Source organism: Zonotrichia leucophrys, chromosome 12, assembly GCF_028769735.1.
Source record: "Zonotrichia leucophrys gambelii isolate GWCS_2022_RI chromosome 12, RI_Zleu_2.0, whole genome shotgun sequence".
Taxonomy (NCBI): domain Eukaryota; kingdom Metazoa; phylum Chordata; class Aves; order Passeriformes; family Passerellidae; genus Zonotrichia; species Zonotrichia leucophrys.
The window spans coordinates 10,610,991-10,732,886 of NC_088182.1; the positions used below are offsets into that span (position 1 = coordinate 10,610,991).

At 53.3% G+C, this 121,896-nt stretch overlaps 1 protein-coding gene across 1 annotated transcript; it reads right to left on the reverse strand.

Annotated features, from left to right (window-relative positions):
- Positions 1 to 7,937: 7,937 nt before the first annotated feature.
- On the reverse strand, positions 7,938 to 121,271 carry PLXNA1 (plexin A1). The gene is made up of 32 exons (XM_064724456.1): positions 121,107 to 121,271; positions 106,331 to 107,677; positions 100,146 to 100,328; positions 72,179 to 72,319; positions 70,098 to 70,198; positions 69,102 to 69,225; positions 66,864 to 67,017; positions 66,090 to 66,189; positions 57,234 to 57,348; positions 52,537 to 52,737; positions 44,449 to 44,545; positions 43,971 to 44,161; positions 39,891 to 40,042; positions 39,467 to 39,587; positions 38,998 to 39,134; positions 38,161 to 38,328; positions 37,195 to 37,288; positions 36,489 to 36,728; positions 36,188 to 36,331; positions 35,275 to 35,509; positions 33,770 to 33,912; positions 31,041 to 31,297; positions 27,205 to 27,271; positions 22,546 to 22,692; positions 21,577 to 21,736; positions 20,926 to 21,029; positions 20,396 to 20,492; positions 19,556 to 19,746; positions 18,712 to 18,881; positions 16,819 to 17,031; positions 13,806 to 13,956; positions 7,938 to 10,459 (listed from the first exon to the last, which is right to left on the reverse strand). The coding sequence occupies exons 2-32, from the start codon at positions 107,531 to 107,533 to the stop codon at positions 10,364 to 10,366; spliced, it is 5,697 nt and encodes a 1,898-aa protein (XP_064580526.1). The 5' UTR covers positions 107,534 to 107,677; positions 121,107 to 121,271; the 3' UTR covers positions 7,938 to 10,363.
- Between the last annotated feature and the right edge of the window lie 625 nt (positions 121,272 to 121,896).

Below are 121,896 nucleotides of genomic sequence, written 5' to 3' on the forward strand. Positions count from 1 at the left end.
ATTCACGTCCCTCCTCAGACCCACCAAAACTTTCCTCAAGACAGTCTTCACTACCGTGGCAAAGGTGAGAGTTTCCCATACCCATCCCTTCCAGTAGCAAGGTGTCAAACCCCTTCAAAGAGGCTTTTTCTGACCCCAGAACCTTCTTTCAGCCTCTGATCATTTGGAGGCAGCTGAGAAATTTATCTGCTGTGTGTTCCATGCGAGCAGGGGTGAATTATCAAATGCTGGTCCTGCAGGCATGTAAAACGTCCTAGTGGCAGCCACACTGAGCTCCTGGCCATCCTTTGCTTTCTGTGTAATTTGTCATTTCAATTTGGGCCCCAACAGTTCAACAGCCCTTGAGGCTTGGATGGGTCAGAAAGATCAGAACAAAAGGAGGAACATGGAATTAACATTTTCAGAGAGCTCTGTTCCAGCAGCTCTCCCAGCTCCATCTCATCCAGACCCACCTGGGCCCCCAGGCAGCTCCTGTGAATCCCATCAGGTTTTGCTGGGTCCTGCCCATGCAGCCAGCCCCCAGCAGTCAGAAGTGAAGGCTGAAGCCACTGCAGAAATTCCTCCTCCCCAGGCAGTGCATTTCAATTACCACAGCACGGGCTTCCAATGGATTTATCAAACTGGGCCTATAAAGAAAATTGAATAATCTCGTGCTTCAGACCTATAAAATTTAAGTATTATACTTGAAAGTACAGTGGCAAAGTAATAAAGATGGAGAGTGTAGGGAAGGAGTGAGGAGATCAACCAGCTCCTTGTTCATGTGTTGTAAGCCAACCCCTGGCTCTGAGGTGCCCCTCCATCATGGGAGGCACCTCATGTAGAAATACATCATGTATTTCTAGCTGGCAGTTCTGGTAGCATGCTCAGATACCCAAACTAATAACACATGTTGAGCCAGCCCACAGCACATGCAGTCCTTCCACTGCAGCAAGCCCCATTTTGACCTGAAACCCTGTCCCTTGGCAGGACACCAGCTGAGGGCCACCTTTCCACCAGGTGGGACACGTGCCCAACCTTCCCCTTCACAGCATGGGGAGTTTCCCCTGCTAAACCAGCACCCAGATCTGGGAGATGGTGCAGGGTGGTAAAATCATACAACCAGCCCTTCAGAAAATTAAAAATAATTATCCAGCCTATTAATTTACCCCTATGATTTCCCATCACAGTTAAACCCCTCTGGCCATCGTCTGGAGCTCGAGAAGACATCAGACCCCTCTTCCTTGCTTATTATTTACTCTCCACTCTCTGCTTTTCTTCTGCCCCAGTGACTCCACTGTTCACACATCCCTGCTCTGCCTTTAACCCCGTTTTCATTTAGGGTCTGATTAACTCTTAATGCTGAAGGTTTTCACCATCAAAAGGCTCTGTTTCCATGGCAACTCCTGGGGGGGATTATTCAAACCAATGGGTCCAGCTAGCACAGGGTCAGCAGGATGGAGGAAGCCCCAGGGATGCTCAAGTCCTGCTCCCCAGTGGTGACAGTGCCTCCTCCCACCACCAATTACTGCAGATGAGAGCAGAAATCCCGCTGCCCCCTTTTACTCTCTCTGTGTTAGCACTGGCTCACGGACATTTTTTTCTTCCTTTTTTTTTTTTTTTTTCTTTTGTGCCATGTGTCACTAATTTTACTCATTTTCTGAATTTGTCTAGAATAGTAAAAGATTTGATTAGAGTGTTCCCGGTTTTAATTGTAATTAGGACAGTCATTGTACGAGCTATAAAAGGAAATTGGGCTACTGCTGAGTGGAAGAGCCCCTGAGAGAATAGGAGCTGGGAGGGGAGAATTTCGTTCATAAAAAAAGGAAAAAAAAACCAGTTTGAGGAAGAAATAAAACTCCAGCTCAGGATAGTGTGACAACCAAAGTAACCCAGGCATCTGGGACCATAAGCAAAGCATATATCCTGGGGATTTCAGTGTTGGTTGTGAGTGGTTCCCTCCTCACTGCAACTTTCGGTATGACCTTGGGCCAAGCAGCTCTGCCCTCATGCCTCAGTTTCCCCACAGGGACTCATCTGGGTGGTCTGTGAGCTATTGGCTGATTTTACAGTGTGCATTGTGATCCCCTGTGAAATGGGAGAGGCAACCATTGAAATAACCCACCCAGCTCCCATCCCTCAGCTGCAGACACCTTGCTGGAGGCACCACAGCTGCTGAGAGACAGCACCTGGGGCAAGGGGATGGGAGATGCCCCTGGCTGCCATCCAGGTCCCAAGGATGGACACTGGACATATCTGCTTTTTTCCAGCAGAGGGAGGGAAAGGCCCATTGAAGCCCATTGCAATGGGGTTACTGCTGGGGAGAGCCCCCAGAAATAGCACATGCAGTGTCACATCAGTCAGCACCTGAAAAACACCCAGGGAAGTGCAACTCCCGCACACACAGATAGCATCACCCCAGGGTTTGCCAGCCCAGGGTGACCTTCCAGGCTACCTGTGCCAAATGTTTGTGAGCCCCCAAACCATTGAGGAGCACAGAAACAGGCAAGATGCCAGCAGCAATGCTTCTCAGCTGACTTCACTCTATGGAAAAATTGTTCCTGACAGTCACGGCCAAGATTCCCAGTGGTCATGGTCTCCAGACTGGTCACTGCACCCACTGCTATCCCCTCTAAAAAGGGACCCTCTGGAAAGGGGCAGCTGGCAGTGCCCAGAGCCGTGTCACCTACCCTCTGCCCCATGGCCCTGCAGGGGGGCAGATTGCTGAGCCTGAGCTGTCAATCTGGTGCAATAAAACTTGAGACAAATCAATTTTCCCCCTTCCCCCCACTCTAATTCCACCAGGGGAGACAGCCTTTTTCCTGAAGCAATAATTTGCCTCAGTTAAAAAAAACCCCACACAGTGGTGCTCTGCTCATGGCACATTAATGTGTATCAGCCATCACCTGCCACCTCCTAATGATCCCACCTCCCATCCGTGCCCAAAACTGTGGGCTTTTTACCACTACATTTAAAGCAAAGAACAAACATAAACCAGTTGCCTCCCAGCATGGCTGTGATTTTCATTAGTCCAGGCAGGGAGAGAAAGGGGTTGCTGCTCTGCTCAGCCCCTACTGCCTTCAAAATTTATGGATTTTCTTTTTTTTTTTTTTACCTCTTCCTAGCAGCTCAGAAGAAACTTAATCATCACCTCTGAGGGGGAAGAAACCCCCCGTTGTATCCTTCAACTTGCAGGGTCACATGATGCTGCTCTGGCCTTTCCTATGCTATGTCTGAAGGCAGCACATGGCCTGGCATGTTAATGCTCCAGCTGGGTTTTAATTTCTATTCTATTATATTCTGGTCTATTAATGTACATTGTTATTAATTTTATATATACATTTAGATTATAGACTATGGATTTTATACATATATATATCTTATGTGTGAGAAATAAAGCTTCTCTCCCATGGAAAGTGTCTGCTTGAGGACTCCTGCCCATATTCCCCTGAAGATGTGACAGATCCCTTTCCTTCAGGATTACAGAGCTCAGGGGGCAATGAGGGACAGCCCAATTAGCCCAGCTAATTGCTCCCTTCATTTTTAGTCTCTGGGCCATGGAGCAGCAGCAGAAGGACCAGGACTGGCTGGGGTTATGGTGCAGAAGAGGAAGGGGAGGTGCAGGTGGGCACTGCTGGAATTTCAAGATAGCGGGCAAGGGAGCTGTTCCTGCTGACTTTCAGGCTAAACCTGAAGAGGATGAATCCATAGTAATTTGTAATGTCTCTGGGTTTCTGAGCACATCAGTGGTGACACCAGAAGCAAACACACACTGGGGGACATCAGTGACAGGTCAAAGAGGTGTTGAATCCACAAGCCAAGCACTCATTTCTTCCTGCAGCAAAGCTCATGAAAGGCAGGAGAAGCCTTATTGATGACTGACCCTGGTACCAGCAGCTTGTGGCTGTCCCTGACTGTGCCTAGGGAGATGAGTTTCTCCCTGTCTGCAGGCTGTGGGTCCCCATGTCCCACACCCACCACAGCTGAGGTGACACGTGGCATTGAGCACACAGTTCTGCAGGAGCAGAGCCACCATCTGCATGTCCTGACCCTCACTGCATGTGTCAGACAAGCAAAGGATTATACAGAGACCCAAAGGCAGCACAGCATCATCTCCCAGGGCAGGAGGACAAGGAGGTGCCCAGGGAAAGTACAAAACCACGGTGCTGGTGAGGGGATAGAACTCGAGATGAGACCTTCAGAGCCCACAGATGTGCCCTGGGATGTGCCACTCACCTGAGCCCTGGTTTGATGAGATGATGGCAGGGGGGTTTCCAAGAGCCCCAGGTCAGCCAGGGAGGCCACAGGAAGGGCTGCCTCCACCTCCAAAGCCAGCCAGCCCCAGCCACAGGAGGCTGCTGCAGATCTGCAGGATTAGCACTGTCCCAGGCGGCAGCAGTGTATGCTATTGCTGGAAGGTTCACATCTTATCATTTAATCAAATAAAGTGCATTTGTGGATTACACAATCATTTGCAGGCCATGATAATCTTTTTCTGGTTAGCTCTGCTCCGGGACTGAGGAGGCAAACAAAGACATTTGTAGCTGTCGTTGGAGGCCCTGGCTTCTTGCCAGAAGCTCTTACTCCTTGGGAAAACTGGTGCAATTTGTATTGAAGAACATCCTGGTGATGGTGAAATACTAGATACTTATTTATTTATTAGGTCAACCAGGAGGTCTTAAAGTTTTTGTTCCCAATTTTTAAAATAAAAATCCTCCTTGCAAAGGGCTCAGAGTAAAGCACCAAGGCGCACCAAGGTCTCTTCAGGGACACACCCTCATCTCCATGCATTGAAAAAAGCAATGAAAGGTACTTTACATGTTGGACTGACAATTTATTTAAATACAATTTCTGAACCCACCACAGTGCTCACCTGTTTGATGCTCAGCTGCCACCTGCTCCCATGCGGCCATGAGGATGGTGTTTGGTGCAGCACAAAACTGGGGAAGATGAGGGTCTTTTTCCTACTGCCCTCAATTAAATCTTCCCAGAAACCTGATCAAAATTTGGTTAAAATGTGATTTTCTTAAGTATTTGAAAAGCTGGTAAAAGAAAACTTTATTTTTTTAAGATAGAAAAACAAGATCAAAGCAATCTTTGTTTTATTGACACTATGGCAAAAATAGTGGATGTTTAATACCTGCCGATGATGTTCTTGCTGGAGAGAAAGAAAACTGCAAGAGAAAACATGAAAAACATCCAGTTTATACACACACTAAATGCAGAGAAAATATGTATTCAGCATCCACAGTACATCAGCCCTGCCAGCCCAATCTCTCAGAAGACTGGCCCCAGGGCAGGAAAAGGCTAAGGAAACAATAAAAAACAAAAAAGCAGCCTAATTTGTGTGGTCTTGGTGTGTGTGCTGGGCTCCTGCTGACCCCACACCCCAGGGATTCACCCCTCCTCTCTAGGAATGTCTCCCCACACCTGCCACACCACTGACCTTGCTGGGCAATGTCCCTCTGTGAGGAGGGTGCTGAGGTGACCAGCTGCTGCCCTGGGCTTCCTCTTCTGGTGGGACTTCCTCTCTTTGGGACCCTGCAGAGACTACAGTGCAGTTTGGAGGTACCCAGAGTTACAGGGGGACACAGCTTTAAAGACAAGGATCAGGAGCTAGAAAAGATGAGGAGCTGGAAAAGAAGATGTCCCTGTAGTGTGCAGAGCCTGCAGAGACACGACTGCAGCATCACCTCACCACCGTGCACTTCCCCCCAAGCACTTGTGCTCTCACCCCGTTATGTCCCACGGGAGGAAGGGCCAGGAGGTCTGAGGGGTAAAAGTGAAGCTGCCCCAGCCCTGGTTGGTTCCCATGGACCTCTGAGTGGCAGAAGAGTCAGGCAGGTATCTACCTCTCTGTGCTTGCAGCATGGCAGGTTCAGCTCCTCTGCGTCTGATCAGCAGCTCTGAGCAGTTTGAAAGGTGATGAGTAAAATCAAACTGTTTAAAGCAGTATAACATGAGCCACCCAGGAAAGGGGCTGATGGGGAAGCCACCTAAATCCCCCTGTGAGTGTCTGGAGCTCCTTTGGTGGGTGTTAACAACCACACCTCAGGACCCCCACACCCACACGTGCACTGCATTGCTGGCACATCATGGTGCTGTTTTGCATCACATCCCCTCAGCACAGCCACGGATTTGCCTGCTCCATGCACCCACATCACCCCCAAAAACACAGGCAAAACACCAGCTTTAGCAAAAATGTTTAATCTCTCCTTGATGCATGTGTTTATTTACAAGTACTAAATCTGAAGAACATTAAAATAGGAAATAGCAGGATATTTACACGATCAAAGGGCGCTTGACCAGCCACGCTGGCCTGTTGCTTCAAGTCTGAAACAATCACAGAAAGGGAATCAGGACTCCGGAGTGTGATTCTTTTTTTTTCCCCATTTAATTTTCTAAAACTATCAGAATTTTCTGCCTCTTTCCAGACCCACCTTGGGTTTCCCCCTGCTTCCTTAAAGGACAGCTTGTTGTGCGCTTTGGTCGGGAGCGGGTGAGCCTGCGGGGTCCCCACCTGTCCCCCTGCTCCCTGTCCCCAGCTCTGGGTGTGACATGGGGCTCCTGCTAGGGGGGACACTGCCAGGCTGGGCTGCACATTTTTTAACCCCAAACTGAAGGGAAAGGCAATGAGAGCAGGGAGGGACGCCCTTGCTTGCAGTGGTGGGGGATCAACCTGCACAGTGCAGTTGCCTCTGGAAATGCAGGCTCACTACAATGCTCACATTCTGGGGCATGGGCTACACCAGCAGGAAGAGGGGTATTGTGGATGCTTCCCAGCCTCTCCACACCTTTTCCCCTTCCGAGGCAGGGTCTGACAGGGCTGTTCTGACCCCACCAGGCTGGTCAAGGGAGGGTGGGCAGCTGCCTGGCACAATTAAGGACGCTGGGCATCATGCGAAAGGCAAAGGTAGCACCAAGAAGCGCCAGAGGCTGCGGGCAGCACTGCAGTGCCCACCCCACTGACCAGCACCCTCCCAGTCAGGGGCAGCAAGGGACCCCCAAGCAATGGGGAGGTGCTGGGGTACCCTTCAGTGGAGCAAACCACAGACACCCCAAAGCTCTCCAGGAGGAAGCCAATGGGAACTCATCCCAAGGATCACACTAGAGGCAGTCAGCATCACCAGAGGGCTGGAAGAGCCAGGTCACAGCACAAGGGGAGCCCAGAATGCAGAGCCACACCATGGCACTGCCAGCCTGCCCAGCATCACCTCCCCAGGAGCCTCTCTGCTGCCCAAATCCATCTCAGACCCACCATGCCCAAAAAACTCATCTGTCCCTCCAGGCTGGCTGAGGGACACCCACAGCATTGGTGCTGGGAAAGCTACAGGCTAACAGACCTCAGCAATTTACAGTGCCTCCAGCCCCCTGTGTCAAAAGGGAAACTTTCAGGGAGGTGTTCTTAGAAACACACCTCCATCCCCTCTCAACCACCACAAAACCCATGTGCTTGGCTGCCCCAACAGCAACCAAAGTTCCCCAAGACACTCTTACCCGTGTAACAGGCAGAACCCTCTCCAGTCCTGGACAGAGACCCCAGGGGCATCGCTCCCCTGCCAGCACACCGCAGCGATCACCGACGCATTGCCGCCATCCTCCGCGCCTTTTCCAGGACCTCCACCAACACCACGCAGCCAGCAATGCCACAGGGAATAGAAGTTTTGCACCAAAGGGAGCTGCAGGCATCCCTCCACCCCACCACAGCAGCAGTGAATCCTACAAAGGGACCCCCAGAGGGTTCTGTCCCACCAGAGCACTCAGAGAGATGCTGGCAGCCAGAAGTGGCCCCAGCACAGGGCACACAGCTGTCCTTTAAGGCTCTCCAAGTACCACATTTGAGATGTGAACCTCTAAAGTCTTTCTTTTTGCTGTTTCTTTTTTTTTTTTTTTCTTTTGGACGAGAAAGTGGCAAAATAATTTCAAATTAAAAAAAAATAGGTAACAGGTCTAAACAAACCTCTAATATTCAATACTCGCAGTTTCTTTGTTTTATGGGTTTTTTTCTTCTGTTTCTTAAAAAGATCAACTCAGACTAAAATCTAGCACAGTCATGCAACAGCCCACAGCTCTCAGAAATCCAGCGACAGCTCAGGGTTCGTAGGTTTGGGAAACAATTATAAATTCTTTTTCAAACAGTTTTGCTGTTGTGGTTGGATTCTTTTGTCATCTTTTTTTTTTCTTTTCTTTTTTTTAATCAGCATCTTCTCTCCTTTCCCTCCTTATTAAAACAAAACAAAACCAAACAAAATTACAACATAATGAGAGATGTGCAGGCTTCAAACGGTTGTTCTGCATGGCGAGAAAGGCTTGGAAGTTCCTTCCACACCATTTGGTATCCTTTTTTAATTTTTTTTTTTTTGCAGTGGTTGTTTGTTTTGTTTTAACTGGCTGTGTAAATTCATCTCATTTTTATATTGGTTCAATTCTCCTTCAGTTAACTATACAGCACCCCACTGGGGCACGAGAATTAGATTGTAACCACATATATATATATACACACTTTTATTATTTTTTTTTAATTAAAAACTTCATTATTTCTCCCTCTCCCCCCCTTAACTTGCAATTTAAGGGAATGGACAGAAATCAGCTGGGCTTCTCTCCACTTGGATTTCGACAGCCATCCGCTCCTGGCAGAGTGTGGCCCCATGTGCTGTGGCCTGGGCAGTGACAGGAGCTCTCAGTACAGAAAAGGAAAGGGTTTTGCTTTTTTTTTTTTTTTGGAAGTTTTTGGTCACCTGCTGCCCTTCAGGGCAGCATTCAGCACCTTTTCATCTCTGGAAAGCACAAACCCACGAGGAACTGACATTTCCAAGGGGGAAGCTGAGGGAGAGACCTCAGGTCCCCAGCGAAGCCCCGTCAGGGCAGAGGCAGCGGAGGGGAGATGGGGTGACAGCAAGGAGAGAAAGGGGGAGAAAGAAGGAAAAGACAGAGAAAGAAAGGTCAATCTTGGGTGGAAGGTTCTACACACATTTGGGCTCCCCAGGTGGAAGAGCAGGTGACAGCCCCATGGCAACCAGAATCCCCGTCCCTGCATGGGCTCGGAGCCCAGTGGGGTTTGCCAGGGGGATCCCAGGCAGGAGTGCAGAGGAGCTGCCTCCCCTCTCACTGGGGATCTGCTCTCTTCCCCTGCATCAGCACAAAAAGATGATGGGCAAAAATAAACCTAAAGGGGCTTTGTTAAGGCGGTTCCAGTGCCAAAGAATCTGACACAAGAAGCCAGGCTGGCTCTCCATCAACCCTCCTGACAGCCCCCAAGGCCCCACAGCCATCCTCCACCCCACATCATCCCAGGACAGGCAGGAGCAGGCAGCACTGCCCAGACCAGCCCACGGCCACCAAACCGGGAAAACAAGGACAAGCTCAACAAAACACCAACCATCCCTCAGCAATCACCCAGGAAAGAAAAACCAGCCTTGGGATCTCCCTTCCTCTCTGATTTTGACCTCCAGAACCACTCAGCAGCATTAAAATAACAGCATCTATCCAGCTAACAAAACTCCCAACTTTTTTTTCTTCAATTTTTTTTTTCGCACTAAACAACATTCAAATAAAACATGGCACAGGACATATTTTAGAAATATCAAAGCTCCCTTTCCTGCCCACCCCTAAAGCCCCAACCCCAAATCTCCCCAGCATCAGTTCTTTAGCTTATCTCTTAAAATCGTTTTTGTTAGTTTGTTGCAAAAAATTCAGAATACTTTTCCCCTCCAATTTTTTGTTATAATTTTTTTCCCTTTAAATTAAAAATTTTGTTTGTCTCGTGTAAATTGTGCAAATATAGCAGTTAACACTAGTGGCAGAAGGCCAGAGAGAGAGAGAGAAGGGGGCAGAGACAGAAAAAGAGAGAGGAGGAGGAGGAGAGGGGGTGGACAGCTGGGGGGAAGGAAGGGAGAGCAAGTCAAGTACAGTAAAAATAGGAGCCCACCCACCCTCCCTTCACCAAAGTAACAACAACATCCAAACGCCTTCCTAGGAAGCCCCGCGGTCCCAACCCTCCTGTGCGGGCTCAGGGGCTCTGCCCGGGCCAGGGGCGCCCAGCAGGTCCGTGGGGCAGCCCAGCCCCTTCTCCTCTGCCCCCATGGCCTCTCTGCAAGGTCCCTGCTGCCTGCCGTGGGGCCAGGGCTTGCTCTGTGGCTCAGGGAGTTCCATGGACGCTGCTGCTGCTGCTGCCCTCGGGGTTCGTGGTTTGTTCCGCTAAGCGCGAGGTTTCTCTGGGTGGCCGTGGGGAGCTCCCGCGGGCCCGGCCGGTCCCAGCCCCAAAGTCTTGTGCCCACAGCTGCTGCTGGCCGGTCCTTCCTCCCTCCCTCCCTCTGTCCATCCGTCCGTCTGTCCGTCCGTCCGTCCTGCCGCCCTGCTGCCGGACGCTGGCGCCGCCGCCGCCTTCTCAGCTGCTTAAGGCCATTGTGTCGATCGCCTGCTCCAGCTTACTCCGCAGCCGCTGCCTCCGGGCCTGCTCGTCCTTCTCCAACGCAGCCAAAATCTGGGGAGAGAGTGGAGGACAGACAGTGAGGAGGTGCCCTCCTACCCAAAGTGGGTTCTTGTGTCCCACTGGCTCTTTGAGGGCATCAGGACACAGGCCCCACATGGGAAGTGTTCTTGTGCCCCAACAGGGCCAAAGGAAGTGCAAGGTGAAAGACGCCACTGTGAGTGGTGGCATCCACAAATCGAGCCCACCGGGACCCCCAAAGGGTCTGCAGGGACACCAGGGACCTGCCTGACACTAACGAGGAGCCAACCTGCACATGGGAAATGAAGAAAACACAGTTAAACAGAGGGTGAACCCCAAATCCAAGCCAATGACACCTTCCCACCACATCTGTGGCTCCAACAATCCTGTAATGCCTTAAGGAATCAGGGGTTGTGTTTCAGAGACCACAATCAAACCATGAACTGGTTCCACATGCACAAAAACATCAAATCCACAAGGCTTCAGCTGCCACCAGTGTTAAAACCGGTCTCATTTCATCCCAACAGAGGGACAGTGGGGTGCTGGAAGGGGACATCAGACAGATGCACCAGCAAAGCCTGGGAGCCCCCAGTCCTGTTCAAGGGGTGCACCCACAGACACCTGAGAAGGACTTTCCTCCCCTGAAATCCTTTCTCTAAACAAGCTGCTGATAAGGATGACAGACTGCAGGCTGGAGGGACAGTCCCCTGCCCTGGGCTAGATGTGACCATGCCCCCAGGGCTGGGGAAGGACTAGTGTAGAGGATGAGACTCAGAGCAGGGAAAAGGGAGTAACAAAGTTTAAAACAAAGGGGCAATTGCCCTCCCAGCAGCCAGGAGTCTCGTCTCAGTAACATCACACCAGCAGAGCAGAAAAGCTGATTTGAAAAAACAAACCTGACAGAAATCTCATCTCCTCGGGTGAGCTAGTTGAGAGAGCAAATTTTTTGCAATTATATATCAAGGCATCCGTCAAAGGGGACTTGATTAACCATTTCATTGGCTGCATAATTGGAAACCAACTGTTGTATAATTAATAGACTTACTAGGAGGCAGGCAAAGTCCATCAGGAGCCCTACAGGTAACTTCTTAATGGGGAATCAGCTCCCTTTGATTAAGAGCTGCTGCAGTGCTGGCGAGTTGTTGAGAGGCAGGCAGAGCATGCACCACACTGCCACAACCAGCCTCTGGCCACCAGGAGACTGGATCTCCCCCAGGCTATTTTGGGGCAGGGGCAGGCTGGCCTCTGTCTCCTGGGGCAGTAAGAGTTGCCTGATGGGGAGTTTCCCCCCAAAAGAGAAAGAAAAGCTACATCTGGGCACTGGTGTCAGCTCCCAAGGAGGGGGAATATCAGCAGCATCAGCTGGACACATCTGATTTACCTCCTCTGGCAGCAACATCCCAGGGAAGCAGCTGGACTGGGAAGAACTCATAGATTCTGCCACAAACCTGCTACTGGGAACACTCTCCCCCATCCATCTCCACAGATGCTCTCAGCCCTCATTATACACAGAGTAAAATACCTGTAGTGACACACAGAAACCAAAACCCCACATGCCTGAAAGGTGCCTGAGCTGGAACCAAATGAGATTGGTCAGAGAAGTGAAGGGAAGCCTATTCCCCCTACCTGCCTCCTCTGCCTCTCCCAACCAGACTGAGGTGCCAAATGATTCCCAAACCGCCCAGGCATTTAGTTACTCTTATCTCAGCCTTATGGAAACAATGCAGTCAAAGGAAACCTCTGCTGAGTGTAGAGACACCCAGGTTTGTCACCTGCTGTAAGGAGCCAGGACCACTGATTACCAAGATGCAAGTACCCAAATGAAAATTAATTATGATTTTCATTCACAGCCAATGACAGCATATTATTGCACTGAACAACAGGAAAAATTATTCTCTCCCATTTTGCATCAAAGAGGGTGCAATCGGGCTGCATATAATTGTGCTTAATGATGAAAACAAACAAAGGGAACAGCTGCGATTTATTAATCCCATTACAAATAATAAAAGAAGTTCCTGAGAGCTGTGAACACACTTGTGATGCTCAGAGAGCAGGCAACAGCAAGACACTCAACAGATGTCAGACTGCTGTTGGCAGGCAAGAAGAGGACCTGTGCCCCTAAAGAGCAGCTCATTAGTGCCATGGGTTCATCTCACATGGTCCCCTCCATGATCTTGCCCAGGACTTGGAGGATTTGTTTAAGGATTGTGGGAGTTTTAGCCTGGAGGAAGTGAGCACTGGATGATGGCTCACGGATGATAGCTGGACAGCAAATCTGGATTGCTCCACTTTCACTCTCATGGTAGCCACAGAACTGTGTGCAAGCTGTAAAACCCCAAAAGCCCTTCATGGCCAGCCCACTTCCCAGAGCAATAAGGGCCTCTGGAATGTGTCATCCAAAATCATCCTAAGAAGGACTGGCATAGAGGTCCCACCAGCATGGTCATCAGTACACGGCCACCAGCTGCATGATGACCACAGCATCTTCACAAGAACCAGGATCTCCTCTTCCCTCCTGTAAAGCACTGAGTTCCATAGGATATTGGCCACCATAATCCCAGAGCTGACCTTAAACCCAGGAGCCAGGTCTGCTACAGCTTGCCCATGGATTCTTTAAATTCACACCTCAAAGAGGCAGTGGGAGAAGCCTATTTGGATTGCTGCATGGTACAACAGGCACCCCATTTCCTCTCCTGGCTCTGAGTGGGAAGATGTTCTGGCACTCTGTCACTTAAATTAGCCACCATTCAGATATAGTCATCAACTCCTTTATTGGGACAATAAAATCTGTACTATCCTGCTATGTGTATAGACCTATATTTTACTGTAGTTACATATTTTATTGCTTTAATAAGATGTAGGCTGTGGATTTGAGCAGAGTTTTGAGAAATTAATTTGTATAAATTACAACAGAGGAGTTCTTAACCATCCTTACTGACAACCATAAAACAAGCACTGGAGAGACCACCACATCCTCTAAGATCCCTGGGGAGAGGAGCCAAACACCACATGTACAGTTCCACAGCACTGGTACCACCATGGTGCAGGGTTGGTGACAGTGAATAGGGGAAGCCCATTGAGATAATGCTGGGAACTCTGAAGCCTCATGGAGCTCATGTGCCAAATGTGTAGAAAAATAGGTGTTTCCCACATTACTCACTGCAGAAAATATGAGGAATGAGCACTGCCCACTCCAGCTCCTGGCTTCATGTCTCCCAAACCTTTCCTTCTCCACCAGCCCAAGCACAGACGTGGAATATGTTACTATTCCACATTTCACAGTTTGTTTTTCTAATAGGAAAAAGCAGGGGACTGCAGAAACAAGGACAAAAGGACTCAAGTGGCAGCTCAGGCCTGCCTGTGCCTCACCACATCTTACCTCATCCTTGTACTTGGTGATGTAGGAGTAGATCTCGTGCAGGGCACTCATGCTGTTGAACTGGCTGAGGTGTAACCGTGACTGCTCCGCCAGGTACGCGCTCATGTCCTGGTCACTGATCGCTGGCATTTTTGCTATATCTGCATAATATCTGCAGGGAGGAACAGAGGGCTGGGTCAGAAACAGGGACAGGCACGAAGGGATGGGTCCCCACCACCATGGTCACAGAGAACTTGCCTGGAAAGGCAAGTGAAGAGCATCTTTCCTCCAAGTAGGGACATACAATCACCCATTTTAACACTGCTCACTAAAAGGTCTCTGAGCACCCCACGGAGCAGTCAACACAGTTAAGAATGTGCTCCTGATGGAGCAGCACCCAGCTGAGTCCAATTCTGCTCACCATGCTGGGAAGCCAAGCAATCTTGCTCTAAGGGATTTTCTACCCTCTCCTAAACTACACATTTTTTGTCCTTCCCATCCCATTGGCATGCTACATGCACCAGGGCCCTCCACACCTGCAGTAGCACACAAGGTTTTGATACTACTCTCCTAAGGTCACCATGTGCCTAAAGCCATCAATGCCCCTTTGAATTCAATTAAATACTTGGGTTGTGAACACACGACAAGGTGACATCCTGCCCCTGCAGCAATACACGTGCTGTGGCAGTGGAAAAACAGAATATCCAACAGGATGCTGATCACAACCTTGAGAGGACAAAGCTGCAGCATCCCATTACAGCAGGAGAGTTACGCCAAGCAGAAACACCAGTGGCTCCTGAGGACCTTTTGGAAGCCAGGGTTGTGTCCACAGGCCTCATTTTAAAAGAAACCCCACCCACAATAAACAAGCTCTTCCAGCATTTCCACCTGGAAATACAGAGTGCCAGCCTCTCTCAGGTTTGCTCTGCTCCTCATGACTCCCCACTTGGTAAAGTTTCTGGTACAGTGATTAGCACCACTCAGCTGAACGCTGAGATGGAACACTGCTGAAGCACTTGGATAGGAGCAGATGGCAGCAAGACCACTTGAGAAGATGAATATGAGGATCCACTCCATCCCACTGCACTGAACTCAACTAGTGATAAACCACTTGGGCAGTTTTTACAAAGAGGCTCATTCATATCCAGAGAATGATGCAAGGATGCTGCCAGGAGAGCAGTGGTCTGAGGTGAGGACCTCTGACTAAACCAGGCATCTCCTACACCCCTAGAGAGATCTGACATCCCAGAGTGACATCCCCTAAAGCAGCAGTTTCACACTCCAGGTGTTATCATGACGTACAGGGTGGGAAGAAACCATCATTTTTCAATACAAGTGTGCATGGCCCACATGGACCAAGACTCCAGTCACACCATCCATTTCCAGAGGACACCTGTGACCCCAGCAGTAGTCCCTTTGGGTTTCCCCAGGTTTCCCTCTTCCTAAGCCTTTCCCTGTGCTATTCCTGTCTCAGATTGGCAGGATGCCCTTTTTTCAGCTGGTGCCTGAGCCACAGCAGCAGACAGACCTGCTGTTGGGACTGGCAGTCCCACTCAGCCACCCCCACACCACTCCCATCCCTCCTCTGCAAAGCTTTGTGACTATAACCATGCCAAAAGCCAGAAGTGCTGATTATGCCATAAATCCCTGCAGCAGAGGAACAGTAGTAGACACAGTCACCCCCTGCACAGGACATCTCTGCCCCCTGCTCATCTGCCTCTGGGACCATACCGGAGGTAAGCAATGGCAGGAACATCTGTCACCACTGAGATCTCCCACCTCCTCCCCAGGGATGCAGAATGTCTAGACCAATGTTTAACTCTGAAATGGTTTGATACCTTTTTTCTTCCAGGCACATACACAGAGCTGAATATTTTTGTCATAGAGATGGCAAGGTCAGAGAAATTCACCTTATGAAGCTTGTGATGTTCCTGTGGGACCCCACTCCAAGGCCACATCCAGCAAAAAACTTCCCTCTATTACAATGCAGCTCATCTCTCAGCTCAGGCATCATATTTCAGGGGCACCTTTCCTTCTGATCCAAGCCCTGCCTTCCTCGAGGGAAGACACTTGTCTTTGTACTTGCTTGTGAAACAGCAAGCATTCCAATGGTGCAACAAAAATATCTGTGTACAACGATGATTTAGACTACAAAGTTCCACCCTTACAAACAAGAGAATACGACATTTACTGTTGTCTGGACATCCTTCATTTAGTTCATTCTGTATTTGGTCAAGATGCTGTAAAAGGGCTCTCAGTTAAGAGAGAAAAAGTTGCAACAGCAACCTGAAATCTGGCATTTTTTAAGTTTCATGAAGTTCCATTTCACAAGATGGCAACATTTTAACCGTAGCTCTGTTTGGAGGGCTTTGGAGGACATCTCCTAGGTTTCTCTCCCAAAAGGATAAAGCTAAACACAGCATTATGCCTGAGTGCATCAATTTGCAATCAGTCTCATTCAAACCCTGAACCTTTAACACTACATTAATTCAGCAGGACAGAGGGACATCTCTCCTCAGCTAACAGGGAAGGTGGAAGATGTTGGAAGGTGTCAGGGGACCTGCTCCTCTCCCTGCTCCTCAGCACAGAGACTGCAGCCTGAGCACTGGGAAATGATAATATTCAAGCATTTCAGCAAAAACTGCATGTATTGTTGTGATACAAAAAAAGCACTTCTCTAGTCCAAGGCTGAGTTCTCACCGCTCTTCAAAAGCAATCAAGCAAGGTGTTAGTAATTCCCTAGTACAGACCAAGTTTTTACAACAGAAAACATCAGACAACCTAATAGTGGAGGTTGCTTTTAGCACTCCTTAAGTAAGTCATAAACGGCTCTTTAAAACAATCATTGCAAACTCATTCCAGGAGACAATCATGAGAAAGCATCATCCCCCAAGCAAGAGGACCACCTTGTGTGAGCATTAGGACAGTCCCGCTTCAGTCAGCTAGCAAGAGGAGCCCTCCCAACAGCCCACATCCCCACATCCATGAACAAGTCCCCCAGGAGAAGCAAGGAGCTATTGCCAAGTCTACTCACCTTTCTACCCAGCTCTTGTAGTTGGGGATGTCCTTGGCATACAGTAGTTTGTTGGAGGGAGAGTCCTTTCCTAGCTTGTGCTCAGAAGTTGAGCAGGAGTCCATGAATGTCTGAGCCACCACGGATAGGCAGGCATCAGTAATACTGTTCTTGTGAATGTCGAACACAAACTGGGGGTTCTTAATCACATTCACCCAAAAACGTAGAGGTAGACTGAGGGATGAAGGAAATAGGAGTCAGCACCTGAACCACACCCTGCAGGGCAGCTGGCACATACATGCACCTCCAGTTGTAGAGAAGGATCTTCCCATGACCCAGAACTGGCAGGTTGATTTTTCCAGCATTCCAGGGATGCAAACACCCTGGGTAAATGGCTATTCCCCCCTGCCCACCCCAACAAGGCTGCAGTTCTCCACGAAGAAATTCCTCAGCACTGCCAATATCTCCAAAGGCAAACCAGGGCAGTGCAGATCTGTGGTTTCTCCAAGGATCCACTCTCCCTAGAGAGACCTTGCTGAGCCCGTGGGTCAAACCAGACACGGTCCCTTTCTCCTACATTAATAATCCTTTTGAAAGCACTGTGTGGCATTTCACACATCTCCCGTGGCAGAGAAGGGAGTTAGCTGGACTCCTCAAGGGACTCATTAGCACATTTAACACCAGAGGAAAATTTAGGTGGCCTCAGATGCTGGAAATAAAGCTCTCAGCTGTAGAGACAGCAGGTCTCCTGGCAAGCCATCGACTGGTTGTTTGCTGTATACTGACACCACACGCCACCCTCCATGGCTCCGCTTCCCAATCCTGCTGGCCCTCTCCTCTCCTAGGAGCACCTCAGAGCCTCCCCCACCAGAAATCCTCCTCACTCTGTCATCCCCCAGCACCTACACTCAGTGAATGCTTTTATCTTAAAGAAAACACACTTTGTTCCCCAGGACTTTCCTAATGAGGGTACTGGGTGCATGTACATATTTCATTTGTGAAGGGAATGGCCTGGAGAAATTAGCTCCACATGTCGAATTAGCGCCCAGAGATAAGCACAGGCATTAGTATGCAAGAGCCTGTGTGCCCAGCCCCTGAAGAGTGGGGCTTTTTTCCTCCCTTGCCTTTCACTCCTTCTTTTAATATAGGAAGCTGAGTTATAAATCAGTTCCAAGCACTTCCACGCTCTCACATCTCCATTTAAAAATGTTTCTTTTCCTGCCCTGCTAATTGCAAACAGTTACTGAACTACACAAAAACGATTTGGCTGCCATTTAACAAATGCCAGACACGGGGAACATACGTACCCGTCTCCAGTCACAGTAAAATCAGAGAGATGAAATCAGTGAGGCAGCAGAAATGAAAAATGCCAGAGGGGGCTGAGGAGCCAGCACCTGCCTGAGCCCCAGCGTGGCACCCAGGAGTGTCACAGGAGTGTCACAGGCTGCCCCGCCCCAGCGTTCAGTGATCAGCAGAGCAGGGGCTGGCTCTGCAGGCAAGGGCCGGGAGGATGTGCACACACAGAGCTCTGCTGGCTTTGTTTGGGCACGGCTGAGTGACAGCAAGAGTGTGGAAACACCTTCAGGACAGCAGAGATGAGAATCGGGGCTGGCATCCCTGGAGGAGCCCAGAGGATGGAGAGGCCAAGGTGAGATGGGAACAGAGCCCTGAGCACTGCAGCCATCAGGGGGAGCGTGGTGCTTGGGATCTGGGGAAGGGCTGAGGGAGAACTGCATTCCTGGGATTTTTCTGCCAAGGAAGGCATGCAAGGGATTTACCCACACCCGAAATACAGAGATATGGGCCTCTCTCGTCCTGGATCATTTCCAGGTTCATATTTCTGCTCCCTGCAGGAGGCCTTGGAAGCTGTGATGTTGTTAGCCCACCCCCCAGCCCACTGTCCTCCTCCATTACCAGTTACTCTTCCAGGTGTGCCTGACATCATAATCATTGATCTGATGCTTATCAGCTTGTTCATCCAGGAAATCAAACATGTATTTGATGGCAAGGGGCAGTGCACTCCCACGGTGAGCTGTGCTGAAGATGGTCTCAAACAGGTCATCCACAAACTTCTGCAGGGTGCCCTGGGGAGGAGAAAGAGAAAAGGGCTGCTCAGCAACACCCTGGGCCAGCAGAGAGGTGGGTCTTTAACTAATGGTCAGCCTCTAACCAATTTCACTTCTATTCCTACACCTAAAAGAGCAGCACGGTACAGTCTGTGTAACCCTGCTGGTTCTCAGTGGTTTATACTGGGAAACAGACACTGCAGTGATGAGGTATCTCCTTCACTGTATGATCTGGCATGCTAAAAGTATACAAAGAAAAACACCATACAAAACAAAAAAGTGTTGTATGTGCTGAGGGAAGTGGAACATGCTGCAGTGCAAAATGCCTGGGGTAATCACCCTTCCCACATCACCAGTTCTGCAGTTTTACCCCAAACATCAAAGAGGCACCTATGCCAGGGCATCTCTGCTTTGCAGACCAGCATCTGCTCAAGGATACAGGGAATAGTAAAAACACCAAAAGGTGCAAAGAGCAAACAGGAAAATCCACTCAGGGGATATTCACTCATGGTTTCAACACACAAACCCTTCACCTCCAGCTCAGAAAAGAGACCAGGTGAGGACCTCTTCCTGTGCTAGTGCAGGAGGCTAACAGAAGAACAGTGCTTACCACTTCTGGACAACCCAAATCACTACCCGTCCCCACCCAGATTTCCAAAGCCAGGCGCCAGCTCTGGGCCTCTGGGCCATACCTTGGTGGCCAGCAGACGGGTCAGGTAGATCTCAGAGACCATCTTGCTGCCGCGGTCGCCCTCCCGCTGGTCCATGTGGTCGTGGTTTTTCACCAGGTGCCAGAGCTTGGTGCCGCTCTCCAGGTCGGGGGTGATCATGGGGGTCCGCGAGCGCAGGCTGTCGGGGCTGCTGGCTGTCCTCAGCATGCTCTCTGCAAGCACAGGGGATGCTCCCACCCTGCCACCTCTGCCTCACCAGCAGCCCCAGCATCCCCCTTCCCTCCACAGGAGCTTTGGGACTCAGCCTCTGCAGCAGCATGAACCGGGAGCTCTGCTGTGACCATGCTCACAGCCTGCTGGGCCACACACAGGCCTGGCTGATGCACAGGGGCGAGGACAACCATGGAGGGAATTCTGCAGAGCCTGTCCTGCTCCCAGCACGCAAGTGCCAAGATCACAGATGCTTCCTGATCACACTATTCCCTTCCAAACCAAGGCTGAAGTACACCTGCCAGTACATTCGTGGGAGTCTTCAACTCTGCTCTTTTAAGTGCTAAGTGCCTCTGTGCTTATTTTAATTAGATTTCAGGGGAATAAAAGGGAAAGGATCCCTTAGAAGCAGCCATCTAACATTTGCCTTTTTCCCCTGAGCCCAACACACTGCAAAGAAAGATGGCTCTGAGGGCACCTGCTCCCTCTCCAACACTAGAATAGGTAGCATTGTGTAGGAGGGCTGGGAGTTTGGATGACTTTGTTCACATGAGTTACAGTTATAGTCACTTGCCCTGTGGCTTGGTCCACATGCCCAGCCCAGTGTCACCTCCCCAGCCAGCCCAGAGGAGGATGCCCATGTGCACTCACCATATCTGCTGAGGGACTTGGTGAAGGTGGAGGAGTTGGAGATGTTGTAGGCTGAGTTCTGCTTGGGCACCAGGGCTACAGAGGAGCCATCTGTCACCTGTGAGCAGAAATGGGCTGAGCAGGCTGCCACAGCAGAGAGGCACAGGGGAACAGCCCCAGCACAGGGAGAAACCAGCCCCAGAGGGATGCAGTGACACTGCCACCACCCCCAGGGACATCATCTCCAGCAAAGGAGCCTGACATAGCTCTGTGACAGCTGGGGGAATGGGCAGAACAGGAACACACCAGAAAGCTCAGCATGAAAATGGCAGAGTAAGGTCAGAGTGGGAAACAGCCTCTATGAGCCATGGAAATACCCCATTTAAAAGGACCACAAACATGAGGTGCAGACAGGAAAGTGAGTGCAGACCTCCTGGCCATGGCCCTGGAGAGCTGAGCCCAGGCCCTGACCAAGATGAGGAGGGAGAAAAGATGCTCAAGCTCAAAGCAGCTGGTGACTGCTCCATGTTCTCCATCATGGACAGCCTTACCTGGTAGTGGGCCAGGGTGTTCAGCCTCTTCCAGTCATTGTCAATCTTTGTGGTGACATCTTCATCCTGCAGTATGATGCGGGCCATCCTGCCCTGCCGCCACTCTGTCCCCATGAGGGAGAAGGATTCAAGGATTCGTGGTTAGTGGATAATAGGAGCATAAAGATAAGGCAACACAGTCCCAAGGCATCAACTTAAGAGGGCTCCCAGCCCTCTCTGAGCCCCAGGGCAGATGGCTATCAATGTGTTGGACAAATACAAGTACTCAGGGAAAGACAGCATCAGTTTGACCCTGGTGACTGTTACCTTTGCTACTCTCCACTCCCCTGTCCCACCTTTAAGAACAGGACTATTAACACTGCTCTCAACTATTGCTGGCATCCTTGAAGGTGTCTCAAGACACCTCAAGCCTGCAATTCAGAGCCCAGAAGACCCAAGGGGGCTCTCCTCCCCACCACTTCCACTGGCAGGATCCACACTCTCATGTCAGGCTCCCCACAGTCAGTGCCACCAGCATGGCAAAAGTGGACTGAGCAAGCACAAATGAGCTTCTGTAGGATCTGTTGATCCTGCCCTGCACAGCTTTATTGGCACTTCTGCCCTTAGCCACATCCCTGTTCCCCACGGGGCAGTGCTTGGGCTCTCTCTTACCCAGGTCCATGTCTCCAGCTTTGGGTCTCTGGGAATAGGGCACACCCTTGTAGACAGCATCCAGCAGCTTCTCCTTCACCTGAGTGATGGTGTCGCAGTTCAGCACCTTGACAGGGATCTCTGGGGCATTCTCATTCTCAGGGTTCACACAGTTGAGGGTCTGCACAGGGTCAGAAAGGGTCGAGTGAGAGGCTGTGACACACTGGCTGCAAAGGCAGGTCCAAGGACACAAGGCTAGAGCTGTCTACAGGCCGTGTCTGCTCACCTCCTGAGCTGCTGTGGAGTTGTAGCCTCATGGCACATTCCTGCTCCCCTTTCCCCAGCTCTCCCTGCCACTCTCAAACCCCCAATTCCCAGAAGGGAAGCACAGTGTCAGTGAAGGAATCCTGGGCCAGCAAACATGCCCAGTGCACCAAAGCCTGTTGAGAACAAGAAATGCCCAGGCACACTCCACTCCCCTCCCAAACCAGCCCTGTGGAGACTGAGCTGCAGGTGAAGAACCAGCTGCAGGCTCAGCCTGGGGAAGGCTCTGGCTTATCATTTAGCTGGACAGAGGACATGGCTCAAGAAGAAAGAGGAGAAGTATCTCTCCATCTCCTGCAGTAACCTCAAAGCTCTAACTTTGATCCCCACCAAACATGAGCTCCATATAGCACAAGCTCAACACATCTCCCACCCAAACCTGCCATTGCCAGGGGTTTGCTTGGAAAGATATGGAGCAGGATTTAGTTCATGTTTGGCTTCCTTGGGCCCATGGCAAGAGCAAACCTTACCAAGGAAAGGCCCTGCTTCTGACCTTGTCTGAGATGGGCCCCACTCAGACAGAGTGAAAGGCACCCCAGGAATGCTGGAGAGAACAACAGACAAAATTCTTTCTAAAAGTATTTTGTGTGCCTCCAAGATCTTGTAAATAGCTGGACCTGGCAGTCCTGGCAAGGTCAGTACCACTGAGCTTCTGCTTGCACTAACCAGCATTTTGTAGTCAATCTGCTGCCGGATGAGCTTGTCCTCACTGAGGGAGTAGCGAGCCTCTCCTGTGATGGCATCAATGGGTCCCTTCTCCATCTGCTGCTTGATGGCACAGTAGAGCATGAAGAGTGGTTCTCCAGCACATTCCTGTGGCACAGGGGGATGGACGAGAGGAGAGAGAGGAGTTAGAAGGTGCCAGGCACCATCTTTGCCTTTCAAGAACCACCACCATGTCAGAAGCCTCCTATGGCCTGCAGCATCAATCCCCACACATGGCAGTATAAAAAGTCTTCATCCCTTGCTCAAGACTGCAAGGAGCGAGGTCCATGGTAAAATTCATCCTGTGAAGGAACTCACTTTCTCCTTCCAAACCCCCTGGAAGTTGTTTGCCTATCAACCTCAGACACCCAGGGCTTCCAGACACTTCTGGGTGAATTCTGCTCATTCTGCAAGCCAAAGGTGAGCTAAAAATGGTCATTTCAGGTCTACTGAAGAGTAGATTGAATCTGGGGACCTTGAGTATGGGGTATAGCGTTCCAGACCTGAGGACTGGAAAAGGCACACTGCAGTGTGACAGCCTGGGGGCTCTTGGCCAGATATCACAATGCAGTTCTGACACCTGCCAGGAGCCCAGTCCCACATGAGAGAAGGTCAAAGGAGGTTTCTCCAAATGACAGCTGGGCACAGCCAGCCAGACCCACTGGAAAGGAAAAGCAAAGGAGCAACCCACAGACAACCCTACCCTGAGTCTCTAGGTGATGGAGGGAACCAGGCAATGAGGTTTCCTCCATTTGCCACCTACACATCTCCACTGCCAAGGCCTTGTAGTCAGAGCCAGCTTTAGCTACCAGACAGCCACAGCAGCATCTATCTCATACATGTGAGGAAGGAGAAGGGAAACTGGACCAGACACTTCCCCCTAAAACATACTGGATGCTGGATTCAGAAACACTAAAGGACCTGCCAGGGTTGGAAGCACCAACAAGCCTGGGGCCAGGATTTGGCATAGCAGGACTGGGAGTGGACACCCGTTCATAACCCAGGGCCCAAACACGTCCCCTGAGCTGCATCCCAATGAGCCCTTGCAGGTACAGGCATTAGCCCTAAGGGAGAAAAAAGGGATCAGAGAGGATGGAGAGAAGTCCCAGCAGATTTTACCCCACTAGCCCTCATCCCTCCCTCCCGGCCGCCTCACAAATAAATTGTACTTTGGTGCAAAGTGCGGCTGCTCTCTCTGTCACCATATGCTGTTAGCATCTCGTTAGCATCTGCGGTAATTAAAGAGACAGCTGCTAACGAGCAGGAACAGGCATACATCATCCCCAGACCTTCCGACAACATGCCTGTCTTTGAAATTATGTTTCATTTGCAAACTTGGCTTCATTAAGTCAGCTTGGAAAAGTGAGACCCAAGTGGGTGCTAGGCTGCACAGCACCGACTGCCTGCAAGGCGAGGTTGGCTGCAGAGTGGTGAGAGCCCAGGGGTCCCAGGGCAACCCAAGCCTACCCCTCTGGTTCTGGTGGAAGGACTTAAATTCCCTTTTTTGGTTCCTTGCAAAAACTCCTTGTGAAAATCCCAAGTCTGTGGAAGTGGATGCAGGATGGCTTGGAGCAGGACGCCTGCTCCAAACTGCCATGGTTGATACAGTCTCAGCCCACAGATTTCACCTCTCCAGTAAGGCACAGCTGCTGCCCCGACATCTGCAGCTTTGCACCCACCTCTAGGGATTCACACCAAGGGAGGTGGGCTCAGTCTTTCCTGCACTGGCTTCTGTGTCTGTTCCTAGTGTGGATCCTACCCTTAAAATGCAATACCTCACTCCCAGCCTCACTGTCCCCACTGGCTCTTGAAGACCAGGGCCAAGGTGCTGCTGTGGGTCACAGCTCACTGGGACAATACAGATGAGGATTGTTTAGGGATCATCTTTGACAGATACCAACAAAATGAACAGGGTGGTGGGCAGTTGACCTGGGATGAACTCCATCAGATAAAATACAGCAGGAGACCACTGAGATGTGGCCAGGTGGTCACTCAGGTTGATGAAGGGCAGCCTGGTCCCCAAATGTCACTGTGCCCACCCTGCCAGCCCTTATGCAGTTTGCTCACTGCTGGAACCTGACTGAGCGGAGCTCTGGGGGCTCTCCATGTGAGCCAGGCTGGAGGAGGGCAGCTGCAGACACCCTGTGCATGCCCGTGTTGATATGTTGGGAGCAGGCTGAGACAAGCCAGCTAATTCCCAAACTGTCTCACTGACTAGATCTAGCTCATCAGGCACCTAATATTGTGCATTTTTCAGCTCTTGTCTCTATTTATCCATCTCCCTTTCCCTGAGGTGTCTCATTAAGAGTCTGATAAATGCTACCACAGGGTCCTCCCGAAAGCGCCAGCCCTCACTGGCTCCCCACGCTGCTGGCCCTGGGCATGAGGGGCTGTCCTGCGCCTGTCCCCATCCCTCATCCAGTGTATCTTGCTCTGCTCAGGGCAGGTTTGCTGAGAGCTGACCCAGTAGCTGGGCACATGGCTGTCTGCCTCATTTACACGCACAATCACTGCAGTTTGGGGCACTTTCCCTGCTGCCAAGCTGTCTGTTGTGATACTCTCCATCTACTCCACAGCCCTCTCCTGCTGTTGCTGCCACCTGTGATCCTCACTGTCCACAGACAGGTGAAAACAACCTCGTGGGTCTCCTCTGGTGGGAACAACCCAGAAGAGGGCATGAGCACATCCTCAAGTCCCTTGCAGTTTAACTCAAGTGACTCAAGGAGTGGAGTTTCAACCACTTCCCAAGGAGATGAATCCCAGTGTAACAAATTTCATAGCCAGCAAGTTCATCCAGGCCCTCTGTGTATGTTTCTCTTGTAATGGTGCCCCTAGATCAGACCTTTCTCCTGCTGCTACCACCCAGGCACTGGAGGTGTTTTCCCATGTCTAAATCATGGTGTAGCCAAGGATTCTTTTATAAAGAGGCATTGCCCTGGTTCCACCATCCCTACACCTCTCACCTGCTACTCCTTATCCTCAGAACTGCTCCACAACTGGTAATGTGTCCAGAAGCCTCTCTGAAGGGGGACAAGGACAGATGCAGGACACTGATGGTGCATGAGCTAATCCAAAGTGACTTCTGAGCATGGCCCAGTTCAGCCAGGGACAGGTCAAGGATGTCAGGTCACACACAAAAATACAAAGTCCCCAAACTCTGCTGTGGGTGTTCATAGGCTGTGCACTGCACTTTGCTCAGCCAAAGCATAACCTTGTTCACTTCAAGGAGCCTTGGAGGAGTTTATCCACAAGGAGAGCTACTCCTGCCTGTCCCACCAAGTTCACAGAGCCCAAAGAGCCTTCTGCCAGTGCTCTACTCAATCCCACTGGGCACTGCTCATGCCAAAGGGCCCTGCTGGACAAAGCCTTGGCACAAAGGGGTAGTGGGAGGTCTGACATCTCCCTATGACCAGCACAGCTCTTCTCCTCTCCCACCCCCGGCAAGCAAGCTCCAGCATGCTAGATAGATTGTTAGAGATACAGGCTATTCCTCGACAGAGGCAAACAGCCAAGAGCATGTAAGTGATATTATAAATCACCTCTCGTTGACGATCACTTGAGTTCTGCTGAGACTCCTGCTCGCTCTCATCTCTTGGCTGGAAATAGTTCAAACTCTCTTTATCTTAATGAGGGATGAAATCCCACAAAAACAGCAGTGTGCCACCCAGTCTCACTGCACCAACACCAGGCAGCATCCCAAGAAACAGCCCTGCTGCCTGACAAAGCAGGTATCCTTCACCCATCGGAGTCATCCCAAAGCTGCAGCAGGACTGAGCCTGGGGTCCATGCACTGGAGCTGCTGCTGTGTTATCTGCATGGAAACTGGTGCAGCTGTAGCAGGTGGAAGCACTGGTGCTGATGGAATAAATGTCCTCAATATGGGTAAATGCACCAGTGGTAAAAACAGAATTACACTGTGGTGTCCTCTTCTCCTACCCCAATGAAATTGGAAACAGGTGAATAAAAGCTAAAAGGCTCTGCAGCCCCATGCATGTGCAGTTCAAAGCTCTGTCCCTAGCTGTCAACAAGCCCCTCAAGACATCCATCCCCACCAGGGCACCTTTGTCAGGGGAAGCAGCAACAGAAGTGGAGATGTCTGCAGGAAACAATTCCCCTACCACAGAACCTCAGTGTTGGAGAGATGAAGGAAAAGGAGCAGCATTACATAGCACAACTCATCAAATACAACTCAAAGAGGCAGAAACAGCCCTGATCACAGCCATGCCTGCAGAAGGATCAGCTCTCAGGGCTTTTTCCTCCTGAGTTACACAAGCAAAGGCAAGAAGAGAGGAATGGGGACCACTCCAAGACTCAGCTGAGTTGCTTCAGATTTATCTTTCCTCAGGGCACCATTGTTAAAATCTCAAACCCACTATGCATTAAGCAATCCCAATCTGGATTTCATTTCCCAATCTCAGCTATTTCCCAAAAAGGAGACCAGAATGACATCTCAGAAAACCAGGATGGAAACAGAGATCTGGTAAGCAATCTCTGCTCTGGGAGGGAGCAGCAATGCTCAGGACCATGTCAGCCAGCGTTTTGGGTAGCATGCTGCCTGGCCCAGTGAGGCAGGAACCACCTCCCTGTCCACATGGGGCTGCCATCCCTTCCCAAACTCACCTTCAGAAACTTGTACAGCAGAAATGTGAACCAATTTGTCAGCATCTTCTCTGCCACTGACTCTGTCCTGTAGGGAAGGTAGAGAGCAAAGCCATCAGCACAGAATATTAAAGATCTCTGATCTCACCCATTGCCCCCTCACTCTCAGACTGTAGCTAAATTATTCTTGGCTTTAAAAGGCTTCATCTGGGAAGGAGGCTCAAAACAAGGGGCACGAGCAGGCAGCACAAGCTCTGCTGGAAAGCCTGCCCATCAGCAGCCCCCAGGAGAGAAAAGCAAATTGGTCTCCAGTGTATTTGGAGAACTGCAACAAGCTCAGCCATGTCCCACTGGGAGTCTCACCAGGGGATGGATGAGAAGCTTTCTGCTTCTCCCTGGTACCTTCTACTTCAGTGAACTTTGTTTCTTCTATGATGTCCCATTGGAAGCAGGCAGCTCTCTCCACAGGAGGATTGTATGAGGCACCTAAGCCAAGTACAATATCCCCAAATGTACCTCAAGCTCCACAGATAACCTGAAAGAAGGGCTGAGGTTGCATGGCAAAGACAGATGTAGCTGGAAGCCCCTTTCCCCACCTGGGAGCTGCTTTTGCCTTCTGTCCTGCAGCGCACTCAGCACTGCCATTGTCCTATGTAGGCCACCAGTACTGGTGACATGGGACTCCCCTGCAACCCCTGAGGCAGCCCTTGATCCCTAAAGCATCAAAGTCCAGGAGCCATAGTAGAGCAAGAGGACAATGACCACCACCAGTGCACCGGTACATGGCCTTGGTTAAAGCCACAACCAGATTTAGGTCTGGAAACTTTGACCCAAATATGGTTTTGATCAAACTTATCCTCACTACTAATTCAGCTGAAAACAAGGGGATTAAAGAAGGAGGGAGTAAGAGCAGTGGTTGGAAACTTAACCTGTTTTCCATGTACTTTTGGAACACAGACACTGTGCCAGGCTTGGAATTTAACCCTTCCATGCCTGCATGGTGAGTTTAGGGTTGCTGTGTGTCTCCTTGGAGTGGGGTGGTAATGTAGGAGTTTGCAAGTTTGCACTCATTTGCTCCAAAAGAAATTTAAAAATGGAGCTGTGCCTCTCAGCTTTTGGATATACAGCTAAAGGAGGCAGGCAAAGCTGCCTTGAGAAAACCTATGTATTACCCCTAGTTTCCTGCAGCACAGTTCAAATCCAGATGCCAAAGCAGCATAACAGGGAAGGCCCAGGGAGTTGCCTGTGTCTGCTGGGGACCATGCACAAAAGGGAGAGCAGGATCCCTCAGGATGGGTGTGAAATGTGTGAATAGAATGAGGGACCTCGTGGTCCTGGTACTGCAGCCAGGATGTGCCACCCCAGCAGAGAGAGGGACGTGGAGGCATGGAGGGAGCTGAGGGTGACACCAGACCCTGTGAACCCTGCAGCCCTACAGGTGCAGCTAACATGCCTGGCTCTGCACCACACTTTATCTCGCTGCCATAAGAGTAAAACTCCCTTAACATGTCCATTATTTTTAACATGGCCTTCACTCCTAAAACCTCCAGCTTATCCACCCATTAATTATCAGATCAGCCACATGCAAATGCAGATGGCCCTGAAAGCACAAGCAATACTAATAACCTCAGGGACATTGCTGCATTCCTCTTGCCCCAGGGAAACAAATACAAATGGTTGACTCAAGAAACAAAATCCAGAAGGAACCAAAATGTTAGAGCCACCAGAAGGAGTCCCACTGCCCAATTCCATGCACTGCCATGCCCAGCAGATGGGCCAGGAGCAGTTCCCAAAGACCAGATGGCTGGGGCAGAAAATCCACTTTCCCAGAGTTTATTCAAGCTGACTCAGTGTCATATGGTCCCTTCCGAGGTTTTCTCTTGTGCTAATGGGGTTTAGCCCTTTTTGTCCTCCCTGGAACAGCACAGATCTCCTTAAACCATTTGAGAACAGCATTACTTGAGCCTTCAGGGAAGAGAAGGCTTCATGCCCCCACCAGGCAAGAATAATCCACCACATGGAACAAAAAAAGGGAGAAGGGACATGGAGAGAAAGCCAGGGGAGAAGTGGACTGCAGCTATTCAGCAGACATCCTCCCTGGCCCTAGAAAGGACCTGACAAGCCCATAATGCTTATCTGAAGTGCCACCACTCAGGCTCTGGAGAATGTTTGTCTTTATCCATGATAGAGCCAGATGCCACAGCAATGGGGGGATTATCCAACAACCAAATAAATAAGTAACAGCTCTCCCCAGTTAGATCAATGCTAATCCAGTTGCCCTGGGCAGTAAGCACACTCTCACACCCAAGGCTAATCAAACAGATAAAGAAGCACAGCTCTCTGCACCATGGCTTCAAGAACAGTCTCTTTGTTAAATATCACTCAGGGAGGCACAAGCAAGGTGCTGGCCAGGGGACTTATCCCTGTCCTAACTGCAGAGGCCCTCAAGCACTGTGGCTGGGGACTGGCAGTCTTTGGGCACTGGTGCAGGCTGGGCTCTGCCCCTGTGCTGCTGCCATGGCTCAGTCACTGCTGCTGCCAGCCTCCTCGTGATGCCTTTTATTTATATTTTATTGATTTACTTCAGGAGCTGGAAATGCATTCTAAATATTTCAGTGAAACCTGGTGTTATGAAGGAACGACTGGAAGAGCCTAAGAATGCAGTCAGAGGACAGGGATGGGGAGCAGTGGTTGGCACCTCCAAGACCCACCCCACTCCCAGACAGCCATCACCAGCACAACACACCCCCTCTGACACATGCTAATGAGATGCTTTGAGGCATTAAGGGCACCCTTGTAATGTAAATGAAGCAGAGAGAGTAAAAAAGCAACGGATGTAACTGGGACCAGTCACATCTGGGTCTTCTCCAGGTTTTTCCCCAGGGCCAAGCCTACAAAACCTGACAGGTTTTGTCCAGTCTGGCCATGCCATGAACATCAGTTTATCTTTGAAGGATGCCCTGGGTTTCTAGAGCCTTTCTGGTGATGTGTCAGGCCTGCGCCTCTCAGCCATCCCCGCATCTCTGCTGAAGGCTGGTGGCACCAGGCTGCTGGGTGTCAGCATGGGGAGGCACCACATGGTGTGCAAAGGGAGAAGATGGCACCAAGGGCCTCGAGCTGAACCAGTGGAGCTTATTAATAGTTTTTGTTCAGGACTTGGTGTATCTTTCAATATTCATCAGCCCGTGATGAAGGAGAGCTCAGAGCTATCGTTAAATATTGATGGGGCAGGCAGACTCACGGCAGGGCTTGGCAGGCTGCCTCCTGCTCGCACTTCCCCCAGCCCAGAGAGACTCCCAGCTCGCAGAGATCTGAGTGACTTTCCCAGGAAAGCCCCCATGTGACTGGCAAGGCAGGTAAGCCCTGAGGAGGCAGCAGGGAAGGGAGGACTCCTGCCTGCTGCCAGCCCATGCTGGCATCCACACAGCCACCAGGCAAGGCAGGAGCTGCCCCACATGCCAAGAGATGTGGGGGACCACTTGGTCACCCTCCCTTCTCCAGGTGACCTACAGCAACCCACCACAGTGCCTAGCAGCAGCATGCACCCTACCTGCACCAGCCTGGCAAGCACCTTGCTGTCTCCTTCCCAGGCAGCATGAGCCCACACAGGCCATACTGGAGTGAGAACATCCCACGGGTGCTCCTGAGCTGGCTGGGGCCAGGTAGTCCCACAACCCTCTCACACTTGCACACAGACAAGCAAGGAAATGTTTAACCACAGACTCAGTGCTCTCACTGCCACAGCCAACACCAAAGCCATCCCTGGTGGCATCCCCAAAGGACACCAGCTCATGGCACTGTGCTCAGAAGTGCCTGGGCACTGTCCCACAGCTCCAGCCTCTCAGGGCGACACTCACCTCCGCAAAAGCAGCTTGGGGTGGTTCTTGCTCTCCAAGTTCTTCTCGATGAGGTCGGACAGGAGCTGTTTCAGCACCCCTGTGGCATACTCCATCTCGCCCTGCAGCGCTGTCATGATGAGCGAGGCCACGTTGCCGCGGTCCCGCATGGAGAAGCTCCGCTGTGCCTCCAGAGTACGGATGAAGGTCAGCAAGAAGTGCTTCTTGTTCAGGAGCTGACCAAAGAGGGTCAAGGACTTCTCCACATTAGCCTGGACCTGCAAGGATAGAGCAAAGCTGAGAGACAGGAATGATGGGGATGATAGTGATGAGAAGGTGGCTGGACTGAACCACACCCTGAATTCACTCTCAATCCCACAAAATGAAATTATGAAAAAGGGTCAAGAAGCAGCTGGACTAGGTCTATTCCTACTACCAAGCTTCCCCTTTGGTGATCAGTCTCAGTTCCTCCACAAGAGTTATCTAGTTTGTAAAATCCCAGCATCAGGTTAACACAGTCTCAGGGCATCAATGTATATATATGTCTGTACAGACACACCCTTCCACACAAAGACTCTCTCCCACTTGTGTGCAGACACATAAACACATTTCCCTGCCATAAACAAACACTCCTCCTCTCCCAAGCACACACACAAATTATCATTTTCAATTTCAGCTAACAAGCAGCTCAATTCCCACCCAAGTCACTGAAACATGTGCTTTGGGTATTACACAGAAAGCAAATAAAGCCACAACCCCGAGCTCCACCAACAGCAAACCCTGGTTTGTGGGGATGGATTTCAGATAGGGAAATAATAGCAGAGATCTGTCTCTGTCCCACTGCAGACACACCCTAAAAAGTCCCTGTACTCATGAGACATTTGAAATTGTGTTTCTGGCCCTATTTGGCCACATAGGACCCAGCAGGGATTGGACTTGGATGCTTTCACACCTGCATTGCCATCAGCAGCCCAGCTCTGGCCAGCCCTGACCACATTTGTTATCAGAAACAAACATTTTTACAAGACTCCATTTCCCCATTAGAAAAGATGGTTTCCTCTGAATAAAAGCCTTCCTGTGATAAAACATCAGTTTTTTTCTTTAATTCCCCCCCTTGTCTTCCTGATTGGGAGAATAAGCATTAAATTTCACTTCATGTCGGTATTTGGAGACAAAACAACACTTTTCATTTCAAAACACCAACTCAAAATGAAGAACAGAGTTTTGACACATCAAATCATTTCACTTCAATCAAAACTTTGGATTGGTGCTCTTCAGTTCAGTGAAATTCCTCACAATTGTAACTTCCCTCTCCAAAATACTATTTCCCGTTTCCTGCTTCCCACCAAGTCCTTGTCGATTCTAAGTCCCCGTGTTCAACTTGCTGATCATTAGCAGAAATAAATGAACAATACTGAGTTAAATATTTAATCAGGCTTAAATTCTCATAAAGCAGCCAGCCTGCCCCACAAGCCTGCACAGGAAGGGAGCTGGTACCGGTGCTCACTGTGGATTAGCAAGTGCGTGAGCAAGCTTCCTTCCGTCACTTGCAATAGCTAATGTTACACTCTGAGTAAAGAGACAAATAAAAGCAAACCTGATTAAATTATATGAAGCTTACACAACTCTAGTTGCTTTATTTAATCTCTTTTGGGGATTTTTTTTCCCCCTTCGCAAATTTAACCCCTTGCTTCCCAGGCCAGGCTGAGCTGGTGTGCTCCCTCAAGCAGGATGTTGTGAGTTAGGAGCTGGAAATGGACAAAGTCCACCCAGCCTGCCACAGCAAATGCAAAATTCCTCCTCTGATACCCTTTTTGATACCCTTTCCACTTTCACTCTTTAGGGAAATTCTTTAAGAGCAAGAGCAGAGGTGAGAGAAGAGCCAGGCATTTGCACAGACAGGAAGGGCTGTGCCCCAGGGAGACCTACACGCCTGCTTTGGCTCTGAGCATCCGGAAACCTGAGCTGCAAGGGGAAATCCATGGAAACAGGGTCCCCACTACCCTCCAGAGCTGGGATTAGGGGCTGGGGAAACAGAGCAGGCAGAGGGCCAGGGCCCACACCATAGCCATGCTGGCGTACAACACCAGCACGTGCACTTGCAGTTGGTAAGAGCTTGTTGTGTTGTAATTAGTGACCGTGCATCTTGCACCAGGGCCAATTACTTCTCCTAAATACATTGTGAAGCCCATGTCGACATTAATTACTGTGCTGGGTCAGCAGTGAGGGGAAACGAAGGTCACCCCCCTCCTTCCTCTTGTAATCAAGAGTGGCCTCAGCAGCCCAGCACACAAGAGGCAATTGCTATGCAATTGCATGCACTAAATTATACAGAGGTGGGGAGGACAGGAGAAGAGAAGGAGCTGGTTTGGGGAGCAGAGGAAGGATGCCAAGGATGGGTTCTGCATGGGGAAATGGAGCCAAGCAAGCAGGCGATGTCAGACAACCCTGCTAAAAACAAGCGACCAGTCAGGCATCAAACAAACCCAATTGAATAAAGCAAGTGCTGTAGAAAATGACAGCAGCAATGATATTAATATAAATATTGATATTAATGTCAGAGAACGCAGTAACCATTTGGCAGCCAGTCCACATCCGCGCCGGCTGCCACGTGGAGAGATGCACCACGCCGGGCCAGCATCCAACCAAAGCATCTCTCCAGCCCGGGGGCACGGGGGCTCGTGCAGGGGACTGTGCAGGGGCACATCCCCAGTGTGAAACACTACAGAGACAGACAGACAGACCCACACCTCCATCTCTTTCAGCACAGGGTGGTCCTCTATCCCCGGGAAGAGAACCCGCATGGCGTAGGTGCGGTAATCCAGGAAGGGGATGCCAGCCCCATCCAGGTCGTTGGTCAGCTCGTTGATGTCTGTCTGCAGCTCAGCAAAGGCTAGGGAGGGAAAAGCAGAATTAAACAACACATCCTGGAGTCTCAGCACACAGCGTTGGCACTCAGCCCCTCATCACACCCCCAGCACCCCACGGGTGGACCCTCCCCAAGGCATGAATATTCTCAGCATTCCTCTTCCTGGCAGGCTGTGATTGCTGTCCCCATCTCACAGATGGAGAAACTGAGCTGCAGAGTGTGGGGATGACATCTCCGGAATAAATGAAGTGGCAGATTTGGGAACAGAACTGCCAGGTCCCAGGGGGGTCAAATCCCCCCTGCCCAGCACTTGCAGCCTCCCAGGGATGCTGGGGGCAGGGAGGAACAGCAAGGTTTGAACAAAAACAGAGCTTCTTGGGGAAAACGTTAGCCTAATCACAAGATTGCCCTAATTTCTTTTTGACCTAAATACTACTTGAGAGAAGAGCTTGAACACACCCACCCCAGAACCTCCTGATCCCAGCAGAGGCAGCTGTGACTCCCAGGGGAACATGATCCAGGGGGGTCCTGAACCTTTAATTGCACCTACAGGGAAAAGCTGATGGGAGAAGAGTGCTGGAAATGCACCAGGGAAGGGGGTTGGGGTGGGGGGAAAAAACCCTCAGAAAAATCAAATTAACAGCACTTTAAAGGGAGCTGAAAGCCAGGCAGAGGACTGCAGGCTCGTCAGCCTGATGAGAAAAAACAAACCGTCAGCTTGAAAGGCGTGCTATCTTATCTGTAACTAGTGGGACTAGAAAAGAGAAAAGGCAGGGAAGAGATTGTGCCTTTTAATTAAAAGCAGATCCTTTTATCTGCCAGCTGTGGAAGACAAGACACCATCCCCTCCACCAGCTCCCTCCCCTCTCCCTGTCACCAGTGCCATCCACAGGCATGTGGAGGGATGGGGACTTAGGGGAGCAAAGGTTTGTCTTTCTTTCCCCTTTTTATTATCTTGTTTTCAGTGCCTGCTTCATTCACGGTGTCCAGGCTGCTTGTGGCTGTGGCTGGCAGGGTCGGGGCCTCTGGAGCCAGCTCAGGGGGATAATGGGCAATTAGGTTTTATCAGCAGTATCATACAAGGAATTCTGTCCAATTTCACATCTTCTGTCTGTCACATAATGAGAGATCCACTGCCCACTCACAGGAAGCCTTCGCTACCCTGCTTGCTCTCTTTTTTCCCACTTGGAGAAACAGAGAAGAACTTCTTAACTGGAAAAATCCCCAAATCCCACCAAAAATGAGTGCACTGCCACTGACAAAGCAGCTCTGCCCATTCCCATTCCCTCTCTGAAAGGCAGTAAGGAAAGGGTAGGAGCATGCTGAGCCTTGGAGCAGTAAGAAACACCCAAAGAGCCCCATGCTGATGGCAAAGGCATCCCTCACCCTCCTTGCACTCCAGGGCCACCCGGGACTCCAGGTTGTCCATCTGCAGCTGGAGCCGTTTCAGGGTGCGGTCGGCATCCCGGGACTTGCGCTTGTAGGCGATGAGGACAATGATGATGATGAGGAGGAGCAGGCCGCCGCCGCCGCCGATGCCGATGATGGCGGGCAGGGTGAGCAGGCTGTCCGAGTAGATCTGCAGCGTCCCTGGAGAGAACTCGAACCCTCCAGCCTTGATCTGCACCACAGCAGGGTAAAAATTGGAGCTGCTGTCAGGGAACGTGTGCCACAGAGAGCCCTCCCTGCTGTGCCCACCGTGCTGGGAACTGGGGCACAATTCCCAGCCCAGGGCAAACACAGGCATGGCAGGAGCAGTGCAAGACGCTTCAATGGCACGCAGCACACACGCTGCCAGTGCACGTGGAGCAGGCACTGAGTTTGATGTCTCATTCAGACAACATTACAGTAACAGATGGGATGTAAAGCGAGTTTCCCCACGGATGGGGAGCCTGGGGAGGACTGTGCTGGGTCCCTTTTAACATGGCAGAGTCCTGGAGCGTAAGCACTGCTGCACTACAACCCCACAAACAAAGGAGCCTGCCTTGCAGCATGTGCCAGCACTGAGGGGGAGAGGTGGGAATCCCCCCTGCCTTGCATCCAGTGCCAGCCAGGGCACAGCAACACCCAGCTGAGTGTGGGGGAGGGTGACAAAGTATTTGGCCTTACCAAACATGTGATTAGGAAGAGGGATGCCTAGGGAGCAGGAAGATGACTCCTGTGGAACGCTCTTGCACATACACCTATTATCTGGTCCTCATTCAAGGACGAGCACACAGCAGGGCTGGTGCTGGGATAAAGACTGACATTCTGAGACACATGAGGCACAAGGAGCAAAGGCACCAGTGTCAGCACTTACTGTGACTTTGTGTTGGCCAGTGAGGTTGGGGGACTCGCAGAGGAGCTGTGTCTCAGACACCGTGAGGGTGCAGGGAGTGTCTCCAATCAGCACCGTGTAGTTGAGGCGGGAGTTCCCAGCAGCTGGTGGGAGCAGGTTCCTGCCCTTTGAGGGGACAAGGAATGAGACTGTCAGTTCTCATGCAATAGGGAATGTTTAAAGAAAGCCAACACACAGCAAAATCTTTGCTCCAGAAGAGACAAAATGCCACCTCCACAGAGGGACATGTCCCTACCTCTGCCCCCAGGCGCAGACTCTTTACCTTGAGGATGAGGGGAGAGCTGGGCTTCAGCTCCAGCATCCCTGTGGGGCTGAGTGGCTCAAAGACAGGGTCTGGGTAGTAGACGAAATTGGTGGTGTTGATGATCAGCAGGGCCTGGACGTTATCCATGACAAAGCCGATCTCATCCGGGCGGTCGCCGAGCTCGGGAGGGCTCCGCACAGGGTTGTCAATGGAGGGAGCGTAGCACACCATGGTGGTGTCATTGTAGACAGTGCAGTTCTGCAGGAGGCACAGAACCAGGTCAGACACACTCCCAAGAAGGTGGGCAGGATCAGACCCCACAAGGATCTCCTGAAAGCAGCGGCTCTGGACACAGGGTTCAGCTTTGGAATCTCCTGTTCTGTTCTATCAATAGGCATCACATCTCACCCCAGGGCAGAGACAGACTCCTGTCTGCAATGGATGTGCAAGGAATGGCAAGCTGCAGATAGGCTCTTTCTGTCAATATCCTATAGGTGTCCCAGAAACCTTCCACTATTTTGAATGCTGAGATCTCAACCCTCTCCTGAAAGCACCTGGCTGGAGGAGAGATTGGTGCCTCTCTTTAGGGCAGCAGCCCCTGGACCTCAGCCTCTCCACACCATCACACCTGAAGAGCAAAGGGTGCACTTTCTGCCCTGTGCTGCAGACAGACAACATCCCTCCTCTTTGTGCTCTGCCCCCAGCCCCAGCCAGCACCACTTACATTCTCCCTTTCAGAGCTGCAGTACTTGGCCCGGATCCTGGGCTCTTTGATGGTGGCCAAGTTGGTGCCAGTCACAGTCAGCAATGTCCCACCACTAGAGACATGGAGACAGTGGGTTAGGAAAGACAGCTTGGCACTGGATCCCCAGTTCTAGGAAGGAAGCAGCCATCATCTCCAGCCAGATGCCCATCTGCCCCAGCCCAGGTGAGCCACCATGCCCCAGGTATCTCTTATCCCACCCATATGTTGCATGGCTGGCAGAACCTAGCACGAATCAATGTCAAATCATTTCAGCTGACCCAAGGGCCAGCTAGAGATATAAAACCTGGTGATTAACACTGACATCCCACTCTGTGTGCAGGTTTAGGGTCTGAAGATGGCTCCCAAGCTAAGATCAACTAAGCATTCACAACAGGAAAGCATCCCAAGTACAAGCTCCTCTCTGCCACCCTTTCTCCACCACAGAGGCAGTGGGTGACAGGAGAGGCTGAACTCTGCCAGGTTTTCTCCATGATTTAGTGTAAAAAGCCCAGTGCTCCCAGGGACCTTGGCCATGCCTCTGGGGAGCTTGCTCCTCATCAACAGCCTGGGGAAGGTTTCCCTTGGCACTAGCTCTTAATGGATTCCTTCATCTCCTCTCCAGCCAATTCAAGCCTTTTAGGAAAATATGTAAACATTTCAAAAAATCCCCCGATGGGAAATATTTTAATTTTATTTGCCGCCACCAAATGTCAAGCTGAAATTAAGCAGATCCAAAGTACTCTCTGCTCTTGCCCCCTGCCAGGCTGAGCACTGTAGGCCAGGAGTTAGCAGGGCCCTGGTGCCAAGCCATTGCTCACACTCCTCTTGCCACATCTCTGGAGTGCAGCCTGGCAGTTATCACAGCACTGAGATGTGCCCCTCAGGAGTGGGAAATCCGTACGGGAAACAGTCTCCCATTCATCCCACAAGCTCCTTGCAATTCACCTGTTGATGCTCCATTCAGGATCAATCTTCTGGATGGTGGGGTCCTCTGTGTAGTTGTACTTCACCTCTGGGTTGCTCAGCTCTGCTCGGTTGATGTTGATGAGGATGGGGGAGCCACCAGGGGTGTGCCCTGGGGGGGTCCTGCAGCGAATCTCACGGGCACTTCTCCTGGGGCACAAACACACAACCTGTCAGTGCCTGGGCAGCAGGGAGCCCCCTGCCCCAGCCCCTCTCCCCTTCTGAAACAGCTGGGGGGGTGAAGAGAGAAAGGAGGGAATAAAAACTTCTCCTGGGGCAGAAATACACAACCTGTCAGTGCCCAGGCACGAGGGAGGCCAGGGCAGCAGGGAGCCCCCTGCCCCAGCCCCTCTCCCCTTCTGAAACAGCTGGGGGGGTGAAGAGAGAAAGGAGGGAAAAAAGAAAAAAAACAAAAACCCAAGAAATGAAACAAAAGGCAGGCGGGAAAGACGGAGCAGCTCCTGAGCGTTCCCATCGTGCGGCGGCTGCAAACAGCAGCGATTAGGGCTGATAACCAGTAATTACCGCAGGAAAATATTTAAAGAGCCGCTCCATTATCATCCCTAATCTAAAAATTATCCACTTCATGCCTCAGGGCTTTGTGCTTTTAGAGAAAAATCTCTGTTCTTAGGGCTCTTCCTGCAGCCTCTGACACACAGAGGTTTCAAGAGGAGACACCTTTGGCCACCCAGGGGATTTGGCTCCCATGGTCTCCTCCTGGCTTCCTAGCCCAGGCCTCTGGCTGCTGCCCTGTCTGGGGGTCCCACTGCCTTTGAAGGTGCCTGTTGCCCACCGCCCACCACCCTGTGTGCCCCTCACCATGAAAAAGCACAGGGCCGTCCCCCAATTGTCACGGAGACGTTGCTGCCAGCGTTGAGGTGGGTGCCTTCAATGGCAATCCAGGTGCCACCAGAGAGAGGGCCCCGGGCTGGGACAACACGGGAGAAAGTGGGCATCTGTCAAAGGAAAAGGGCAGGAGTCAGATAGGCTGGAACAGAAATCCTTACTCCCAAGCAGCTTCAATCAGGTGACAGGGCCACAGAGGAGAGGGACCTGTGAGACAGCAGCAGTACTAAAGCCTGGCAGTGCCAGCAGGACAGTGGGGAGGCAGAGCAGTGGCAGCCTTGGAGAAATTCAATCATCATGACTCAACGCCTGACCAGAGAACCCCCACCTCCCCCTCAGGAAAATTATGGCAAATCTTCCAACTCAGCCAGAAAACCAAGCAAAACCACCTAGCATCACCTCCCTTTCGAGGTGACAGACCTGTCCCCAGCATTGGGCTTACCACAAAGGTGAAGGTCTTGGGGGATATGGCCCGGTAGCTGGGCGTGCAGTCACGGATGCACACTTCTACCCGTGCCTCATGCATCTTGGTCTGGCTGGCATTTCCGATTTCACACACAATCCTAAGAGATGAGAGGAAGAAACTCTCAGTGTCCTGGCACCAAGGCACTCCCTGTGCAAAGCAAAGGTCCCAGGTGCCAGCAGCTCCATGAGAAACCAAGGTGGTGGCAATTGACAGTGCCAGCCCTCAGAGAAGCTTCCCCAAAGCCTTTGAGCTCTTCCCAGAGTAACCACAACCAGCAGGTACTTCCCTCCCAGTTCAGCTCTATGCCTTGTGCAGCCACAGGCAGCATTTGAACACCATCAGTGCTGTCCCAACCCTCCTGAGGTGACCTGGAGCACGCCCACCCCTCAGCAGCACTTACTGCTCAGCGCTGATGTACTCGCTCTCGATGGGGATGCACAACACCTTGCCCACTCGCACACCCAAGCGAATGTCCTCAAACTTCAGGCCCAGGTTCTCGCCAGTGATGGTCAGACGGGTTCCTCCTTGTCTGGGGCCGGTCTCAGGGAACAGCTAGGAGAGAGCATGGTCTGTCACCAGGATGCAGAGACACAGGGACGCCTCACTCAGACAGGCTGCAGCCCAGGCAGCTGCAGGATGTGTGTCACGAGCAGCAAGGAGCAGACAGGTGATGAGAAATGCCAGCACATGTGTGAGCTGCCCACAGAGCAGGAAAGACCTCCCCAGTGACAGCTGTATCCACAATATCCCCCCAGGAACAAGCCAGGAGACATGAGAGATGTTCAAGCAGAGGGCTGAGACAGGGACACCCTCCTGCAGGCACAGCCATCTCCTGGGTGACAAGGACACAAGAGTTGAAGGAGACAGGGTAGCATCAGCTGAACCAGCAAGGAAGCCCCTGGATGTGCCTGGCTTTTGGCCAGGTCCCAGGTGCCCAGTGATGAGATTCCCATGTCCAAGATGTCCTCAAAGGAGAAAGCATCTCCAACAGGTCCTTGCAGAGGTGATATGGCAGGTGGGGGGAAATGTGTCTCTCTTCCCCAGCAAACCCTTTGCTGAGGCCAGTTGGGAAGGGAGGGGAGCTCAGCACAGCACCACGCCTCATTTCCCAGGATGATGCCCAATAAAGCAGACAGGTGTGGCCTGACAGACAGTGGCAGAATGAGGGATGAACAGAGGTGTGGGCCCTGTTCCAAGGTATGTGGGGACTCTGCCTCTAACCAGGCAATTACAGGCAGCTTTACATCAGTGATTGCTGGCCCCAGGGTCAGTGCCCACCTGCAGCACTGACTGGGATGAATGGCAGAGCTGCATGCCCTGGGTGGGCCTGCGGACACAGCTGGGTACCAGTGACACAAAGACACAGCAGAGGAGAAGGCAGCTGCAGGCAGCAGCAGAGGGAGAAGGGAATGCAGGCTGGGTCAGTCCAGGAAGAAATCCCAGCCTGAGCCAGGGGAAGGGATGGTTCTATTGCAGGTGATGGGTTCTCTGCTCTCCTGGCTCAGAGCAGCCTCTCCTCCCCTCTAGCACTGCCAGGCACCTCTGCCTGCACTAAGCCCAGCTCCTGGACAGGTTCAAGCTACAACCAAGCACATGTAAGCTCTTTCCATCCTTGGCAAAGCTGGGCAGCTGTAGCCCTGGGGCCTGAGCCAGATGGATCCTCCTCCTCCTTGTGAAGGGCTCATTCCTGAACATCATCTTCACAGCAAGGAAAAGCAGATGAGCTGAGGGTGGGAAATATGCAGCAGTGGACACTGTCCACATCATCAACCCTGATGGACTGCATGGAGCCAAGGGCTGTTTCTGCACAGTCCCACTACAGCCATTGCCTCTGGGGTTAACTTCTGTCCCTGAGCTGGTGACCTTCAGCACACGCAAACTCACACAGGAGCACCCAGTCCCCTTCCACACAAGTATCCTGCAGGACGTGTCCCAGGCCAGCAGCAGAGCTAGGATTGGTGCTGAACCCTGGGTCATGCCAAGGCAGTCACAGCTCACTATTTACACAGCAACAAAACCCTCTGGGGCTGTGGGGAACCACTGTTTGCCTAAACCTCGTTCAGCCCCTGCCCAAGTCTGGGATTGGAGCTCATTCTAGCAGCTGCAGCCAGCAGCAGGTTGGGTCTTCCCCTCCAGAAAGCTCTGGTGGGAAGGCTGGCAGAAGTGGCTGTTTGTTTGGTGTTTCTAAATGAGTGTTAAAAGCTACTCCTGCATGTTCCAGCCTCCTCCTCCGCAGCAAAACTGACAAGGGCCACGTGTTTGGGGAGGAAGGAGCCCAGGAACGAAATGACATTGTTGGCCACCCAGCACAGGGAGGTCACAGCCAAACAAGGTGTGTGGGAGGGGGGAGCTGCCAAGGAGAGCAATAGCTGCTAAACCCCCCTTTTCCCCTCTCCACCTCCGGACCCCTGGCCCCAACAAACAATGCAGCTTTTCTCCTAATTGGTTTCATAGGGTCCTTTTACATCAACGAGCAACCAGCTCCAGTGGGTACAAGCAGTTGGCTTGCTCTCAGCCCTGGTGGCCACAGCACAGCCAGGGGGTGCAGAGGCCAAGGGGTACCCCCTTCCCAAGGGAAAGGATGTCACTCTGAGGGTCACAGTGAGCACTAGACACCACAGAGGTCTGGAAGGGGCTTGTCCCCACCACTGAACAACGGGGAAATGATTCAAGGGTGAAGAATCATGGTCATCTCCCAGCCCAGCCCCACCACCATGAGGACACCTGCACTCTGCTGAGCTGGCCAGGAAGGACCTCCACTCCTCATGAAACCACTGTAGGAGGCTCTTCTCCCCCATTGCCCTGTGCTGCCCTCTCTGCACTAGGCTTTTCTCTGGACCACTTGCAAGCATGCCCACAGCCCAGGTGTGGGACTGGGTTAGTGGGAGGCAGCAGGCAGGCTTCAGGAGCAGCATCACACCAACAACCACTGCCCATCTACACTGCCTGCCACCTCCCAGGGCACTGACACAGAGCAGTGCCAAGGTCAAGCCCACCTGCAATTACTGTAAAATCTCATAATGATTCAGTTGGGGAGAGCTGTTACCACCAGCTCTGGACCAACTGCTGTGACCAATGCTGGGCACCATCAGCTGCTTGGAAGCTGCTGTGAGTGGTGTGTGTGTGTAAATGCCTGCAGCCCTGGTCACCTGAACACAAGAGGACCAAGGCACAGCCTACAGCGAAGCCATGACCTGCCCCACAGCATCCTCCACTCCCATCACCCCTAGGGGTCTGGATCTGGGGAGTTCAGCCTGAGCACAGTGGGAAGCTGACAGGGAGCCCTGCAGCTCTACACACAACTTCCATGTAGGGATGCAGGCTCTGAGGTTCAATCTCACTTTTTCAGGAATAGATCCCTTTTCCTGCCAGCACTCCACCAGCCCCAGGCAACTCTGCAGGCAGTACTGCTTGCAGGCAGGGATGTGCCCAGCAGGGCTGTTCCCCTCTCTCTCCACATGGCTGCCACCCAGCACACTGCAGGGCCCATCCGTGTGAGAGGCAGGCAGCAGCACTGGGAAAAGCCAACACTCTCATTTCCAGCCTCCATCAGATAAGGCACTGAAACCCAAACAGATCAGATCCTGTGCTAAGACTCCAGTAATTAACACCTTCGAGGCCCGGCCAGACGTGGGTTAGCAGAAGGTATCCAGCTGAAATACCCACCAGTACCTCCTTGTGAACCTGGATCCCAGCCCCAACAGGCATGTGAATATTAATATACACAATCCTAAAAGCAAAGGTCATAAAAGCTGTCAGGGAAATGGGATGGTGATGATGAACTACTGGCCCCAGTGCACATGGCAACACAAGAAGCAACCTACAGTTTCCCTGGATCCCTCAGTCATGTGCAGGAAGGGTTGGAATTTTGGAAACGAGCCAGAAAGCCCAGTGAACAGGGGTGGTGGAGGGAGGATTTTAGCCTTGGAAATTAAACTGGTGACAAAAAACACTCAGTTACTAAACACTGAGTTGTCACTGTGTTCACAGAGGTCTTAGGATGAGGGAAGAGATGAGGATCTGACTGCATATTTCAGAAGGTTTGATTTATTATTTTATGATATACATGTTATATTAAAACTAAAAGAATAGAAGAAAGGATTTCATCAGAAGGCTAGCTAAGAATAGAAAAAAAAAGAAATAATAACAAAGGCTTGTGTCTCGGACAGAGTCCGAGCCAGCTGACTGCGATTGGCCATTAATTAGAAACAACCACATGAGACCAATCACAGATGCACCTGTTGCATTCCACAGCAGCAGATAACCATTGTTTACATTTTGTTCCTGAGGCCTCTCAGCTTCTCAGGAGGAAAAATCCTAAGGAAAGGATTTTTCATAAAAGATGTCTGTGACACTGAGTAGATCTGGCTGCCATGAGCTGCCCAGAGAGCCCCATCCCCATATCCCGTGAGGGTCCCTTGGCACAGGGTGTGGCACATACCTTGGTGATTTTGGGGTGGGCACAGGGTGTGGCACGTACCTTGGTGATTTTGGGGTCGGTGCAGCGGCTGCTGCCGCTGCTGGCGTGCATCCAGCTGCTCTCGTAGGGCAGGCAGTGCTGGCGCAGCGAGCAGCGCCGCTCCGACACGCACCAGCCGCACTCGAAGCGCGGGTCGGCCTTGAGGCACAGCCCGCAGCTCTCCCGCAGCGCCGAGCACTTGTACAGGTGGGCTGCAAGGGAGGGAGAAGGGCAGGGTCAGCACGGCCCCCCAGCCCATGGGAAAAGGTTTGGGGGAAAAAGGCAGCTGATTCTTGGCCGTTCCCATCAGCTCCCAGTGGGACAAACCCCCACGGGAAGGAGCCAGCAATGCCCTGGACTCAACACCACAGTGGAGTGCCTCCCAAAGCGCTTGGGAAAAGCCTCTTGTTTAAAAACCCACCAAAATGGTGCAAGTTATGGTCCAGAGCCTGGAGGCTGAGGGGGCACTGGGCCAGGTCCCATCCCATCCCTCACTCACCCTGGATGTTCTGGGGGTTGTCAATGACAAAGTTCCCGTTCCAGACCACAGACAAGTTGACGGGCAGGTCACTGATGTCATTCCCTTCGTAGGAATACTGCAGGAGGAAACAGAAGAAGGCAGAGCCTGTTAATTATTGAGACAAATGTCCTGGTGCTGAGGGGCATAGAGAGACATACAGTCCCATTACATGGATGTCTCCCATCAGCCAGAGGAGAGGGATGGGGTCCTGGCTGGGACTTGCTGGCTAGGGACAAACAGGTCTGACAGCCACTCATCAAAGCACCAGTCACAGCACATGAAACCAGTGGGCTGGACTGGCAAAAAAATAAAGCAGCAAAAAGAGGGTTTGTAAATAGACCCAAAGCCCATCAACTCAAAGGTCTAAAGCTGCTGCTGCTGAAAGAGGAAGAAACAGATGGTGCCTCTGCAGCACAGATGTACTTTTCCCCACAAGGCTCCCAAGCCCTTCCCCATGTCCTCCCCACTCCAGGGATGCTCAGTTGGATATCTGGGATTATGGTCATCACTAGTGAAGCTTGGGGAGGACAGGCTGGGCACATCACAGGACTGGATTCAGTAGAGTCACCCCCAACAGCCAGTGGGAGGATGTCCCTCACAGTCCCCTCCAGCCCCATCACCCCTAACAAAATGACAAAGCTATGGCCACACGGCTGTGGGTGGGACAGAGTTGAGGACCACTCCAGTGCCACATTGGCCCTCAGAAAGAGGTCAAGAGAGAGCACACCACATCCCCTGATGCCCCAGCTCCACACTGTGCTTGGACATTGGCTGCTCTCCATTTCATGACTGGAACTACTACCCGGAGTTTCCAGGTAGGAAGGTGACACCAGGGAATTCCACCCCTCTAGCTTTAGGGGACCAAAAGTCAGGCCCTTGGACCTGCTGCTGTCCAGACAAATCCACCTCCATTTCTTCTTCTGGCCTGGCCAGCACCTCCTCCCCACCCAGACCCCTCTGCCCTGCCTCAACAGCTGAGTCCCAGCCCCAGCAGCACCATCAGTATTCCCTGCAAAGCCCCTGCATGCAGCCAGAGAGCTTTAATCGATACAGAGGCAGGAAGGCATTTGGAACCATCCCTGACAGCTAATGACCTCCTTCGGCAAGAGATTCCCCGCTCCTCGCCTGAGAAAATGACAGGCGTGTCAGGAGAGATTAAATGAATGATTCATGGCTTGCTGGAGTTTGTTAGAGAGCAGTGGATGCACCAGCAGTGGTTCACCCACAGCCCTGCCACCACCTCCAGGCAGTGCCAGTGTCACCTTTCACAGCCCCAGGCTGTACCAAGAGGAGGTGGCCTCAGCATCTCCTCCAGCCCTGCTGCCCCACACAGTGCCCCATCCTCTGCAGAGGCTCTGTTCTACTCGACCCCTCCCCAAGGGGTGGCCCATGAACGAGGCCAGCTGGAAAAGAGCACTTCAGTCTCCTCACCTGACCATCAAAGCTGTGCTGAGTCTCTCCCAGACAGGCAGCATCATCAGCCAGCATCAGACATGGCACCAAAATGGGGCACAAGCCCAGAGTGAGACCTGGCTACAGCAACACACCCCTCCCTCAGTGCTACAAGGTCAATGACAGCCAATGACAGGCAAGCCTAGTCCTCCATCACAGCTTTTTCTTGGTGATCCCTTGTCCATGAGCCACCCCACCCAAACTCAGGGTGGAGGACCCCAAAATGCAGCCCTCCCCAGGGAGAAAGGCTGCTGCTGGTCAGCTGCACACAGCTGTTGTCAGACATAATGCAGCCAGCTGCAAACCCAAGAGCTCCACCACCATCTCCTGTCTACAGGCAGAGCCCCATCACCCCCAGCACAACCCCTGGACATGGTACCTCTCATTGTGTTTGCTCAGACAGCTTTCATCACATCCCCACCAGGCACCATCCACCACCAGAGTCTCCCAGCAACATCCCTGTTAACAGGCCTGGGAAGACGAAGCCAGAACTTGGCTAGGAGTCCAGATTTGTTCACCTTGCCCTGTCCTACTCCCACCCAAGGATATCCTCAACAGAACCACAACAAGGAGCTGGCCAGACCCATAGCAGTGAGCAGAGCCCATTCCCTGGCAGCAGGAGGGAGCACATGCTGGGGAGGGTAGTGGCAGTGCTGGAGCAGAATTTAGCTGTGACGAGCCACGTGGCAGCGTAAGTGAAATTGGCATTTTCAATTTGTACTCTGACATGTCTCATTTGGGGCCCTGGCATCTCGGGAAGGCATCCAGCCTGCAGCTGTCCAAAACATTTATTTGCATCTCTCTGCCCCGGCTGCTTTTGGAAATTAGTTCTTCTGGGAGGTGGGTTGGAGGAAGAAGAATAGGGGGAGAGGGAGGGAGAACATTAACTCTTCCTGCACCACTCCTGAGACAGCAAGAGGCCAAGTGCGTGAGAGACTGTCTCCCTCTGGGAAAGGGCACAGTACTGAGCATGCTGACTTTGCTGTGGCAGGGAGCTGGAGCAGACAGAGGGGAGCAGCAGGAGCACAGGACTGTGTGAAGGGAATGGCAGACCAGGAGCTGCTGCCTCAGCTGGTGTTCAAAGTGTGGGATCACTAAGGGAACAAGGGTATCAATGAAAAATGTGTCCTCTGCATCTGCATGTCCGTCAGCAGCCTCTAACCTGCCCTGCAGAGACAGCAGTGGGTCTGTGGCTTGGATGCTGTTCCTGGTCCCTGTGGAACACTGGAGCTGGAGTCAGGACTTGGCTGTGCACAGGCAGGAGCTGCAGCTGCAGGGGCTCCAGGCTTGGCCTCCTGAGACTTGGAGATCCATCAGATCTAATTTCCAAAACGTCTCATATTTTGAAAGGTGTTTCCAAAGGGCCTCCTCACACCAGCCCTTGCCATACTGCAAGCACAAAAGTGGCCTCTCCACCCACAACCAGGGAGGCAGCAGCATCCAAGTGAAGCAGCAGCCACCTTCCAGCCCTGAAGGCTCCACAGCTGGTGGGGATCAGGCAGGGGGTGCTTACCAATCTGTCCATCCTACGGGAACCAAACAAGAGCTCACAGACAGCCAACAGGTTCCATCACGCTGGCTCCTCCCTGTTCAGAGCTAACATGGTGTTAAACACCCATTAAACACTTAACTGTTATTAATCTCCCAGTTAATCAATCCCAGTGGCTGGCAGCAGACTGGGATGAGCAGCAGGGGAGTAGGCTGGGATGGGTGTGAGTGGGGGATGCACCTACCCAGGCAGCCCTGCTGTCAGACCATCTTCCACTCCACAAAGGTGCCCAGGACACCCAGCTGTGCCTAAGGATGATTTGCCTTGGAAACTGCTAGGAGGATAAGCTATGGGAAAGGGATGTTTGCTCTGGGAGCAAAATGCAACAGGCACAGCCTGAGAGCAAACCAACAGTGCCCAAAAGTGATGTGCTCTGATGTAGCACAGCCCACAGAAGGGGATAGGAGAAAAGACGCCATCAACTGAGATGAGAACTGCCTGGCCCCTTACCTAACCCAGCCAGTCTCCCTGTCCCTCCCTGAAGAGCTTACAAGGCAAATGTGGAAGAGAGGACAGAGGATGTTTCAGCCCCACCCACCTGGATACCGATCTTCCCAGCAAGGTCTCCTTCTGCAGAGATGCAGTTCAGGCAAGAGAACTCCTCACTAAGCCTTTCTCAAGGCTCTTTACCCAAAACTTATCTCAGGCATCTTCCCAAATAACAACCACCAACCTCACGTTCTTTTCACATCTCTGATTCTCACATCCACCCTGCCCCCATGCAGGGAATGCCACCAGCCCTGCCAACAACAAGGGCTGTGGCTGTCACCTGCTGTGGAAGTCCCTCTTTTGATTCTAGGAAGCTCACTGCTCACACACCCACCAGCTAGCAGCAACAGGCACTGAGAGCTCCCAGCTTCCCCTGGGATGAGAGATTCAGCACTCTGAGAAGGTGCCTCCAGGGAGCCACACAGGGGACACAGCTGCAGCTAGCAGGAAACACCCCAAATCTGTGGGCAGATTGCACTGAGATGCACTTTGGGATGCTCCTGCAAATGCCATGCCAACTGGAGGAGGCACCAGCCCTTGCCATGCCAGGGGAGGCAGGGCAGCCCCAGAGCCATCACACCCTTCCCACAGGGCATCCATCCCACTGCAGCCACAGCCTGCCCAACCCATCCCTGGGGAAGGCAGCACAGGGGCTGCTCCTCTGCAGGCAAACCCACACATCCAAATTTCCTGTGCAGCCCCCCTCACTCCCACATGCACCATCCCCCTGGGCTGCATTTCTGGAGGAGAGCTCGGGCTGCAGCTGTGTCCTATTTTTCTGTAGTTGATGACCTCAACTCCTTCCCCGCACTACGGGGATGGCAGTAATGTACATCGCGTCTCGCCAGGGCTCAACTGCAATTCATCATTATTTTATCTGCTGGAATTTAATTGGATCCTATCAAACTCTCCTGATACTCCCTTTTCACTTTAAACACTGCTGCAGGAAAGATAAATGTAGGCACCGCTAGGATGGAGAGCGCGGCTTTGTTGGCGAACGGAGCTGGGGCTGTGGGCTCCAATCCTGCTTCCCTCTCCATGGCTGGTTAATTAGAGATACATATAGTGGAGGTGTGCAGTGCTCAGAACAGGGCATGTGTGTATGATTTATGTTCCTCTATAAATATACCCTGGGCCGAGTAAAACACCGCCATCCGCACAACGGCACAACTTGACAGTAACGCTCAGCCTCTGGTTCTGCATCTCCTTTTTCTCTTTTTGCATGGATCTCCTTCTTTCTTCCCCAAACACACACAAGCTCCTTCACCTGGATTCCTCTTGCCTCAAATCCAGCATGGTGTGACAACCTGAGACCCTGGGAATACACCAGAGCAACACCCAGGTTCTACAGCAACCAAAAAATACCTAGAAAACGTAAATCTGAGAGGTCTTACCTCACTCCCCAGCATCCACACTGGGGTACCACACATGTACCCACCCTGCCAGCCCAGCTTGCTCTGCACCCACACCACTTTGTCCCAGCAATAATGCTCAGTCCAGAGAGAACATCCCAACCTGAGCTAAGCCAGAGGGCAGGAACCTCCACAGCAGAAACTGTGGGCAAGGTGGGCTCTCCATGCCAGGGGCACTGGTGAGAAAGGAACCAAAAGGGAGCCAGGGAGGTGGCACAGCTGCTCCTCACCACGTGGGGCTTTGGTTAAACAGAAAGGGAAATAACTGAGGCATGATGCTTAATTTAAAGTGCTGAGACAACAAGCTCATGAAAAGGAGATCAGGGGTTCTTCCTATTTATATATTTAAAGGGAAACAGCAGCTCTGGGGCTATTTCAGCCTTAAGAGGAACATTTTAGAGAGAAAAAGCCAAAGCCTTGACAGTGAGAAACACCTGTAGCCATTTTACAAAGGCCAAGGCTAAATCAGATCAAGTCCAATGTTACAGGCATTAGTGCAGATTTGGGACTGTGGCACTTTTCAACTGCAAAACTATTCCATTTCTGCAGCAATCAGGAGGATGAACTTTGTTGAGGGATGTCAAATGGGAAAGAATAGGCAGAGGCAAGGATATTTGGAGAATGAATCTCAGTGGCAACCTTATGCATTAAGACAGGCGACCATTTCTCCATCCTCTGCTGCAAAAAGAGACTGGAAAAGTCTGCCTCCAGAAGATTAAAAGCAATCAATTTCCAAAAATTAGTTTATTGGCAAAGATCTTCATTTTCTTAGTTAGGCTTGTCTTTCCTTTTTGCATCTTTACAATATACATGGAAAACCATTAGTTGCTTTCCTCTGGAAGAGCAGAAAGAGACCAAAGTGAGGAGGCAGAAAATGTTCTTCCAGCTTGTTTATGGCCTGGGATGCTGGGGAATACCAGAGCTGGTCTCCCTTGAGTTTGCCAAAGATCTATTGGGTGTTTCAAACGATGTTTATAGTCAACACTCAGCACTTAATGAATGGACTGCTGAATATTTAACCAAGATGTCCTTTCTTCAGAGTGCTAACAAGTCATTGGAGTTTGACAAGCACTAAAACAAAAGACAAAGAGTTTTAAGGGGCTTGACTTATTATGCCTTTCATTCACCAGTGATTCAGGAATGCATCCCTTATTCCACAGAGTATTTAACCTCTTGTTTAGATCCCACTGAACTCCTGGAAACACTGTGGGCTTAAATGCCTTTTGGCATCCATCCTTCACTAGTTGGCTGGGAAGATGTCATCCTTTTCCTATTTCTCCACTTGCCAGCGTTCTCCACACCAAAATCCTAACCCAAAGGATGAAGTGCAATGGAAGAAGCATTGGGCCATGGCTGGGAGAGCCTGAAGCACTATCAAGCAGCCAGATGGACTGCAAAAAGGCATGAAGAGAACAAACACCACACAAGTGTGAATCTGAATCCCCCACACCATAATGCAGCCTGGCTTACTGCCCTCAAACATTAAAGCAGGCGAGCAGACCCTGAAAGCAAAGCAGCTTCTTTCAAGTCAAAACTCTGTTTTTCTCTTTGTGAAGCCACGCTGCACCCAAAAGCCACATCTCCTGCCCCAGAGTGCAGCCCATGGAGCTGCTGTTACCTGTTCCCCATGCACCTCACAACACCACACACATGCCCTTCTGACAATTTGTCCTGTTTTCACAGCATCCCTGACAATTTTCAGGTCAAACATCCACCACTGTCAGCCCAGGAAAAGGTGGTGGTTACAGCTGTCCTATCCCTCTGGAGAAGAGCTGCAGAGGCCATGCAACCCTGGCAGCCACAGCATCCCTTGGGAAACACAGGGAATGCATTGTGCTTTACTCTCCCCCCTGCTTGACAAGTTGAAACATAGTGGGGAGAAATGAGTCCACACCGTTCAGAGCCTCTCTGCAAGCTCCACCTCTGTTATGTAAAGGCTCCCCTGAGGCTCAGGCACCTCTCCCCAGCACCCCCAGGAGCCATCAGGCTGCTGCTGTCAGCACTGTGCAGCCACAGCACTTCCCCACAGGGAGCATCCTGCAGCACACGTGTCCCAGACTGCTCTGGAACAAACTCAGCCAAACCCCACACTACAGAGCTGGGCAGGAGGCAGCTCCAGGCAGGGGAGAGCTGGCAGGGGGCTGGACTGGCTGCACAGCATCCCCCAGGGCTGCTGCCCAGGGCAGGACCAATGGCTCAGGATGATCCTCCTGTCCAAAGGCTCTGCAGCCCTGGGATCGCTGGAGGAGGGAGGGAGCCAGTGCTCATCTTCAGTGGTTTCTAAATGTCACTTGTGCCACCAAAGAGAGCAGGGATCAGCACTGGTGTTAGGCTGCAAATGAGCTTTCACAGTAGGAGAGATGAAAAACAAATTTTAAAAGGATTAAACGGGCGAGCAAAGGGAGGGGCTGGCTGCGTCTGGATGAGGGCAGGTTGGTGTAGAGCACAGCAGGCAGCTGAGGAGCTGAGCAATGGCAGTTCCCAGTGGGGCTATTAGCACCCAGAGTGGCTTTGTGCATGGGCTAGTGCTCAGTGAGAGGCACACACACAGCTCACCCAGGGCTGCTAAACCCACTTAGGGGATAAGGTGCCTGGAGAGGGCAGAGATGCCTGCAGGAGAGAGCTGAAGTGACAGGGGCAAGGACACAGAGGCAGGGAGCAATGCAGGGAGCATGGGATGGAGGGCAGGCAGGCAGGGGAAGGAAGCAACTGCTGGTCAGATCAGGGATGGAGCCAGGGATGGACAGAGGCTGCAGAGGAGGAGGGGAAGTACTTGCAGGGCTGGCAGGCACAGCTGCATGTGGAGGGCTCCACGTGTGCAATGGGACACAGAGGTGTTCCCTCTGTCCTGCCTGTAAAATGGGACAGCTTGGTGTCAGGGGGGCTCCAGCACATCCAGGCCCAGCTGGCTCCAGCCCAGGCAACTTTCTTGAGCTTTGCAAACCCAATTTCCTTGGAAGTGCTCCCTAAATCCTGGTGGCTTCAGCACTCATCCTATCTGGAACAACCCCAAGCAGCCCCCCTCATACCCCACAACAACACAAACCCTGCTACCTGCCACGAGAGAGCAAAACTGCCCGTGCAACGAGCTGGGGTGGGCTGGGGCAGCAGGCAGGAGCAGCCCACAGGCAGGGCCCACAGCAGGGAGAGCTGGTGCCCACTCACCGAGGTGTTCTGGCACTGGATGCTGGTGCTGTTGAAGCGCAGGGCGGTGACGCGCGTGGTGCTGCCCGGGATGTGGAAGATGCACTCGTAGTTGCGCTGCCCTGACTGCGGCTGCGGCAGGTTCTTGGCCGTCAGCGTGATGGGCTTCACCACACCCACGGGGATGTAGATCTGCGTGGAAGGCAGGATCTGAGGGCAGTCCTGCAAGGGGAACAAGAAGCAGATGATGAGATGGCAACGCTGGACAGCCTCCCCCAGCACCCCTGTGACCCTCTCCTGGCTGGCAGGCTTGGCAATGCACTGCAAAAACACCACCCTGAGCACATGCTTGAGAAAATCCTCATGTGCAGCAATCCCAAACCAGCATCCTACACCTGCTCTGCCCAAAGCTTTGAAGCCAGGAACGAAGAGCACAAAGGAACCTGGTGGCAGGGCAGTAGAGTGTTCTCTACAGCTCAGGTTGATTTAGGTGGGAGGTGGGGAGAGGATCCATCTCTGGAATCTGTAACCTGCCGCTGCAACAGCAACATGTGTTCGGGCCAACTGGTAACATCATGGACTTCAATGCCACCATTGCAGCCAGTACGTTTCAGAGTCAATGCCCACTGGATTGTGCACTGTCAAGCTACCTGCTCAGCCCCCCTGCTTCCCTTGCAGCCTCCATCCCCCTTCCTTCATTAGCAAAACGAAAAGCCTTTTCCCTCTTTGACACAGCAATGTGCTCCTGCAGTGTGGCAGAGAACCTGCTCTGCAGCAAATTTTGCTGCTGCTGCTTCTATTTGCACCAGCTCAAAGCAGTGTCACCCCACTCAGCCTGGCTGCAGGCTGCCCAGCACACAGTGACTCCAGCCAGGGGATGCTGCTGAGTCGGTGCTGGGGAGGAAGGCAAGGAAAGCACCTCCCTGCCAGCCCCTGGGGAACGAGACATTGGGAGGGCAAAGCACTCCACTTTCAATAGCCACGGGCTCCCAGCTGCTCCAGGGGAGCTGGTGACTCTGGTGTGCAAAGCACAGGGGAGCAGGAGGGAGCAAAAATAAATGAGCTCAGGCAGCAAAACATCTCTGCAGGCCTGGCGGGTAACACTTTGCAACAACAGCCTGATGCAATCCCACACCGACTTTGCTGAGCCGGGCACAGGTCTCACACCTGCAGCAGCTACTCCTGGGAGTGCTGCCTTGAAATAACATCAGAGGGAATAACGTGTGAGCTGCTTTAGAAACAGAAATGCAGAGGACACAGCCACTCCACTGCTCTCACAGAGCTCCCCATGGTCACAGTGCGGCTGCAGCGGCAGCTCTGGCCCCAAGGCCACCAGCAGCCATGTGTGACCAAGGCTGCCCAGCTGCCTCCTGCCATCCTGCAGCAAGTCAGGCTGAGCCTTGCAAAGTGCCAGCCTTTATCTCTGCCAGTATGATTAATTAACTTTCAAACAATGCAGAGAAAAAAAAAAAAAAGAAATTGTTTCCTTTAGCGAATCTTGACAGAAAAATCCAACCACTTTTACTCTTTGGGTTTTCTGTTCTTCACATGTCTGTAGTCTCCAAAAGCATAGTTTTCAAGGGGAGAAACTATTTATCTCCAAAACACACTAAACAAAATAAAAGCTGAGAGGATCAGTAGTGTTAGCCCCAAACCAGAGGTGGCAACAGGGCTGGGGCAGTCTGGCGACACTGGGCACTGCTCTGTCACCTCCCTGCCCTGTATCACAGCTGCCACTCTGCAAAATGGGGCTTCAGTTCTCCCCACTTCCAGAACCAGCTCAGCTCACAGTGGGGACACACCTCATGCCTGCTGCCATTTCCATGGAGTGTCCCCATGACTCCACGGTGGTTTTCCCCCACCAGTTCCCAGCTTGGCAGTGCTGTCAGAGAAAGCAGCCCCTGCCTGCCTGATCTCCCCCACACTGCAGGGGGACCCCATGGGTGGCATGAGCCTTCCCCATGGGGCACACTCACACTTGGCAGGTATTAACTCCTGCCTCACTCTCCAACACTCCTGTCTCCTTTTTCAGTAATTATTGCCACAGCCCAGCTGGGGTGATGGGTAAGTCCATGCCCCCAGGCTGGGCTCACCTGCTGTGTGCAGGCATGCCCAGGGAGCACAGCAGGCACGGGTGTCCCTCTCCCCACACACGCAGGGGGGGCTCATTCTGCTCATTCCCAGTTTGAGCCCAATCCCCCCATGATGTCACAGGCTCCACATCTGCCAGCAGAATTGTCTCATCCAGCAAAAATGTCAGGCTGTGCCCAAACAGGAAGCACCTGGTGCTGGTGGGCGCCCAGGGTGCCCGGAGGGGTGGGGGTACAAGGACAACTCATTTCCCCTATGAGCAAGTCCAACTGCTGACACAACTCGGTCTGGCACTGCCCAGGGCTTGCATCCCTTGGGAACACTCTGCACAGCCCACAGAGCTCTGTGTCCTGCCAAAAACAGCCCCTGCCAGCAGAGCCCCAGGCCCCAGGAGGGGGCAGCTATGAAGGCATGGGATAAGCAGAAAGGCAAGGCCCCAGCTCACACAAACTCCCAAACATCACACATCAGATTTTCTTCATTAAAACAATTTTTCTAGCTGGATGAGAACATGACTTGGATGTCCAGGTTTGTCTGGAGAGGTGAGAGCTTTAGAATCACATTGCAAATGCTGCCATTTGGGTTTCTCTGGCAGCTCCCAGCTCCAGAGGAGCTGTGCATCACCAGAGAGAGGATGAAGGCAGTCTGGGACTGGGCCTGACCTCAGCTTTGAGGCTCCTTCACAAAGTCCTCAGCCATTCCCAGTGATGGGGAGTGAAGAACAAACACAAGCTGAACCTCCCTAATCTGAACCAACACACCTGTTCCCCACAGCCCAGGAGCCTTTCACCCTCCACAGCAGCTCTGCATCAGCAGGGGCTGTCTCACAAGAGCAGCCTTCTGGGATGAGAAATGACAAGCAGCCTGTGCAGCTTCATCAGCTCTTCCCCAGCCCTGCATGCCCCCAGCAAAGCCACAGAGGAGGGCAATCTCCAGAGTTCAGGCTTTAAAGCTACCACAGCCAGGGGACAGGGACATCCTGCCTGCTGTCACCATTTCCAGGCACATTTATGTGAGTGGTGGCTCCTACCCTTGCCCATTCCAGCCCTGCCACCCCCAGAAATCCAGACAAGCATTCCTGGCATGCCCAGGTCAGAGTGCCATGGATCACTCTGTTTTCCTACAAAACAACCACTTTCCTACCCAGGAAATTGTGGTGAACCACCCATGGGAAGGAGCAGAGACAGTTACCCTCTGTCCCTGCATTTCCTGACCAGTGCCCACCACACTCCAGCCAACACAGACAGACCAAATCCTGCTTAAAATAAACTTCCTGAGAGAGGATGGGGCTGGATGCCTACCATTAACTTGTCTGGTGGTGCCATGGGGCTGGCACTGAGCCCCCCCACCCACCACACCACCCTGCTGGGGACCAGGATGGCCAGGGATGGGGACAGGATGTCTCATCCCAGCCTGGTCACAGAGCCCACAGCTGCAGCTGCTCTGAGGGTGCCTCACCATCCCTGCTGGGAACTGCTGAGGCCACACCAATGTGCAAACAGGCTGAGCCAGGGCGTCCAAACCTCAAAGCAGGCACTGGTCCATTTCCCAGGGTGGCCAAAAGGTCTGCTGGGGGACAGCCTGCTCCCACTGGGCAGTGACACAAGCTCCTGAGCAGGCAGCCTGTGGAGAGCTGCAGACATCCCAAGGGCACCCCCACTGTGGGGAACAGCCAGAGGCTCTGGGGTTCACCTGGCAGGAGAGGGGCAGATCCCATGGTGGGAATGGGCAGATGAGAACCGCTGTGTTCCAGAGCTCTGGACACCACGTGCTGCATTTGCAGCAGCAATGCCAGGGCTGGCTGGCTGGAGTGTGAGCTCAGGAGCAGGCTTTGGGGATGCCTGAGATAGGCACTTTGCTCACTGCATTTCTTCACAGCACAAGCTAGGAGAAAACAGCTTTTCCCAGCTTTCCCCTGGAAGCAGCAGGACCCTTCTCACTGGGGCCATGTACAGTCAGTGGGAAACCCAGATAAGTTAACTGGAGCCCCCTTCCAGAACAGGAACAGTTTCCTTCCCATAACTCTCCCTCCAGCATCCAAATCAGCATTTACTGTAGAGCCAGCAGTGGCTTGCCAGCCCTCCATACCCAAGCCAAGGAGCCACCACAGGCTGGGGACAGCAGGATGTCCTGCAAACACCCTGCTGATGGCAGCTATCCCCAGTGGGTGGCACGGATGCTGCACAGGATGAGCCCCCACAAAAGAACATGTTCCTTAACAGAGCAGCTGAGATGCAGAAGGCGTGAGGTGCAGCAAAACAGTTTGTTTTACAGATTTCAACCTTCCCCTCTCCAAAAACAAGTTGTTCTGCAATGACAGTTCGAGCTTGCTCCCTTCACAAACATCAAAGGAAAATGCTTTAGCATCTCTGCCTTTGTTTTTCCTTTCATTCAGCCTAAAGTGCTCCGGGCTTCAGCCGACTTCCCAAGCTGCCTCTCCCCACCAGCAAGCACATACTTCCACCAGCATTTCCCTTTTCTCCCTCACTGCTCCTCAGGTAGTCCCAGCATCCCAGAGAGGCAGTGGGAATGGTTTCTGAAGGAGTTTGCCTTCTTTAACCCCTTCCCCAGAGGGCAGGAGACCCTGCCAGGACCAGAACAGGTGAGGGGAGCAGTTTCACACTCACCTCAGAGAGCTTGACACGGCCCTCCAGGAAGGAGCAGTCGGCAGCGTTGTGGGTGCAGATGTGGCGGTACTTGCACCAGTGGCAGGGGAAGGAGCCGTTCACGCAGGACAGGCACCTGCAGAGGGACAGGAATGGGCACTGTTAGGGCAGCACCAAGGCAGAGTGCACAGGGACACCTCTTGGGATGCTTCAGCAGGACAGCATCCCCAGGTGATCCTGTACCTGGGGGTGGAAAGGATCCCTTATCCTTGGGGCACTGGGCAAGCACTGGGAGGGAGAATCCTGCACAAACTGAGCCCCCAGGCTTTGCCCATGGCAGGGAGGGGGGATATGACCCTTCAGGCACTGCAGGATTTGTGTCCCAGCTGAAGAGGCCACGTTCCCTCTTCCTCTTGGCAGGCTGACCCTGACCACCCCAGTGCAGCAGGGGCTGAGCTCCAGACTTTGGGAGCTTTATTTGGGTTCACTGAAAGGCGTTTTTAGCAAGAGGCAGCAGAACAAGGGCTCTGCACCACGGGGGAACAGGGGAGAAAGGGCCAGATTAATGCATGCTCATTGAGAGGAAAATTATAACTGGCGAAAGGTTGGGTCAGATTAACATTTCAGGACTGTAGGGCCTTTCAGGCACTCACAATAGGTTGTGTGTGACCCCCTCCCTCAGCCCCCTCAGCCCTCCCCAGCCACGCCTGCGCTGTGCCTGTGCCTTCCACCCCTCCTCAGCCCCAGACACTTCCATCACCCCCCCAGCCTCCTCTCAGGGCCCTTTGTGCACAGGGATCACTCCTGCTCCCCTCTCCCCATATTTTCTGGGGGTGTGTTCAAGACCCAAGGATGCCAGGAGCCCCCACACTCTGCCTTCCATCCTTCTTAGCAACAAAACCAGCCCCAGGGACTTGATGGCTCTCCCCAAAGCAGGAGAGGACACACAGAGTCCCGCAGCCATTCACAGGCGTGGCACCTCAATCCCCTCCCAGACATCCCTGTTTGCATCCCACAGCTGGAGGGAGGCTTTTAGGGGTTCCCCCCTGTGAGGAGGGAAGGGGTTGAGCCCTCCCTGCCATGCTGTTTTTGGGGGCAGAGCAGACAGGTCCCGCATTTAGTACACGAGCCTGCACAGGGTGGGTCTGCACCAGGCATGTCTGTGCAGCCCAAGCTGTTCTCTCAGAGGAGGAGATGGGAGAGCTGCTGAGGCATAGGCTAAAAGGCAGTAAAAATAATCAGCCTGGCTTTAAAAAAAAAAAAAAAAAGAAAAGAAAAAAAGAAGAAAAGAGAAAAGCAGCAGCACTAGTTTTCACCCTAGAAGGCTCATACCTGCTCCTCACTGATCCAAGCATCAAAAGGATCAGGCCCAAAGCAATTATATTTAAACAAAGACAGGCTCTTTCCCTGAACACAGCTCTGGCAGGAGGCAGGCAGCCCTGCCCAGCCCAATCCTCCTCCTAATCACAGCTACCTCTCTGCCTCAACCCCTGGGAAACGACAGGAAAACACAGCATCACCCTGTGAGGCAGCAGAAAGACAATCCTCCTGGAGAAGATATCCTTGGTGGCAGAGCCTGGCACGCCAGATCCCTCACCCTCCAGCAGAATTGTCACTCTGGAGGTGTGGGGACCCGAGGGGGCCACAGGGGGAGGGCAGCCCAGGGTGCAAAGACACACCCAAGGCTTTGCAGGAGCAGGTCCCCCTGCCTGCCCTGGGGTTTCACACACCATTACATATACAGCAAGAGCTTCCCAAATCCGTGCATACACACTAAGGAAATATTTAATTAAGCTGCTTGCAAAGGGGGCTGGAAGTCATTTCCATGTTTCGCTCACATTTTCACTTCCAAATGAACAGCCCTTTTAGCTTTACCCACAAATATGCTAATTGAGATGCTCCTTATGCAAATATATGCAATTTTATTTCAGCTGCAGAGATTCAACTTAAAAGCAGAGCCCCAGCCTCCTATCTCTGGCTGCTTTGATGGAGGGAGGTGCAGAGGGTGGGGGAAATAGGGAACACAAACAAAGGCAAAGGACAGTCCTGCCCTCCTGCTGAGGGCTCAGGCAGGAGCAGTGGGCAGATAAATCCAGGATATGGAGGGGCAGGACAGGGAACATAACAGATTAATCCTCATGGGAATGGCTCAGTCCCAGAGAGGTCACATAAGAGAGAAGCACAAGCAGCCACAAGCCAACCATCAAGCTGCAGCACAACCTCCCATGAATCGCCCCCACCAACCTCCAAAGAAGAGATTTTCCAGTCACCAGGTCCTTCAAGCTCTGCAAAAAGACTCTCCAGTCTTTTCTACCACCTCACAAGGCATCTCAAAGCAGCTGGGTGAGTTCCTGATGCAGCCCTGCCCTGGGCACCCCAGCCCCAACAGCTGCAGCTCCACTTGCATTTTTTCAGGGTCAAAGCCAAATCTTTACTATTTCAAGACCTTCCTCACCTGAGGATCTCCTTTGCCATTTAATTATTGCAGGTCCAAGCTGGTCTCCCCTTGTGAAAGGATCTCAGGTTATCCTCCACATACACACTGAGTTGCATGGTTCCCCCTTCCTAATTTGGCCCTCCCAGTTGCTTCTGACTTAACTGAGCCATTCCTAACGCCCCATCCTCAGGGATGGCTTCCGCACTCTCCCTTCTGCCATAAGGACACCAAATACCACTGTGAGAGCACTCCCCCCACCACACACACCTTGCTCTGCAGCACTTCTGCTGCATTTAGAGCAAGTCCAGGGCAGAGTGGTGAGTAAGTCAGCACTGGGTGCCAGTGACATGGAGAAACCCCGCTCACAGCCTGCCTCTGTCCTGCTGGCCTCAGCACGGCTGTCTGACCACCACAGCACCCTGCAGGGCCAGGAGAGGAGCAGAGGCAGGGATGCCTGGCTGTGGGTCAGGCTGGGCAGCAGGGCTGGGCTGCCCAGGTGTCCCTGTGCCATGCTGTGCTCCTGGCACGGGCACAGGCTGCTGGCAGCACGGTGCCATCTGCGCCGTCTCTCTCCTTCCCACGGTCAGGCACTCTTCCCTCATCACTTCTTGCCTAAGAGGCTTTCATCACTCCTGGTAATTAGAGGGAGGCTCTCCTTCATGTGTTGAAGTGTTCCGCCTCCCCAGAGCGTGCCAGCAGAGCGAGGAGCCCAGTGAGGCACCGAGGGTGGGGGTGCAGCACTGATGGGGACCCACAGCTTGTTTCCCATCTGCCTCCTCCCCAGCCCTGCCAGGCCTCAGGGAGATGAAGCCCAGGCAAGGCAGGGAAAGGGGGTTAGGCCCACTGGCAGTGCCTTCCTTGCCTCCTGGTGACCTCCTGAGAGAGCATGGCACCAGCCTCAGAGCATCATTTCAGGGCCACTCTGTGCCCAGGGCACCACCCCAAAACAATCCCAGGCTCACTTCTGGCCTGAAACCTCCCCCAGGCAGGGCAGGCATCCTTGCAGGTAGCAAAGCAGCTCTGCCCAACTTTGAGTGCCCCAGGGTCAAAGCCAGAGCTTCTCCACAGCCCCCACACTTGCCCACATCTCACCCCACATCTGGGTCAAACAGTCCCCTCCACCTCCACAATGATCCCAAATTTGGTAATGCCATGCTAGGGAAAGGGCTGCAGAGAAGCAGAGTTGCAGGCAGGGCAGAAGGACAGCAAAGAGCAGGGTGGGTACAGAGCCAAAAGCATCACTGCAGGATGAGCCCAGACCCAGGGGTAGCTTCAGGGACTGACTCCCCCCTGAGTGTGCAGGCACCTTCAGTGACCATGGAGAATTCCAGCTGTCTCCACACATGACCCAAAGCAAAGCTGTAGCTGAAGGGAAGTGTGGAGAGCCAGCAGTGCTGGATCCATACTCCTCACTCACTCTCCTTGCTGCACTGCCAGCCCCAGGCATGCCACCATGCCACGTGCCCAGAGGAGCCCAGGGCTCCTCATCACACTGAACAGCAGGGGCACAAAACAAAAGCAGCATCCAGAGGAGTGAGATAAGGCTGAACAGCAAACAGGAGCAGGACAGGAGGTGTGAGCTCTGCAGGCACACACACCAAGGCTATTTCCATGGCACAGCATGTCCCTGAAGGAAGGAAGGACATGGAGTGAAGGGCAGGGAGGAGGAACAGGGGGAAGTTGAATGGCACCAAGAGCAGAGCAGGGGAGGTCCATTAAGAAGGGAAATGATAAACACAGTGTTGATGAAAACAGCATCTGTACAGGCACAGCACAGCCGCCTGCGAGCCCCCTGACTGTTCCTCAGATCTCCTCTTGGCAGGAGGATGCATCCTCAGTGAATACTCAGCTCCAGCACAGCCTGCATCTGGAGCAGCAGCTGTCAGGGCTCAGGGGCTGAACTCAGTGCTTTGGGCTTTAGATCCATCTCTCCACCCTAGGGAGAAGGGGAAGTCCTGAGGAGCAGTGGAAGCAGGGGCTCAGTGTTCCCCCAGCCCTACACAAATCCACAGGCAGATTCCTCCCTGGTGCCAGGAAAGGCATGGAGGGGGAGTCAGCTCTGACCCCCCTCCATCCCTGCTCATCTCAATCCATTTCTACCCTTCCTTTCACACCAACCCAATTCTTTTCCACCCCTGGCAGCTTTTGCCAAGGTCCTTACTCACAGGGTGGTCCAGGGCATCCACCATCACACTGGAGGATGCAGAATCATGCCCTGGGTTTTAAGAGAATTCTCTTGAAAGACACTCAGCTGCCTCCCCTTACTGAAGCCTAAGACCAGGCTGTACCAGCCCTCCTCATTCACAACATAATTGATGTAAACCAGGTTATCCTGAGCTGTCTCTGGGGCCTTCCTACAGGATTTTCCACCTGCCCCAGCTCAGGAACACACAGGGATCTGTTACCACCACACCACTCAGCCACAAAAACTCAGATACACTCACTCAACTGCTTGCAGCCATCTGTCCATGCCTCTGAAAAGAAAGCATCTGTAAGCATCTGGGAACAAGCAGCAATGGGCCAACAGAGAAGCAGCCACTCCATGTGTGGGCAGAAAGAAAGGCTGCAGAGAGGAGCCCAAGGATGCCTTGGCCACCAGAACAGCCCAGCCCTGCCTTACCAGCACAACCCTGCTGCTCCCAGCCCTTGGGACATACATTAAAATCCCATTTACTTAATGGAGGCTTACAGGGAAAGCCTGACCTGTGGAAGAGAGACACAGCAGAGTCACATCTCTCCAGCCTGGAGGAGTTTGAGCCATTTGGCATGTCTGCCCTTGCCCTAGCACCAGAGAAATTCAGCACCCTGCAGCTGATGGGACATGGGTGTCACAGCTGTGACTACACTGAGGCACAACCACAAGGCTGGGTAGCATCATGGCCACCTCCTGGACTGGAGACAAGTTTCCAGGATGCTTGGATTCCCTCTTGGAATCAGACTTGCTGATATGATTTTCCCCCTTTCCCTGTGCCTCACCTGGATTTTTGCTTCCACGTTGCAGTGGCAGGACATGCTGGTGATGAGCTGAGCACGTTGGTGCTTGAAAAACCAGCAGCTCTGCAAAACCTGCCCACAGAACTGAAGGAAGCACCAAAGCCTCTCATCTTCTTCCCCATCCCACTCCATTTGCCAGCTCCCTTCCCACAGCCACACACTCCAAAAAGCCAAACCACAACAGGATTTATGAAACAGAGTTTCCAGAGGAGAAATCCAGCAAGGAAACATGGAAACAGCGGGAAGAAATAAATACATCTTGCTATTCCCTGGAATTGCTCCCCGGCTCTCTGTGAGGATTCCCTACTCCCCCACCTCACCAGCAAGCTCTGCCAGAGGCAGGCAGGGAGCCTGGTGTTACATCTTTATCTTAAAAGGGGACTCATTTCCCCACAAACGCTTTGAAGAAGGCGTTTAACTCTGACAAAGACGGCCTCAACATCTGCCTGTGCACGCGCCGGCCTCGGTGATTCACTGCAGGATCAAAGGTGCTGAGCGCCTTCAAATGCTGCACTTGATCAGTGTCCCATGGGAAACCCCACAGGAACCCACCCAGCCCTGCCAGGGGGGTTTCCAGCTCACCCTCCAGTGCAGGAGCCAGGGCCTGTCCCCAGGAGCTGCAGACAAGCCTGTGGACAGCCCTGCTCCCCCTCTAGTCCCTCAGCCACCCACATCCCCCTTTGCAAGGGCCCCACTTCCCTGCATCAAACCCTTGGTTTCCACTCCCCTGTTCAATCCCACAGCTCAGGCAGAAGCATCCCCTGCCCAATGCCCAAACCTTTAAGAACAGGATGCCCAAAAGACACCACTGCCTGAAAACACATGCCACAGCCCCTCAGGAGCCCTGAGTACATACAGCTGGGACTTCCAGAAGCTTCCCAGGTAACTCCTGGAAAGGAATGAAGCCCCAGAGAGGATGCAAATTCCAGACCAGGGCTCCCAGGGACCCTGCACAAAGTATCCCAGGAGCCACTGATGCTGGTCTGTGATGGGAACAGTTCCATCACACAGGCATAAAGCCCTGCATTAACAGATGGGACAGCTTTGGAGCTCTACCTGGAAGGCACCCCCTCTGCTCAGAACATCACAGCCAACCAACCCCCTCTGTACTCTCCTGAAGAAGTGACCAGATGCATCTTCCCTTCTGCAACCCCTCCCTTGACCAGGCAGGCTCCAGCAGCCCTTGAAAATGCACAGGAAGAAGACCTGCCAAGGTGGTGGGAAATAAGAGAGCCAGGATGCTCACACAGCAGCAGGACCAGCCCCACAGCCCACATTTTGCTGATGCCTTTCCAGATGTCTGTTGAAAATAAGAAGGGTCAGACTCTCCCTGGTGAGCATGGAGGAGCTGCATTGGCTTCCCCTGGAGCTACCCCAGCTGAATTCAGCAAAGAGCTGCCTCACTAACCTCTCATCCCTCCACAACCACCTGAAAAATCTCACTCCAACACTTTGTCCTCAGCTGAGAAATGATTTGACATGCAGAACTCTGCCTTCCAACCTAAGGAAAGCCATCCAAATATAAAAAGAAAACACCACACAGTGATCAGAGATCTCCACAGGAAAAACATTAGCCTCGTGGAAAAGCACATTGTTCCTAATACAGAATTTATCAGGCTGACGTATAGATTTTCCTGCACAAAATATGAAACCTGGATCTGAAAGGCTATTAACTCCAGAGAGATCCATTAAAGAAGCCTGTCTGCAAATGGTATTTAAAAGTATTGCATCATCCCAGGAGGTACTGTCATGCTCTTTGGCTACGATTCGACTGCAGGTCACATAGTTAAAACTACCTCCAAACCCTAAAACTCTTGATGTCAAAAAAATAATAATGTTCAGCAGCTTAGAACATGGACTTTTCTATCAGCTTCAACTGGAGCCATAAATATTAATGCATCCATAATTAGCCTTTTTAAATAATGCATCCAAAATTAAACATCAACGCAGTAATAAATCAGTCAGGCTCTTTGTTGTAGGTTTGTTTCAGGGGGGGTAAGGGGTTTTTTCCCTTCCTGTGTCAGGCACATAAAATAAAATGCCAATTCCCTCATCACCTCTTCCCACCGGACCACTGATTGGACCAAATCTGATGCCATTTGTACTTAAAAGTCATCTTTCTTTCATTTACAAAAATAAAAGTCATATCTGCTTTTTGATTTGCAAAATACTGACATGCAGCCAGCCCGAGCCAAAGCTGAGCTAATGTTATTGAAACCACAGGATGTGAAGGGAGACAAAGCTCATCTCAGAGTCAAGGTGAGACAGAAAGTCAAGTTTGCAAAGTCTCTCCTCCCTTACCGGCACAGCACTCCCAGGAGGAGCCCTGTTCCCTGTGCAAAGAGCAGGAGGGAAGGGATCCCTGTGAGGCAGAAACCTTGCAGGGCTCTCCTCTGACACATCCCTCCTGGAGCTCACTGTGGGTGGGTCCCCAGCCAGGGCACCTGCAGCTCACCTGCTCCTCCCTGATCAAAGTGGAAACTCTGAACAGGATTTGGAGGTGTGAACTTCAGCAGAGCCCCAAGCCAGGCTCAACACTTTGCAAAAAGACATCCAAAAGAGATCACTTGGCATTTGCTTGTCTATAATTACTGATTAGCCAGAGCTCCACCATCCATGGCAGGCTTCTGGCAGGGAAATGAAATCTCTTGCATTCTTGAGCTCCAAATTCTTTGCCCAAACACACCCCAGCATGAGCTCTGACAGTCCTACAGCACAGCACAGCCATCCCCCACTGCTCAAGAGCACTGTCTGCAGCTCCTCAGCAGGAGCTGTGGTTTGAGACTTTAGACACCTTGCTTAGACAGCACATCAATAACCCACACCTCCTCTATTTTATCAAACGCATATCTCGAGCTGTCTAGAAACCCTTACAGGAGTAGATTTCACAGCAGCCTGACAAGAAAGCAAATTCACAATTACTTCCAGTTAGGAAATTCTTGAGTAAACGCCCCAGGACATGTGGCATGTTCCATCCCATGTTGCTGTAACTTTCCAGCTCCCTCTCCAGCAAGCCTGGGAAGCAGGTACCGTGGCAGGAAAGTACAGGCTTCTCCTCTTGCACTGCCAAGTCACTCCTATTAACTGTTTCCAGGAATAATAAGACACTTGGCGTTTTCAGTCACATGGATTGATTTCTACAGTCTGCAGTGCAGTAAACTCGTTTTTTTCTTCCAAAGTTTTGCCAAACCAAAGCCCTGTTTTTACGTGAGGTTCTGTCCTGACACTACATGTTCCCACACACCCAAACCAACTGTGGGTGCTCTGGTCACTGTCCCAGTCTGCACAGGCAAAAGGAGGAGGTTTCTCACTGTAAGCACCACTGTACTCAACTGCCCTTTCCTCTTGCAACATCAGCACCCACAAAGCAGAGAACTCTCTCTCCCAGTCTCACACCATCCCACCAATCTGTTCCTGGAGCCCTCCCACAAAGTCCAGGCACTTACGACTGATGGACGCTGCAGTTGTAGAAAACAAAATCCACAGAGGCAAATTTCTTCCCCGTCTCCTTGGATTTCAGGTAGAGCTTCACCACTCGCTTGTCCCCTGCAAGAGACCCAGGCATAAAAAGACATCAGAAAGCACACAGTGCATGGCCCAGCATCCAGTGCAAGGCTTGTGATGGGCGGGAGGGAGATGGGCATCACCACTCACTCCAGTTAATTAACAAAATCCTCCAAGTGTAGCAATAAAAAAAAAGAGTATTCATCCACCCCCATTCAGACACCTAAGGGGCCAAGTGGAGCTCTGAGCCCCTAGAGCTAAACACAACCTGCTGGCAGGGAGACTGGGGCCTTAGGTTATACTGGGTGTGCTGAAGGAGTGTTTGGTAGTTTTGGTGTCAGGAGTGTCTTAGGCCCCATGGACACATCTACCCAGGAATGGTTCACAGATGGAAATAGGGCCAGGGTGACCAGGAGGGGTCAGCAAGTAAAATCACCAAGTGGATTGGGTTGGAAGGCACCTTAAGGATTATCTAGCTCCAAGCCCACTGCAATGGGCTGCATCCAAGTAGCTGTGCCCACGGCTTGGAGGAGAAGGAACCAGCCCCCCATGAGCAGCAATTCCTTCTCCTCCTATATCCCAAGAACCTAAGTGGGGTCAGATCCTGACACTGGGATCACTGTCCTGGGAGGATTGTCCTCCTCCACCTCTGCCTGAGGGGTAACACATGGGACATCTGTCTCGAGCTTCCTTGCACGCTGGGGGCACAAGCTCACCGCGGCCCCTGGTGATGGGGATGACATCCTTGGCAGAGGGAGAGCTGCAGTAGATCTTCCCATCCTCAATGCGGCTCTCGGACTCGGTGAAGTCTTCAAAGGAGCAGTTCACTCCTGCTGACAGGTCTGGGACGTTCCAGGCCTGCAGGACCAGCTAGGGAGGAGAGGCAAGAGCATCAACACAGAGAACTAGGAAAATGAGCTCCTCTGTGTCTGCTATGTGTAAGTCTAGCCAACAGAAAAGAGCAGGGGGTGCAATCCCTCCTCTGCCACCCACACATGGTGAGGAGACCTGCTCTGGGCTTTTGAAAGGGAGCCCCATCCATGCCCCTCCCTGCTCAAGGAAGGAGCACAGGTTTAAATGGGTTAAGAGCTGGAATGACTCACAGCCTCTGTCCTCTGCCCTTGACACACCACAAGCCACTATGCCTCAGCTCTTTAGAGAGAACAAGAACAGCATTGGGGCTGAAGTATGTTGCACAGAAAGGCACCCACTCCAGCAGAGGCGAGGAGGGGAAGAATCCACCTCTTCCTTCACAAAGTCATCCCCAGGGTCAGCAGTTCTCACTTGACAAAACGCTTGCCTTATTTCTAATTTGAATTTTTCACAGCTTCCAGCCATTAGTTCTTGTTATGCTTTTCCTTGATAGATTAAAAAGCCCTTTAGTCCCTGATATTTGCTCCTTGTAAAGGCACTTATACTCTGTAATCAAGTCACCTCTTAATCTTCTTTTTGATAAGCTAAGCAGATTGAGCTCTGGAAGTCTCTCACTGCAAGGCATTTTCTCCAGCCTTCAACTCATTTACATGATGTTTACGGGAGTTTTTCAGTCCCTCCCTTTGAAAGCTGCGCTCCAGCCCAAACAGAGTATCTCCATGTCATCCACCCCAGACCTCTGTGCAGCATCCTGCCATCAGTATGGAGATAATTGATAATTACCCCAGGAGTGAGAACACTGCCCAGCTCCTGGCTCCATTCCAGGAGCATCAAGAGTCCGCAGTGAGGGCTCAGCCCCAGCAGCACTTTCCAGGACATCAGGTGAACCTCCATCCATGGTTAACTTTATTGGGCAATACCAAATCCCAGTTTCTCTGCTAAACAGCCCCACTCAAACCCAACTGCTCTGAAGGAACTTCACCCACACCATCCCCCAGTTCCTGCACCCCAGCAGGTCCCATCTGCAGCCATATCACATTTATCTCCACATTACCAAAGAACATTTACCCCTGCACAAGTGCTTTCCAAATTCTTTCCATCCAGTGACAATTCCCCTCTGATGAGAACTTTTTGAGATCTGTCACGGAGCCAGTTCTTAATCCACTTAACACGTGCTTTATCAATATTGTATAATGCTAATTTTTAATAAGAAGGTTGTGTTGTACCAAGTCAAAAACCTTGTAGGAGCCTAAAGACATCACATCCCCACAGTCCCTCTTCTAATTCAAGTCATAAATTCACCAAAGAGCAAAATGGGGTTTGTCAGACACAAACCCACGTTGACTGGCATACATTATATTCCCATCCTTAAATCATTATCAGGTGTATTCTGAACCTGCTCTTTTTCTTCTTCTAATTCGGAAGTAAAACAAAACAGTCTCTGACTATTTGGTCCTGAGAGAAAAAATGAGCACCTTTTCTGTTCTGGGGCTTTTCTCAACATTCAGTTATTCATTACAAAGTGATAGTATTACACATACATCCTCAGGCCACAGAACTCCTTGGCCAACTTCTTTAGGATTCCTGAGTGCCAGATATCTAGACCTTGCAGTTTATTACTAGTATATGCTGTTTCTTTTTCTCTTCACGGTGCTAATGGCCTGAAAAATACTTCAGGGAAGTGCCTCATCCTTTCTGCCTGCACAGAGAGAGAGCAGCAAGTTGAGCATCAAAGTCTCATCCCAAAATATCTACTGCAGGCTGGAGTCAGAGACAGCCTATTGAACTGGAGCTAGATCACTGGCCTATGAACAGCATTTCTGATGGTCATGCTTTATTATGGAGAAATATTTATTGCTCAGTTATGTCATTTCTGAATAATCATCACCTGCTTTACTATCCCCATCAATATGGAGCCAACAATCTGCCCTCATCAGTGTCTTGCACTTTGCTCTGCTTTGCCTCAGACCTCTCTTCCCCTTTTTCCCCATTCACCGTACTGTCATCAGTTATTTTTAATTGCCTGCAGAGGGTCAGGAGGTGGCAGGGAGGCCGAGGCTGAGGGAGCAGAGGTGCCTTACCGGGACCTCAGACATGGTGACGGAGATGTTCCTGGGCTGCACGGTGAGCTGCACGCACTGCTGCAGCTCCGAGGCGAAGCGCTGCGGCTCGTCCGCCCGCTCGCACCGGTCCTTGCGGGAGCAGCTGCGGGGAGGAAAGCGCCACGGTGAGAAGGAGAATCCCCCGGGCTCCTGCAGGGCCTTGGGCTGGCACCACGGCAAGCCCCCGGTACTAAAGTGATTTCAGCATTTATGATAAGAAAAAGAAAGGCCTAAAGCACGGGGGCCCGCGGGCCGAGCAGGAGCATTCCCGTCGAGGATGCTGCAGCGCCGGTGCTGGGGCTTCTTTTCAGTCCCCGATGCCTCAGATGGATAGGCACACATTCAGTGGGTCAGAAGCCCCTTTTTATCCTGTCTTTTGTCCCTTTGGATTGGTTTCTTTTTGAATCCTTCATTTGCATGAAGGTTTAAGGTGCTTGATTGGCCCATTACAGTTCTGTCCAGGCTGGCTTGTTACACTTGGGGGGTGCTGCACTTTACTGAGGTGTGTTATGGTACATTGAGTACCATATTTCTTATAACTACACTTTTAACCCCTTTTACAATATAATAACCAAACTAACAGTACATGCTTAATGATCTCTCAACTATTTTACAACAGTTTTTAACCTATTTTTAACACTTTGGCATGGAAATGATGGCCAAGTAAGGACCTCGGATGACTGAGGCCCATACCAGAGCTCTGCTCTCCCCTGAGACTTCAGGAGTATTTTATATTCAGTTTTTTTATTGGCACAAGAATGCTAAACCAGGAGTCCATGGGCAGGATGTGCAGGCCCATGCACAGCCTGGGCACCACAGGAGGGGATGACTGACCCCTTGGACCATTCCATCTCTCAGCATTTTGGAGCCAAAGTCCTGGAGGGATGCCTCTAAGGAGACCAGCAGTGGGGATGGACACATTTTGTCAGCTGTAGGTGACTGGCAGAGCTGCAGGGACAATCCTGCTGTACTCACATGTTGTGCAGGACACACCAGCCGCAGTGGGGGTCCCGGGAGCCCAGGCACAGCTCACAGCTCTCGTACTGCTCACAGCTCTCCACCGGCACACGCGTCACCTGTGGGGAGCAGGCACGAGTGAAGGGGCTCAGGCTGCTCTGCCCACCTTGACATGGCAGAGACAGAGCCAGGCTCACCCTGGCCTGTTAGTGGGAAGGCATCACCCACCACCCTCACCACCACTCACTCCTCTCCCATGCCCAGGCAGCACATCCCACCCCAGAGAGACTTTTACTCCAAAAAAGTTCCTTTCATTGCTGCCCCTTAACAGTATTTGAGAGGGGGCTGGGCCAACTCAGCTCCATGTGGGCTCCCAGTGCCAGCCAGGCACCCCATGGCTGCTGCAGCCCTGCTCTGAAAGGGTTACCAATCCTTTATTAATTGCTCCTCCAGATTTGATTAAAATCCCCTCTTTCTCCAAGCCCTTCGAGCTCTGTTACAACTGTTCATTTAATTACTTTCCACCAGCACTCTGATAACACCCAGCGTACCAGGGAAGAGAGTGGGCTTTATTAAGGAGAGGGGAGGAGAAGAGGGAGGACAGGGAGGGGGTGCAGGAAGGGGGTTCCTGCTTGCCTGCCAAAGGAATCTGCAGCACCAAGCAGCTGCCCATGCCTGCCATGCTTGTGCCTCAGTTTCCCTACTGCTCCCATGGGGTAGCACTCACTCATTAATTAAAATTTGCAAACTTCTCTTCTGAAGGCTAAACCTGGGGTGTTCTCCCTCCAAACAGCACAGCAGAGCACAAGCCCAGCATGATGTCTGCAGGGCTGGGATTCATTGGCCAACCAGTCCCCCCAGAGTGGTGAGGACACCTGTACTGTCCCCATTTGTTTGTCTCTGACATTGCTTTAGGCAGGTGGTGACACAGGGTACCCCCCTACACAGACAAGTGTCAGGTCCCAGAAATTGTGGTGGTCCCTGGAGGAGATCCCCAGTCCAGGTCAGTGCAACTGCCCCCTTGGCATCCACTTCTCCAACAGAGGGGAAGCTCAGCTGAGCAAGCTCTGGGACAGAAACAGCCAAGGATGGAAATACAGCCCAGGACAGCTGCATGGGGGAGCCCAAATGCAGGTTCTGCCCCACCTGGAAAGCTGCATGTTTCCTGCAGCACAGCAGAAACCAGAAACAGCCACTGGGAGGAGGGGGAGAAGAACTCTGCTGTCCCCTCAGGACTGTCTAGACAAACCTACATTCCTGCTCCATCGTCCTTTCCCCTCCCAAGCCCTCGGGCTGGTGGCCAGGAGACTGAGAGGCTCCCAGCTCTGCTTGCAGTCCCACTCACACACACACCCCCCTGGCTGGGCAGAGGAGCAGAGCTGCTGGGAGACACAGGCACAGCACAGCCCAGCAGGGCCACCCTGTGTCACCCACCAGACCCAGAGAGTGTCACCACCATGACAGGAACCCACTTCACTCCCTCCAATTCAGCCCAAGGGTGGATGAACTCACAGCAGCAGCCCTCCCACAGGTCATGGGGACACTAAGACAACCCAAACTTCCTATTAGGTGCCCATCTGGTGCCAGGATGGCAGCACCAGATCCAGATTTGGTCTGCACCTCCAGTTAGCTCAGCACAAGCACAGCCAGGGACCAAGGGGTGCACACCAGCAGTCTGGGGGTGCACCAGCCCTATGTCCCCTCTGCTCTGTCATGCAAAAGCAGCTGCTCCAGAGGACAAAAAGTTGTTTGGAGCACGGAGCTCCCGCTGACCTGCCAAACCCTTGCTCAGGGGGGGACAGCCAAAAGAGGGAGGAGGTTTATGGTCAGCCACTCACAGCAAGGAAGGGTCAGGAAGCCCTTGGTCCCCAGGGACCATGGGAATTTCAGGCAGCTGCTGCTAACAATTAAAGCCTCAGGACAGTGTTTCTGCAGGGAGGAGCTGCCCCAGGGTCCCTAGGCAGCTCCAATCCAGGAAGCAAAGGGCAGCCCCCCCCAGAGATCTGCCCAAAGGCTTCCCAGCACTCAGGACTGCAGGCTAGGGCTGCAGGGTGGGCTGCCAAGCCAGGAGAGCAGAGGATGCTGACCCCTCCCCTTACCTGTTTCTCAGTCATGGCATAGATGTGCTGGCGGTCAGGGCTCAGCACCAGGTCTCGCAGGATGGAGCTGCCTTCGTGGGCCACCACGTTCTCATACTGCACAGCTTGGTGCTTCCTCTCGGCTGGCAAATCCACCAGGATCTGTGGGGAGAGCAAGGGGGGTGAGCATGATCCCTCACACACCTCAGCCCCCCCAGGATGGGGGATACAGAATGTGCCCCATTAGGGACACCACCCCTCCATCCCACACCCATGGGGTGACTCCACAGCCCCTGCAGCACAGCAAAGTATCAGCTGCTCTGCAAGCATTCCAGCCCTTTCCAGAAAACCAAACTGCAATGCCTCCCTTGCTTTACTACATTTGTCTGGTGCATTTGCACCACATTCATGCTGATGGCATTCATCTCCCTCCAGGGAGGGAGGACACATCCCTGAATCTCACATTTCACACCACTATGTGCTGCTGCTCAGCCCCAAAACCCCTCCAAGCTGCAGCATGGAACAGATGAGTCCCCAGCTTGCAGCAAAGCATCAAACCCTGCCTTGCCCCAGTGGTGCTGAGAGCAGCTGAGCTCACACAGCCCAAGCCCTGCCAGGCAGGGACACTGCACACAGGCTCCGCTCCCGTCCGCCCATCCATCACAGGAAACACTTGGACTCGTCACCGGGAAAGTCAAGAGGGTCTCAAGGAAGTTGGAGGTCAACAGAGGTTCAGAGAGAGCCTTTGTTCCCTGAGCAGGAGCATGGTGAAGGCTTTAATCTCCTTGTGGCTCACAATTACGTTAAAGCCCTTCCTAAGCACGCCGGTTCCTGCTGTCCCAGTGATCAGCTGCAGGCACACACCACACAGGGCTAAACTCAGCTCTGCCACTGGCACACCCTGACTGGCACCTCCACCAGCCAGAAGCACTTTGTGCTCATGCCATTACTTGTGATACCCCCAGATTCGGGCATGGGACAGCCCCAAGGGGGACAGAGCCAGAGAAATGCTCAGGGGATGGGATGGGAGCCACATCAGCCGTACATTCTACAAAAATCCCAGTGGCAGACAGTGAAGCATCATGCCCAGCAAGACGGAGCAAACTCTACCTGTGATTATCTCCACACTGCTGCTGGCACAGACACAGAGACCTGGTCCAGCATCCCCATCTGCAGGACTCAGGATCCCCCCATACGAGAGGGGTAAATTGGCTGCTTGGAAGGACCCTCACCCCCAAAAATGCATCCCACAACCCTGCCCTGATTATCACACCCACTCCCACAGCCCAGCACATCCATGACCAGCCCTTGTGCCCCCATTTCAGCAGCCTGGTCACCTCGCCTGCTCCTGCAGTAAATTGCTGCCAGCATTTGCACAGCTCCCAATCAGGAGGACAGGGGCTGGGAAAGCAGGATCCCGGTGTGCAGCTGATTAGCATGGAAATGTATGCGGCTCACAAACAAACCGGGGCCCGTTTAATTAGAGCGGCGCCTTTGATTCACTGCCAGCCTCCTGCATGCACCAGCCCCGGATTATTTTTAGGCAGTTTTACAAAACAAATGTATTTAATTAAGAAAGAGACCCCTGAGCAACCAGAGAGAGATGAGTCCTGCATAGCAGTGAGCAAAGGGGCTGCCCTCTCCCCAGGGATGTGACAACTGGGCTAGCAGGGCCAGGCTAACTCTTGAGAGCTCATGGCACAGCCAAAAACCCCCTGTGCCTCCTTCCACAGGACTGAAAAGCTTCACCAAAACCCAAAATTGTCCTGGTATTCCCCCATCCTTCTCAGCATCCTTCGCTAGACCCTGCATAGATTCTGCTCCCCATCAGCCTCACACTTGGTACCACTGTATGCTGGGGCACCCAGGGGTGCTAAAGCCTTTCTGGCAGGGGTATCCTTCTGCCCAGGTCCAGGACATGTTTGTTCCTACCCCAAACAGACCAGAAGAGGCCAAGCCCCAGAAATCCACAGCACAGGGCGACGTGGCACCCTTGCCCAGCAGTGTCCCTTGCCCTGTGGTACCCAGCATCACCCCAGAGCACAACCCTGCCTCCCCACATCTCCTCACAAGTTGCTCCCCTCCCAGCACTCTGTTTCTCCCCTACAAAGTCCTTCCCAAGCCAGCTCTCTGGAGGAGAGTTACCCCTTCCACTCCCCAGCAAGGCACCATGTCCCCACCCCACCATGGCAAGGTGACAAACACACCTTTCCAATCCTTTTATGGGCTGCAGTTGTGGCACACAGTAATCGATACAGTTTCCCCCTGGTTCTAAAATAGATCTATGGCTGCGTGTGGTGCTGGCAGTAATTTTTAACTAGCGGGGTAATTTCCCCATTACATTATTGCACTATGCAGTGCTGGGAAAGAGATGTATTAAAAAAACAACAGACATGAAGCACTTCCAGTTAATTTGAGGCTCCAGGAAGAACCTAAAAATACTCTCGGTAGTCAAACAGGGCTGGAACCCAGCCTGACACACGTCAGGATGTTCTGGTGGGGCCATGCACACACAAGAACCCTTCTCTCTAGTACCTCTCCCCCTGTTAAGGATAACCTGTAGGTGTGCTTGGGAATCAGGAGAATGAAATTTGGGAGAGTTGGTAATCAAGATGTTTTCTGGTTGGCCAAAGTGCAGGGCACAGAGGGAGACCATGACTTAGCTCATGGTAGGAAAATGCATTCTAACACTCCTCTCCAGCGTGAGGAGACCATAGAATCACAGAAAGGTTTGGGTGGAAGGAAGCTATAGTTCATCTAGCTCTAACACCTCTGTTCAACTCCCTGGTTCCATTATACCATATTGCTCACAGCCCCATCCGACCTGGCTTGAACACTCCTGGGGATGGGGCACCCACAACTTCCATGAGCAACCTGTGTGAGCAGACAGACCCCAGACTCCCCCACTCCAAGCAGGACCCAACTGCTCAGAGCACCCACTGCTGAGCAGACAGAGCTGCAAATCCAGCATCAGGGCCTCTCCAGCATGGTTAGCCCAACATGAACCTACCCATCATGGCCAGCAGAACAAGGATGGGCTCTTTGGACTATAGCATGGTAGATCAGCACAAGGAATGCACAAGGAATACACAAAGAGCCTCCCATCTCTCACAGACACTGGAAGGGGCCCCTTTCCTCCCCCTCCCTGCAGCCAGGGTAGCTGCGAGCAGGGAAAGGGGGAGAGGATGCAGTTTAATCAGAGCAGACCCCCTCAGAAACACTCTCCTTCCTGCCCACCCTGGCTGCCTTCCCACCCAGGGGAATAGACATTTACCACAAATAAATAAATAAATAAACATATTAACCTTTCTCCTCATCCTGACGCTGATATAATTACCCAATACTAATAATTACTCACACTAATTTCTTGCTCAGGATTCCTGCCCTCACTCCTGCCTGCCTCAGGCTGGCTTCAGGCAGCAGCTCAGTGGTGCTGCCTCCTCCCAGGAGCTGCAGGAGCCCCAAGGGGCAGCCAGCTCCCGGGGCTGTACTGAGGCACAGCAGCAGGAGTGAGGGTCCTGAAGGGCTGCTGCCTTTTTTAGCACATGGGGAGGGCCAGAGGCATGAAATTATAAACTCCCTGCTTGGGTGAATCATCTCAAAGCAAGCCCAGGGGCTGCTCTGCCAGAAACTCATGTGCACACCCTCCCCACTCAAACAATGAGCCCATCCCCATGGGGCCAGCACCCAGAATAAATTCACTCTAAAAGGGGTTTAAGAGCTGCACCACCAGAAGCTGAGAACCCTGTCAAAGGAAGGATGAGGGAAAGGATGGGGGGCAATACCCCAACCCCGAGAGACCCTGGTGTAATGAGTGACTGCATACTTCACACCCCAGCTGGGCATATTCTCTCCCAAGAGACCCAGAGATGGTTCCTGGGGATGGCTTTGTCTTGGCTGGAGAAAGGAGCTGCCATCCCATACAAGGCTTTGGGGGAGACAAGCATGTTACCTTGCTAAGAAACAGCTCCTTCCATGGCAGCACGCTTCTTCCCCAGGCAAGGTGCCCTTCAGGCTTGTCCAGGTGAGGAGGCACTTCCCCAGTGCCACAACCACTGCTGATCAGCCAACTGCCAGGAGAAACATCTCCCAATATCCTTACAGCACCAGGCAGAGAGGAGCCAGCTTTGGGAAGACAGGCAAGGAGAGGAACGCGGGGCAGCAGCCATGACCTGGCACCCACCCAGCCCTGGCAGCAGGTCCAGAGGAGGACAGGGCTTTACAGCTCAGTCTGGGCCAGGGACACCAGGTGGAGAGGGAGGAAGCACAGCTGGAGAGGGAAGGCAGCTGCAGACATGCCAAGACTGCTTTTGGATTTAACACATGCCAGCAGAGCTCTGTGCGGGGTCTGGGAGGTGTTTGGGTGGGCCACTGGCTCCTCACAGCACCAAACCCACATTTTTGGGGGTCCAAAAGAAGGCCCCCAAGAGATCAAATCTCACAGGGGGCGCCCCTAAGCCCAGCAGCAGGAAGAGGGGGCTCTGCACTGCCCCACAGCCAGTGTTCTGCAGGCTTTCACCCCAGTCTCACATCTGCCCACTCCAGGCTCTCCAGGCTCTGCAGTGCCCCACAGCCAGTGTTCTCATACACCCTCCCAGCCCAGCCTCACATCTGCCCAGCTTCAGGCTCTCCAGGCTCCATCCTGGGTCCCCAGCGTTCCCCCAGCCCCCTCGCCGGGCAGGAGAAGTGCTCAGTCAGGCTTTGTACTCTTATCAGCGCGGGGCTGTGATTAATTCGCAGCGGCTGGCAGCAGCTACAAGAGGAGGGCGCTTCTGCCCGCCTGCCACACTTCAAAGGCAGGGACTTATCAGCCTGAAACACACTCGGCAGCCTTTTCACGGGGACCCTTTCCCGTTCCACGGGGCTCGCACGGCACTGACAGGCAAGGCAGAGAAAGGCTTATTTATGGGAGTGCATTTCAAAGCCTCCCCTCTTCCCTCTCAACATGCGCTGAGGGATGCACAGAGTTCCCCAGCCCCAGCGATCTCCACTGGGGACAGAGATTAAACAGGCAGCGATGAGAATGGCTGTGAGGAGAGGATGCTGGAGAGAGGACCCTGCCCTACCTGTGCCCATGTCCTGGTCCCCTCCTGGCCTGTCACCTCACCAGGTAGCAGCTCTGCAGCACATGCCTGAGCTGGGGGGAGGAAGATGCTTTGTCATGGCTGGAGAGCAGTGCAGCCCCAGGAGTGAAACCTTCCCCTCCCAAGGCCACTGGTGCTCACAGCTCAGGCACCAAGGAAGCCCCAGGCTCCCACACCAAATCAGCAGGTGCCAATGTCCCCTCCCTGAGAGCAGGGCCCTGTGAACATCCTCTGCATTCTGCTTTGATTTTGGCACCATCCCCCCAAAAGGCAGAGGATAGGCCAAATATAACCAGGAGAGGAGTGGGTCCTGCAGAGCTGCCCCTGCAAGCCATGGGGCCACCTCCCAGAGGGAACAGAGGACCTATGCAGCCTGGCCACACTGGGCAGAGGTGACAGCTGCTGCACAGTGTCACTCAACACCACGCTGACAAGCCTGCAGCAGGAAAAGGCACATCCCATGTCCAGCCAGGGGGGCTCCTGGGGAAAGGGATGGCCTTGGGGGGGTCAGCCTGCAAAGCCCCTCTTAGCACATGGCCTGGGTTCACCCCAAGGCAGTGAGAATGTGGGGACAGGGACACCAGCTGCCCCTCCGCATGCCTTTCCCCAGGACAAGCAGCTGCCACACACACACACACCCTTCTCCAGTTTCCAAAGGAAGGAAAGGGTTTAAATTAAATTTCTGGATCAGCTGCTGCAAGGAGACACACTCTCTTTTTCCTTTCACCCAGAAAGGTGCAGCAAAAGGCAGGGACAGGAGCAGCTGCAGGGCCATGGCATCATCTATCCCATGGACACAGCCCTGGGACACTTCTGGGGAAGGGGACTTATTTCAGGTCACCAAACTTTGATATCCAGGGTAGTGAGGATTTGCCTCTGGCTTTGTTCAGATAACCAGGAAATGGCCATTAGGAGTGCCCCAATCTTGCTTTACCAGGGCTAGTAAACTGTGCCCTAACCCTGTACCAGGGCTAACCCTTAGAGTGCCCTAACCCTTCACCAGAGCTAACCTTTACAATGCCCTAACCCTTTACCAGGGTACCCTACAGGTACTCTGTGCCAGGGGGCAGAAGCCAGACACCAGAGGAAGGATAAGGACAGCCAGCAGCAGGGCCACGGGCAGGGCTGTGGGGATGCATCTCACAGGGCTTGTCCCAGGGCTGATGACAGGATGGGCCCCACAGAAACATCCCAGCTATGCAGGGCAGGCTGGCAGCCGACACCCTGGCTCCCCCAGCCCCCCCAGCCGGCTGCCAGCCCCTTCCCTGCCATCCCAGCAGCTGCCTGCACAGGAATGCACCAGGATCAGACACACACCTCCTGCCAGACAGGCAGGCAGCTGCTGGGGTCTGGCAGAGCTGGGCTCTGTCCTCTCCACCTCCCCTGCAGGAGAAGGTTTCACTGATGGCTCACACAGGGCTGAGATGCTCCAGCCTCATCACTAACCTGCCTGATTCCATTCACTGAAACCCATTCACTTGATTAAGATGAGTACAAGCCAGGCTTTTGTCCTGGGCCAAACACCACCCTGAGTTGGAGAATATTGGGGCTTCAATCATATTGGTACAGTAAAGCAAAAAACAAGGAGATCCTTAATCTAAATCCATGCTCAAATGCTCAACAACAAATCCAGCACCTCACCAGCACTGGCAGATGTGGCACAGGTTCACCAGCTGGTTCCAAAGCTCGTGTTACTGTCAATGTGTCATCCCCAGGCAGGATCCTGAGCTCAGCCACGTGGGCTGGGGACAGACACACTCATTGCACCAGAATTGGGAACTGGTGAAGCTCTGGGGTTTGCCATAGGAAAGAGAAGAGAGAAGGAGGCAGGGCAGCAACTCTGCCCAGCAGGCCCCCAAACACAGCAACACCTTCCCCAGAACTTCTCAACCGCATTTTCCTTTCATTTAAACTCATTTCCATCTTTCCCTCTTGTTCAGCCACCCACACAAGTGGTGCTCCACCATGCTAAGTGGGCTCAGCAGAGCCAGCTACACCAGCAGCAGCCCACACAGCACAGCACTGACCAGCCCCATGCTCACCCTCTGCAAACCCTCCCAAAACCTCTCCTGACCAGCTCTGCCAGCACTGCTCCATCAGCAGCATGGGAAGTGCAGCCCAACACACTGTCCCAGCAATTCTGACAGAATGAAGACAATGTCAAACAAATCCTTCCCATCTCTCTGTACCAAAACTGAACTGCTGGAAAGAGGGAGCAAGTGCCAGGGTAATGCACAGGAGAAGCACCTTTGGCAGAGCCAAACCCAGGTCGGGGAGGGACTGATGGATGGTAAATACACAATGAAGTGGCAGGAGGAATTACAATGTGTGATGGGTTAGGGCAGTTGCCTGCTTTCATCCCAAATAAAGCCCTGGGTCCCATCCCTGCCACCCCACAGCAGCTCCAGCAGCCTTGAGCCATTGATTTCTCAGCTTTGCCCTTCAAAGCCTTCTTGGCTCAGAGCCCAGTGCATATTGTCTAGTCACTCAGGAGCAAAATATCTCTATTATTATTGCAATTATTTCCCAATCAGCATGGCTCAGGGCTGAGGCAGTCAGAGGGGGCCCCCAACAAGCGAATCAATGGGCAGGCACTGCCCTGGGGCTCCCAGGGACCAGGCAGGAGGCACTGGCAGCTGCTGAGTGGCACAAGGGAAGGGGGATGGGGACCCCAGGGACCCCTCCATGTGATGCTGTGACCTGGCAGGGTGGCAATCTTTGCTGACCCTCGGCCAAGCAACAGTGATGCAACTTCACCTCTGCACAGAGCTGCAGCACCACCAGCCCTGCAGGCCCTGCATGCTGGGCTCTGCCCCGAGGCTAAAGAGAACTGACAGCAATTCCAGATGTCCCTGGGGCAGCATGGCAGCTGCCAGGACATCAGATCCCTGGGGAGGGAGCCTCAGAGGGTCCCAGAACTGTGCCTCCAGCAACACAGTGCCTGTGCCCATTCCAGCAAAAATATCCTGTGAAACCCCAGCAGCACATCCCACTGAAGAAATGTCCCTTGCAAGGGAGAGGAGCACAGGCAGGTAAGACAATCCTGCTTTTTCTCAAGCCCTGGGAAGAAAGGAGGGAGCTCTGGAGGTAGGAAAGCCCAGTAACAGATGGAGAAGGAATTTTAGCCTTCCAAAATGGAAGGTGAGGGCAGGAAGAGCACAAAGCAAAATGCGACAGGGATCTCCTCTCTGCATCCCACTGTTCTTCTCCATGCAAAAATAAAGCCCTGGGTGACAGCAGTGAAGGGCAGAGCACATCACAGAAACACTGGATTATTTTTCCTCCTGTTCATTAATTACTGTAGGCATCCCAGGAGTCCCAGCAGGCCCCAGGCATGAAAGGCATGAATGAAGCCATGGCAATGTGTCACCTCCAGCTCCCACAGGACTCGGGCTGCACATGACCAGCCTGGGGCTGGTTAATTCCTAAACCTCCCAGAGAAGGCCCTGGGGAGAAAGCTCTCACCTGAAGGGCTCAATACTGAGTTTTCAAAACAAAAGCCACCTCTTCCACTGCCAAGGCACTGGCTCCTCCAGAGATCACATGGGGACCAGCCCAAACCCTGGGTTACTGGGGCTCCTTGACACACAGCCCATCACAGGGAGCAGAGCAGACCCAGAGCCACCAGCCCCAGCCTCTCCATAGCTTAGAATTTCCTATTTATTCTGCAAATCCAAATTATTTACCTCTTAATGATGCTGCTCAGCTCAACAGGGCAGCATAAACCCCCTTTCCTGAGCTTCCCTCAGCTTCTGCCCACATATGCAACCAGCCCAAGACAACCCCAACACGAATGGCAAAGGCTTGTCCCACCACCCTCACCATCCTGCCCAACTGGGACATGGAGTAATGATCAGGCAAAGTCTCTGCCAGTGGCCAGGGGCTCAAAGCCTTGCTGCCTGAGAACAGGAATGGGGACCACCCCATTTCCAGGGAAAAAGGCAGGGAGGGGGTAACAGGCCTTCACCAGGGACATGTCTGGGAGGAAGCATCAGCTCCCAGGGCTGCAGCACAGCTGGAGATCAGCTGGATCCCTCCTCCCCTCTCGGCTCTAGGAAAATAGCTGTTTCCTTCCTGGTCCCTGAACAGCACAGCAGCGAGAGAGGAGCTGCCTGAGGACTAGGCAGGGGTTTGGCCTTGCAAACAGAGGGGGCAGGGGCAGGAAGAGACACAGAGTGGGGGCTGTGGAGGGGCATATCCCAAGGGGGGATCTGTTTCAGGGTACTCCCCTGGTCAGCTCCCCTCCCTTCCCAGCAGCCCCACACACAGATCCAGCCCCAGTCAAGCCCTGTTTCAGTGGGGCTGCCTGCACAGGCACAATGGCTCATGTCTGGATTTACCCATCCACCAGACTCCAGCACCTTCTGCACCCCCACCTCAGCCTCCCACTCATTCAGCTCCAACCACATAAGTGCACCAGCCACTATTTCCACGGCATGAGAGCCAAAAGCCATTTCCTGCAGCAAGGGCACTATAATAGGAACAAAATCCACTGCACATTCACCTCCACACAGGGAGAAGGACAGCACCGATGGCACGGCGGGTTCAGCTTCACCCATTTAACACCAGCTTTGATCCCTTCCTGCCCATCAGTCCTCTTTTTACTGCAGCTCTGGGCTGTCCTGGTGTTTTATCTCCATGGACAAATCACACCAGGCTGCCCGGGAGGAGCTGATAAGCAATAAACAATCAGGGTCTAAATATCGCAGGGCACAGTGACATTAAATATTAAGAGGCAGCACAGGCAGTAGGACTGGGCATGCAGAGTCTCTCACAGATTCAATGACAAAATCATGCATTACCTGATGGATTCCACAAGAATGAAACCCATGCCATCAGGAGAAGACAGAAAGTTACAGCCACGCTTTTTTAACCTTTTCTGATCAACAGTGCCACTATCAACATGCCATGATCAAAACTCCAGGTCCTGCCTTTCCTCATAGAATAGCCCCTGCTCCAAACACAAACACTTTCAAGATTAGAGAAGAAATCCTCCAACATTCCATGGCCAGTGATCCTGGTGATAACAGCCAGCTAAGCCTGGCTTCACACTGAGCACACCAGAGTGCCTGCAAATATTTTGCTTGAAATAGATTTAGACCCTCTCACTCACTCCAGCTTGAGCTCTCGATGCTAAATTCCCTGATCTTCCTTTTTGTTCACGTTTTAAAATTTCATTCCCATACTCGAAACTTCTGGCCCTCCTACACCATTTCCAATGCACATCCCTGGCCACAGTAGACCCTTCTATACATTTCCAAAAAGCCAAGGGAAAGCTATAGGGCCATGGCTCCCCGGCATGCAGAACCCAGAGCAAAGAAAATCACTTGTCTGCAGTGGGCTCCCTGTTCAAAACCAGGATGGAAATTAGACCCTTCAGTCTGTGCATCAGAGCAATTTCGAAGGAGAGATCGAGAAGATTTAAATATAGAGATTGCTTTCCCCAAGGATGCTGCTGAAGATATTTAAGAGCTCAGGTTTTACACAGCGTGGATTTCCTCTGGAACCACTGCAGAACTCCCTGCCCTGCTTCTGCAGGCAGCAATCCCTCCTGCAGGCTCCAGGGAGCACAGGGTGCTGCTGGCCAACACAGAGCCCATCACTGACCACGGGGTGGTGTGGCCACATCTTACCCAGGGGGGCAAAATGGGGTGCAGAGGGGCTGGAGCCCACCCTGAGCTTTCCAGGTGTGATAGTACTCACCCACAAATCATTGTGACCTCAGCTCCTGCAGGTCCATGCAGTGGGAAATGAAGAGCCTGGCTGTCTCCTTAACAAGTTCCTCCTAGGAATGCAGGGCTGCTCCCTGAAAGTCCAGCTTTTGCTAAGACCAGATCAAACCACAGGCCACATTGAAAACTTAAGTTCTCAGAAGATCTTCAAGGAACACCTACCACCCTCTCCACCATTCCCAGTGCTTACAGAGGATGTCAAGTGGAGCTGCTACCCACCAGCACTTGCCAGCACCTTGGCCATGGAGCATTCCCACACAGGAATGCAGCTGACACTTGGCAGCCTGGAGAGAGCTGGGCGAGGGTCAAGAATAGCTGGACCTTACCAGCCTGGTGCAGGAGGGAACAGAGATGGGGACAGGCAGAAGCATAAACAGCCTTATCCCAAGATGCAACCCTGGCAGACACCCATCACATGCCTGAATATCTGTAAAGGGAGGCCAAGGGGTGGGAAATGATGTTAATTAAAGTTTTAATTACTGTAACCAAACGAGTAGTATAATTACTTTATTCTCACAGAGACTTCAAACTGATTAAGGACCACGTGCACAATCTTCGGGTTGATGCGGTTTTTAATTAAATGTGCCATGGAAGATGGTGAGGGGTGGGCAGGACCATGGCTCAGCCCTTCCTGCACCTCCAGGGACCTCCTGTGAGCAGGGAGCCCAGGCTGGCAGAGGCACAGGGGTCAGCAGCAGCCAGTGCCAAAGGCAGCTGCTCTGGCAAAGACTGAAGCTGCAGGGTGCACGCTGGTGTCTTGCAGGAATAGCTCCTCTCCTACACATCAGCCCTCAGCTTCACATTCCCCCAAAACATCTACCTTTACAAACACTTCCAAAACAGCCCCACTTGGGCACTGAAAATATTAATAAACTGGTGCTGCCAACTGGAGGGAATGATTAAAAAACAATTTTGCGAAGGTATCCTTTTCAAATAATAATAATACTAAAAGACAAAGCAGTAGAAATTAAATTCCCAGTCCCCTACCTCAAATAAATAGTATCAGAATTTGAAATGAGACATAATTACCCCGGCAAGGTTAAAGCCGCTAATGCACACGGAATACAGAATCACCATCCATCATAATCATATCTCATATCGCAGCCATTATTTATAATTAGGAGGCACAGTTTAAAAAACACATAAAGACGCCCATGCAATGCAGTAATTCTTCTGTTATTGCTCCTGGAGGGCCAATCCTGCTCCGATTTGTGGAGTCCAGATCAAGCAAAAGCAATTCCCTAAAAGTCATTCCCAAAAAATCTCCTCTCATGGAAGGGGAACGCACTTCAGCCCTCCTCACAAGCCACGCTGGCAGCAGTAGGGCACATCCAGGCTGCACTGGGATCCTCCCAGCCATTTCAAACCCAAGTGAGCTCACAAAGCACCCAGACATGAATTTACAATGTTTTTCCCCAAATGTCAGTGCCGGAAGAGTGGAGCTGAGCAGACAGCAGAGCCACAGCCTGGCTCAGCAAGGCAGGGACAGGCATGCCTGTGAGCTCTGCCTGGGCTTTCTCCTCAGCTGGGTGGTTGGGGGTTTTTTTACCTATTTTCAAAACCACAGAACGAGTTACAGCAAGAGCTGGGAAAGCCAAAAGCCAACCCCAGAGCTGCTGAAAGCTGCCCTCCTTTGAAGCGTGGGCTTTGCAGTCTGCCCCCGTGCCCCAGTGAAATATTAACAAGCTTCCGGTGAGGCAGGAGGAAATTACGCTTAATATATTCTGGGGAAGTCCGCAGACAGCAGTGCCTGAGCAGCAGAGCCTGGCTCCAGAGGGACCTGCCTCCAAATCCCCTCTCCTGCCAGCAAGGAGGAGCAGGCAGCCTGCAGCCCTGCAGGGACCACAGCAGCTCCTTCGCGCACACAGGCGCTGAGCAAAGCCTGACACAGAAAAGCACAAAGCCCTGGCTCAGAAAAGCACAAACCCCACAGCCATGGCTGGTTCTGAGCCCCAGGAGTCTGGGAGAAATGGATTTACACCCTTTAATGACAATATAGAAAGCAACAGTGCTTGGAGATGGTGTCCTGGGGACATAAAGCCGTGATGGCACAGGTGACAGCAAAAGCCCAGGTATAAGACCACAGGAATGAAAGATGCATGAACATATGTGTGTAAATCTAAGGTACAGTGTGTTTGTGGGTGGAAAAGCAAGCTGGGATAAGGATGGGGAAGAGCTGAGGCACAAATCTCAGGCTCAAGCAGCCCCAAGAAGGAGCTCAACCCTCAGCAAGCCAAAGCCAGCTCGCCCCACCAGTCTCATGACTCTTACTCACAGCAGAGCTGCACTTTCTCAGAAGTTGCATTAAGTTGTAAAATAAGAAAAAAATAAAAAGGAAGGGGGAAAAAAAAGAGCCAGCTTGCAGATTCACGTACAAACACATATCCTCCCAGAATTCAGGAAACACTTTTCAAATTAAAGTTGCCACAAAAAGAGCAAAACCTCAGCAAAGTTTTCAGCCCAGGTCCCTTTACTGGGGGTGCTATGCTCCTGCAGCACAAGAGGATGACAGGCACAAGGAGTAGCTGGAAGGAGGACACCACCAGAAAGAGGGGCTCTGTGCAGAGCAGCACTGCCCCACTGCCACCATGAAATGGGGGGAATAAGCCTTTGTGGGGTTCAGACACTGTGCCCACCTGGCCATCAGCTCTGGGGCAGGTTGTCTTCTTGCACGGTGAGTACCAGCCTATGCACCCCATGGTGAGGGAGGATTAACCTTTAAGGCTGCATACAGGGGACACAGGGCACCTCTTGGGCCTGCCCTGAGCATTTTCCAGCTCCTCCTCTATTTCAGACAGTCAGTGTAGCATCCAGCACGCCCAGGACCTGCAGGCTTGCAGGAATCCATAAGTTTGGAGAAGACCACTTTGGGAATGCCAGAGAGGGGATACTCCCCACAAGACTATAGAGGAGGAATACTGCAAAGTCAAAGGGGAGTGGGTCATCCCCCTGCAGTCAGTGCTTCCCCCAGCCCTGAAATGGTCACCAGCAGATCACCAGGCCTTGTCTGACATCCTTCAGCCATTTCAGCCCCAACAGCACACACCAGAAGGACTTTTAACATCAACAGAGGCTGAGTTTACCGCAAGAAAAAGAAACAGAGAGAGGAGGAGGTGCTTTGCAGGCTTGGGCAGAGGATCACTATTTGCCTGTCCAAGTGCTGAAAACTAATCCCCCTTTCCCCCTTTTTATCCCATTGAAAACTTGACAGAACCTCCTAGCGCTTTGCAGTTGAAATTGGCAGGTCTTAAATTAATTGACTGCAATTTTACACAACAACATGTTTAGCTGTGAGCTGGCCCGCAGCCCGCTTGGCTCGCCACCACTCCCCAGACACTTTTCAAGCAACCTCCAAAACTTCATAACACATCGAAGGCGAGGCGAGCAGGCTGCCAACGTGACCCTCTCCCTGCCAAAAGCCAGCCCTGCCTCCCCTCGCCCCCACCCCGACCCCGCTCGGCTCCTCCGGAGTTTTCCCCCACTCTCGTTAATGGCTCGTTAAATTATTCTTGTCATCTCCGAGGGTTTTTGCTCCTCCAAATGCTGAGGAGCACGGGGCGGGCTGGGTTACAGGCCCGCTGCTTTGCCATGGAAACGGCAGCCATGGGACCAAGGCACGCAACAGGAGTGAGAAAAGTCAGGGTGGTTTTTTTATTTCAATCCACCCTGACGCATTCCTGTTCTCCTTCTGCTTAACACCCCGAAGGACAAAATCCAAAGTAAAAGATGGTGATGCAGTGGCAGGTTTCTGATGTCCTCATCCAGGACTGAGTGCTTGGGGTAATGCAAAAATACAAAACCCCAGTGTCCAGGAACAAGAAGAGCCTGCAACCCACCTAAAAAAGCACCATGCTCCTCTCAGGAGAGGGTCTGGGGGGCACCATGCCCCATGTGCTGCCTGCCTGCAACCAAACCCCCAGAACTGAGGGCTGGCCCTGGCTCTCCAAGCCTTTCTGCTGCTCCCAGGAGACTCTGCTGCTGCTGCTGCCTCGGCCAAGCAGGCAGTGATGAGTCAGCCCCAGCTCCCAGCCCCAGTGTGATCCCATCCCCAGCGCTGGGCACCTTTCCAGGGCATGGCCACAGCAGGAAAGGCGCGCTCTGACCGCGCTGCTGGGCCCAGAGCTGCAGGAGGAGAGGGGAGGATTGCTCCGGCTCTGCCTTGGGTCGAGCAGCTGATGCTCTGCGAAAGCCAAACTGGGGGTGGGTTGTTTGTGTGATTTCATTGCTTGAACAAACAGAAACATCCTGTATGTGATTAAGAGCCTTTATGAAAAACACACCAGCGCTGAACCCCACAGCTGGGACCAAAGGTATGGCTGTGGCTGGAGGGCAGCACGCAGCGGGGTTCAGCTTCTCCGGGGTGAGCGGAGCTCCCTGGCAGCTTTACACAGCCACGGCACCCCAGGGATGCTCCAGAGCATGCACAGAACCAAACATTCACCCCACCAGGAAATCACCTCCCCCATAACACGTCAGTTCTGCCAGGCCAACTCCCCGAGCTCTAGGGAGCAAGAGGCACAGCAGGGTTACCGACAGCCCACAAGCCGCAGGCGATGGCTGCTCCGGGAGAGGCAGCCAAGGCTCTAACATCGCTCTGAAGCTTTCATTCTTTCCCTTATCACCTTCTGCCCCAGGATATCAAAGTACTCCACACATTGCTCCTCCTTTTGGCTGCAGGCATCACCACCCACAGCTGGCACAGAGCAGAACTGGGAAATGCAGGCAGGAGAAGGGAACTGACCACAATCCAACACCACCTCCCTTTCCCCCATCCCACCCCAAAAAAGGGAGAACTCCAGCTCCTGCCAAAAAGCAGGACTTGCCTGGACTTGTGCAGCCATCACCTCCACAGCCCCTGCCCTGCACTCCAACAGAGCTGCCTCGAGGGAGCCACGCCAGGAAAACACATGCTTTTGTTTAAGGAGCACAGGCTGAGCAGGAAAAAAAAAGCACTTAAACGTTACACACTCACACACAAAAAAAAAAAAAAAAGAAAAGAAAATTGAAGTTTTGTAGTCGTTTCTCTTTGGCAAGGTTCAAAATAGGGTAAGGCTTTTGTTTTGCTGGGAGGCTTTAAAAAAAAAGTGTATTTTATGCAAACCATTCTTGAAACATTCTTGACATTTATTACCAGAAACTTTTCCTCCAATTAATTGCCTCTATACAACTATCATTTTCCTGATGAAAAACAACACCAGAAACTCGCAAGCTATTTAAAAAACGTTCACTCTCTCTCTGTTTCTCCCTGGTCTCAAGCATAAACAGAATTTGGGAGGTTAGAGGGATCAAAAACAACAATTTTGACTCAACAATCTTGACCAGTGTGACCCGCCACTCATGGCAGGGACACTGAGGGCAAGGCCTGGAGCTCAGTATATCCTGCAAAAACACCTCTGGTCCTCAGGTATGAGGTGTCACCTCTGGCTCAACTCAGAAATGCACAGTGGGCCAAGTCTCAGCTGAAAAATCATGTACTTGGAGATGTGGGCTGGGTTTCTAGCCAAGGCTTGCACAGTGCTGAGGGTGCTCACACAAGTGTGACAGCACATGAAAGGGGAAACCAAAGCCAAGCAGAGGTGGTGGGATTCTTCCATCCCAGGAGGGAGGCATCAACAGCCACCCAAGCAGATAAGATCTTAGGGAGTGAAATAGAGATTACCAGAGCTGTTTGGATGCTCTTTATCACTTTCATTTTCAAAATAAAGCCCAGTCTCCTTTCAGTATCCCAGGTGAGCAGGCAGTGGGGAAGGAGAACATCAACTGCATGAGGTCTGGAAGGATGAAGCTGCAGAAGGGAAGGCGAGTTGTGCTGCTGGACTCCATGAAGGGTGGGACACAGATGGGCTCCCTCTCTGGGATAAGTGGCCAAAGAGCAGGGGTGCATGCTCTAGGCACACCAAGCAGCACATCCAGCAGGGAACACAGGTGCTGGGTGCCAACCCAGGCTGTGCCAGCCCTGCCACAGCCTCCAGCCAGAAATGCTGATGCTGCCATACAACCGAGTCACCACAATTTAAGCAGCACACCTGTGGATGGGCAGCAGCATCACATGGTGTGCCCTTAGCCACCAAGGTGAACCACACTCTGAAGCTTGAGCAAGCACATTTACCCCTCCCCATTCCCTGCTCCTCCACCTCCACGCCAAAGGCAGCAATTTTTTGCCCTCTTTTAAAATAAGAAGCCACTGGAGGAAGAAGCCACAGCTCGAACATCCTGCATCGAAGCTGACTCATCCCCCTGGGAGAGCCCAGGAATCTCATTCCCAGGTTATGTGCTCCAGCCACAGGCTCACACTTTCCCACCAGCAGACTCAAGGAGGGAAGGAGAGGCAGGAAGGAAACCCCCAGCTGAGACAGGGAGTGTTTGTCTCACCTACTGGAAACACATCTTTAATTCTGAGCCTTGAGTGTAAAAACAAGATCCCTTGAGGCTCATAAACATACCAGGAAGAGAAGGAGACCAACACAGAGTAATCCTGGAGAATTGAGTTTGGGAAGTTCCCATCCCTCACACAGGGCAGGGATCAGCTGGCAGCACCATGCATGCAAGGTGCAGTTTTCAGGGGTTTGGGTCTTTTTAAAGGACTTTGCTTAGTTTTTAAATAAAATACCACAAGCATCACCCTCCCCCAGGAAACCAGGGCTGGTGGCATTGAGCCCAACCTGATCCAGTGTTTCCATCCAGAGGGCAGAGGCTGCTCCCCTCCCTCTGCCAAGGAAACTGCCAGTACTCCATGCCTCCAAGGTCCCACATCCCAGCATCCTCACGAGGGATGCTGAGCATTCCTGCGTGGCTGTCACCAAGACACCCACTTTCCTTAACTAATTACAGATGCAGTCACCCTGGCCAAGACACAAACCTATTTCTGGAAACTTTCAAAGAAAAATAAATACATATGTAGAAAGAGAGAGACACACATGCGTGCACACATCAAACTGCATCATATTTTCCTCCATTATTTTTTTTCAGTTGCATTCTGCTCAACAACTACCAATTAATTTTTGACCACTGTTAACGGAAAGCAAAATGTCAGGGGAACCGGAGAACATCCAGACACTGACCCAGCCTCCAAGATCAGCAGGACTGCAAACTGCTCTACAGACCTCAAGTTTGCCCACAAGCACCTCTGCTGAGCCCAAAAATCCATCCTCAGAAGGATTTGGCTGTGCTTCAGTAAAAATTTAGTTTTAAATCCTGCTTGGGAGGAGCATCAGCAGCGACATGAGTTTGGTGGAGCTCAGGTTTCGACTGGGGTTGCTGCTGGGAGGGCTGGGAGGATGCAAGAGGGACAGGCAGGACTGGAGGTGGGAAAAGCCCTGCTGGATAGGTATAGATACTGTGTCCTTCAAGGTGGGAAACAGGACATGGGCTTCTCCAGGGAAGTGACATTGCTGTGTCACCAGCTCCCTCCTCCATGAGCTCCACTGAAGAACACCACACCAAAATCTCATGTACATTTCACATTGTCCTTCACCTGTCACTAGTCCAGCTCCCACTCCCACAGCTCCATCATGTCCAGCAAGGACAAAAAGTTGTCCCTAAAAAGGCAAGGAAACCCTTTACCTTGGGAACTGCCTGCCCATGGAGCAGCATTACCAGTGTTAAGACTCCAGCTACAGCAGCATCAGGTTTGCTCTGTGGATGCTGGCACATAATTAAGATCTACAGGGCTCTGTCAATCAAGGGGAGAAAGAAACAGCAGGGAACCCTCTCCTGGGACACAGCAGAAGCCCACACATTGCTGGTGCCAGGATGCCCAAGGGATGCTGGTGGGATGGCACAAATCCAACCCACCCCTGGAGCAAGCTGCCAGTCTCTCCACCCTCCAAACTGCCTCTTCTCACCTGCTTTTATGAACTGTAAATCCCCTAAAGCCAAACCTCTGCTCTCACAGTGCAGCATAATTCCTAATTCTTGTTCTAAAGAGAACAGCCTCTTAACAGCCCATGGGATACTGCAACCCAGGGTGGTCCTGGAGGGAAGGGACAGCCCTGCATGGAAGATGAGGTGCTACAGGGTTTGAGGCTTCAATCTGGCCCACTAAGAAGATGGGGGGCAAGGGGGCAAAAATCTTTCCAGGGCTCCAGACACAGAAAAGTCCAAGGAAAGCAGAGGCTGCAGAGGACAAGTCCCCTCCTGCTCCAAAACATTCTCATCAACCCTTCCCTCCAGGCCAAACCACAGAGCTCGAACCCACCAGCTCCAGCTCCCACTGCAGCAGCACCAGGCAGCAGCATGGGAAAGCTGCACCACAAGAGCACACACAGCCTGGAGAGCAGTGGGACAACCCCCCTCTTTTACCCTGCAGCACCAACCTTTCCCAGCCCATTCCCAAGGAGGGAGTGCCCAGCAGGGTGGAGCAGCATCCCCACCACTCCAGAGCCACGCACAGCCACGCTAGTGCACAAATTGCTTCATTAAATGTCATCGCATTAAGCCAGTTTCATGAATTTAACATTGTCCCCGGACTATTGTTTGCCTGAAAATTAAATTATGGCAACATTTGTTGTTTCAACGAGTCTGTCTGTCAGGGACGGGGCTGGAGGAGGAAATGCAGGCACAGGCAGGGGACTCAACTTCAGCAGTCGGGCTCCTGTGGACATGTGTCTTCAGTGAAGATGGACAGCACAGCCACAGCTTCCTTCATGGGGGTGGGAGAAGGGAAGAATCAAGCCCACATGTTGTTTCAACAACAGCCAACCATGCCAGATGTGGAGACATGAGCCAAGCTGCCTGGAAAGGGAAGCTATCTCTGTTTTGGTGGAAATAAAAGCTCTGATCAGCCCCAGCAGCCACTGGCCAGCACAGAAAAGCATCACCCCATGTCTCTCAAGGCACCGTGGACCCTGGCTACCTCCACACAAGGAGCTCAGGTTGGCAGTCCAGGGCTTTTTGATCTTTCCAGATTACAAAGCTTTGCCGCATACAGGAACACTCTGAGAGATTTCTCATTTATTCTTCCTTTTCCCTAGAGCAGCTCCTCTCTGCAGTATCAGAAACAAAGGTGACAACCTTTCGCTTTGTAAAGAAAACCACCAAATGAAGCGGACTATAAATAGCACCCAAAACTGACCTGCATCCCCAGCCAAGGGGAATGAAATGAAGACAAGTGAACGAACAGCTTCAAGGTCAGAGAGACTTTTTTATTTCCCCTTCATTCAAGGACTGGTAATTTTTATCCATGCAGGAGAGCAATCCAAAATACATCATTAGGGTTGTAGCTAATAAAAACCACACCGGCTTTTTTCAGCCTGGTGTTGTTTCCTTTGCCCACACAGGGATTATGGTGGGAGAGAGGTGATTTCCCAGCACCTGCCCTACCAGCAGAACCCCTCCTTGCATCCCAGGGCTGAGCACCCTGGCCATGCCAGATCTGTCCCAGCACAAAGCTACAAACGATGCTGCCCTCAAGAGCACAAAGCATGGACAAATTAAAGCACTATCACATTATCCTGCCTTTCTCTGCCAGACTGTAGGGATGCTCCCCACTACTTCAGCCCATTCTCCGTCTGCAGAGAGCTGGCTTGTCACACAGCACTGCCTCTCTTCCCTCTCTCCAGCTGCTAAATGGCATTAAAAGAACTAAGCATCCATTAAATAAAACTTTCCCACTTGCTTCCCATGTAGACAATTGCTCTCACTGCCACGGGGAGGTTTCGTGCTGGCAGCTGGTCCATGGGTACACAAAGAGCAGGGAGGTGCCAGGATCAGCTCTGGTAGCACAGGTCATCCAGGGAAAGGACCAGAGAGAAACAGGGATGTTGTCCCAGGGGTCTGCACCCTCACCACCACGCAGCACCCACCCCAGCTCCTCTATTCCTATTTCACCTCACAATGCCAGCCCCATGGGGCACCTTTCTGCTGCCTTCCCCATCAGCACCAGCCTGCCATTAGCATCCTTTCTCCTGTTCCACTTCAGGAAAGCCTGTAATTAATTAACCAGGGCAGGGGACAAGAGACCAAACAGCAGCTCTTCCAAGCAGCCTGGGACTGACACCATCCCCACCTGGGCTTGGAGACAAACGACCACCCATGTATCAAAGTCTCAGAGATGGATTACAGGATCCAGCAGCCACTAAGGGGCAGCTGGAGTCCACATCCTGCATCCCCAAGCGCCATACCACACCTCCACCTTGCTCTCCGTCTATGATGGATTTTCCTCCCAGCCCAGAAGGGAAAAGCAAGGAGCTCAGCTCATGGGGATGTCTGACCTTCCCCACGGCCATGTCTGTACCTGAGGCAGGGCTGGAACAGCAGAGTCCCAGACAACACTGGAGCTGCCTGAGTTCCTGCTAAGCACACATCCTCCCTCCTGCAGCAGGCCAGGGGCTGAGGGCAAATTCCTCAGGCACCATTAAATCTGGGTTAATGGGCCTGCACAAAGGGGAAGCAGGACACCAGCACTGCCCCTTCACACCAGGCATACCGACAGTCCCTGCCTCCCAAACCGCTGCCTTCCCCACGAGCCGAGCCATCCTCCCTTGCTGCCTTTGGTGGGAGGTAGGGGCCATTCTCCCACCTGAAAAGCCAAAATTAGTCAGTGTTTGTGAAAGTTAGCCAGTGAATAGGCACAATGGCTCCAACAGGAGGGATCCAACAGAGCTGGGCCCTCCCAGCTCATTTCCATTTTAATAGGGTGGCTTTTCCCCCTGCCCCTCCCTTTGGGGCCACCACAGAGGTCCCCAGCAGGAGGCACAATCCAAAGCAAGAGTCGTGCTCCCGCTCTTCCCTGCAGAATAAAGGTCACAGACAGGGGCCACAGCGCTGCGTTCAGCAGCAGAGAGGTGCAGAAGAAAATGCTCAGCAGCTTCATGCTTCAGCAACCAGCTAGGAAGGAAAACCCACTGCTCACTGCTGGCACTGCATGGCCCCAGCCAGTCAACACACCCCTTTTCCTAACAACAGCACCCAATGAGTGTGACCCAAACATTTATGGGGGCTCAGCATCCCCATCAACGACCCCAAAGATCGCTCATGTGCCTTGTTCTCCCAGCACTGCAAAGCCATGGCCACCAATGCCTTACACAGCCCTGCAACAACAGGGGCAGGAGCAGAGAGGCACAGAGCCACAAACCCCTCAGGCTCTTGGTTTTTCCTTTCCCAGCCTTATTTCCACAATGCTTCCAGGGTGGCAGCCCCTGCCAGGGCACAGGATGGTCCGCAGGGACCAGCTGTGAAGGCAATGCTGCCATGTTTGGCTGGCACTGACCTGGCAGCTCCTGAGCATACCCCACAGGACAGCACCGCCTTGTCCCAAGGGGCTGCCAAGCAGCGTTTTGCCCCCAAACCCCTTCACAGAGCAATTACAGAAGCCAGGTTTAAACCTGGTAGCCCTTTGGAAGACACAGGGTCTTTGGGATCCACCTCCATCCCCGAGCCTCCTGTGGCTTTCACGAAGCGCTGCTGCCCAAAAGTCACCTTGTCTGACAGGGGTGAAGTGCAGCAGGCACTGTGCTGCCGTGGGGGCTGATGGATGGGGGCGAGGCTCAGGAGTGGGCTGATGGATGGGGGCGAGGCTCAGGAGCGTGCTGATGGATGGGGGTGAGGCACATGAGGCACACGGCTGCCTGCGGGCGCCCGGCGCCAGGCCCGGGCAAGACGTGCACCGTCAGCGCTTTCGGCAGGGAAGGTTGGAGCAGGGCTGGCTGCTGCTGCTGCTGCCTCCTGGCTGGCTAGCAGCCAGAATCCCAGGCCTCACTCACCTGCTGGCTTTGCACTGAGAGCAGAGCAGATGGGGAGAAAGGAGAGAGAGCTGCGGCTTGTGAGTCAAAAAGCCTGGGGGTACAGAGGGTGTGGGGAGCAGGCTTTGAGGGCAGTGAGTCTCTTGACATCTCCTCTCCTTTCCCAAAGCTATATGAGGATGCTGGAGCATCCCTAGGAGTGCCAGGAGCCTGGCAATGTTCGTCCCCATCCATCCTGCACGAGGCAGGAGCAGGAACCCCAGCAGCATTCCCCTCCAGGAGTCACCCCAGGACGAAGCTGGCAGCTGCCTGGAGCCACGGCCTCGCCGCCCCGGCAGATCCCAGAGGCCAGCGGTTCACGATGAATTTCTAATTGTTTCCTCCAACAATGAGACATCCTGTTCAGAGCCGGGCGGCTCAACAAAGCCCAGCGCCGGCGAGCGGGGCCCCTTCCTGCAGAGCAGCAGTGGGGCGATGCCGAGCGCTCCCTGCCACGAGCAAGGGGACAACGGGAACGCTCCGCCGCCCCCTCCCCACCACCCCATCCACTTAACACGCCTGCTCTCCAGCCTCCACCTTGATTAAAACAGCTTAACGACTCCAGCGAGAGCTCTCGAGGGGGCGGGGAGCCGCCAAGAGGTATTTGATGGATTCACTTTGGCAACCGTCGGCTACCTTGTCATGCCAATAAAATTATTGCCATTGATTGGGGAGAGGCGTGGGCGCATGCTCCGAGGAGCGCGGCTCCCTCACGGGGCCCAGCACCGGGCCCACGGGGGCTGCAAGCGTGTGGGGAGGGGGCTCCAGAGGATGGGGTGGGGATGGAGCAGGAGAGGGCACAGGGAAGAGGCAGGGGGAACAAAAGGCCCTTGTGCCGGGCAGCCAGCTGGGAAGAGGCAGCAGCACAGGCAGGAGAGCATTTCCAGGGGCTGCGCAGGGGTCGATGCCTGGGGGAGTCCCCAAGGGTCACCGGCTGACACTGCCAGGGCCAGGGCAGGGTTCATGCCCCAAATGTGTCCCCCCACACACACCCCAAGAGCAAAGCCAGCCAAGGCACAGGCAGTCACTAGGGTCACGAGGAAGGCCAAGCCCTGCCGCGCACGCCGGGAGCCGGATTTCACGCGCGAGACACAAAGGGCCCCTTTTCAGCCAGAGCGGCTTCCCCTGGGCACCGAGCAGAGGGTGATGCCAAAGGATCTGTGGGGACAGGGACAGGGATGGGCAGAGAGCCTGATGGCTTCTTCCCCCAGCTCACGTGGGCCATGATCAGGTCATGCACCACACCCAGGACGCCAACACGTGGGGGCTTTTGTGATAGAAGGGAGCCAGCAGGCAACAGGGAAATCCCAAAAAGGCCTGGTCAGCAATTCCCTCGCCCCACAGCACCTATTTTCTGTCCAGACACACCAAGGGTTGTGAACACACTGCAACATCCTTAATCCAAAGCTTTTAGGGAATTCAAGGGGGGGGTCTCCATAGGCTGCCAAATCTGCCCCCCCAAAGCACCATCATCATCTCCCTGCCCACAGGATAGGGAACTGCAAGGGAGCCCCTAAGCCCTCTCCAGGCCACGAGAGGAGCACCATGTCCTGCTGTTAGGGATGGGGATAACCCACTTAGGGTGGAGAGTTTCTCATTAGTAGTATCATTAGTATTATTATTATCAAAGAAGTGAAATCAAAGCAGCCAGACACAGGCCCAGTTCAGCTGTGCTTTCTGTGGGAGAGAATAAACAAGCCGTGGCAAGCACAAGCCCCAGGGGGGAGCAGATTCCCAAGGGAGACACGATGCATTCGTGCCCAAGGCCAGCCAGTTCCAGGACAGAACAGGGAGCTACAGGGATTGCAGTGGTGACAGGGGAGAGAGATAATCCTCAAAAATGAGAGCTCAGCTGGCTGTGAGGGATGTGCAATCCTGGCTGTCCTGGTTGGGATGCAGTGGCTGCACTGTCCTGTAACCACACCTGCCTTAGGGATCTCCAGTGCCTGGATCCCCCCAGGTGCTGGGTATCTCCTGTAGGGCTGTGGCAGGAGGCACAGATCACAGCCCCCCTGTTCTGCAACAGCTGTGGGCAGGGAGCCACTGGATGCTCTGAGAGAGGAGCTCAGCTCATCCCCCCAAAAATAACCAGAGAGCACCCAAAACTGGGTCAACCCACAAGGGCTACACTGAGCTCAGCAGAGCCCCAAGGCAGTGCTGTGTTTGCATAACGAGGAGCAGATGGCAGTGAAGGAGGGCAGCCGGGTCTGCACTGCACCTCCCAGAATGTCCCACTGCTCCAGCTCCCAGCCCAGCACAATGCAGTTACTGGGAGGGGGTTGCACCACCCTCAGCACACCCCCTTCAGTACCACCCTTCTTCCCTCTTTCCATACAACACTGCAAGCACACCCAAAATCATGCCTTTGGCACACACAGCTCAAGAGCTGACACGGGTGTAGTGTCAAACGTGCCTTTCCAGCACATGACTGAGCACTCCCACTGCAATCACACACACAGCTTCCTATCCACCCAAAAAATACAAAAGACAACCTGGGAAAATTATAGCTGCCCAATAAAAACATTGCCAATTGAGGACAGGTGGTTTCCAGGAAAAACCCAAGCATTAGGACACACCAGCTTCATTTCCCTTTCAAAAACATCCCCTGATATTCCTGCTGCTGCATGCTCACAGCTCACGTCCCCTGTCACTTCCCCATCCACAGCACTCCCAGACTGTAGGGTGCAAGGCCAGGTCCCTGCCAGGTCAGGAGTACAGAGAAAGTGGTTCAGTGCCAGCTGCAGCAGTGCTGGAACCCATCCCTGCATTGTTCACCTGGGCATGGCTGGAATTCCCCGAGTGCCCCAGTCCCATGACTGCTGGCACAGAGCACAGCGAGCACGCGGGACCAAGGGCTTTCCAAGCCTGGTCTCTCCACAAAACTTGGGATCAGCCAAAGATAACTGCCTGCCTGGTACTGCTGCAGGACAAGCTGAGACTGGACTGCCACAGGTTCTGCTTCTGCAACTCGCTCAGCATCCCAGGGGATGTGACCTTCATCCCCTTGGTGCCTCCATATCCCAGCCCACAGAGAGTTTTGCCAATCTGACATTGCCTGCAAGCCTTCCAGCCCCCCCAAAGTTGAGTTTCCCGGCAGCTGTGGTGGCAGCAGGTGCTGCCCAGCACCCTGCCCTCCCGACAGCAACTGTTGGTGGCAGGGCTGGGGACAGGCTGCAGGGCAGGCACAGGCTCGCGTGGCTTTTTGGGGGGACAAAGGGAGGCTCTGTCTGCACGCAACAGTCTGGACAAATGCTGGGCATGGGAGCTGCCATCCAAGGAAAAGCCAGACACAGAGTGACTCTGGCCTGACCTTACCCCGGCCCAGATGGCGGGATCCGTGCCCCTCAGCAGAGCAGCATCCATTACAGGGGGTGGGGAGGGAGTCCCCCAGCTGTCAGTGCAGCCTTTCCCCTCCCAGAGGAGATGCCAGGGCTTCTGCAAAGGGCGGGGGGGACAGCAGGCTGCACCAAGCCTAGGGTGGGTGTTTGCCAAGGGGACAGTGGGAAGCACCAAGAGTTTAAAAGCAGCGGGATTGCAGCCACTGCTGAAGGTTGCACCCTCCCACACACATCCTCCCCTCTGCCTGCAGGAGCCACCTTGGCTACGCTCTGCTGAACCCCTGCCAGGTATCGCATCCGCTGGCCGGGGACACGCTGGTGCCACTCAAAGACAGGTCAGCAGCCCCTGCTCAGCCTCCTGCCCTGCCTCCAGCCCTGGCAGCCAGGCAGCAGGATCAGGTAGCTGCTGAGGCAGCGCTTTGCCAGGCAGCCCCTGCCGCAGGAAGGAGGGCTGGGCTGCCCACCTCAAGGTCACTGCAGGGACAAGGAGAGCACCTCGTGGAGCAGGACTTGGAGCCTGCAAAGTGCTCCCAGGCTGCCATCAGAGAGCTCTGCAACAACAGGGGATCTGGGGGCTCCAGGCAGGAGAAGCCTATAAACCTACCCAGCATTCCAGCACTGAGACATGACTGAGAGCCATTTCTTGGGTCTCATCAGCTCCATGTCCTCATGCCCCAGAGAGCCACACCATCTCTTTGGGGCACCAAGTTCAAAACTAGGAAAAACAAAGCTTGAGAAAGCTCTGCAGGGAGGGAGGACACTCAAAATACACCAAAATGCAACTACATGACCTGCAGTCATGGCTGCAGCATGCAGCCCACACACCAACCAGGCACCCACACTAGTTGACCCCTTCCAAATGGCTCTGAAGGTGCAAAGACCGGAGAAAAACTGAAAAAAAGCATTTAGAAGAAAAATCCAATTTGCCACCTAAAAACCAATCACCAGCCCCTCTAGGTAACTGAGGAACTAGAGGTGTAACACTGTCCCTGTGGCTTTTTGAACCCTCCTCCCAACATGCTCCTCCCTTCCCATCTCCATCTAAAAGCTCCCATCTGGAGCCCAGCGGCAGGAGAAGTCTGCAGCAACCTGACACCGGTCCCTCTGGACCCCTCATTGATCCGGAAGGGAGGACAAGCTGCCTCCACCCCGACAGCCCTGCTGCCGCTGTGCACCCTCCAAGGACTGCAGAAAGACAAGCAGAAGGTGTGGGGCTAGAGAGGATCCCTCCATCATGCCCTCCACTCCAACGTGTGCTGCCCATGCCCCAAAAACGCTGCTAATAGTCAGAGGCACAGGCAGGTCTGTCAGGGGGAACAGGGGCAGAGCAAGTAGGAAATATGGGGACTACACAACAGCATCCAGATTCCTGCCAGGGAAACCACCCTGCCTACTGCAGGGCACCCTGGCCACCACAGAACAGCAGATGTAGCAAAAAACAGAGTGCTGAAGCACCTTACACGTTACAGAGAGATGATCCAAATCCCCCAGCCAAGCTCTGGTCCATAGCAGGGACCCTAGCAGGACCTCCACATGGCCTCTCCGTGGCTGAGGATGTGTTAATGGAAGCTATGTTTACACAGGGCATGTACAGCTGTAATTACAGGCATGATGTTATGATAACAGGAAATCCGTGCCCTGTGGAGATGCAGGCAGAGAAAGGCACGCATGGAGCTCTTTGCTAATTGCCACAAGCAGCCTTTTGTGCCCAGGCAGGGGGCAGGAAGTGAAGGCTCCCCCTCGCCAGCCTGGAGCCATCACACCCACCCTGCCCAGGTCAATGACAAGGCCAGATGGACAGAGGATCCAGATGCACAGAGCCTGACCCATGGCAGCTCCAGGGCAAGCCCACCTGCCCCCAAGGCATGACAGGATGGGCTCTGAACAACCATCAGCAAGGACTCACCTTCCTTATGTCATAACCCTTCCAAAAGGGCAGAGGTTTTGTAATTTTGGGTTGGCAGAGAGAAGTAAGAGGAAAATTCTGCTCATGAGCCCTTTGCACATTACCCCAAATATATCAGGTCACTCTATTATGGAGGCCCAGCCCAACCAGTACCCACAAAGGGCAAGGGCTCATCCTTCCCCATCAGCACCACTGAGGGCTTTCCTACCTTTTTGATCCTCCCGCTCCGTGTGCCCGCAAAGACAACAGTCTGTCCTCTGTAGTCATAGGCAGCCACCGAGGTCATGCCATCCTCCTTATCCACAAACAGAGGGGTCCCCTCGATGGTGACAGTCCCTCCCAGGGGCTGGTTAAAATCCTGGCCACAGAAGTTGTCATCGATCTGCAGCGGCTGTTGGAAGAAAGCAGAGGAGAGATGAGCTTTTTGCCAATGCCTCAACACGTTGGACCTCACAGATGGCAATCAGCCATCTCCTACCTTCACCCCACAGCTACAGCACCTTTGTCAGCCTCCTACAGCAGCCATCCCACCTCACCAGGCATGGGTTGTCATTGCCGAACATTCCCTACACACTGATGTAAGGCATTGGGACAGATGCACGGCATGCAGGCCCTCTCTACATTTGAACAGGCTCTGCAGACCAAGACCAAGGCTCTCTGTCCCCTGCATCCTACAGAGCAGCACTTACAAACACAGCAGGAGCCAGCGGAGCATCCCTGCTCCCCCCTCCATCCCCGCCAGTGCCATCTCACACACGTGGGATGCCAGTCCAAGCTCCCCAGCACACACACATTCCTCTCCTCCTCATCCCAGCACTAGCTTCAAAAAAAAAAAAAAAAAATCAGCTTGGCAGCAAGACAGGAGGGGCTGAATGCTGCACCCCAGCCTTCCCCCAAAGAAAAAACACTTCCCAGACAAAGCCATGCCAAGGCAAACAAGTCAGGGCTCCTGGAAGAGCTTCACTTCACATAGCAAAGCCTCCAGCAAACACCCTACCCACCTGCCAGCCCTGTTCCTCCTCCCGCAGGAACGTCTTTGGGAAATCCCCACATTTTTTCCATGCTGCCTTGCCCCAGACAAGGGCCTGGCTCAGCCAGCTGCCTCCTCAGTTCAGATCAAACCCACAGATCTGGGAGAAGCTTTTGCAAGCTTTCCCTCTGCCTGGGGAAAGGCAGAAGCAGGGTTGTACTGGCCTCTGTCCACTCTCAGGGTTGTGAGAGCATGGACCTCCTCAAGGACAGTGTGATGATGGGCAAGGCAAAGACAAAGGGATGCCCCCTGTGAAAGCTGAGATGCAGGCAGGGGAGTGGGACCAGGACCAGATCCACAGCATTCACCCCTACCTCGAGCATCCTCATCTGACCTGCTGAGCAGAACAACAGACCCTGGCCACAGCTGCCTGGCCTGGGGAGCACATGGGCCTCCCAGTGTTCCCACATGATTCAACAGCCTCACATGGTCACACAGCACCAGCAAAATCCCCGCTCTGTCCCAGGCAGTGAAGGGCTTTGCCCAATCCCCAGGGGTGGCAGCAAGCCTGGATGCAGGAGGGTAAAGTGGCAAGGCAGGCACGGCTGACAGAGACAGCCTGCTCCGGTCACGGGATTCTTCCGCTTCACAAGGCTCCTTATATAATTTTGAATTTAAAGGGGAGAGAGGTTTTTTGGCAAGCAGCAGGCTCCAAATGCATGCCAGTCCCCAAGGGGTTTTAAATCCATACCGCATGTGCACAGAGCATATGGGAAAATGCCGAGCTCCCAAGCTCCACGTACGCAAGGGCAGTGCAGAGCTCTGCAATTCCCTCATCTCTGCCTGGGAAGCGAGGATCAGCCCAGACTGGCTGCCACCAACAGGCACCCATGAGGAGGGGAGAAAACAAAGCACTTTTCCATGCCCCAGCACAATACACTTGCAGCTTCAATGGCATCGGGCTCCCACAGCCATGGCAAGGCTGCTCGCCCTCCTCACCGTGCCACCATTCCAGCTCCAGGGCCAGTGGTCCCAATCCCTGCTGCAGCAGGAATTCAGTGCTGTGTCAGCCTTCCAAAAGGGAAGGAGAAGTCACGCTCAGCCCATCAGACACTCTGGGGATGCCCCCTCAGTTACTCTAACTTCTGGTTTTGGGTGTTAATGTACAAAGATCAGCTCCCTTCCCCGCCTGACTGTTGCTCATGCTTCCCTGAACTAGGGGAACTCCTACAGCCAATCATGACAGACATGGGGATCCCCAAAACAGGAACATGGGCACTGCCTGTCTCTGCAACCACAAGAAAAACAGGGAAGGGAAATCACAAGCTCTCCACTTATCCTCTGAATGCCAGCTTGCCTTCTCCTATCCACTGGCCAGCACACACACTAAGCATCCTTCTGTGCATTATGAGAATAGGAATTTTAAAACAGCAGATCCTAGAAAATTATCTTCCTAATCACAGAGTGAGATGTGAGCAATACTCCAGCCGATACATAGCTCCCATGCAAATACCTGGGATTTCTCAGCTGCTTTGCTGGGGAAAAGATTCTGTCCCCCACAGCCCAAATAAACCCCAGCACCTCCCACCCAGCCATCTGCAGCAGCAGAAGGGTTCAGGGCGATGCCACAAAGGTATTCAAGCCCTGGCACCCCTGGGTGCAGGTTCTGCTCTCTCTGAGCTCAATCTGCAGCTTCCCCAACCCCGCGGCTGCTGAATATGCAAGAGGAGAGATGTTTATGGTGTTTACTGCTCTCTGCTTTGTCTCAACATACTCTCTGGGAAATGACAAATACAGCTGCGCTCTGGGACCGAGGAACTCCCGCCGCCGCCATGCCGACACCACCTCGATAAATAATTACGCCGACAATTAGCTCATTAACAGCAAACTGCCTCGTTAGGGAAGCGCAGGCGGCGCAGAGGTCGGGCCAAGGGCGGCAGTGCCGGGGTTGTGGAACCCACTGACAGAACCCAGCCCTGGCAGATGCGGGCTGCGGGGAGAGCCAAGGCAGAGGGACGGAGGGCAGGATGGACAGAGGGACAGCTGTGCCCCAGCCAGTGCTGGCAGGGACAGACACACACCACGGCCCGTGGGGAACAGTGACCTTGCAGCGCATGAGCCTGCGGATGCTGGAATCTGCAGGAGACACTGGGATCTGCAGGAGGCATCGGGATCTGCCCACTCTCACATTTGCATGGATTTTTGCAGGGATGCCAACCTTCAGTCTATTGCATGGGGGGGTCGCAGTGTTTCTTTTGGGGGTTTGGGTTTTTTTTTTTTAATTATTTTTAGCTTTTGTTTCTGTTTCCATGCTTTCCTTTGGCACCCCTCTCAGTTGCCCCTGGCTCACACAGCCCAGGGCAGCTATCTGCACAGCACAGCAGTCTTCTCTCTCCCAGCACTATTTTTTCCTCCCCAAAACAGGGTCAGGAAATTCGGATTTCCTAGGGAAAGGGACCTGAAGGAGGGGGAAGGCAGGCCCAGAGCGAGCAGGAGCGGGTGTCTCCTGATATGCCTTGTCTCATTGCCTCTCTTCAAGCCCACTTACGAAAGCAATGAGGGAGCAGACAGCACGACAAGGCTCGCATCACTCAGCATTATTAATTAGCCAGTAATTCGCCAGTTAACACCATTATAGGCTCACCCCCTTCCCCCTGTGCACCTCCAGGGGCTGTGATGGAGGATGTGGAGGGATGCAAAGAGCCGGGGAGGAGGTTACAGGAGGCTGGTACGAAGTGCCAGGCTGGGATGCCAGGCTTTTTGTGCATTAATCGCTGCTCAGGAATAATCCGAGTGCGGTACAGTTTGTTACCACCTGCATTTCTCTGGCTGCCCTGGAAAGGATTTGGCTTATCCTGGCCCACTTTCAGCCAGTTTGTCACCAGCCATTGTCCTGTGCCAGCAAGCTGGGCAGCAAGCCTTACTGAGGAGTCAAAACTCATTTTCTCCCTGGGATAGCCCAGGGAAAGCTGATGCCACATCCCGCTGGCTCCAGGCACCGGCTCTGCCCACACTGCCAGCCCAGGAGCCAAGGGCTCCAGGAACTCTAAATAACTCCCTGCTGCAACATCTGCACTCCAGCTGCAGCTCAGTGCCCTTTCCCAGCCCTGCTACACCAGCCCTTGTTCCTCCCAGTTTGGGGACAGGAGCACTGGGCAGATGTGCTGAGCACATCTGCTACACAACACCAAACCCCTCTGAGCGGGAGCAGCAAAGCCTCTGGAGAGGTCCAGGGGCAGTTTAGGCAGTGGGGCTGGCACAGGGAAATGGCCTGGGTGCTTCCACAAGGTGCCTCTGCTGCATTTGGAAGTCCATGCTCAGGTCGTGGGTCTCACACCAGTGTGAAGAGTCTCCCTCCTGAGCCAGCTCCCTTCCCCTTTCCACATCCAGATCACAGGATCCCAGAAGGAGGGAGAGAGAAATGGGAAGCAGGAATTCACTCCACTCACCAGCACTGGAGAGGAATCACTAACATCTCCTGAGCTACCTGCCAAGCCTGGTAGCCTCTCCTCCCAGCTCCAGCACCAGCTCTGGAGAATTCACAGCTACCCTACAGCACTGGTGATGAGTATCCATTGGCTCTGCACTGCTTGAGGTCTGGGTGTGCAGTGCTGACAAAACCTCCCCCAGCAGAGCCAGCCTCAGCCCCTTATTGCCACGAAGGAGCACAGCAAGAGAGCTCTCTGCACATTTCCATATGGATGGGGTGTAAATCCCAAGCAGCTACTGTCTTGAGCAATTACATTTTGCCCCCTTTTAAATTAAAAAACCAGCATGTCCTTTATTTTCTGACCAGTCCTCACCACCAAGAGATGGTGACCCACCATGACTGCCATGACCCACCCTAGAGGTGGCTTTATTTTATTAGGGGCACGGAAATTCCTGCCAGAAAGAGGCTACATATTTCCAGTGGTCTGGTTTGGCCTGTGCTCAACACAGCAGGGAGCTGAGGGCTTGACTTATGATCCAGTCACATCCTGCCCCACTCTGCCTGGCAGCTGGAGAAGGACTGGGACAGAAAACACCACCTGGAGGAGGGTGTCACTCCCCAGCCCAACTCACACAAAAGCAGGAGCCTCCCCATCACAGCACACAAGAGCCGTATCTGCAGGACCCAGAGAGTACCCCGAGATCCACTTACTCCCAGGCAGCAATCCTGGGACCATCAGAGTTTAAAACCATCCCTGGAGTGCAGGGGGGCAGAGCAGGCTCCCCAAACCCGGGGATGTGGGGCACTGGAGAGGTGAGCTGGGAGCACGGGAGGCAGCACTGAGCACAGAGCAGCTCCACAGCAGAGCCACCAGCTGCACGGCCCAACAGGCAGCCGTGTAACGATTTCATCATTTTCCAGCAAAATTGAATTAGTTCAAAGCCAAAATCTGATTTGTGAGCCCAGCGCTCTTGACAGCAAACCCTTTACTTTGTCAGGCAGCTGTTAGCTGTCTCCTTCAGAGTGCAGTGAGGACGGTGGAGAGAGGGCAGGGCTGCTCTCAGGGACCCCCGGCCCACCTGCCTGCACCCAGGGCTCTGCTTGAGCACACCTGGGGGCTTGCTGATGGGTGCTGAACACCAACAAGCTGCACCTGGGGGAGGTGGGTGATAGCAGGTGGGTCAGGGCCCCCACCAGATCCTCCCAAACACTCACACCAGCAGCCCAAGCCTGCCTCAGCCCCACATCTGACCCTGCTTGGGGACGATCCAACCTGTGACCTCTCCATCACCTGGAGTTGTAGCCTCCAGCAACTACGAGTGGTTTGTAACATTGCCTAGAAAAGAATGTAACAGTAACAGTTCAATGAGAAAACAAATCCCAAGAGCCAAGCTGGGAGGTCTCCTGCCCACCAGGATTCAGAGGTCCCACACTGAGCAGCTGAGACACCCAGATGGGAACCCGGCAGGAAAACACTTCTCTGGGGACAGAGGGGAGTGCTCCCTCAGTTGGGAATCACTGTTCCAGGACAGCAGCACTCACTTCCTGCACTTCTGACTGGTCACTCCCAAAAGCCACCCCACTGACAGTGCCTTGTGCCCTCCCAGCACCCCATGGAGAGGATGTGGTCCCTCCATGCTGAACATCTGACCAACTTCTGCTGGGACCATGAGCTCCCCAGCTCCCTCCATCAGGTCTGTGCTCACTGTCCTGCACATCCTGCTGCTTCCAACACCTTCTGCTTGGCCACGGCCAAGTCCCAGGTGACACAACAGCCACAAACCCACATGCCATCTGCAAGGGACTCCACAGCAGAACTGCAGCAGACACCCTGAGGCCTGAGCCTACCACCCTCCCAGCCCCAACTCGCTGACACTGCCCATATCCACAGGGAAAACACAGCCCAGGTGAAATCACTGGGGAAGGTCCAGCTAGAGAACACCACCAGAAACCAGAAACAGTCTAGCTTGAGTAAAGACAGGTGGGAACTCACCGAGTTGATGCAGCCCAGCTCCTTATTCAAGAGCCAGGGCAGGGAGAGTTTCCCTTCCCCTCTGTAGCATGACTGGATACGCTCCTTGATCTTATCCTTGATCTTCTTCAACGTGAAGAGGCAGAGCACAGACTCCTTGGGAGGCTTAACCCTATTTTTCTGGCCCTGTGAGAAGATGGTGAAGAGGATATCCTCCTGCTCTGAGATGCCCAGGTACTTGGCCAAAGCCTTGCCAGGCTTGGTCAGGTAGGCGTCCTGGATCAGCCGGTACTCGATGCCGTCCTGCACGCAGCCAATGGGGAATTCCACATAGGAGTAGAACTTGGGGTCATCCACACAGAGGCGGACGATCTTGGAGGTGAAAAACTGCTCCCCAGTGGAGTCGGGAGAGGTCAGCTGGGTGTCCAGCTGCAGGGTCAGGTAGTAAACAAACTGCTCGCTGCTGAAGCTGTAGATGTAGTAGATGTCAAAGGTGGGGAACTTGGAGAGTGTATCCGAGGGGATTTTGAGCTGCGAGGAGACAAACTCATCCTGGTAGACGAAGCCAAACATCTCCGCGTTCTCCTCGTTGGCCATCAGCTTGCGGCTGGACAGAGTGGGGAAGTACTCCGACTTCCCATCAATGGGCGTCCCAATGAAGAGCTTGTTCTGCCCGTTCAGCACCTCGATGATGACACCGGACATGGTGCCCGACTCGTTGACGCTGGAGAGGTAGTGCTCCTTGCGGTGGTGGGGCTCGCCCAGCTTGAAGAGGTCGTCCAGCCGCAGGAACTGGCAAATCCCCTGGGAGGCACTGCCGCAGGCGATCAGCCGATTCCCCGAGTAGTCCACCAGCAGCAGTTTGTTGACGTTGTTGGTCGTGACCAGCCCGTGCGGGCAGGACTGGACGCTGGGCGGAGGGTAACACTTCTCATTGTCCTCCACGGGCCCTGTCACGTGGGTCCTCAGGAGCGTGAGGTTATTGGAGAGCTTGTAGATCCGATTGACAGCCCCCACGTAGACCTCCCCAGTTTTGTTATGGACCACCAAGTGTGTCAAGCTCCAGTCTGTAACTGGGAAAGTCCTAAAGGGAGATTTGGGGCTGCCTGCCGCCAGCGGTAGCCAGGTGCTCCCTAAGAGCAGCAAGGTCCAAATGTGGATGGACAAGTGGTGCTTGAGCCAAAGGAGCCACATTGCAGCAGCCTCACATCCAGCCAAGGCCATGCCCAAACACAGCCACAAAATAAATACAAACAAACCCAAACTAAAGGGGTGGGGGAGGGAGGAGGAGCTAATGGGAAACACTCTCCTCTGCTTCCTCTGCACTCCGCATTCAGGGCATCGTGGGCATGGCCAGTCCAGTCAACCCTAGAGGGAGAAAGACAAGAAAAGTGGGGTTAGGAAGCTTTCCTGTTGTCTCAAGCATATTCCACCCCACCCAGGGGACGCTGCTGCTTCATATTTTTCTAGCAAGCAGAAGAGACCCTGACCTGCTGCCCCAATCCCACTCTACAGCAGTGCTGGGAATGGATGCAAAATCCCAGCTAGCAGCAAGCACAGCCCAAGCCCTTACACAGAGGAGGGTCTCAAAAGCACCTTTTAAAGGAGTTGAGAGAGTCCAGAGCCCTGGCATGTTGCCCACTATCCTGCCACATGCCTGCCAGGAGGGGCACGGGCAGGAGGGGTTGGAGGGAGCACACGGGCATGGCAAGGACAAGCCTGTCCTTTTGGCATTTCTATGCATTAAAAACACAGGTCCAGACATGAGACAGTTGGTTTGAGAGGCTCCAGAGGGACAAGGGGCACACACAGGGGGGATGGAATGCTGTGCCTGCTGCTGTGCCACAGCTGGGGCTCACCAACAGGGAGCAGCCAAGCAGTGGGGAGCCGCCAAACACCCCACACCTGGGTGACCTTTGTATCCTGCCAGCAGGGACGAGATGGCCACAGGAAACCAATGCACAGCTCTGCTCTCTGTGTCAGTTCAGCAGCCCCTCCATGATACCCCATCCCTGTCTTCTCCATCCACCCTCCCCACACAAGTACAAGCACCCCTAGATTAACATAGGTTTGTGTAAACCCCCTGCCAGCACACAGCCCATCTCACCATCACAATCCATCACAATCCATCCACCCCAGGTGGAACCAAGGTCCATGGCTGGGGCACCAGCTCAGTTTCCCAGCCAGTGCAGATAAGCCACTCCAGAAGGGAGTGGAGGAGGAGGAGAGCCTCTCGCTCTCTCCTTATCACCCATCTCTGACTCAGCCCAGCACAACCTCCCAGAGGATCCCCAGCAGGGAGTGGCACAGGTAGGAAATATGGCCCGCGGTGACTGGCAGCTCTGCCAGATCCCAGCCAGGGCAGGGCAGGGTGTCAGAGGGCAGCCAGCTGCCATATCAGCAGGGCTGAACGCTGCCCTACCCTCAGCATCCTGCCCTTGGCAGGGCTGTGGGACCCACCAGCCAGGCCACATGCAAACCTTGGGGGGCTGCATCAGCACTGAGAAGCACTGAGCCATAAGGCTACCCCAACATTCCATAGAGCATCTTCACTTCTGCTGCTCCCCTCTCAAGCCGCAGAGCCAGAGAAACTTTTTTTCCCCTTCTCCAACTCCCAGCATACAAAGATTCCCCTCTCCTTTTTCAGGGCAAGCCCAGCCCTGGCCACCCCTGCAGCCCTGGCAGCTCCCCTGAGCTCCAGATATGTTGGGCAAAGCTTCTGCACCCCTTCCAAACCCTCTCTGCAGATCTGCCTCTGCCCACAATTCTCCTCACACTGCTGTCTTCGACTTCCCAACACATCCACCTCCAAGGCAACAGTCTCAAGGGACATTGGGACAACAACACATGAGCAGCACTGAGACCAAGCACAGATGCCACAAAGCCCAATGAGTGTGGAGACGACCAAAGCACCACCCTGGAAATCATCCCCATGGTCCTAATCACCCATTCCTACCACTTTTTCCAACACTGGGAGCCTCACAACAAAGAATAGGTAACAAAACTGTCAGGGCAAGGGCACTCCCAGAAGACACTCACACTGCTCGGAATCTTCCTTTTTCTGAGCTTGCTGGTAAGAGAATAAAGAGAAGCACCTCATATCAGAGCTTATTAGCCCCAAACCACATTGATGTGGGACCGAGTGGCACTGTGAGCACAAACCCATTGGTTAGCCCAGAAAGCCACAGCCCAGCAGCTGCAGGCATTGGGGTTTCCTGAAGGAAACCAGAGAGTGGTTTCCCACCCACTGGCACAGCTGTCACCAAGGCACTGCTCCCATGAGGCTGAGGCCCTCAGGAACAGCACAGTGGCTGCCTGGCAAGGAGACCAGCACCAAATTCATGTGTCGGTGATGTGCCAAGGAGAGAAGGAACAGGGAAGATGGGGAAGGTGACAGTGGGAGATCGGTGCAGTGTGGGGATGCCAACCAGAACGTCTCCTGCCAGGATGAGAGAGCACGACAGGGAACTTGCTTTCTTGGTGCATTTCTATGATTCACTGCTTCTATTTCAGGAATTGGGTGAGAGAACTAGAGGTCGAGCTGCTGCCACAAACCAGGGCTAGAAAGCCCAACAGGAGATTCCCAAATTAACGTAGGGAGCTGCAAATCAGAAGTTGGAACGAGAGCAAAGTGAGGCAGAGCTGGGGCAAGCTGAGAGATGACACTCTGCAGAGCTCCTCAGAGATTTCTGCTCCTAAATATACTGCAGCAGCAACATCTCGTCCTAGTGACCTGACACCAGTGGTGGTTTTGTCCAGTAAAAGCCATCAGCAATGATTAGTGAAAATAAAACAGCACAAATGGTTGGTTTGTCTACTTTTTTTGTGATTCGGTGATATGGGTTCCTGAACTTTGAACTAAAGCAGGGCTCAAGCCCACCCTGGTGCAGGCAGCCCTGCACTGCTCCCTGCCCATGGAGCAGCAGCCAAAGGGCATTTCCCTGCTGTCACACAGCTCCAAGGGCCACACAGAGGTCACAGTGCAGCTAAGGCAGGGCAGCTCCTCCCCTGGCACACTCTTTAAACCACAGGGCACCCAAATCCCTGGGGCTGCATTCAAGTAGCACCTCGCCCTGGGGTCACCCAGTCCAGGGCCACCAGATGACTGCCACCACCAGGAAGCAAGACCTACACCACAAACACATCCAGTGCAGTCCAAAGGCATGGAAAACCCTGGGCAGATACTCTGGCGCCAAGCCCTGCCCTGGAACAGGCAGCAATAAAATAATTCACCCCAGCCCTGCTGCATGCATGCCAGCTGGGAGAGCAGGACCACGAATGCAGCTGGCAGTGCTGCTGGGCAGCAAGTGATGCAGCACAGATTGAGCATCCCCAGGGCTCACCACACAGAGGGGCCACACCACAGGCCAGACAGCACCACAGGCTTGTGTTTTGATTTCCATGTGCACGCACAAACACATAATATATGTATATACACACATGTATTTATAGAAGGAAAGCAGCCTTCAGAAACAAAGGCAGCACAAGAGCCAAATCCTCCCCGGTCCCCTTCATCCCCCTTGGAAAGGACATTTGCTCACAGTTTCACCTCAAAGTGGCCACACTGAGATGGGTGCAGCCACTGCAAAACTTGGGTGGGGTCACCCACCTTAGCAGGGCCAGCACGCACAGATCCCAGCCTCTCCCAGTGAGCCTTTCTGCAGCAAGCAATGGACATGCCCCAGGGATGCCAGTGCCCCCCTTCCTGGCTGCTGGAGAGGTGGCAAGGGGCAGCAGCACTCATCCCCCCCAGGCTGAGAGCTCCCTGCTCCTGCAATGTGCCCAAAGACCTGTGCTTGGGATGGGAGATCACACTTTGGGAAAACAATCATCACTTTTGATAGCACAAAGCAAGAGTACTGGGATGGAAAAACTAACCTTAAAAGGCAAAGACTGGACAGAGAGTTAAGGACCACCTCTCCACTCATCCAGGCAGCAAGTCCAAGAGTCAGCACCAGCCTGCAGAGCAGCAGCCCTCGGGGGAGCACCCACAGACAGGGTTTAAACATGCAGACAAGCACAGAGGTGCAGATCTGGCACTCACAGACCCGCCTGCCATCCCTGCTTTTCCATCAACATGACCCCAGCAGGTTCTCTCCCAGCAAAACACCCCAAGAGCTTTATAGCCATGCACTTCAGCAAGGGAGGTTGGAGGAGAGAAGGTGTGGGACTGAAAACCCCCACATAACCCACCCACAAAACGGGAAATGGCATCTTAAGGGCCTTTACCTGTAATCCCTCCAAGCCACTTGCTGCTCTCAGCAATGAGAAACAGCCAAGAAGGGACCAGCTACAAGCTGCCAGTAATTAGCAAAGGGGGGAGAGGGGAGATTATCCAGGGGAGAAAAAAAGCCTTCAGGCCACAGGAGAGGCAGCCTCACCCCAGAGTTGCTGTATTTTTAGGTTCATCTGGCTGGGAAAAGCCTTGCTATGAGGAAAGCCTGGTGGTGGTACAAATTGGAGCTGCACTACATATGCAATTGCTGCAACAGGGCTAAACTTTAACTCCTTCTTCCGCTGCATGCAGTCATGGAAAACTATTTGGTTAGAGTCCCTCCCTAGCCAGTGAGTTAAATCATTAAAAACCTTATCCCTGGCTCAAACCACACCCTGATGAAATCAATGGCAGGCTCTGAAGCTGCCCCAATCTCCATTACTATCACCCAATCAAGAATATCTTCAGTTTCTTCCCAGGTTCCTGCCATCCCTCCCAGGCAGGGGCTGAGGACTCCATCCTGCCATCCACCCCAGCTTCCACTCCTGCCCTGCAAGGATCTTCTGGGCAAAGAATTCAGCCTCTCTTGTTCTGAGAAACATGACAAGGAGAAGCAGCCATCTACTGCCCAAAGGCTCATGAAGCTTGACCCTCAGCAAAAAGGAGCATAAAAGAACAAGCAGTGAGGAAATTAAATAGCATTTCTCAAGTGCACAATTCCCCTTCTCTGGTCCTCTGCAAGAAGTCATGTCACGCCAAGAACAGCTTGAACTCCAGAGCAGCTCTGGAGCCACTATGTGCACTCACCACTCACCACTGCAGGCTGCTCTGCAGAGAGCCCTTCCAAAAAGGGCTCACAAGCATTTCCGAGCTGGAAACCCAGGCTCCCACAGCCACAGCGTCCCAAGGCAAGGAGGCACATGAGGACAGCCTCAGCAGCCCTTCCAGGAAACCAGGCATGGACAGAGACCTTACACATTTCCCAAATCCATACACCAGGAGTGAGAGCTGGTGGCTGTCCTTTGCCTTATTCCCACAGTTCACCTGGGTATCACAGTCCATACGGGGCCCTGCAAGGGCTGCTGAGGGGTTTTCTGTTTGCAGCCCACATGCTGGATCTGGGCTTCCCAGGAGGAAAGTGCCCCCCACCTTCCCTTGTGCTCCCTGCAGCCGAGAGAGGAGCACACAGACCTGGACCAGTGCACAGCCCGTGGGCAATCATGCACACAGGACACAGCCTGCTGCTTCCCATCCTGCTTCAGGAAGTCTGTCCATCAGTTCCTCCAACCCCTCTGTGCCTCTCATCATCCCCAGACCCCAACCCAAGGCACCAGGACACCAGCCATGGGACTGTGGCTTCCTACTATCGACACCCAGGTCAGCTCAAGGCTTCAAAGACCAGACTGATGTGAATTTTGTCACCTCTGTGAGGACCAATTAATAACATCTTGCCCACATCTTAAGAGCAATGTAGTACAGACCAAATTCCCTGAAGGCCACCTCCCCCTTTGGCTTTGGCCCACACACTCTCAGACTCTGATTCTCACAACCCATCAGCCCACTGCCCCACATAAATGTCCCAAAAACCAGCCCTGCTGGCAGAGGTCACCTTGGTCCAGTTGGACCTGCAGAGACCCAGAAGGTCACTCACAAGCAAGGTCTCTAAACAGCAGGAAAGCCCAACGAGAGATCCTCTGGCCATCAGCATCCTTCCCCTGTCTGATCTCATTCCCTGGGGAATAACACATCACTCCTCACTCCCCAGCCTGCTGCTGCACATCCCTCACTGGTCCAGGGCAACCACAAACACAAGCCATGATCCTACACTCCCCAGATCAATGCCCCTCTTCCAGCCCAGCTCTCCAAGCTGCATTTTCACCTCTCTGTCACAAGCACTCTCCCCATATCCCATAGGGAATCTGGAGAGATCCCTCTTTGCAATGGAGCACTGCCACAGGAGGATTCCTGGTTGCTGGATCCCCTCTACTCCAGCACAGTGAGTTCATTCTGGGGTTGGTTTAATCCCAGCTAAGCTGAAACTCCCATGGTTCTGCCTGGCCCCTTGCTGACACCAGCACTTGTGCTGTCCTGTGGCGAGCCAAGCACAACTGCCACCACATTAGTTCTGATTAAAACAACCACAAAACTTCTCCAAATGAGTTTTCCCAAGCCATGTGTTCTTTCCCTACCATCCTTCCCCTCTGCTGTTTCAGTTATGCTGCCCCAAGAACCACAGCTGGAAACAGTTCAGGTCCTGGCTCTGCTTCCCCTGTGGAGTTTCCAGCCCAGCATAGCCCCATGTTGTATTTTCCCAAGGTGAAGTGAGACATCCAGAGAGAGAGCAGAGCCTCACCTGGCAATGGGCAGGCAGAGAAAGGAAAACCCCAAAAATCCCCCCACAGCAACACCCCCACAGGGAAATGTTCTGAGAGTCCAAAAGAAGCCTCATTCACAGCACCACGGGCAAAGAGCATCTGATATTAACGGGGAGGTGCCACAGCAGTGGCTGTACCTGCACTCTGCTTTCCTATGGGCAGTGCCAGCACAGCACACCCCACCCCAATTTCCCACAGCACGGGGGTCTCACCCACCAGACCTAGGCAGAGCACACTTCAAAGCGTGGGTGCAGCCATGAGCTGCTGGCTGGGAGGGAGAGCAGAGCAAGGCTTCTCCTCTTCCTGCAGACCCCAGCTGCAGCCCCAGGCCATGTCAGACACGGGCACCACCTTGCTCTATGGCCTGATGCCATGCATGAGGAGCTGAGATTCCAACAGGCATCAGCATCATGGACCGGCTCCTTCCGTGCAGAGCCGAGAGGAGGCGGCTGCTCGCCTATGCTGGGAGGGCTGCCCGAGCACCTCTGCCAAAAACCCACTTTGTGCTAATGAAAGTGGCTGGATGGCAGCTCCAGCAAGTGCCACCACCCCCACGGAAAGCCAGGGAGCCACACAAGGCACAGTCAGTTGGCCAAGAGGTCCTGCTGTGCTGGGAGCTGACACCACTGGGGCATCCCTCCCTCCCTCCCAGCCCTCTCCATGCAGAGCGGGACCTCTCCCGCATGTGCCAGCACCCCAGGGCACCTCGGGATCAGGAACAGCAGCGGCAGCCCTGGAGGCCGGGGCTGCTGGCAGCGTCATGGGGCTCAGCAGCGGCTCTCCTTCGGAAACGGCGCTGCTTCCCTGCCTTCCTCCTCCCCCATTTCTTCCCGATGACATCAGCCTGAAAAACAGGTTCTTGACTTCAGCAGGGCTCATCGGGCCGATTCTGGTCCCGGCAGAGAGGGAAGAGCCCCCCCTTGACTCCAGAGAGGAAGCAGCCATGCAGGAGCCGGACACGGAGATAAGCGGCAGCGGGCAGGCAGGGACCCTGCCAGCAGGCCAACACTTGTAGGAATAAAAACCATGGAGAAGGAGATGGGGGTGGAGGGAATGCAACACTGGGGAACAGATATAAATGTTTTACAGAGGCCGTGGCAGCTGGAAGCTGGGGCTCACACCCCGGCTCTGACACTGCTCTGCTGCAGGGCAGGCAGATCTACCCAGTGCAAAAGTCAAATCCCAGGGCAGGGCAGACTCCTATCGAGCTCCAGCTCGCAGAGCCCAACAGCAAGCCCTCGGGCTGGCCAAAATCACAATGCAGGACTTAACACCATCCAGCAAAGCCTTCCGAGGGCCACAAAGCTGGACACGGACCAGCAGGGAACACACGATCCTGCGAAACATCCTGCCCACCAGCCAAGCTCCAAGATTATTTTTAAACTCCTCCTAAAATATTTTTGGGTTTTCCTCTTCCCCTGTTGAAACTAACAGTTTGCACAGGAAGAGCGAAGCAGCCGCCCGTACACAAAGCCCGGCCGCATGCACAAAGCAAACAACTTGGTGCCATTACAATCACCTGCGATGTTATCGGCAGCTCTGACGGGGTCGGCACTGGCAGGAGGAAATGTGGTTTTTACATCGTGCCACTTGAAACAAGTGTGACCATCCTTCCTCCCCCCTGCCCCCCAGCAGCCATGCCAACACCCTGGTAAAGAGGGGGAACAGCCCGTGGATGTGGGGCTACACACACAGGAAATTTCTCCCCCTAACACAGGAATTTTCATCTTCTCTTGCCAGGAATTTACTTCTGTGAGAGAGCCTGAATATTTTGACAAAGAGTTGTTTAACTAAACACGTAATGCAAAGGGATTCACAGGCTCCTACAATGACACCAAGACTTGCCTGGATGGGGAGGTGAATCTGCAAAGGATCATGCCCCCAACATCGACACTGCTCAGAGCATCCAAGCTTTCCAATAATTTTGGGAAACCATTCCCACTCCCAAGCCCTCACATGCCAGACTGCATCTCTGCTCCTCCAAACTCCCAAGAAAACATGAAGAGTCACTCGACATTTATCAGTTCAAAACACATGTGCAATTAGCAGGATTTTTTTTGCCTCCCTCCAGTATAATTATACATGTTTTAATGCAATTACCACCCCTGTATTTTGTACATTAAACAGTAGGCAACCCAAGGAAGAGAGACGCTTTTATTTTTCTTGGCTTTGCCTTCCTGAAAATAATACTATGTTGCAAAATAACTCCGGAAGACGGGCTTATCTTCACCAGAAAGAGAGGGAGAGAAGGAAAAAAAAAAAAAACGGGAAGAGGGAAGGAGAAATCTCACAAAGAAAAAGCAGGGATTGCAGTGCCCCTCCACCCTACCCTCACCCTCCAGTCCCCACACAAACCTGTACCTGGAAACCGCCCCTGATTCCACGGACAGGACTCAGAAGCAGCCTCAGCCCTTCGCCATCGCCGACAGAAAGGAAAACTGGACCAAGAGAACGGTCCTGGTTACTCAAGCTGGGGTCATTAGCCGGATTAAAGCGGCGAGCTCCGGCCAGCAGCACGGAGAGCAAAGTGCAGCTAAACTGCCCAAATTGGATTAGCAGCGCTCCCGGGCCTCTGTGCCAACTTGGCTGGCAGATCGAGGGATGCTCAGGATGAGGAGGTGGGCAGCCAGCCCCAGGGCTGATCTGCAGGCTGCCGGTGGGGAGTGGAGGGATGAGGAGGAGATGGTCCCTGCACAGCATGTCCCCAGAGCCACACAGCCCGTCTCTGGCACCCATGGCATGTTCTCACCTCGGGCACTTTCTCCAGCAAAATCCCTCACAATCTCAGCTCAAGGAGCAAAGAGGATATGGCACCCTGGCTCGCACCAGGCCCTGAGCTGAACCCAGCAATAAAAAATCTCCTCTGTGCTTCAGGCAGCTCACGAGGGTCTCTGGCCCCAGGCACAGACCAGCACAGCTGGGCACAGGCCAGGGCTGCATTTGGCTCTCATTACACCACGACACCATGGGGACAGAGGAATCACCCAAAATAGTCCATCTTGCACCATGCAAGGCAACTTCAGAGGAGAAAGGAGCAAAAGTGTTTATGGAATGTGAGCCTGATGACCTGGATGTGGAGTTTTCTTCCAGACTCAAACATCTTGACACACCAGCAACAAAGAGGAGGCGTTCCAAGCCTTGGCTAAAGGGAAAATAAACTATGAGATGTTTTTCATTCAGGTTTTTAAATGGTGGCTTCCACCTGGAACAAGGGCTGGAGGCAGCCACAGAGGGCTCAGGGAAGCAAGGCAAACAAGGACACCTTCTTGTGTCTGGCTATGCTCTGACAAACCCATGGGAAGGTGTGGGCTTGGACACAGCACATGGTGAGTGCAGGGCAGAAGAGCCAGGACTGCCCATGCCTGGCACTGAAACCACAAAGCTTATTTATTGTCTGCAGCTTTTCTCCTCCATGAGGCACAAGGTGTTTGCTCAAACGTGACCTCCAAGCATAGCAGGCAGACCATGTTGGGGTATCTACACCCCAGGCTGCACCCTGGGGAAGGCTAAGAGGGCATGGATGAGGCTGTGGGTCAGGGATGGTGCCAGAGCACACATGTTCTCGCCAAGTACCATTTATCTGTAGTGGGATGCTCCCCAGAGCACTGCATGGAACACTTCCCAGGTACAGCCAGGGAAGAAGCTGGTTGTCCCCAGTCTAAAGCCAAACCAGCCACCTCACCAGCGGATGGTGGCAAACCCTTGCTCCTCCTCATTTTGCATGAAGCCATGGCACTCAGCACCTTGCTGGGAAAAGGGGCCCCAATCCAAACTCAGGGAAGTTAAGGAGTCATGGTACATGCTCAACTAAGCTCCACATCACTCATAATTCCCAGCCTTTGGGCCTTCCTCTACGCACATGGTACATCACCAAGCCATTCACTGGTCAAACCCTGGCCAGGAACCCTCTAATCACTAGTTTTTTCCACGTAGCACACAAACTTGAAGGAGACATTAATGGATCAGAGACAACAATCTAAGTTCTCAATACGTGCATTCCACCAGTTCAGATCAATGAAAAATTCAAGCTTGCAGGCAGTGAGGATGGCATTATGGGCATTGGGGTGACCCATGCCCACCCTTCTGTCTCTGCACAGAGACATGGCACCACCTCTGCTGTCCTGGCTCTTCCAAGGCTCCCCTTCCATTGAGCCAGAGGTGCCAAAAACCATCACTGACTCCTCACTGGGGACACAAACGACCAAGGCACCAGAACACCTTACACAGAAAGGCAATTGCAACAAAGCCCAGCGGGACTAGCAGAGGTCCAGCACGGGTAATGCTCCCATGGTTCGAGGAGCGGCTGTGCCAGCCCGGTCTGTGCTGCTCGGGAGCTGCCGGCTCAGGGCTGGCTCCGGCGCTGAGCGCTGCAGCCAGCAGCGAGGCAGCCAGCAACAAAGGCCCTGACCCACACTCAGCACACAGGATAAACACTCCCGAGCTCCCCTCATTAACTCCGATCCCAGGGCCAGATCCTTCGCTTTGTTGGGCAGAAGTGAAACGCAGCGAAGGCGCGGCAATCACCGGCCCGGCGTGACACGGGCACGCAGGGAGCAGGGCCGGGAGCAGGGGGCAGGGGCAGCCCCGGCCCCGCCGCGGAGGAGGGGAGGCAGCGCTGCCAGCACGCAGCAGCAGCGCCGCTTTATTGCCCTTCCCATCTGGGCTGCGCAAAGCCCGCTGAAGCACGCTCACTGCCCGGGAGCCGCCGGCACGGCCCCGGCCCCGTCTGCAGCGCAGTTCCGAGCAGTTTGTTTATCTCTGCCTCGCTCGGGGAAAGGGCTTTGTGTGACGGAGCACAAGCGCTCGGCTCCGCGGCTCCGTGCGCCAAGGCAGATGCCTGCGCTCTGCTCCAAATCTGATGCTTCTATTAAAAAAAAAAAATAAGCCAAGAGGGGGAAAACTCTCCCCGGCGCTGCTATCATCATGCTAACAAAAGCAACGCCAAAACTTTAATCTTCAGGGTAGCAGCTGCAGAAAGCCCAGGCACCCAGGGGAGCAGGAGCCAGGCAGCCCCCGGCGCTGCCTCCCCGCAGCCCCCCGAGAGCAGCGAGCGCATCCAGGCTTGTCTCTCTCGGAGAGCCACGGGCGGATGGGGAGCACCAGATCACACGCATGATCGGGGATTTTGAATCCAAACTTCCTTACCAGCCTTCCTTACAGCCCCGTGTCGCCACACCGCTGCCGGCACCGGCATCCACTGGCACCAGCAGATCGCTCGGCGGCGAGCGGGAAGAAGAAAAAAACCTTCCCTCCTTGCAGCCACTTAAGAAATTATCCATGCATCCTCCCAGAGGCATCTGCCCCACTGCTTTTCCTTGGCTTCTCCACCTTTCCGCCCTGTTCGGTCACCAGTGTCTTAAGAGAGAGACATCGAGTCACTCATTTTACCCACTGAGTATATACAAAAGACCCTGGGATTGTTCAGGAAGCAATTAGCCGCTGTTCAGAGGAAAATGGTGTTTTCAAATGGATAACCTTTGATGTAGTCAATAGCCTCAGCTCCTCTTTTTTTTTTACCCTTTTTAATTCTTGCAGCCGCACACGAAAGAAAATAAAAAATAAAAAATTTAAAAAAGAAATCCAGCAAAAGGCTGTTAATTCCCCCCGACACAGCTCTCGCTCAGCAAAAAAGGATTTTCTCGCAAGCTGGAGGAAAAGCAGCTTCGGGAGGCGGCTCATCTGCCCAACTTTTCTCCCCTCCGTGTCCCGGAGCATACGAGAAGGATCATGAATATTCATCCCCCCCGTTAGCAGGTTCTGCTTTTGTTTTGTCCTCCCCAAGCAGAAGCCAGGGGGAAGCTAACAAGTGAGGTTAATGCCTGTCTTTTCTCTCCCATCCGTCTCCTCTTTAACCAGTGACCTTCATGTTAAGCCCTGTTTACACACCAGCCCCCCTCCCCTGGCTCCCCCTACCCCGGCGCTCGGCCAGAGGCAGAAGGAAGAATTTTCCCCCAAGGAAGACGAGGGAGGAGAAGGCGATTGCGGGATTCCGGGATTTATTTCAGCATGCCACAGAGATTTTGCAAATCCCTCCCCGATCGCACGCCGGAGCGGCCGCGTGTGTTCGCCGGGCTAAGGGAAGGGGCTAAGGGACCCCGCAGCCGGCTTCATCCGCCACCTTCCCCGTTCACAGCGGCGGCGGGAGGCGCGCACCGGCGCAGCCCCGCACACACAGGTACCGCAGCCTCCCACGCCTCGCTCGGAGCTGCGCTGCCAAACTACAGCTCGATCACAATAGTACCGATCACAGCGAGGGCACGGCAGCCATCTCACCCTGCCCCATCCCATCCTACCCCATCCCATCCCGCAGGGCGCCCACGGCACCTCCCCGCCGGTTGGGGAGCGGGGAGCGCGGAGGGAACGGCGGCGCTGTGGGCTCCAGGACGAGCCCAGCCCGGATGCCGCGCACCGCGCCCCGGCGGGATGCGGGATGTGAAGCGGCGAGAATACGTGAATGGATACGGGATAGCACAATGCGGGGATGGCAGCGGGAACACGGGGCAGTGCGGACACAGGGTGGCAGCCAGGATGCGGGGCAGCACGATGCGGGGATGGCAGCGGGGACGCAGGGCAGGGCAGATCCGTGATCCAAGGCGGCCAGCACGGAAGGGCTGAGCCCGGCTCACGTCCCCAGCGGGGTCGGACCCGGCGGGGCTGGGGCAGCGAACGCCGCCGAGAGCCGGGGCGGGAGGGGAGGAGGGAGGCGGCCGAGCCCCGTCGCTACACCGGCTAGGGAGGCACCGCTGGCACCGGCTCCCCGCGGGAGCGCCCTGGCCCGAGCAGCTCCGCGATGGGAGGCGGCCCCCAGCCCGTCCAGCCCGTACCTGCCCGCTCCCCGGCACACACCGCCCCGAGACCCGCGCGGGGCGTGCGGCGGATAAAGAAAGAGGCTCGGTCCCGGCGCGGTTCTGTCCCCCCGCGGGAGGCGGCTCCCGGAGCCGCGGGGCGCAATGCGGGCTGGTCCCGGCGGCAGCAGCGCGGCGCCGGCCCTGCCCGGCCCAGCCCAGCCCTGCCCGGCCGCCGCGGCCCCTCCGCGCCCCCCGACGGGACCGCCGTGCCCTGCCCGGGCCAGCCCCGCGCCGTCGCCGCGGTGCCAATAAAGCCAAATATTTTAGGGGAGCGATAAAGCCAGATCCGCGGTATTTTTAGCGAACAGACCGATCGCGCTCATCGCGCCGCGCCCGAAAGTTGCAGCCGGGTTACTCACGGCTCCGGTCCCCGCTCGCCTCCGCCGTGCCAGCCATAATTGCATTCCACACCAAGCCGCCCGCCGGGCCGCCGCCGCCTTCTCCGCCGCCGCTGCCTCCTTCTCCTCCGTCCCCTCCTCCTCCTCCTCCGTGCCCGCCTCCCCCCGCCGTCGCCGCCGCCGCCGCCGCCCGGGGCTCCGCGCCCGCCTCGCTCTCGCCGCCGCCGCTGCCCCGCATGAATGGGACGGGGCGCGGGGCCCCGACGGAACGCCGCCCGCCGCGCGCGCCCCCGCCGCGCGCACGCGCGCACGCCCCGCACCGGCGGCGCGAGGGAAGAGCCCGAGGAGGCGGGGGCGCGCTCGCGGGCCGCCTGCAGGGGGCGCCAGAGGGGGGAGAGGGGCGGGGCCTGAGGAGGTGGGCGGGGAGATGTGGGTGGGGCCGCCCCGCCCCTCCCGCCCTTAAAGGGGCGATGCCGCGGGAGGGGCCCCGCTAAAAGCGGTCACGGGGAGCGGGGCAAGGATGGGACCGCACCCACCCGAGTGTCCGCCCCCTCCGCTCTCCGGCCCACCACGGAAGGACCTTGGTCCCCCAGGATCGTCCATTCAGCGTCTTCCCACTGGCATCACATCCAGTCTGCCTAAAATTAAAATTACAAATGGGGAGAAAAATAATAAGAACATTACAATGTTTACAATAATAAGAACATTACAATGTTACAATGTTATTAATTGCGCGTCTGAAGTGGTTGTTTGTATTTTTTTTAAGTACGTTCGGTATTATCCACTCTTGTAACCTTCCCCTACTTTTCCC

Excerpts from the sequence above, each read along its gene's own strand:
- PLXNA1 (XM_064724456.1), bottom strand. The coding sequence starts at position 107,533 with ATGGCCTTGGCTGGATGTGAGGCTGCTGCAATGTGGCTCCTTTGGCTC. Across the intron at positions 52,738-57,233 it reads GCCGTGTCAAGCTCTCTGAG|GACTGCCCTCAGATCCTGCC; the intron begins GTGAGTGTGAAA and ends TTCCCCTTGCAG. Across the intron at positions 21,737-22,545 it reads AGATTGACTACAAAATGCTG|ACCCTCAACTGTGTGAACCC; the intron begins GTTAGTGCAAGC and ends GACCCTGTGCAG.